We start from the raw sequence: 142454 nt of genomic DNA on the forward strand, positions 1-142454 counted from the left end.
TTAATACGTTTAAAGAGTCATTTCAGAGACTGGCTTTCTTATGATAAAGATGCAACTGACACTCATTGGTGCTAAAATGTCATGTTGGTGCCATCCAGCAGGGAGCCTGACAAGCCGTTAAATCTGCAGCTCTGTTCGGCTGATTCATTTCTTTTCCTTTCTTTCTCATGTCTTCCCCAACAATTGATTTGGGCTCCTGAAGCTGACATTTTTCTAGGGTCTACCAAATCTAACAAAGGCGCTGTGCATTGTGGGGTATGCCCGTAGTCCCAGTTTCCAGGAAGGCTGAGGTGAGAGGATCACTTGAGGTCAGGAGTTTAAGACCAACTTGGGCAACACAGGGAGATCTATAATGAAAAAAAGAAAGAAGGAAGGAAGGGAGGAAGGAAGGAAGGGAGGGAGGGAGGGAGGGAAGGAGGGACGGAAGGGTGAGAGAAAGGAAGAGAGGAAGGAAGGAAGGAAGGAGGGAAGGAGGGAGGGAGGGAAGGAAGGAGGGAAGGGGGGAGAAAGGAAGAGAGGAAGGAAGGAAGGAAAAAAGAGAGAAAGAAAAGAAAAAGAGACAGAGAGAGGGAGGGAGGGATGGAAAGAAAGGAAGGGAAGGGAAGGGAAGGAGGGAAGGGAGATGGAAGGAAGGAAGGAAGGAAGGAAGAAAGGAAGGAAGGAAAGAAGGAAGGAAGAAAGGAAGGGAACGGAAGGAGGGAAGGGAGATGGAAGGAAGGAAGGAAAGAAGGAAGGAAGAAAGGAAGGGAAGGGAAGGGGAGGGGAGGAGAGGGGAGGGAAGAGGAGGGAAGGGGAGGGAAGAGAAGGGAAGGGGAGAGGGAGGGAAGAGGGAGGGAGGAAGGAAGGAATCTAACAAGGTACCAACTCTGTTCTTGAAATGCCCTGGGAAGGTGAGAGTGACCAGTGGAGTTGCAAGAGGCTGAAATGAGAACAAAGGTCACCTTTGGTCCTGTAAGTGCCTTGAGGGTGGGAGGGTCAATCACTAGGCAAAAAGGACTAAACAACCCACAGTTTCTATGGAGGGTGTCCCTAAAATCTCCCCCTACCCCTGCAACTTTCTTTGGCTGCTGGCAGGGAGAGGCACAAGCACAGGCAGGGGCTTATTTTTTTTCTCTTACTTTTTTTGTAAAGATGGGGTGGGTCTTGCTATGTTGCCCAGGCTGGTCTTGAAATCTGGCCTCAAGTGATCCTCCCGCCTCAGCCTCCCAAAGTACTGGAATTACACGGATGAGCCACTGACCCTAGCCAGGGTTATTTTGGATTGTGTTTTCAGATGACAGCAGGCAATCTCCAGCCTCACATTGAGGAACTCTGAGTTCTGAGCCCAGCCCAACCAGTCTAAAAACATTACTGGCTGGGTGCGGTGACTCACACCTGTAATCCCAGTACTTTGGGAGGCCGAGGCGGGCGGATCACGAGGTCAGGAGATCGAGACCATCCTGGCTAACACGGTGAAACCCCGTCTCTACTAAAAATACAAAAACAAAATTAGCCGGGCGTGGTGGCGGTCGTCTGTAGTCCCAGCTACTCAGGAGGCTGAGGCAGGAGAATGGCGTGAACCTGGGAGGCGGAGCTTGCAGTGAGCCGACATCATGCCACTGCACTCCAGCCTGGGCGACAGAGCAAGACTCCGTCTCAAAAAAAAAAGAAAACAGAAATAACAGGGTAAGAAAATGAAGAGGAAAAAGAGGACCCAAATGACAGAACATTGGGAAGGGTGCTAATTGGACACGGGGGAAACTGAACCCCTGGGTCTAATTCACAACTCTGTTTCTCCATGTGCGTGTGGCTCTGTTTCTTGGGGGCAGGGATGACAGCAAAGAAGGACAGGGGTGGTGTGAGGTGTTGGGTTAGAATGATAGGATCAAAGAGGCCTTTTCCCAACTCTCTGTTTAAAAGTTTGGGAAGTAGTGGCCAGTCACCTTCTTCACAGCATAGCTCATAGCTATAACCTGTGAGATATATGTCAATGTGCCTTCCACAAGCATATAAATATGAGTGTGTTTGCTGAGGTAGGTGTGGGAATCTGTCAGTCAATGAAGATGTGTTGTTGTGTGAACCAGCTGATGGTGCATGTTTGTGCTTGAAAGCCATAAAGTTCTATGCAAAATCTATGGGTGGCACTGTTGCACAATGCTAGTGGGTGTGTGGGTATGGGGGTGTGATTAACAGTTTACAGGCTGTGTATAAGTGTGCATGGATGTCTGAGTGTGTCCAAATTGAAAAGGAAACGTGTGCCGGAGTATGATACAAGTACAGGAAAGTACTTGGGCTTTGGAGTCCGTCTCACTTGGCCTTGAATTGTTGGCTCTGGCATGAACCAGATGTATAACCTTGGGCCAGACACTCAATCTTCAATTTCCTCAGCTAGGAAATGAGGCTAATAACAGGTACCTTTCAAGATTGCCATGAGGACTAGAAATGATATCGTATAGACAAAGCTTTTGGTGTTATAGCCCATGCATAGCAGGACTCAAAAGTAGGCAGCTATTTTCATGCACTGTCAGTATACCTCTGGTGGGTACAGGGGCAAGAGGGAACAAAATGTGACCTGTATATAAGGTGTCGGGGAGGAGGTGTGTGTGTGTGTGTATGCGTTTACAAAACAATTTATTCTCCTTCTCCAAGGAACCCCCATTCAGACAGGAGCAGGAAGGTGGGAGGGGACATACAAGTGTCCACAGACACCTTGGGTTTCTGGGTCCTGGATGTAAGTGAGTAAGGGGTTGAGTTGAGAGGCCCGTAGGAGCTGCAGGAAGCCAACCGCCTGCTGAAGCTTCCTTTTTTTTCCCCCTCCGCCCAGCAACCGTTGAATACCGCCACCCACATCCACTCCCCACCTCCACCCTCACCCCTCCTCCACCCCTACTCAGCTTTCTATTCAACAAGTGAGAGCAAGGGTGGGGAAGAAAGCCGACAGGGGAGAGGATTTCTTCCCTTTCTTTCCCCATTCCCCCTTAAGACGAACCAGGAAGCAACCGCAGGAATCGGGCCACCTTAACAGTAGAGTAATGGTTTGGCCTCATGCCAAGTCCCACCTCTGTTCCAGCTCCTGCTCCTCCCCTCTCTCTTCCCGCACTGCTTGGGGAGAGCTGGTGAGCCAGTCTGGCCCGAGTTAGCTAGAGCTGTTGCCATGACAAGCATTTTCTTAAGAAAGCTCTGCTGTTGAGATTGTCCAACGCTGGGGGCTGGGAGGGGGGCACGAACTTCCTGGGGAACCATCCTCTGAAGAGAGCAAGATCAGAGACACCCGTCTAGCTCTCCTGCACCCTTTTTCTTTCAGGAACCTGAGAGGTCCTTCCCATTGGAAGGGCAGGGGGAGGAGACCCAGCCCACTCCCCGGCCTTAGCCGGAGAGGCAAGAGAGCAAAGCCAGCGTCTCCAGCTTGGTTGCCACACTGGGGAGTCTGGTGGGTGGTCACCCCACCCAACCCCCATCCATGGAAACCCAGAGGGAGAGTCCCGCTTGGAGAAACCTGGATCTTTGCTAGAAAGAGAGGTAGGCTTGCAGAGAATGAATTGACTTGTGATTTGCAAACTTTGTTTCTTTCTTTTCTCTCAGTGGCTTCCAAAACTCCCCAATTTTCCTCTTTCTAGCATATTTCATGCGACTGGGTTTGGAGGATTTTTAAAAATATGTGTGTGTGCACAGATTTTTCAAATACTGTTTTCTGAGAAACTGTATAGTCGAATAAGTGATTTATTTCTCTTTTCCTAGTTCTTGTCATTCCTGGGCTATGGGGTAGGGGAATGGAGGGACTCTTTTTGACATCAAAATTGAGCTCTTGGAAAAAACATTTATCTCCCCTCCCTCAACCCATTCCATTCCTGCCCTCCCCTTCCCCCTTGGCTTGGGAATGAGACGCAGGATGGAAAACTGTTGCAAAAATATTTTCCGTGTCTGTTCCCTTTCTCAAAAGCCCAAAAGAGAGATGGAAAAAAAAAGGAACCAAAGAAATCTTCAGCAGGAAAGGGGGGCTGCAGCGGGAACTAGGAGAGGGGCACTTTGGGGCCATGGGGTAGAGGTGGGCCGGGAGAAGTTGGGAGGAGTGGGGAAAGGAGAGTGCACAAATTCAATTTCTTTAGCTTTGCAGAGAAACCTCAGCAGTTTATCTGTGCTGCTTGCAAAACATCCTCAGACTTTCACATCTATAATTAGCTGTGGAAAAAGCTGGGAGTTCCCTCGTACCGCTGTTGTTTGAGAGTGTGTGAGCGTCCAGAACCAACTGTATGAGTGTCTCCGAGGGCACCGCCCCACACATCTCTGGTCCCAAAGGGGAGGAAGGAGAAGGGTGAATTGAAAAGTTTCCGATTTCAAGGCTGGAGACTGTGGGGCTGGTGAGTGTTTGGCAGATGGGGTGGGCCACAGGCATCTGTGGAAGGGTCCCTGAGCGTCTTGGGTCACTTCCTTGGTTTGCTGAAGAGCTAGGAATTAAGACTGGGATTGTCCTTCCTGCTCTCCCTTCTCTCTTTCTCTTACATACTTGGTTCGCTCTTGGTAGAGGGGGCTGCTGGCATCCTTCCCCGAGTCCAGTCTGGCCTCATACACTCCACCTCCCTGAGGGTACCCGCTGCTCTTCTCCAACTGGGTGTGGAGGGTGCAGGAGTGGCAGCCACATCTTGGGAGGGAAGTGGGCACTCTGCTGGCCAGAGGCACCTCCCTCCTGGGCATTCCTGCCGGACTTACAATAACTTGCAGACATGATGCCGGCGCCTGCTGGCCAGCCAGGGGGAATGTCAGATGAAGAAATAGGCCGACACTCAACTGAGGCCCCTGTGGAGAGGGGAAAAGAGTTGGGGAGGGAAGGGAAACAAAATCCCATTCTGTAGTGCTCCCTCCTCTGGGTGAGGAGTGTGGCAGGGAGTCTAGAGACCCTCACCCTACTCCTTAAGCCCCTCCCCAAGCTGCCCTGTCTCCAGGGCTTCTCATTGGACGCCCTCCTGTGCCCCCTTCACTCTGGGCCCTCTACCTGGAGGAGGGAGACCAGGCTTATTCCAGGCTGGGCCAGGTCCAGGAAAGGAGCCTGGGGGTGAGGAGGGGCTGGGCCAGGAGCGTTTATGAAGAAGGGGACTGAAAGAGGCCTCCTAGCCCATGAGCTGAGTTACCCTCCTTGGCTGAGGGTGGTGGCTTGGGGAGCAGACTCTGGGAGGGGCAGGAAGGATGGTGGCAGCTTGGTAAGGCGTGTTCTGGAAGGTGGGCCCTAAACCCTGAAGCAGACAGATCTGTGGGAATCAGGCTGGGGGAGAGGAAACACCTGCCTTCAGCCCCAGGGCTTGGAGGAGTGGTAAAGGCTACAGCTGAGAAACTGGGGGAGAAGGAAGCAAAACACTTAGAGGAGAGCTCATCTCGGGGCTGAGGAAGCAACAGGAACCGATTTTCATTTTGAAGTGTTAATTGATCTGACTGCACCCCATTGGCTAGACTCTTCCCTACCTGTATTCTGGTCGATAAGGGAATGAGGCCTTCCCCAGTGGGCAGGGACCCCAAGACAGAATCAATGCCCGTGTCCTGGAGGGAGGGGATCCATTTCTTTGCTCCTTCTCGGGAGTCCCATCCTCCCTGCCACCATCTTGCTGAGGTGCAACCCCGAAAATCACGCCGCTTCCGCCGCGGCCTCCCATCGTGGGGGCCCAGAGTGTCACTGTTCCTGCAGCCGGCCTTCCTATTTTCAGTAATCTGATTAGGGGTCGATGTTGACGGGCTCAGGGACTGCTTCTCCGTGAGGTCGTTATTTAGCGCGCACTGGGTTGCCTGCTCCCGCGGCTTTGAGCCTGGGGTCGCGGCCAAAGGGGGGAATCGGCTCCCGCAGTCTCAGCCCTTCCCCCGGGGCTCGGGGCGGGATCGACTGCGCAACCCCGCGGCCCCTCTGCTTTCCGCGGCCTCTGCGACCCCGCCCAGTCAGCCTCTCCGCTGCTGGGCTCCACCCTCCCGGCCTCTGCCGTAGTCTGAGAACTCCGTGGAGAATGCGAACTGAGCTGCCAACGGAGGCTTCCTGCCTCCCAGGTCGTGCCGAGCCTCAGACCCTTCTCCCTTCCATTTACCACCAAGTCTCTGGATTGAAGGTCAAGTCAAAGGAGCACAGCCCGTCTTACCCCTGGGACTCCCAGCGCCCAGCACAGAGCCTGGGACGTTAAAGCGCTGGGTCAACGCGCATTGAGAGAAGTACGGGCAGTTTGGGGGGCCCTGGAATCAGCCTGATGCCAGCGAGTTCCTAACCCGCCTTCTGGCCTCCAGTTTCCCTTCTGCACAGTGGAAAGCCTGCTCTCCACGGTAGAGGTGACAGGGCGTGGCTAGCCAGATTTGTCACATTGCTGTGGTCTTTGTCAGAAGAAAATCAAAATGAGAGGACCCAGTTAGGGGCAGAAGGAGAGCGGTTAGAATTTGCCGAAGGTGTGGGTGCTGGAAGAGGTAAGGTGGTGTGTAGGGGCTGGACGTCCTGGGCCAGGATATCGGGAGGCTTTACTCTTCCCCACTCCCACTGACCCGAGGTCCTGAGAGGAACAGGGGCTGGACTGCTCCCTGCTACCTGTCAGCAGGTCAAGACTTCCACTGCAAACTGCCTCTTATTCAAGAATTTAGCTTCTCTCCAAAACTCCGAAACCCCGATGGGCACTTTTCTCTCTCTCTCTCTTTTTTTTTTTTTTCAATGCTCCTGGCCTTGGACCCAGCACCCAAAGACGTGGATCAGCCCTGCCCACTAGGACAGAGCATTGCAGACCCACTAAACCTTGGAGAGAGGAAAGGATCTTGTTCATTCTTAGTCCCCAGAATGACCAAGACAAACCCCGTTAGCCACACCCCTAAAAAACTGTTTGATTTAGGTTAGATTAGCTCCAAACTCCAAGGTTAGATTAGCAATCTGACTTTGAAGGGGAACACCCCACCCAGAGTCTTAACTATCCTTCTCTGGAAGGATTCTTCAGGCAATCTGAATTCTTCCAGGCTCCCTACCCAGTCCAGCTCCCTGCTTCTTAGATAAGCATTGATTCCTGTCATCCCAGTCGGTATTTCGTGGGTAGGGCTGAGAAGGAAAGAACGATGAGAAAAGCAAGGCCTCTGCCTTGTCAGACTGGGATGACAACCTTTCTCCACTCATTTCCCCTTTTCTGTAGGTCATAGGATTAGAGCAGGCCCTGGGGCTGGAGTCCAAAATGCTTGTGTGGAATGTTTTGCCCTTGGCTTCCTCTGCCAGTATCTCTCTTTGTGTCCTCTTTCCTCTTCCCCTTGTGTGAGCCATTCTTGTTCCACTGACTTATTTCCTCTGCACATGTTAAAACAGAAATGACAGGGACTTTCTATTTCTGCCTCTACCTTAAGCCAGTCCTCTGTGTTCAGCCTACAGGAACTTGGATTGAGGAGGGAAACCAGGCAGGATCTAGTGAGAACCAGAGCCAAGGGCCCCAGGTCAGAGAAGAGGCTGTTGAGAGGCAGTCTGTGTGTGAAGGGATAGTGGAGAGGCCAAAGGAAAGAAAAGGATTGAGAACATAGGTGCCAAGGGGCAGAGCCCCCATTTCTACCTTTCCTCACCCCAGTTCCTGACTGCCTGAGATCCTCAGCCTCATCACTCACCTCTGCTCTAGTTTCCCAAGTTGCATGCACAAAGCCCTGGGACAATGAACTGGGATGGGATTAATAAGACCCCTTTCCTCTTGCCTTTCTGCCACTTCACTTGGGGTGTGGCAAAGGGAGTTTGGAGCAGTGTGTTTATTGGTAGGAAGGTCAAGGACTCTCAGCTAGGTTTAAGGAAAGTCTTAGCTTAGAACACCTCATAGCAAGGTCTACCTAGGTTGCATAATCAATGCCAGGAGTACAAACCAGTAGTACACCCTCAATGGAGAGGAAGTTAGCAGTATCTAACAAAGCTACATACACATTTACCCAGCAACCCTACTTCTAGGAATTTATCCAGAAGATGCTCATTGACAAATATGAAAAGATACGTACAAGGTGATTTTTTTTTTTTTTTTTTTGAGACAGAGTCTCGCTCTGTCGTCCAGGCTGGAGTGCAGTGGCGCGATCTTGGCTCACTTCAAGCTCCACCTTCCCAGTTCAAGCAATTCTGTCTCAGCCTCGTGAGTAGTTGGGATTACAAGTGCACGCCACCACACCAGCCAATTTTTTTATTTTAGTAGAGATGGGATTTCACCGTGTTGCCCAGGCTGGTCTCAAACTGCTGAGCTCAGGTAGTCCACCTGCCTCAGCTTCCCAAAGTGCTGGGATTATAGGCGTGAGCCACCAAGACCAGCCACAAGGTGTTTTTTAAAGGCATATTTACAATAGGAAATCATTGGAAACTATCCAAATGCCCATTCTTAAGAAAATGGTTGAACAAACAATGGTACATCCATACAATAGAATACTAGGCAGCCAAAAAAAAAAAAAAAAAGAATGACTAGGAGCCCTGTGAACTTACATGACATGGTTGTTAGGATATATTATTAAGTGAAAAAACCAAGACATAGTACAGTATATAGTATGCCACCTTTGGGATAAGAAAGCAGGAGAAGTAAGAAGTTTTTTTTTTTTCTTTTTTTTTTGAGATGGAGCCTGTCGCCCAGGCTGGAGTGGGGTGGCGGGATCTCGGCTCATTGCAAGCTCCGCCTGCCGGGTTCACGCCATTCTCCTGCCTCAGCTTCCCAAGTAGCTGGGACTACAGGCACCCGCCACCACACCTGGCTAATTTTTTGTATTTTTAGTAGAGACGGGGTTTCACTGTGTTAGCCAGGATGGTCTTGATCTCCTGACCTCATAATCCACCCACCTCGGCCTCCCAAAGTGCTGGGATTACAGGCTTGAGCCACCACGCCCGGCCTAATTCAAGTACTTTTTAAGCTTAAAACCCTGATTCTATATTCTTTGTGGAATTCATATTTTAAGTAAGAAAAAAAAAAACTACAAAGAAATCTTGACTTTTACTTTGTAGACATGTTATTGGTTGTAGTATTTGTGTCATAAATTGGAAACTATGTTTTGTTTATTGTATGATAGATGAAATGAGTAACTATGGTGATATTTCTGGAAATCAGGGTCTCACTATGGAAAAAGAGAGATATAAGTATGGAACCAGGGAAGGGGAAAAAGAATCTTGTGGGGTTTTTTGTATATCTTGTGGGTCTGTCCACTGAAAGGACTGTGGACAGGAACACACCTAGTACCTGGATTTTTATTTCTAAGTACAACTTCCCACGGGGGAGGTTGTAAGGAACAGTGCTCCCTGAAGAAATGACTAATTCCAAGTCTGAGACCAGGAAAGTATAAGTGAACTATGTTGTGCCAGAAACTAGAGCGTGCTCATGTCATGACATGTTGGCACAGGAGCTGGCTTAAGGGGTCTCCCGCCACCTCTACAAAATAAAAAATTAGCTGGGCATGGTGGCTGTGCGCCTGTCTGTAGTCCTAGCTACTCAGCAGGCTGAGGCAGGAGGATAACTTGAACCCAACAGGTCGAGATTGCAGTGAGCTGTGATCATGACACTGTACTCCAGCCTGGTTGTCAGAGTGAGACCCTGTCTCAAAAAAAAAAAAAAAAAAAGATGAAACTAAGTATAAGTAAAGGGTCTGCAGTTGTTTATTGTGCTATTTTTTTTCAACCTTTCAGGTTTGAAATTTTTCCAAACACTTAGCCAGAGAGAGAAGTCCATGCCAGAGGCACTCCTAGATTCCTGGTTTCTTCTCACCTTATCTGCAAAACTCCTGATCAATAGGAGTGTCTTTTCTAAGCTCTTGAGTGCTGCAAGTCCCCATCCACACAGAGGGATCTTCTGAGAAAGTAAGGTCCCTTAGGAAGCCTTCCTTCCCACCCTCACTGCTCCCTACCCACAGCCTCTTCTGTCCAGACAGGAGCAGCTGTGCCCTGATGGGTGGGCCACAAAGGGAGGCAGGATGACAGGCATCCTCCCACCATGCCATGCGGCCAGCTGAGGGAACCTGGGGACTGAGGGCTTCCAGAGTCACCCACCTAACTTTTGAGGAGGGCGGTCCCAGGCTGTAAGAGAAGAAATTGACCAAACAGCCCAGAGATTGTTGCTGACCAACCTTTAGCATCCCTTAGAATTCTCTAATTAGGTGATTCTGAAAGAAACCAGCAAGCAGGCCGGGCGCGGTGGCTCAAGCCTGTAATCCCAGCACTTTGGGAGGCCGAGACGGGCGGATCACGAGGTCAGGAGATCGAGACCATCCTGGCTAACACGGTGAAACCCCATCTCTACTAAAAAATACAAAAAACTAGCCGGGCGAGGTGGCGGGTGTCTGTAGTCCCAGCTACTCGGGAGGCTGAGGCAGGAGAATGGCGTAAACCCGGGAGGCGGAGCTTGCAGTGAGCTGAGATCCGGCCACTGCACTCCAGCCTGGGCTACAGAGCCAGACTCCGTCTCAAAAAAAAAAAAAAAAAAAAAAAAGAAACCAGCAAGCAGTGCCTGCCCAGAGCCTTCATGCCTGAGCTAAGCAAGGCCTTCTAGGCAATCCCTTGGCAAGGACAGCACACCTGACTGTCCTGTCATTGACCCAAATCATTGTGCTACCCACCGCCACCTCCCCATCCTGATCCTCGCTCTGGAGAGAGATTGAGTTTCCAGGATGGCTTCTCTCTCTTTTTCTCTCCCTCTCTTCTCCTGGAAACCCTGGGGCTAGGCCCTACATGACTCAGGGCTCTTTTTACGTAGGCTTATGTAGGCGAGGGCTATTAATCCTTTAGTCAATTCCCCTTCTGTGTTGGTGAGGGAGCCTGAAAGAGCGGGAGCCAGGAAGTTGGAAGGGGGCAGACAGGGAGGAGTTTGTTCTAGTGGGCTGCCAGGCTTGCCAGAAGAGCACGGGACTGGGAGTCAGAAAACTGGTAATCTGGACTCTTGTCTGCTGTGTAACCTTGATTGAAGCAGGGGATATCTCTGAGCCTTCATCAACTGCACTGTTACATGAAACCAAGTTTGAACATACAGACATTCCTGATTCAAGACCCTCCTCTTCTATAGAAGACAAAGGAGTAAAACTCTCAATGCCCAAACCAAACTCTTTTATCAAAGATAGAATCTAGCACAATGTAACAACTTGCAGACAAGTCCCACCCTTCTGCCCAGGATGACCAGGGGAAAAAAGGCCAAAAAGCATATGTCTTTGGACTGCCACCATTGAGGTTTGGGAGTAGAACAGGTTCTAAGATTTCCCACCTCCACCTGCCGGGAACTTCAATTAGGAAGTACCTTCCAAGGCCATAATTCTGCTATGTCCTAGGCCAGAAACTAAGGAATATTAGCTAGAGGTAGAGAAATTCAAACTTTCACAAAGTTTCCTAGGGCACATAATCCCTCAAAAGTTATTAGACTGAACCATATGAAAATGCCAATATACAACCGCTTTTGACCTACAAAGGCAATTCATGTAGCTCACCTACAATATTATTCAACGTTGGAATAATGTCAGTGGGATTGTAGTCAGTGTTGTGAGCTGGAGAGATTAGGTTTTCATGTGAACTGTGGGTTGGATTAGAAATTTGGGCAAAGTCGCCAGCTGCTAGGCCAGCTTACCCTCCTTGCCAATCCAGACTTTCAGCCCTAGAGGTAGACATGTTGGCAGAGCCCTTGTTTGGACTCTGCCTGAGATTCTAGCATTAGCCTTCCTGGCAACTGGCCAGGGAAACTGCCCAAGGTAGAGAGGAATGTATCATCCATCTATAGTCCGCTATTCTTGTGTCCCGAATGCCCTGCTTCCTATCTTGGGAGCTGAAGATGGAGGAAAATTTAAGAAAGGAGGAAATAGGAAATACTGGCCCTATTCGTCCTCTGTCTAGGGGGATACAAGAGCGGGAACACACACTTGAAATCTCATCTGGCATAGGGACACATGACCTAGTGATGGCTGGTAGCTGCTAATAGGATGGCTGGGGGCTGAAGGGGTGTTAGTAGGAATGGGGAGACTAGAATTTGGCAGGGCTCAACTGGAAATTATTCATGGAGGAGGTGACTGCCAAACAGGATTTTAAAGAGAAAGAATAGATGTGATGGAGGAGAGGAGGGGAGACGGGGAGGAAGGGGCATGCTGCTGCATCCCAACTGAGGACACTTGGAGCATCCTGGAGAATCGGTCTGGCAGGTAAGGGAGGCTGTCTGATCCCACTCGCTGGAAGGCCTCCAGCCTTTGTCTGAGCCAGCGCCGGTACCGTGGGCAGGATGGCATCTGGCAGTAGCAGCCTGCCGCCTGTCTGCTCTCCTGGCACTCATGGACCATTAGGATGATTTTTTGATGTTTCCTCCCTGCCATCCATGTTACAGCCTTCTTTGTGGGGAGCACTCATACGACATCTGTTAGGATGCAAGGATAGGCACAGCAAGCATCCATTCCAGGGGCTTTCTGACCTTGTACAGGGGAGGGCGGTCACCAGGCTTTGGGCTGGTCACCAGTCTCATTTTATTGAGACAGAGCATTTGAGATGGACAGAGAACTGGAACCTCGAGACTTGCCCAAAGACGCTGGGTTAGTTTGAGGCAGAGCTGGGGATACAGCCCAATTCTCCCCACTCCAAGAGTGGACCCTCGACCCCATCACTGCAACACTGTGTGACCAGATCAACACCAAACTTCCCTGGTACCCAACGTCTCTACCCACATGGCAGGGAGAACTATCCCTGTCCCTCCAAGGATGGTGTGAGGTCATGTGCTAGGAGCAATTTGGAAGACAAATTCTAGAAACCATAAAGGTGCTGGTGGCCTGATTGTTATTGTTGCTGTTATTATTAACAATTAAGGTCGTTAGCACTGCAGAAAATGCAAAGAAGAATTTGGCACTGCCCGCATCACCGTGCAGCTCCTAACGGTCCCTCCACAGCTCCTCCTTGCACACTGGGCCTTGAGCTGAGAGAGGCAGGGTAATTGAGAGGGGAGGCAGAAGTCCTGGAAAGAGGTGGGTAGAGACCTCCTCCTGCCAGGGTATTCTTGGCCCTACCCTTTCCTCAGGGTGTGGCTCCTCCAAAAGGTCAGAGGAAGTGCAGAGGGGAAGCAGTATTAACTCCATCCTTCCTTAGCAGCTGATTAAGTCAGGTTGGCGGCTGATCTCTGATTTGGGGTCTAAGAGTCAAGAGGGCGGGGTCACCATAATGTGACAGCCCAGGCTGATTTGATTGCCAGAGCCAATCTGTCATTCGTTTGCTTTTTCACTTACCCATTTATTTATCCAACAGACATGAAGTGAGCGCAGACCATATGCCAAGCACTATGTTAAGGGTTTGGGAAGAAGTGGTATCCAGGAGGCAAAGGAAGGGCTAAGCAGCACTGACCTTAAGCTCAGGGATGACTGTCCCGAGCCTAGGAACTCACAGCAAGCCCTGCTTGTTGGTAGTGCTCCAGGGAATTTGCATTTGTTTCCCTGGAGAGCACATTTAACCCTTGACTTCAGGGAGGTAAGATCTAGACCTGACACACAACTGAGCTGGGAGGGGCTTTAGATATAGTTGCAGGGCAGCCCCTGGTGTTAGCAGTGAGACCATGGCCTGAATGGTAAAGGGCTTGCGCTTGTCCTTTGCTAAAGAAAGCCTTCTCCTGGACTGGGGCACGGTGACGAAGCTGGGTGTGGGGCCAGCCTGGTTTATTCAGCCGCTCCATTGGCCTCCTGGTGTTACCTGACTTTACCATCTCCTGCTTATACGTGGAGCCTCTGCCGCTGATGGGGTGGAGATATTCTGTTGCTGGGATGCCCAGAGGAATCCAAATGGTACTGAGAAATAAAACAATACCTCTCCAGAGAAGCCCTCCAGTTTCTTCTCCAGTCTTTACCTCTCATTTCAGCCTCTTAATCCCTATTTTCAGAGGCAATGTGGTATAAAGGATAAAGGAGTGGATTTAGCTTCAATTGGTACATGCTGTACACATCTGCACCTAGCCTGAGTTTTGCCCTCTTTTTTTTTTTTTTTTTTTTTGAGATGGAGTCTTGCTCTGTCGCCCAGGCTGGAGTGCAGTGGCACGATCTCGGCTCACTGCAAGCTCCGCCTCCAGGGTTCACACCATTCTCCTGCTTCAGCCTCCCGAGTAGCTGGGACTACAGGCGCCCGCCGCCACGCCTGGCTAATTTTTGTGCACTTTTAGTAGAGATGGGGTTTCACCGTGTTAGCCAGGATGGTCTCGGTCTCCTGACCTTGTGATCCACCCGCCTCGGCCTCCCAAAGTGCTGGGATTACAGGCGTGAGCCACCGCGGCCAGCCGAGTTTTGCCCTCTTTAAAGTTTGTATAATATCACCTTTCGGGCCGGGCGCGGTGGCTCAAGCCTGTAATCCCAGCACTTTGGGAGGCCGAGGCGGGCGGATCACGAGGTCAGGAGATCGAGACCATCCTGGCTAACACGGTGAAACCCCGTCTCTACTAAAAATACAAAAAACTAGCCAGGCGAGGTAGCGGGCGCCTGTAGTCCCAGCTACTCTGGAGGCTGAGGCAGGAGAATGGCGTGAACCCGGGAGGCGGAGCTTGCAGTGAGCTGAGATCCGGCCACTGCACTCCAGCCCGGGCGACAGAGCAAGACTCCGTCTCAAAAAAAAAAAAACAAAAAAAACAAAAACAAAAAAAAACAAATAATATCACCTTTCGTTATGTACCCCATAGAGTGTTATGACAGACAAATAAGGTATTGTAGGTAAAAGCATCCCATTAACATTAAAGTGCTAGATATACGTAAAGCTTATTATTCCAGTGACCCCCCTCTTCCTATTCCCCTTCTCCATCTCAGTTCCTTCTCTTGACTGCCCAACCCCTTGACCCCACTCCCCAGAACATCCTCCTGTTCTCTGTGTGCTCCCACTCCTGCTCTCACTGCATCCTCCCTCCTTGCCTAGATCAAGACCTAAAACAACGCTTGTTGCATCTTTTTTTGAGACAGGGTCTCACTCGCGTCGCCCAGGCTGGAGTACAGCGGTGCAGTCATGGCTCACTGCAACCTTGACTTCCTGGGGTCAGGTGATTCTCCCACTTCAGCTTCCCTTGTAACTGGGACTACAGGTGCATGCCACCATGCCCAGCTTATGTATATATATATTTTTTGTATTTTTAGTAGAGATGGGGTTTCACTATGTTGCCCAGACTGGTCTCAAACTCCTGGTCTCAAGCAATCTGCCCACCTTGGCCTCCCAGAGTGCTGGGATTAGAGGTGTGAGCCACTGCACCCAGCTCTTGTCACATCTTAAATAACTATGACAATGGTAGAAGTAATCATGTGAGCTAACATTTATTATTTATTTGATAGGTATTAAACTTGAATCATCTCATTTAATATTCTCAGCGAACAGTGAGGTCGATACTAGCATTGTCTTCATTTTCCACATTGATAAAGATGTTCATAAACCATAAGGCTAAGATGCACCCTTAGTTTAGCCCATTTATAGATTTCCTCTTTCCATGGCTGAGTGACTGACTGGTTGTCAGGAACATGGGGAGTTTCAACAGCATTTATTGAATGTCGACTAAATGCCAGATGCTTCCAAATTATGTCACAACAACCACCTTCTGAGACAGGTACAGGCTTTGTCTTGGAGATCATCTGGTTGTGAGAACAGAAGCCTACTCAAAGCAGCAAAAGTAAAAGGGAGCTTTATGAGAACATTACGGGGAAATAGCACAGAACTTAGGTGTAGGAAGTGTAGCCCCTCTGTGGGCCACGCCTACATCCTGGAGCTGTAGCACTCTCTTCTTCACAGATGGGCTCCTGCTGTTTCACCCACAAGCACAGGACCCGTTGCGGGTGAACCAGGCAGTAGGTTCCATCTCTCAGCCCATGTGGCCTTCCCGCTTAGCTCTCCAAAGTAAATTAACTCGGTCTCTCAGTCCAAACGCCAACAGATGCTGATTCCAGCTTAGATCTGATGTCCACTGCACTCCAGTGATCTGTGGCTTGTGGCAGGGGAGGGAGACTAATCAGGCCTATCTTTTCCATTAGGTCTAGGCGTGGGAGCAGACATTTCTAGAGGGAAAATTCACTGGCCTTAGGTTGATTCAAACCCAACTACGTTGTTCAGCACACCAGACTCTCTCTAGGATATCTTGAAGATAATGCTCTGGTTGAAGCCCTTAAATAACAGGGCATGCGAGTTGTCCCAGAATCTGTGGATTCAGCTGGGACTGGAAAAATAGTATTAACCATTTTTGAACCCTGCTCTGTGCCAGGCAATTAACATGCATTATCTGTAATCCTTACAACACTCCTACAACATGCTATGGTTCCCATTTTACAGATAAGAAAGCTAACACTCAGTGAGTTAAATAGCTTGCCCAGAGATCATCTGGCTCATTAGGGTTGGGGCTGATATCTGACCCAGGCCTGACACCAAAGCTCATGGCCTTTCTAATACACAAAGAAAGGTTATTTACTCTCCTGGAAGATATGCTCCATGAGAGCAAGGATATTCGTCTTGCTCATTGATATATCCCAAGTGCCTAGAACAGTATTTGGCACATAGTAAGTACTCAATAAAAAAATCATCGAGTGGATTTTGCTTTGGTAACTTTTGTACTCCTAGGCTTCCCAATGTCAGAGGGAAAAAGGACTCAGACAGTGGGCCACTGAGACCAGCAGGGTAACCCTCTGGGTATGCTTCTGGTCCCTAACCCCCACAGCCTACTATGTTTTGTTTGTTTTTGTTTTTGTTTTTGTTTTTAGAGACAGGATTTCACTTTGTTGCCCAGGCTGGAGTGTAGTGGTGTCATCATGGCTCACCGTAGCCTCCAACTCCTAGGCTCAAGGGATCCTCCCAACTCAGCCTCCTGAGTAGCTGGGACTACAGGTGTGCATCACCATACCCAGCTAATTAAAAAAAATTTTTTTTTAGGAATGGGTCTTGCTATGTTGCTCAAGCTGGTCTCAAATTTCTGGGCTCAAGCAATCCACCTGCCTCTGCCTCTCAAAGTGCTGGGATTACAGGCATGAATCACTGCACCTGGCCTCACAGTCTAATCTGATGGGGGACATTAGGAGCAATATAAAAAGTCTGAAAGAAAGTATGACCCTGGATTTATCTGTTTTCTGTTTGTATATCTCACCTAAGCCATTTAGCCCTGTAAGAGGAACAGTTGAAAAGAGATTTCCTTAACACTGGAAAATCCATTTACTGGGACTAGGAAACAGGATGCTGAGGTCCTATATTGATAGAGAAAAGAATGCAAATTTCCACTGGGTTTTCCGCCCTAGGGGTCAGAGCTTACCAAATGCTGAATCCATTCCTGTTCCTTTCTGTATAACAATGCTCTGTGTCCTAACTCACCCAACTGGCCTTCCAATCCCAGCAGGTGGTGTTATATAAAAGTGCAGATTTGAGGGAGTGTGATGGAACTGGGTTCAAGTCTGGCCGGCCAGCTATGTGACCATGGACAAATTATTTAGGCTCTCACACTCAATTTCTTCTGGAAAATGTGAACACACACAAATGAAGAGTGATACATGTTCTGAGTGCCTGGCTCGCTACATGAGCCAGGGTAGTCATTGAATTTTAATTTTTCCTCTTTTGTCCCTCCATTTCTCCCTTCCTTTTCCATGGAGTCTGGCACCAGCCTGCCCACCTGCTCCCTGCTAACCTTTGGACTCAGTATATTTATAAAAGGGTCATAGCCCATTGTCTCCCAGTAACAAAAGGCCCAGAGGCCTCAGCCTCCTGCAACTCTCCATCAAAGGGCTGACCAGGGGCCCCATCATTTCCATGAGACAGGTTACCCTCTTGGTGCCAGCTCTAGGGCTTTACTTGATATTTGAGCAAGAAGAGTCCTGGTGAAATAAGGCAGAGTGGAGGGTGGACAGCTGCAACCACCTCACCTTGTTTATTATTGCCCTGCGTTCCTCCCCTAGGAGTAGATGCTGTAGAAGTCAATGCTGGGAAATCTCTTGTTGATGGAGGGAGTCAGACTGGGTGACAACACTACTTGTTCTTGTAGAAGCTGTAGCCCAAGGGTGCTGTCACTATTTGGTCACCCAGATCAACTGTCAGCTGCACTGGAATTGAGCTGCCCCTGGATAAACAGGCAAGAGAGTCTCAGACTGGAATCTCCCTGCTTTTCCCAGCACACACCCACACAGAGACTTTAGCTGGCAAGAAGTGGCAGCTTGGCCAAGATAATGCGTGAACCTGGCTGGAAGTTGCTTGGCATTAAGTGCAGTTCTTGCTCCTGCTTCCTATAGATCACTTAAGTGCTCCAGGCTCTCTTGGAACAGGGAGAATTCTCTGGTCCCCTCCCAGTTTCTCAGGGATAGCATCCAATGATGGGAGATGGTTTCAGAGGCAGTGACTTACAGACAAGGGTGTGAATATTAGCTGAGAGTTCATGTGAACAGGCTTATGGCAGCATGGTTTCTGAGATGCAGCGACTTGTTGGTTTTGGCTGCAGCATTTTCACCGAGCCCACTCACCAGCCTGCAAGCTACTTAAAAGGAGAGTGATGCTTTAGTCATTCCTATATACTCAGTGTTTAGCACAGTCCTTGGCTCATAGAATGAGGATCAGTCAAGAATGGATGGATGGGCCGGGCATGGTGGCTCATGCCTATAATCTCAGCACTTTGAAAGGCCGAGGAGGGTGGATCACCTAACGTCAGGGGTTCGAGACCAGCTTGGCCAACATGATGAAAACCCATCTCTACTAAAAGTACAAAAATCAGCCAGATGTTGTGGCATGTGCCTATAGTCTCAGCTACTCAGGAGGCTGAGGCAAGAGAATTGCTTGAACCCTGCAGGCAGAGGTTGCAGTAAGCCAAGATCGTGCCATGGCACTCCAGCCTGGGCAGCAGAGCAAGACTCCATCTTAAAAAGGAAAAAAAAAAAAAAAGAATGGTTGGATGGATGGATGGATGGATGGATATAAAGAAATAGAAAATTGTCTCTAAACAAATAGACCACGGTGAACTTTACCTTCTTCCTTCCCAGGGCCGCCTTCCCTGCTCAAAACCTCATCATCTCATGCCTGAACAATTGCAAAGGTTTCTTAATGACAGGCAGGGTGGTTCTAGAGAAGTAAGTTTCAGACTGGAAATTGGGAGACCTGGAATTTGAGCCACTTAAGTTGTTCTATCACTTTTGAAAAATCACTGAACCTTTCTGGGCTTCAATTTGTTGAGATGTAAAATGAATAGTTTGGGCTAAATGTACTTCTAGGATGTTTCAACTCTAACATTCTCTGCTTCCTCCCACCCAAACAATGCTGCAGATTAATTATAGTTGGGTACCAACATTTAAAAGTAAGATCTCACTGCTGTCTTGCTCAGCTGGGCTTCGGTGACAGAGACTGGGGACATCTTCCTAGGAAGTTGGTGACTAGAATGTGGAAAGAAACAATGGCCAGTTCCCCAGGAGACTTGGCTTAAGGAACTGGTCTCCTAGAATTATTGAGCCCTTGTCTAAGGAAGTTCCACCTTTCGCTCTCCCTCTTCAAACTCATGCTGGAAGCTTGTGAGGCTCCCTGCAGCCCCACTCTGTGTGACTATATGTGGCCACTATGCCAAGGTGGCGAGGAGATCTGGACACCATTTGGCATCCTAGTAATGGTGGTGATTCTCTTTTTACTTCTTTCTGGTGTCCAGCGTCCTCTAGTGTCACTGGCACAAAACAGGTCAGGCTATTGGAAGGCCACACTACTTAAGAACAATGTCAGAAGATCCAGGCTCCCAGTTATATTCAGATTAGTGAAGTGCACCTTCTCCTAACTTACTCAGCTTGTGTCCTGCACCTAGTGCTATAAGCAGTTGTGTTTCAGAGCTCCCCAGGCTGGCCAAATCCATAGTTCCAATCCCCAAAGTCCCTTGTCTAAATGCAGTCTAAATTCTGCCCCAGTTTAACCTAGGGCTGTTTCTGACTCAGCCCCTGTCATCCTGCCTGGGCCCTAGGCAACACTGCCTCTCTAACGCCCTAGCTAGACACAGCATTCCTGCTTACCCAACCCACAGACTCTCCCTACTTTCTGGGTTACATGCTTTTCTTCTGCTTGTTGCTTTATAGCTCAGTCCATTATACTGTGATCTAATCTAGCTAGTTTCGTGAGTTTTTGTTTGTTTGTTTTTTCATTTAAAAAGCATCTATGTTTTCTTTCATCAACTTTGCATTCATCACAGTCATCACTCCTCATTCAAAACCCTTCCCACCTTATATTCCCCTTTCTTTCTTTCTTTCTTTCTTTTTTTTTTTTTCTGGAGATGGAGTCTCACTCTGTCACCCAGGCTGGAGTGCAGTGGTGCAATCTCGGCTCACTGCAACTCCGCCTCCTGAGTTCAAGTGATTTTTCTGCCTCAGCCTCCCAAGTAGCTGGAATTACAAGCACCTGCCACTGTGCCTGGCTAATTTTTGTATTTTTAGTAGCAACAGGGTTTCACCATCTTAGTCAGGATGGTCTTGAACTCCTGACCTTGTGATCCATCTGCCTCAGCCTCCCAAATTGCTGGGATTATAGGCGTGAGCCACTGCACCCAGCCGTGTATTCCCTTTTCATAGGAACGTTGACATAGTTAAACCCCTACCTTATTGTATGATCATTCTTGTTTCAGTCACTTTTAGAGACACCACATCTCCAGGAAGGCTTTTGTTTTCTTGGTGTCCTTTAATCCAAATGGCAATTTTTTAGCCAAGTGGTTATTTTTTAAGAACATTTACTTCTTTTCCTGAGTATAAAAGTAATATGTAAAAAGGATCTCACACATACTGAGCACTTACTATATTTCAGGCACCAAAACACATGCTAAAACTGCATGACCTCATTCCCTCCTCATGACAATCCTAATAAGGAAGGAGTCATTCTTATCTTCCCTTTCAAATAAAGAAACTAAGGCTCAGAGAGATAAAATACTTTTATCCAAGTTCCCACAATTACCAAGTGGTGGATGTGGAATTCAAACCATGGCTCTCAAACTTCAGAGTCCAAGGGTATGGTGGCATGTGCCTGTAATCCAGCACTTTGGGAGGCTGAGGCAGAAGAATTGCTTGAGTCCAGGAGTTTGAATCCATATTGGGTGATATAACGAGACCCTATCTCTAAAAAATTTTAAAAAATAAAAGTAAAAAAAGACTCAACCAGGTGCGGTGGCTCCCGCCTGTAATCCCAGCACCTTAGTAGGCCAAGGCGGGTGGATCATCTGAGGTCAGGTGTTCAAGACCAGCCTGGTTAACGTGATGAAACTCCATCTCTACTAAAAGTACAAAAATTAGCTGGGCGTGGTGACAGGTGCCTGTAATCCCAGCTACTTGGGAGGCTGAGGCAGGAGAATCACTTGAACCTGGGAGGGGGAGGTTGCAGTTAGCCAAGATTGTGCCACTGCACTTCAGCCTGGCAACAGAGCGAGACTCCATCTCAAAAAAAATAAATAAAAATAAAAAAAGATTCTGAGCTATGCACTGCCTCTACACAGGATCATCCTAGAAAGTGTGGAATATTCAGAAATACATGAAGAGAAAACTAAAACTTTCACAAGTTCAGACATAACTGCTAACATTTTGGTGTAGTCTCTTTTAGTCTTTTATATACGCGGGTGAGTATATACATTTTTTAAACGAAATTGGGAACACATTGCATAATAAGATTTTGATTTAATTTTTTTTCCTACCTGATACTAGATCATGAGCATTTTCCCACATCATAAAGAACTGGTCACAAGTCAGCCCCAAACATAGTCCAGTGGAATCCAATGACAGCAGGCAACCAGAGGCAAAGTGTCTGTGGTTTTAGAAGGGAAGTAAAGAAGCTGAAGGACCGGGCACGGTGGCTCATGCCTGTAATCCCAGCACTTTGGGAGGCTGAGGCTTGAGGCCGGGGTTTTAAGACCAGCCTGGGCAACTTAGTGAGACTCCATCACTTAAAAAAATAAAAAATAAAAAAATTAGGCAGGTGTGGTGATGCACACCTGTAGTCCCAGCTACTCAGGAGACTGAGGTGGGAGGATCCCTTGAGTCCAGGGCTTTGAGGCTGCAGCGAGCTCTGATTGCACCACTGCACTCCAGCCTGGGCGACAGAGCAAGAGCTTCTCTCTAAAGAAACAGAAAACAAACAAAAAAAACAAATGGCTGGACACAGTGGCTCACGTCTATAATCCCAACACTTTGGGAGGCAAAGCGGGAGACTTGATCCCAAGAGTTCGAGACCAGCCTGGGCAACCTAGACAGACCCCATCTCTACAAAATGTGTGAAAATTAGCTGAGCATAGTAGTGCATGTCTGTGGTCTCAGCTACTCGGGAGGCTGAGGTGGGAGGCTTGCTTGAGTCCAGGAGGTTGAGGCTGCAGAGAGCCAAGATTGTGCGTCTGCACTCCAGCGTACGCAACAGAGGAAGACTCTGTCCCAAAAAATTTAAATATATGAATAAATGATTAGGGGGAAAAAAGTGCTGATGGCCATAGCCTTTGCTTTGGAAGATGACCACCTGGAGCCAGCCTGGGTGGTGCACAGGGTCTGATCCTGGGATGAGAAATCAGAGAGGGGAGAAGGCTTGGAACTCTTGGGTCGCCTTTGGGAAGTACCTTCCTCTATGTGTCTGGATCGCACATGAAGGTGTGAGAAGATGGGCAGGCCAACTTGTGTTTGAAGTGGGAGTCAAAATGTAAAGTGGCTTTTACGCAGGCTCAGCTAAAGGCCAGGCTTCTAGAATAAGATGTGGAACACCCTAAATAAAGCCCCCTATAAACGTGTGAGTGGGATTACTCATTCATGGTGGAGAGGCTGGCTCCTCCTGGTGGTTTGGGTTCTCATGCTGGCCTGTGATTGGAGAGACCCATAAAGATTTCCTGCCTTCATTCTCTTAAATGTATATGTGTGAAAGAGAAGCTAAGTATATTTTATCTGCAGCTATATTTTTAAAGAAAAGAAGCATTAAAAAAAAAATCTAAGAATAGAGCAAGAAGGGGCAGAGAGAAAGAAAGATCTGGAGGCTGTCACCAGCCAAAAGATAATTAGCAACCGTGGGGCTGGGGACAAAGAAAATGTCTAGTGTCTGTGATGGGACACTAGATGGGAAAGTCTCTGTGCTTGTGGTGGGCCACTCGACACCCCTTGGCAGTTAGGCAGCTTTGGAGTGACAGCCCGAGGTGCCAGCCTCTTGGAGGTTGTACAGCTGACTGCTACAAGTTCAAGAGTGATAAAGAGTCCTGGTGGCCTCCAATGACAGTTACAGGCTGGTCCAAGGCACCTGTTCGGTGCAGGATCCAGGGCCAGGACATGGAGTCTTGGGTTCACCCATGAGCTGGTACCACCTTTTGCCATATGACTCTGGGGAAGCCTTGGGCTACTCTGTGCTCACAGTTTGTCCCCCGGCCCATACCAAGGTTTCACCCCTCCTTTCATACCCACCTTCCTCCTACCTGGGCATCTTAAGGACAGAGATGAGAAAAACGGAGGGAGATGCTTTGGGTTTCCATTATGAATATAGAGAGTTTTTCATCATTACATTGGTTATCTCAGAACCTCAGGGGTAACCAATGTAATGCAACACATGGGAAGGAAACGGGGTATTATTGTTGAACATGCCACTTAACTGCTGCAGCCTTTTCACTCTTCTTAAAATATCAGATAATATCCTCTTGAATACCTTGCAGGGTATACCTTGCAGGGTAAGGTAAGTGACAAGAATCACTTGAGATAATGGATGTGAAAGTGCTTTGTATACCATGGAGTACCTACAAATATACAGATTCGTATTTTTGGAGATTGTTGCATGGGAAAGTCCTTCCTTAATCCCCTGAGGTTGGAGAGACCATTCATTTCTCCAGCTCCTATAAAATTTGAGTCCTCTTTCTTGAGTAGGGTGGCTTCTCTCCATGCTGTAGAGTGGGAGAGTTCCAGCAAATGTGAATGATGTGTTCAAAGTGGGCGAAAAATCTTGGAATCTTGGGGCATTAAAAAGAATTCCTTAATTTATTTCCACTCTTGACCAAGCCAGTAGCTAACAGTGTCACCTTAACCTCTTAACCTCTGAGCGAGTCACTTAACCTCTGAGCCTTACTTGTCTCGTTCATCATTTGTTTGTATCCACAAATTATAGTTATGATAATCTAAGGAGAGAGGATGGAATCTAAATGGAAGTGCTTTGAAAAGTTCAAAGTGCTGCACTTTAGGGTGGGCATGGTGGTTCACACCTATAATCCCAGTTCTTTGGGAGACTGAGGATAGCTTGAGCCCAGGAGTAACATGGGGGAAACCCCATCTCTACCAAAACCAAACCAAACCAAACCAAAACAAAATTAGCCAGGCATGGCTGTGCATACCTGTAGTCCCAGATACTCAGGAGGCTGAGGTGGGAGGATTACTGAGCCCAGGAAGATTGAGGCTGCAGTGAGCCTTGATCATGCCACTGCACTCCAGCCTGGGAAACAGAGACCCTGACTAAAGAACAAACACAAAACAAAACAAAAAAAGTGCTGTACTTTACAGACCAGAAAAATTGAGGTCACGGAAACTCCACAGTTCCCACTCATACCCAGCTAGGCAAGTCACACTCTCCACTCTGGGGCCCACGGTCCCCATATGCTAAGTGGGGTGTGTTCCAAGTTACCTCCCCTTCTTCCAGAGCTGCGGCGCACTAATGAGAACTCTCACTTGTAGACGCTGTAATAGCCTGCGTTGAAGCATCTCAGATTTACCCCAGCCTTCCCTTCCACGGTGATGAAAACAGAGTGGCTTTCACGCATACATCCGAGAACCAGCCCAGTTTTTGCCCTTGTCCTCTGACATAATGCATGCATTGATCAATAGACATTTATTAAGCATGCCTGCCCCGTAAAGCTTGGAGCGAGGCCCTGTTCCCCTGTGTTTTGGCAGCTCAAGGACGGGAGCTCCCGGGGAAGCTGTGCTGAGAAGTCGGCTGAGCCACTGAAGCCACAAGGTTTGGTTTCAGGGAGGCCAGGTGAGGGGCGGGGTGAGAACTGGGAGGATTCCCCAGTTGTGTTTCCCAGGGTGTGGTGTGGTGTGGTGGGGGACAGGACGAGGGTCCCCCGGGAGGGAGAGAGGTGCTTGGCTGGCTGGGTCGAGTGAGTGAGTCATCGGCCCCCTCTGAGCAATCGCTGCTGCCCGGGTGGAGTCGGCCCGCCTTATTTGGCGCTTCTGTGCTGAGCCAGGCCTCCAGGGCTAAGGCGTTTGTTTCCCCAGCTGCTCCCCGGGCCGCGCTGGGAGCCAGCTGAGCCTGGCGCCTGCGGCTGAGTCGCTCCGCTCAGAGGGCGGTGGAGCTGCAGGTCCGAACTCGGCCGGCCCGGGGCGAGGGCGGGCGGGGAGCGGGACTGGCTGGGGCGAGCGACGGCGGCAAGGCTGCCGCACCCCCGGAACTCGCTGGTGCGAGGCTCCGCGTGCGGGCCACGGAGGTCCTGCACGGGGCAGCTCCCAGGCCTCCTGTCCCTAGAGCAGTAAATGCAGATCAGCACCTCTGCCCTTCACTGTACTCTCATCCCCCTCCTCCCTCTACCACCACCAAAAAGCCAAAATTTTTAAGTTGATTGATATTTTTTTATTAGGCTAATAAAATCAGATGCAGTATATTGACTATGTTTTTTTTGTTTTGTGTTGTGTTGTGTTTTTGTAGAGATGTGGTCTCACTGTGTTGCCCAGGTTACTCTCTTAATTCCTGGGCTCCAGTGATCCTCCTGCCTTAGCGTCCCAAAGTGCTGGCATTACAGGCATGAGCCACTGTGCCTGGCCTTGACTGTGTTGTTAAATGGCTATTTTAGACCATGAAATTGTCAACAAAAGTTCTTATTTAAAAGAGTCTTGATACCTTTAGGTGGTTCCATGGCTGTCTTTGATCATACAAGTTAAAAAAGGTTGCTGGTAAAAATAGGAACCTTTTTTTTTTTTTCTTCTCTCTCTCTGTCTCTGCCTTTCATTTCTAGTTCTATCTCTTGTTTATTTCTCAGGTGCACAAAATTGGATGAAAAATCTATAGTTCATGACACTTTCTTGACTGGTTTATGCATGCCTCTCTTTTTCTACTTATTTATATATGCTATTAATGTTTTTTCTTAACGTAATGAACACACTTGAACCCACCACACAAAAATGAGATCACTACCATTTATTTGCATCCACCTATGAGCCCTTCCTATCCTATCCCCCACCTCATCACCCATCCCAACCACTGCCTTGTGCTATAATGTTGTATTTACCATTCTCTTGATAAACATATGTATGCCTAAAGAAACATATTATTTGTACTTGCTTTATATGCTTCATCTAAAAAATATACTAGCTGGGCACACACCTGCAGTCCCAGCTACTCAGGAGGCTGAGGCAAGAAAATCACTTGAGTCCAGGAGTTCGAGGCTGCAGTGAGCTTTGATTAAACCACTGCACTACAGCCTGGGTGACAGAGTGAGCCTGTATCTAAATATATGAACACACAGCTAGGCACGGTGGCTCATGCCTGTAATCCCAGCACTTTGAAATGCCGAGGCAGGGGGATCACCTGAGGTCAGGAGTTCGAGACCAGCTTGGCCAACATGGTGAAACCCCATCTCTACTAAAAATAAAAAAATTAGCCGAACATGGTGACAGGACGCCTGTAGTTCTAGCTACTCAGGAGGCTGAGGCAGGAGAATCGCTTGAACCTGGGAGGCGGAGGTTGCAGTGAGCCGAGATCATGTCACTGCACTCCAGCCTGAGTGACGGAGCGAGACTCTGTCTCAAAACAAAAAAATGGGCAAAACAAAATCCTTTACAGACAAACAACAACAGAAGTTTCTACCAACAGACTCCTCCACTAAAGCAACTTCTTTTTTTTTTTTTTTTTTTTTTTTTTGGACACAGAGTCTCACTCTGTCCCCCAAGCTGGAGTACAGTGGCACAATCTCAGCTCACTGCAGCCTCCATTTCCTAGGTTCAAGCGATTCTCCTGCCTCAGCCTCCCAAGTAGTTGAAATTACAGGCATGCGCCTTCACACCCAGCTAATTTTTTTTTGTATGTTTAGTAGAGACGGGGTTTCACCATGCTGGCCAGGCTAGTCTTGAACTCCTGACCTCAAGTGATCCTCCCACCTCGGCCTCCCAAAGTGCTGGGATTACAGGCATGAGCCACTGTGCCAGGCCTACTAAAGCAACTTCTAAAAGAAATAATTCAAAAGAAGAAAAATTATAGGCATACCTTATTTTATTGCACTTCAGACACTGCCTTTTTTTTTTTTTTAATTATTAAACAAATTGAAGGTTTGTGGCAACCCTGTGTTGAGCAAGTCTATTAACACCATTTTACCATCAGCGTGTGCTCATTTCATGTCTCTGTGTCACATCTTGGTAATTCTCATGATGTTTCAAAGTTTTTCATTATTATTATATGTGTTGTGATGGTTTGTGATCAGTGACTTTTTTGGTGTTACTAATATAATTGTTTTGGGGTGCTACAAATGGTGCCCATATAAGGCAGCAAACTTAATCAACAAATATGTATGTTCTGACTGCCTCACTGACCAGCTGTTCTTTACCTCTCTCTTTCTCCTGTAGACTCCCTATTCCCTAAGACACAACAATATTGAAAGTAGGCCAGTTAATAACCCTACAATGGCCTCTAAGTGTTTATGTGAAAGAAAGAGTCACAGGTCTCTCACTATAAATCAAAAGCTAGAAATGATTAGGCCTACTGAGGAAGTCATGTTGAAAGCTGAGATAGGCCCAAAACTAGGCCTCTTGTGCCAGTTAGCCAAGTTGTAAATAAAGGAAAATGTTCTTGAAGGAAATTAAAAGTGCTACTCCAGTTAACACACAAGTAATAAGAAAGCAAAACAGCTTTATTTGCTGACAGGAAGAAACTTCAAGTGGTCTGCTTAGAAGATCAAACCAGCCACAACTTTCTCTTAAGTTGAAGCCTAATCCAAGGCAAGATCCTAAATCTCTTCAATGTTGTGAAGGTTGACAGAGGGGAGGAAGCTGCAGAAGAAAAGTTAGAAGCTAGCAGAGCTTGGTTCTTGAGGTTTTACGAGAGAAGCTGTCTCCACAACATAAAGGTGAAGCAGCAAGTGCTGAAATAGAAACCACAGCAAGTTAGTCGGAAGATCCGGCTAAGATAATTGGTGACAGTGGCTATGCTAAATAACAGATTTTAATGTAGATAAAACAGCCTTCTCTTGGAAAAAGATCTAGGACTTTCATAGCTAGAGAGGAGAAGTCAATGCCTGGCTTCAAAGTTTCAAAGAACAAGCTGACTTTCTCATTAGGGGCCAGTGCAGCTGGTGACTTCAAGTTAAAGTCAATGTTTACCATTCTGAAAATCCTAGGGTCTTTATTTATTTAATTGTTTACCATTCTGAAAATCCTAGGGTCTTTATTTATTTTCCACCCCTCCAGGTTCAAATGATTCTTCTGCCTTAGCCTCCTGACTAGCTGGGATTACAGTCAGCTGCCACCACGCCCTGCTAACTTTTATATTTTTAGTAGAGACGGGTTTCACCATATTGGCCAGGCTAGTTTCAAACTCCTGACCTCAAGTGATCCGCCCTCCTCGCCCTCACAAAGTGTTGGGATTACAGATGTGAGCCACTGCACCAGGCCTCTAGGGCCTTTAATAATTATGCTAAATCTATTCTGCCTGTGGTCTATCAGAGAAACAACAAAGCTTGGATGACAGCTCCTCATCTATTTACAGCATGGTTTACTGTATATATATATATATATATATATATATTTTTTTTTTTTTTTTTTTTTGAGACAGAGTTTCAATCTTGTTGCCCAGGCTGGAGTGCAATTGTGCGGTCTCACTGCTCACTGCTCACTGCTACCTCTGCCTCCCAGGTTCAAGCAATTCTCCTGTCTCAGCCTCCCAAGTAGCTGAGATTACAGGCGCCTGCCACCATGCCTGGCTAATTTTTGTGTTTTTAATAAAGACAGGGTTACATCATATTGGTCAGGCTGGTCTCAAACTCCTGATCTCATGTGATCCGCCCACCTCAGCCTTCCAAAGTGTTGGGATTACAGGCGTGAGCCACCGTGCCTGGCCAGTTTACCGAATATTTTAAGCCCACTGTTGAAACCTACTCCTTTCAAAGTACTACTGCTCATTGACAATGCACCTGTTCACCCAAGAGCTCTGATGGAGACATACAAGGAGATGAATGTTGTTTTCATGCTTGCTAACACAAAATCTGTTCTGCAGCTCATGGAACAAGGAACAAATTTGACTTTCAAGTCTTATCATTTAAGAAATATATTTTGTAAAGCTATAGCTGCCATAGACAATGATTCCTCTGATGGATCTGGGCAAAATGAATTGAAAACCTCTGGAAAGAATCCACCATTCTAGATGCCATTAAGAACATTCAAGGGCTGGGAATGGTGGCTCATGCCTGTAATCGTAGCATTTTGGGAGGCTGAGGCAGGAGGATCACTTGAGCCTAGGAGTTTCAGACCAGCCTGGCAACACAGGGAGACCCTGTCTCTACAAAAAGTGAAAAAATTAGTCAGGCATGGTGGTGTTCTCTTGTGCTCTCAGTTACTCAGGAGGCTGAAGTGAGAGGATTGTTTGGACCTGAGAGGTTGAGGCTGCAGTGAGCCATGATTGTGCCACTGCACTTCAGCCTGGGTGACAGAGTGATACCTTGTCTGGAAAAAAAAAAAAAAAAAAAAAGGAAAGAAACAGAATGTTCACGATTCATGGAGGAAGTCAAAATATCAACATTAACAGGAGTTTGGAAGACGTTGATTCCAACCCTCATGGCTGACTTGGAGGGGTTCAGGATTTCAGTGGAGGAAGTAACTGCAGATGTGGTGGAAATAGCAAGAGAACTAGAATTAGAAGTAGAACCTGAGGATATGACTGTATTGCTACCATCTCATGTTAAAACTTGAACAGATGAGGAGTCGCTTTTTAGGAATGAGCAAAGAAAGTGGTTTCTTGAGATGAAATCTACTCCTGGTGAAGACGCTGTAAATACTGTTGAAGTGACAACAAAGGATTTAGAATATTACATAAACATAGTTGATAAAGCAGCTGCAGGGTTTGAGAGGATTGACTCCAATTTTGAAAGAAGTTCTACTGTGGGTAAAATGCTATCAAATATCAGTCCTTCATGAGGATGTAAAAAAAGAGTCTGGGCTCACACCTGTAATCCCAGCACTTTGGGAGGCCCAGGCAGGTGGATCACCTGAGGTCAAGAGTTCGAGACCAGCCTGGCCAACATGGAGAAACCCTGTCTCTACTAAAAATACAAAAATTAACCAGGTGTGGTGGTGCATTCCTGTAATCCCAACTACTTGGAAGGCTGAGGCAGGAGAATTGCTTGAACCTGGGAGGTGGAGGTTGCAGTGAGCTCAGATCATGCCACTTTACTCCAGCCTGGGCAACATAGTAAGACTCCATCTCAAATAATAATAATAATAAAATAAGAAAAGAAAGAAAAGGAAAAAATGCTGTCAAATAGCATCACATGCTATAGAGAAGTCTCACTGAAGAGTCAGTCAATGCAGCAAACTTTGTTGTTGTCTTATTTAAAGAAATTGTCACAGCTACCCCACCCATCAGTAAGCAGCCATCCACATTGAGACAAGACTCTCCACCAGCAAAAAGATTATCACTTCCTGAAGGCTCAGATGTTCATTAGCATTGGTTTTTTTGTTTTTGTTTTTTGAGACGGAGTCTCACTCTGTTGCTCAGGCTGGAGTGCAGTGGAGCGATCTCGGCTTACTGCAACCTTCGCCTCCTGGGTTCAAGTGACTTTCTCACCTCAGCCTCCTGAGTGGCTGGGATTACATGTGCCACCATGCCCGGCTTTTTTTTTTTTTTTTTTTTGGTGATTAATACATTAATGTAATATACAGCCATCCTTAAAGCCACAACATATCACAGATCACAAAAGTGCTTTCACCAGTAAAAAAAAACCTTACTTTTTTACATCATCTAAGTAACTACAAATAAATTTCTCCCCAGAGAATCCGTGCAGTCTTCTTTTTCCTTTTAAAACTTAGCTGGAGTTGCTTAAACGAATTCTTAATACCATTCTGAAAGTAGAAATATACTGTTTACAATACAGAAAATGCTAACAGAGTACAATGACTTTAGTATTTTTTTTCATTTTCATGATTCGAGTAGAAAATAGTGCCAAGTAGGTATTATTATACATGGTAAATGAGAGGAAGAAATGTTTAGAATGTGAATTCACTGAACCTTTGCTGTATTCAGAAGTTAAGGATTTCACAGGTGAAAAGATTTCTCTAAGAGTTCTGAACTTTGTGTCTCCTCACATACTTTTAATATAAACATTGTAAACTTAACATCTGTATTAATATTACCTTTTTTAGGATTAATGATTAATCATTAATCATTATGGTAGAAGATACTTCAGTTAAATTCTCAGGCACATAATTAAGTGTGTATTAACCTTTTTGAAAGGCATTTTCAACGGACACTGGTGGTTTTTCAGGAAATTGCTGAATACCCACTCATAAATGCAGATATTGATGAAGTAGGATATTTGTATATTTGCTTTTTTTTCAATTCAATTTTATGAACATTCAATTCAGTCATTCAATTTTATGAACATGGGGTCTAAGCAGATTTCAAAATAAAGACCGTTTATAAAACTGGACCATTTGAATGTTTACAATGTAATAAATCTCTTGATTGTAGACATGTATGACTGTTTGGTAGAAACATTACAGTAATGGCAGTTTTTTCAGTTGGTGTGTAGTCCTCAATAATTATATATGAAATTGCTGTCAAACCAGTAAGACTGATGCATCCATCATTTTTAGGATTGTTGTTAACCTGAGCATATTTTCCCCAAATAACTTTGCCTCCTTGTGTCACAAGGTCCAATTCGCTCACATTTACCTCAATGACAGTACCTTTGGTAGTAACACCCAAAGCTGTGTACAGTGGGGATAAGGGATTCTTCTTTACACCAAATATTGGTAGGCAAAAGGTGGCCTTCAGTTCAGGATGTGTTACATGGGCTTTCTTGAAACGCAGATCGGCCTGATGAATCTTTCATATTTAGGTGGTTTTCTTGTAAAGCCGTCTCCAACAAAGCAGACTTTAGTAACCATCCTCTTCCATGCCTTCTTCGTTCTCTTTCCTGTTCGAATAACTTTTAATACTTCTGTTTCTCCCTGGGCACGTACTTTAGGCAGAGGGACTTCCCATTTTCCCACCTTCTCTTTTCGTTTCTGTTTAATCATATTGGAAAGTACTTTGGCTCGAGATTGTCCCTCTCTGTCCAGCAGACAAAGCTCCCTGTGGAGCCTTTTCATCCTTCTTTTGTTTGGTGTTTATCTTTTCATGCATCTTGATAGTCTTTTTCGTTTGTATTTTCTCAGCATGATGCTGTTTATGGTAAAGCTTAGCCTGCAGACCAATCATTTTCTTTGCCTTCTTTGAACATTCATGAGCCTCTCGACTTTCCTTCTTTCTCTTTTTCTCATGGTATTCCAAACGGTATCCATAGTGTTTACGGTGTAATTCAATGTATTTGTTCTGTGGCATCCACAGAGCCACCAGGAGCAGCCCCTAGAGTGCAAAAACGCTCTCAATTTTAAGGTCTCAGAGACCCACGAACCCACACTGTGCAGGCCGGGACAAGAAAGGGTCACCCTTTTTAAAATATATATATATACATATATATAAAACTTTTTTTTTTTTTTGAGATGGAGTCTCACTCTCTCACCCAGCCTGGAGTGCAGTGGCGCGATCTCGGCTCACTGCAAGCTCCGCCTCCCAGGTTCACGCCATCCTCCTGCCTCAGCCTCCTGAGTAGCTGGGACTACAGGTGACCGCCACCGCGCCCGGCTAATTTATTTTTTGGCATTTTTTTAGTAGAGATGGGGTTTCACCGTGTTAGCCAGGATGGTCTCGGATCTCCTGACCTCGTGATTCGCCTGTGTTGGCCTCCCAAAGTGCTGAGATTACAAGCATGAGCCACTGCGCACAGCCTTAAAAAATATTTTTAGTAGAGACAGGGTTTCACCATGTTGGCCAGGCTGGCCTTGAACTCCTGACCTCAAGTGATCTGCCCCGCTCAACCTCCCAAAGTGCTAGGATTACAGGCGTGAGCCATGGCCGATCATTAGCATTTTTAACACAAAATATATTTTAATTAAGGTAGTCACATTGTGTTTTTTAACCATAAAAACATTTAATAGACTATAGTATTGTGTAGACATAACTTTTATATGCATTGACAAACCAGAAAAGTAATAAATAACCAGGAACTTGCCTCATTGCAGTGGTCTGGAACCTGCAATGTCTCTGAGGTATGCCTGTACTAAAAGGAAAGTCTAAGATTCAAGAAGGGATGATGGACTGGGCACTGTGGCTCATGCCTTATAGTCCTAGCATTCTGGGAAACCAAGATGAAAGGATCTTTTGGGCTCAGGAGTTCAAGAACAGCCTGGGCCAAATAGACCTCATCTCTAATAAAAATTTAAAAATAAATAGATAAATAAAAACCTGGCATGATGATACAGGCCTGTAGTCCCAGCTACTTGGGAGACTGAGGTGGGAGGATCACTTGAGCCCAGGAGATTCAGCCTGCAGTGAGCTATGATGGCACCACTGCCCTCCACCTTGGTCAACAGAGGAAGACCCTGTCTCAAAAAAAAAAAAAGAAAATAAAATAAATAAAACGAAGAAGGGATGATGAGCAAATAAAATGGTAAACATGGAGTGAAATCTAAATATTGATGTCAAAGACAAGAAATATAAAAATGTCTAATAGATATGAATAAAATGAAGATATAATTAAAATCCTCAGTAACTATAGCATATAAATTGGAAGGCGAGGCCAGGTGCGGTGGCTCATGCCTGTAGTCCCAGCACTTTGGGAGGCTGAGGCGGGCGGATCACGAGGTCAGGAGACTGAGACCATTCTGGCTAACATGGTGAAACCCCGTCTCTACTAAAAGTATAAAAGTTAGGTGGGCGTGGTGGCGCGTGCCTGTAATCCCAGCTACTCAGGAGGCTGAGGCAGGAGAATCGCTTGAACCCAGGAGGCGGAGGTTGCAGTGAGCCTAGATGGTGCCACTGCACCACTCCAGCCTGGGTGACAGAGCGATCCTGCGTCTGAAAAAAAAAAAAAAAATTGGAAGGTGAATATAGTAATTGGAGTTTAAATGTTCCAAGACCCTTATATTTTCTACAGAAAAAATTAAAGATATTGATTATTAGAAGTCTTTATGTTAAGATTTCTAGGCTAATACATGTTAAGATTTCTAGGCTAATACTCAAAAACTTGGTATAATGTAACTTCCAAACTAGCAGAGGGGAAGAAAAATGAAAAGGAAATACACATGAAAATGACAGGAAGTGTGTCAGTTAAAAAAAAAATGTTGTGATATAGAAGAAAATAATATTACAATTTCTTGAGTAGCTCTTGTATTAATCACTTTGAATCATCAGTCTTTATAATTTCATGTAATATATGTCAGAATGACAAGCCCAAAGCAGGCATTTAAAATTATAGTTTCTGGACAGGTGCAGTGGCTCACACCCGTAATCCCAGCACTTTGGGAGGCAGAGGTGGGAGGATCACTTGAGCCCAGGAGTTTGAGACCAGCCTGGACCATATAGCAAAACCTTGTCTCTACAAAAACATTAAAAAATTAGCCAGGCATGGTGGCACACCCCTGTAGTCTACAAAGGAGGCTGAGGTAGGAGGATCACTTGAGCCCAGGAGTTTGAGACAAGCCTGGACCACATAGCAAAACCTTGTCTCTACAAAAACATTTAAAAATTAGCCAGGCATGGTGGCACACCCCTGAGGTCTACAAAGGAGGCTGAGGTGTGAGGATCACTTAAGCCCAGAGTTCAGGGCTTCAGTGAGTTCTGATCATGCCACTGCATTCCAGCCTGAGTAACAGAGCAAGACCCTGGCTCAAAAAATAAAAATAAAAATTAGCTAGGCATAGTGGTGCATGCCTGTAGTTCTAGCTACTGGGGAGGCTGAAGCAGGAAGATTGCGCCATCCAGCCTGGGTGGCAGGGTGAGACCCTGTAGCTAAAAAACATATATAAATAGCAGGGCGTGGTGGCTCATGCCTGTAATCCCAGCACTTTGGGGAGGGCAAGGTGAGTGGATCACGAGGTCAGGAGTTCAAGACCAGCCTGGCCAAAATGGTGAAACCCTGTTTCTACTAAAAATACAAAAAATTAGCCGGGCATGGTGGTGAGTGCCTGTAATCTCAGCTACTCAGGAGGCTGAGACAGGAGAATCGCTTGAACCTGGGAGGCGGAGGGTGCAGTGAGCCAAGATCATGCCACTGCACTCCAGCTTGGGCGGCACAGCAAGACTCCATCTCAAAACAAAACAAAACAAAAAAACAGAAACTTGTCCAAGGTCACAGAGCTTGGATTCCAATCCAAATATTTGAAATTCAACCCAGCCTACTTTCCCCTTTACCATGTGGTAGATTTTTTCTCTCTAATGCCAAAACGTCACGTAACAGCCAAGAACATGGTTTTTTTGGACCTGGGTTTATGATCCAGTTTCACCACAAGTTAACTGTAGGGCTTTAGGTCTCAGTTCCTTCAATTCTTGAAAGGGGATAAAAATAGCTATCACAAAAGGTAGTAGGTTGGAAGCTTTTGAGAATGCATGCCATTGGGGTGAGAATGCATCACTTGGGGTGGTGGAGATAAAAAATGAGGTCCCAGTTCAATGTAACAGCAGATGAATAGGCTCCTAGGGAGCACTAAGAAGAGAACGGAGGTGGGGGTGGGGGTGGGGGTGGGGGGGAGGGCTGGGCGCGGTGGCTCACACATGTAATCCCAGCACTTTGTGAGACTGAGGTGGGCAGAGCATGAGGTCAAGAGATCGAGACCAGCCTGGCCAACGTGGTGAAACCCCGTCTCGACTGAAAATACAAAAATTAGCTGGGCATGGTAGTGAGCACCTATAGTCCCAGCTACTTCGGAGGCTGAGGCAGCAGAATCGCTTGAACTGGGAGACGGAGGTGCAGTAAGCCAAGATCGCGCCACTGCACTCCAGCCTAGCAAGAGTGAGACTTTGTCTCAAAAAAAAATAAAGAAGAAGAGCATGGGGACTGGGCGCAGTGCTTCATGCCTGTAATCCCAGCACTTTGGGAGGCCGAGGTGGGCGGATCACTTGAGGTCAGGAGTTTGAGACCAACCTGGCAACATAGTGAAACCCTCTCTCTACTAAAAATACAAAAATTAGCTGGGCGTGTTGGGGTGGCCCTCTAGTTCCAGCTACTTGGGAGGCCAAGGCAGGAGAATTGCTTGAACCCAGGAGGCAGAGATTGCAGTGAGCTGAGATCACGCCACTGCACTCCAGCCAGGGCAACAAAAGAGAAACTTGGTCTTAAAAAAAAAAAACTTTCCCAAGGTCAAATGAATAGTGATGATGGTGGTGGATCTGGGATTTGGGCCGTCTCTCCACAGAGCTCATGCTCTTAATCACTGTACCATACTTTAAGAGATGAATGATCACTGAGAAGGAGAGCTCTCATGTCTGGAAAGCAACTCAAAGGCAATATTCTGAAAAAAGTGTGGCTTCTGCCAAAGTTGGGTTTGGATTCTGGCTTGTCTTCGTACTGTGTGAGCCTAGACAAATTATGTAGCCAGGTTTCTCCTCTGTAGAATGGGAGTGATATGACCCATTTCCCAAGGTCGTTGAGAGGATCAGATGAGATAGTAATACAGAGTGATCAAAAAGCCTGGAGACTTACTTCCCCATCTTGGGTCAGGAAAGCCTTAGCTGTACCTGCTCTAACCAGGTGCCTGTGTTCTCTGAGCTGATGATAGGGTGACTTTGGGAGAGGAGAGGATGAACACAAATGCCTCTCTCCTGCTCTCTGAAAAGATGATTTGTCTACCGTATGCCCAGTACCCTCAGTGCACTCCCACCATTGTCCCCCACCACACACAAACACACTGCATGGTATTCGGAAAGCCCAGTCTGTTTCTCTGACCCTTTGCCTTGTCACTCAGCTTTGCCAGGTCCCTTGAGTTCTTTGATGTTGTGCCAGGCTCTCTGTGGGCTTCCAGCCCTGGGCATGTCTGTGGTGACTGACCTGTGCCCCACTGGCCTGCACCTCCATTACCACAATGGGTCTGAGCCCCGCTGACAGCAGCTGCTGGTCCCATGTCTGGAACTTAGCTCTGCTCTTCCGTTCTCCACCCTTCTCACCTGTCTATACCAGCATGAGTCTTCCATCTGCTCTTCTTTCTTCTCCTATTTTTATTTATTTATTTATTTATTTATTTACTGTGATAAAATATACAGAACATAAAATTTGCCATCTTAACCTTTTGTTGTTGTTGTTGTTGTCGTTGTTGTTGTTGTTGAGAGAGTCTCACTCAGTCACCCAGGCTGAAGTGATCTTGGCTCACTGCAACCCCCATCTCCCAGCTTCAAGTGATTCTTCTGCCTCAGCCTCCCGTGCAGCTAGGACTACAGTCACACTCCACCATACCCAGCTAATTTTTTTTGGTTTGTTTGTTTGGAGATGGAGTCTCGCTCTGTCGCTCAGGCTGGAGTGCAGTGGCACAATCTCGGCTCACTGCAAGCTCTGCCTCCCAGGTTCATGCCATTCTCCTGCCTCAGCCTCCCGAGTAGCTGGGACTACAGGTGCCTGCCACAATGCCCAGCTAATATCTTTTTCTATTATTAGTATAGACAAGGTTTCACCGTGTTAGCCAGGATGGTCTCGATCTCCTGACCTTGTGATCTGCCCACCTCAGCCTCCCAAAGTGCTGGGATTACAGGTGTGAGCCAACACGCCTGGCCTAATTTTTATATTTTTAGTAGAGACGGGGTTTCACCACATTGGCCAGGCTGGTCTTGAACTCCTGACCTCGTGCTCCACCCGCCTCAGCCTCCCAAAGTGTTGGGATTACAGGTATGAGCCACTGCACCCAGCTTATCTTAACCATTTTTAAGTAGACCGTTCAGTGGTACTAACTACATTCCCAGTGTAGGGTTCCCATCACCATCATCCATGTCTAGAACTTCTCCTTCCCAAACTGAAACTCTGTACCCATTAAACAATAATGCCCATTCCTCACTCCATCCAGCCCCTGGGAACCTCCAGTCTACTTCCTGTCTCTATGAATTTGCCTATTCTACATACTTCATATGAATAGAATTATACCCTATTTATTTGTGTGTGTGCAACTGGCTTATTTCACTTAGCACAATGTTTTCAAGGTTCATCCGTGTGGCAGCATGTGTCAGAACGTCCTTCCTTGAATAATAATTCCATTGTATGTCCATTCATCTGCCCATGGAGGCCCTCCTTTTTTTTAATCACATTTTTGGGTATATCATCATTTGCAGTAATATGAAGAGAATAGCCTACTCTTTCTTTGTAGCAGGAAACTGAGGAGGGTCACTCTCCTAGATGGTGGAAGACAGGTGGAGTTGAGTGTGCTGTTTATAAACTCTGTCCTGAGGTTTTACCCTTCCAGAGGTCTCTTTTCTCGACAAATACTTAATGCGCATGACATCATCCGAACCCAGAAGTGCTAGGTAGAGAGAAGTGATTATCTGGGGCCACAATCTTGCATTTGCTTGCCTTCCTAGGGAAAGACCCTATTGTTGACCCTAAAGATTCCCTCCTCTCAATACTGAAGGCCTTTTAAGGGTCTAAAGACTCTAGAGCAACATTTTGTTTCCCGTTTATATTTTTTGGTTTTGTGTTTGCTTTTGTTTTTTGCATTTCTTTCCCTTGTCAGTCTTTGTCCTTCCTGGTCCCGATGCACTTCAATATTTCTGGATGTGCTGTACTATAGTCATAGGCCGCCTTAATATGGGTGTGTCCTGTCTTCTTCATTTAGAATTGTGCGGACTGGGAATTCCCTAAGGGAAAAAGCCCTCTTCCTTTCTTTCTCTAATCTCCCTCCACCCTTTTTTGTTCTCCTCCCTTTGGTACCTCAGCACCACACCAGGAGATGTACCGCCTCCATCTAGACCACAAACTGTACCCTCAAGGTGTCCATGGCCAAGAAGAATGACACACACAGACATCACACATACATTCAGCATGTCTCACTGTTACCTCTGAGAGGAAGTAGGAGAACCTGTATTAATCCTCTGAGCTCATCAGGACACGAATCCCCAGCTCCAATGTCCTGGGTTGGGCCTAGAATTATCCCACTATTTTATACAGGCTACTCTCTCTCTCTCTCTTTTTTTTTTTTTTTTTTTTTTTTTTTTTTAAACCAGGTCTTGTTCTGTCACCATGCTAGAGTGCAGTGGTATGATCATAGCTTACTGCAGCTTCAGACTCCTGGGCTCAAGCAATCCTCCCTCCTCAGCCTCCTAAGTAGTGGGGACTACAGGCACATGCTACCACGCCCAGCTACTTTTTTATTTTTTGTAGAGACGGTGTCTCACTGTATTACCCAGGCTGGTCTCAAATTCCTGTCCTCAAGTGATCCTCCTGCCTCACCCTCCTGAGTCTCTGGGATTACAGGCATGAGCCACCGTGCCCAGCCTCTTCTCTCCACTTTCTTTTAGGACCTTACAGTATGGAGTAAACCTTAGCTTCTTCTATGCTCTTCCTGTGGTTGCATGGCCTTAATTGAGTGAGTCACTTCACCTTTAAGACCATATGTTATAAAATCTGTCAAAGAACAATATTGTCAGTCTTGTCTAGCTGAAAAGATTGTCGCAAAGATCAAATGTCAGAGTGCTTTGAAAACTGTGAAGCATTACCCAAATGTGGGTTCTTAACACAGAGTTCTTTTACTGTCATGAACTTTTTCTGTCTTTTTACTCAGTCTTGCTGACACCACTTAAAAAGGAACCTCAGACAGATAGATTCCCCAGGTATAGCTTCAAAAATTAGAGATCCTGGAGAAGTCTGTGAATGGGGAGTACCAATGTCCTCCTGGTACACAGAGCCAAGGGTCTAGACCCAGGACTGGAAAGTACAGGAACACAGTGACCAGAGGCACGGGGAGGCTCTGACAGAGGGGCAGAGGCAGTGTGCTTCACTGTTCAATGGTTTCTTAAGATACTTGATCTTCATCCAAGGGCAAGGGCCATTGCACATGAAAAAAGTAATAATCCTTTCAACTTTGGTATGGGGTAGATGACTTTTTGATCCCCATTTTTTTAGATGAGGAAACAAAGGCTCGGGGAGAATGGATTTGGAGGAGGGTTGGCTGAGAGGCACTGGTGCTACTTGGGAAGGACTGTCATGGGAGAGCCTGTGAGCTGTGAGGGGCAGGAGCCTGGCCCGGGTGCAGAGACCCCACAGGGCTGCCTGCTTTGGCATCTTCAGCCCTGCCTCTGGTGCATCCCCAGGTCAAACTGGATTCACTTCTGATTTTCTTCCTGAGATATTTTTCAGGATTTGGTGACCCAAGGGAATGCCAGGTTGATGGGTAACTGCACCTGCTAGTCCTTAAGGTACTTTTAAAGATTTTAGAAAGGTGAATATAGCCCTCAGGTGCAAGGCCCATCTGGCAAAACTTAGGGTGGATTTCATCTCCCAAACCACCTCCTTACCTGGTGCCCATGTTCAGGGCACATGCTACCTGACTGTATGTAGCAGCTCTGCAAAGAGAAGGTTCCCTTCTGCTCAGGCTGAAGGGGAGGCCCACGCTGTGATGAGCTCTCTCCTGCAGCAGCTTGATGACCACAAGCTGGCGGCAGGGGAAAACCTAGAGGTTTTGGGTAGGCACAGGCAAGCAAGCATGGGAGATGTTTTTGCCCTTCCTTTGACACCCAATACAGACTTCTTTGCCTCAGGTGTCTCTTCCCCTGTCCTGCTTTCCCATCAAGATTGTGTAGCCTTGGCCTGGCTCGGTGGCTCACACCTGTCATCCCAACACTTTGGGAGGCCGAGGCAGGCGGATCGTGAGGTCAGGAGTTCGAGACCAGCCTGGCCAATATGGTGAAACCCTGTCTCTACTAAAAATACAGAAATTAGCCAAGCATAGTGGTGCATGCCTGTAGTCCCAGCTACTCAGGAGGCTGAGGCAGGAGAATCACTTGAACCTGGCAGGCGGAGGTTGCAGTGAGCCAAGATCACAGCAGTGCACTCCAACCTGGCGACAGAGCTAGACTCCATCTAAAAAAAAAGATTGTGTAGCCTTTTTATCCAGTGCTCAGCACAATATTTGACTCGTATGTGCTTAAATGTAAAATGAGGGGATTTGTTTAGACTTTTCCATCTACGTTGCTATGATTATGGGATTCTTGTTTGACGTAGTTGGTGGGTAAAGTAGGAGACCTGCTCCCTGAAAAGACCAGGAACTTATTGGCTAGTATTGTTACTGGTGATAAAATTGTGACAGGTCTGACCTGCCTCCTAGCTTGTGGTCAGCCCACCTCGGCCCCTGTCTGCTTTGAGAAGGTAGTGGAACATACGTGGTAATTAACCTACAGTGGTGCCACAGTTGCTGCTTCTGGGTATAGCAGAGCGGTGAGCAACTCTGTCTCCTTTCCAAGCTGGCACCAACTCAGGAGGAAGCATCCAAGGGGATTCTCATAAGCCGCAGAGAGCTGCCCATGAGTCTGAAAGGGAATTCCTGGGCCAGGTGGCCGCACTCAGCTGACAGCTCCTGCTGGGAGGAATGGTAGCATTTTGGTTTCTTACAATGTTCTCCTCCTCTGGCTCCTTTGAAATGAGAGTTGAAAGAGTCCTGACCAGGGGACCTGCAGGGGGTGGACAGCAAGGCAGGCCTCAATTCTGGAAACAGCACCTCCACACATCACTTCTGGGGATAATTTTCTCATCTGCCCTCTTGCAGGCAAAATTCAGAGTCTTTGGAGGGCCTTCGCTTTCCCAAAGCAGCTTAATTTTGGCCTCCGTTCTTCCTGCCTCCTAGGTTTGGTTGGGTGGACATTTAATATAGTTGAAAGCTGACTCCTCTTCCTATTAACCTCCTAGGCTTATCTCACCCTCTGAATAGGGCCTTATAATCCTACAAATGAGGCCTCTCTCCCTATGCTCACCAGGAAAAATTGAACTCTCAAGACTGTCCATTTTCTTTGCCCTGTTATGGAAACTTCTCTTCCTTTTGCCATATCCCCCTCTCATCTTGGCTCTAGAAACTATTTCCTTAGGGAGAAAAAGGCAGTTCCCTTCCTGCCCTTCTTTTGAACCAAACTTCTGTTTGTGGTCTTGGAAACCATGACAACCTGGCCTAAGAAGCCACCTTGAGCATCTTGGAAGTTAATATTTCAGAGCTGTGTACTCACAACTGTGAGCTCTCTAGCACTTTTTTGTTTGTGTTTTGTTTTGTTTTGTTTTAAGATAGGGTCTCACTTTGTCATCCAGGCTGGAGTGCAGTGGTGCCATCTCCACTCACTGCAACTTCTGCCTCCAGGGTTCAGGAGATCCTCCCACCTCAGCCTTCGGAGTAGCTGGGACTGTAGGTGTGCACCACCATGCCTGGCTAATTTTTGTATATTTTGTAGAGATGGGGTTTCACCATGTTGCTCCGGCTGGTCTCGAACTCCTGGATTCAAGTGATCTGCCCACCTCAGCCTCCCACAATGCTGGGATTACACGCGTGAGTCACCGTGCCCGGCCTCTAGCACTTTTTTCCAAAGTGGGACAGAAGCCAGTGATCTGCTGAGAGGAGAAAGTTTCAAACAAAGCAACCCTAGGTAATCCTTCTACAAGTACATTAGCAAAGGAGCAATGTTCTGTGTAGGTTCTAGAGAGTGGATCTGGGCAGCATTCGCTGGGAATCTGGAGTGATGTTCTGGAGTGTGGTCTATACTTATTTTTCCTGTGCTCTTTTCTTCTCTCCGCTTCTCGCAATTACTCAGTTACTCAGTAGACTAGTGTTGGAGGTAGTTATCTTTTCGCTTACACCAATTTTTTTTTCTTTCTTCTCCTCGATATGTTTGTCCTTCTTGCTTGGGTGCTACCTTTTAAAGCCCAAAGTTGGGAATCCAGGGAGCTGCGATGATTAACTGCAGGAGCCCAGTGGAAGAATTCCACAGCCTTAGACGGCAAAGTTTCCATAGCCTCACTGCCGTGGGACTTCCCCCGCATGAAGGAGAGCTCTCTTTCTTGGGCTGGCCATTGGAGGAGGGAGGGAAGAGAGCTGGCTGGCGTGTCCTCAGCTTCTCTGAGGATCTGGCTGCTTATACAGAGAGAGGGCCCAGTGACAGGAACCCTAAAGGGAGGAAAGCGACCCCCTCCCCCCACACTGAAAAAGATCCTTCTCCGGTAATGAAGATCTTGCTAATTTGGAACAGCTGGCCAGGGCGTGTTAGACTGGAGGAACTGGGGGAAAGCTTGCTCTGGCAATCTTCTGCAGAAGCAAATGTTAGGCAAATAGCATGAGATGCCTACGAAAGTTTCACTCTGCTTGGATAGGATGCGTGATGCTACTCCTCCTCTGTGAATCCTTGTGTAGTGATGGGGAAAGAGAGAAGAAAGCAGCCTGTCACCAGGGGTTGGATTTTAGCGTCCATATGTCTATTCCCCACCACGCTCTGTAGGCTCAGAGTGGAACGGAGGTGGAACAGTGGAGCCATCTTGCAGCTTGTAGTTGGGTAGGATTAGCTTATTGTGTTTTGTTCTTGAGTTGTCAGCTTCCTTGGGAACCCTGAAAGGAGCCAGGGTCAGATTGTAGCCCCAGGTGCCTTTTCAATCTGTCTAGTCTCCTGGCCACTTCCTTCAACAAGCCACTCCTCTATTTATGCTAGATTGGGAGCTTGGCTGAGCATACTACATCCTGACTTTGGTGGTTTGTTTTGTTTTTTCATTTTTTAGAAGGCTGTAGTTACTATAACTGACTTTTGTATTTAATCCATGGGAATATTCTCCTATCCCTCCCCTTCCCCTACCTAGAGTCTTCAATGTTAGCTGTTTATCTCTACCACCAGCGTAGTTAGTTCCTGCATAAATGTTTGACTTAGACAAGCAAGCTCCAGATGGATTGGGGAGAATGCAGATTGGCTCATGGAATCTGGTCCCACATGCCTTTGACCCATCATCCGTGACCCCAGTGACACAGATGGGCCCTGGGTTGGTGCTGGCTGTGACAGCCCCACAAGTATCTGACTTGCTTCTCAGCACATTCCTGCTCCTTCCACTATGTGAGCCACTGTGGACTGGGACAGGACTGATTGGTTTCAGAAAGTATCCAGGCAAGGAGAGTTAAATTCCATCCAATTAGGCTGTCCCTGGAGATGTGGGAAAAGAGAATGAGAGAGACTGAGAGACTGAAATAGACAGATAGATTGGGGAGGAAGAGGTAGGGGAAGGGATACACATAAGTACGGGATAATAAAGTTAGAATTTTGGGAATGAAGTATAGAGAAAAATGGGGACGTGGAAATAGTTTGGTGCTGGGTATTCTTCTTATGATCTTGGTAGCTCAAGGCTTTAGAAATGAAATAATCCAGAAAATATCTTATTCTGTTACTTCCTACAAACCTCCCACCACCATCCCACCATTCTTCTAGGTTTTGCCTTGGAGGTTGAAGTGGTGTTTAAAGCGGTGTATATGGGAGTTTAGAATCAGCTGGGTTGTGTTCACCTTTGCCTCCCCCTGGAGATTAGATGGATTCCTTCAGTGATGGCTCATCCCCCTTCTATCTGAACCAGAACCTCTCTGACTGTGTCCTGGAGATCAAGGGAGATGTGCCCTCAACCATTCACTCAGTCCGCCAATTTTAAGATGCAAAGAATGCAGGGAGATGGAAGGAGTGCTGAAGGAATGGTGCCTGGGTCTTGCTGATTATCTGTGGAGACTGGATCCCTTTCCAGGACTTTTTGTTGTTGTTGTTGTTTGTTTGTTTGTATTTTTTGAGATGGAATCTCGCTCTTGTTGCCCAGGCTGGAGTGCAATGGCGCAATCTCAGCTCACCACAACCTCTGCCTCCCGGGTTCAAGCGATTCTCCTGCCTCAGCCTCCAGAGTATCTGGGATTACAGGCACATGCTACCACGCCGGCTAATTTTTTTATTTTATTTTATTTTTTTTGAGACGGAGTCTCACTCTGTTGCCCAGGCTGGAGTGCAGTGGTGCAATTTTGGCTCACGGCAAGCTCCGCCTCCTGGGTTCATGCCATTCTCCTGCCTCAGCCTCCCGAGTAGCTGGGACTATAGGCGCCCGCCACCACGCACAGCTAATTTTTTGTATTTTTAGTAGAGACGAGGTTTCACCATGTTAGTCAGGGTGGTCTTGATCTCCTGACCTCATGATCTGCCTGCCTCTGCCTCCCAGAGTGCTGGGATTCCAGGCGTGAGCCACTGCACCTGGCCAATTTTTTTATATTTCGTACAGACGGGGTTTCTCCATATTGGTCAGGCTGGTCTGGAACTCCTGACCTCAGGTGATCTGCCTGCCTCAGCCTCCCAAAGCGCTGGGATTACAGGCATGAGCCACCGTGCCCAGCCCCTTTCTGGGACTTTCATACTTTCCCTTCCCTTGGAAACGGAAGCACGCTGTATGGAAGAGAGAGGTGGCTCATTCATTAATTGCACAGGTTAGGCCAGGCTCTGGAGCTGAGGTTGGGATAGAGAGGTGATGACACAACCTTTCTGCTCGCTTGTAAGAAAAATACACAATACTCTCCACTTTCTCTCCCCTGAGAGACTTCCATCAACAATCACCAGCTGGGGCTGAGTCACCTATTTGCCTGCCCTTTGTCTCTTTCAACAATGAGCCCTGTGTCCATCACTGTGGATGTGAGCCCTTTGAATAGATGTTCTTTCTAGTCCACGAGTTTTGGAAGCTCACTCTACCTTGGGACACTAAAACATGTCTGCATCTCTCTTTGTCTTTTTATGTCTTCCCAAGTAATGGCCACTCTGCTTGAGTTCATACTCTTTCTTATTTTTTAATTTTTTTTTGAAATTGAGTCTCACTCTGTCACCCAGGCTGGAGTGCAGTGGCACAATCTCAGCTCACTGCAACCTCCATCTCCCTGATTCAAGTGATTCTCCTGCCTCAGCCTCCCAAGTAGCTGGGATTACAGGCGTGTGCCACCACACCTGGCTAATTTTTGCATTTTTGGTAGAGATGGGGTTTTGCCATGTTGGCCAGGCTAGTCTCTAACTCCTGACCTCAGGTGATCCACCCGCCTTGGCCTCCCACAGTGCTGAGATTACAGGTGTGAGCCACCGTGCCCAGCCAAGTTCATACTCAAGCTTAGGAAGAGAAGCACAGCTTATCTGGAACCTTAATTCATGGTTAGTGCCTTTCCATCAGCCTATACCCAACAGTCCAGGACTATACCTTTTTTATCTCTGAACCCTTTCCTCACCTCTCCCTTCTCTCTTCCTACCCTATAGGAACTAGGATACTGATGATAGTTGGTTTGACAGGTTTAGAAATGGTGCCTGCTCTGCTCTTTTGACCTCAAGGTGCTGCCAAGACTGATTTTTATCCCAAGTTCTGATTATTCCAACAAGAGCTTATGAGCTAACCAGGGCTGTCAGTTAGGACTTTGACCTCTCCTGGGGCACCAGAAGGATGCTTCCCTGATGGGAGCATCAGTGTCTTCCCCCTTCTCCTGCCCTCTCTCCTCCCCGTGGGGAGTGTTCTCATCTATATCCTTTCTGAGCCATGGTGGCATCTGGGAGACATTCAGTTATCTTATGAGATGGGAGGAAATGGAACAGTCTATTCTATTTGTTCTTTTTAACACTGCCCTAACTTTATTTTTATCTGGTTAATATGCCTGTCAGCAGTAAGAGGTTTTTAATCTCCTAATAAGTGTATACCCATCCAAAAGAAGCTGAAATAAGGTGGGGAAAAGGGGTTGATAAATTCCTGCAGCATCTTTATATTCCAACTAGCTGTTTCTGAAAGGTGACTCTTTCTCTTACTCACATGCTGTTTAGTGATTGACGACCTATAGCATATTTATTAGTCAGTTCACGCTTTCAGCTCAGTTGTGTGTGAGTGTGTGCATGCCTGTGATTAATTACCACATGGACTTGTGACTCCCACTTTCTTGACCTTCATTTTTTTTCTTTATTTTGTTTAGATTAAAAAAATAGGTCTCGCTGTGTTGCCAAGGCTGAACTCAAACTCCTGAGTTCAAGCAATCCTCCCTCCTCAGCCTCCCAAAGAGCTGGGGTTATAGGCGTGAGCCACCATGCTTGCCTCTCCTGCCCATCTTGAACCATCTATGGCCCTTATTTCTTTTCTTCTTTGCTATTTTATTTTTGGTTGAGAGAGTCAAGGCAGAGAGGGCCATAGTGCTTCCATCCAATAGATGCAGACTGACCTCTGATCACTCCCTAACACCTCTCGGCCAAAAGCCTTTCCCTTGTTTCTGGTGCCTGAGACGTATGTGTCTAGGGAGGAATCAGCCGCACTGTTGCTCATCCATCAGTATCTGAACCTCGCATGCTGACTCCAACTCCGTGGTGCTAAGGGTCCTCACCACCTTCAGTAAAATCTTGAGTCTTGCTGTGCAGAAGTAGCCCTTCACCCCAAAGCTAAGGAGAAAGGATTGGATGAAAGTTCTCTGTAGAAGTGGAGGAAACATGTGTCTCCTCAGAGGCACCTTTAGAGGTTGTTCTCTGCAGCCCTCCAGCTAGAGTGAGCAGGCTCCTTGCCTGGGTGGTGCTGCCACTCACATAGGGGTGGGGGCTTCGAAGCTCTCCTCCCACCACCCCTGGTGAATCCTCCGCATCTTCCTCCCTTGATACTGGCAGCTGGTGGGGACCGGGGGAATGGAGGAGTGCTGCTGTTAGAGCAAGAAGACAAAGTGGCTTTGTCTCTTCTCGGTAATATAAGTGCAGTGAGGTGAGAAGACTCTTGGGGTTTGGCATTTCTCCTTGAGGAGCTGAGCCAGAGGCAGGGCTTTGGTTCCTAAGTGATTAGAGGCCTGTGTGGCCAGAGGCCGCGCATTCCCTTTTGGAAGGGAGCTCTCCCATACTCCTTGCTTCCATCTTCCCCTTCCTGGCTCAAGTCATAGGCTCTATTTTCTGGCTATCCTCTTTTTGTTCCTGAGAAAGTTGTGGTGGCTCTTTTTTTTTTTTTTTTTTTTTTAAGCTGACTTACGGAGTTGGGAAAGGAAAACTTTAAAAGTAAAATAATAAAAAACAGACCACTCTGCCATTACAGGCACATAAATAGCTTTGCCATCGCTGGGCTGCACACTCGCTTTGCCATAGCAACCTAAAGTGACTGTTTATAACAGCCTGTCAACTGGCCTGGAAACCAGCAGCTGCTGCTGGCCGCCTTGGCCTCGGAGCAGCAGGCAGGTACTCCCTGAGAGGTGTTATGGAGGCAGTGGGTCTGGCGCTTCTTCTGGAACCGTGGGCAGGGGAAAGGCAGCCTGGGTTCCAGAGGCGACCGGGGCAGTAATGTCTTAGGAGCCAAAGTGAGCAGCGGGTGTCTTTTGTCTTCGTTTTCCCCTCACCTGTGTATGGGCCCCAGCATAGCTCATCTCCTGTGAAGATAGAAGACAGGGCTGGGAGGGCATTTGCTCCACCGGAACCTGAAAGGGGCCTGGGTGTCCCTCTGAACCTTACGAGGTGGCTTGTTTTAACTTTTCAAATAGACTTTGGCTTCTGTTGTAGCCTGTTGAATGACATCCTTTCAAGTCTGTTTTCTCAAAGACTTAAAAAAAAGTGGGCTTTTTTGGGGCTCTATCTGGGAAAGGGGGCTGTCTGGAGATGAATGGAAGCAGAGATTAGCAACCTGGAAGGACTAGCGGAGGGAGAGGGAAGAGCGAAGGAGATACATGGCAAGACCTTCCGGTGCCTTCCCATGTCAGCCTTGAGCTGAAGGGGTTCATGGAAATGCTTTGGAACCTCGCAGCATTTTCAAAGTGTGGTCCCCAGACCAGAAGCATCAGCTCACCCTGTTAAGGAACTTGTTAGGAATGCACCTTCCCAGGTCTCATCTCCGTTCTTCTGCACCAGAAACTCAGGAGTTGGCAGGGAGGGGGCCAATAGGGTTGCCCCAGTTCTTCAGGAGATCCTTGTGCTCACTCTTGGTTTGAGAACCACTGCTCTAAAGCATTACTCAAGTGCAAGAAAGCATGATCAGTCCACTTTCCAAAGCCCGAGGCTGACTGAATGGATCCTGTCTGTGCAATATGTGAACAAGGAAGAGTAAAACAGGAGCAGAGGGGTAGCAGGTTACTAGGGATCATTCCTGGCCCCCTTTTTTAATAAGCACTGTCTTTTCAGCATGGAGCCCTCACTCATTTGCCTGTGACTTCCAGGAAACCGGCCCAGAGAAGGCTGGAATAGGTAAAGTGGGGATGGGAGGTTCTCTGTACTCTGTACAGGTGAGACTGTCAGAATAGAGAAAGGGAATGGGAGCAGCCAGGCCTGATGACCAGTATGGGACATGCTGACTAGTGTCTGGGCCACAGGAATGTTGTTTTGCGTCCTCTCCTGCTGAATGCCTGGGGACAGAGCAGCTGCCCCTGGTGCTCCCTTTTGGTGGCTGAGATGTGGCCTCCTCAGTCTGTGGCCAGGCAGCTTCTTCCCCTTTGTCCTGAGGGCTCCACCAGAACCTGAAGCCTGGGAACAACCAGGTCCCGACCCAGTAGCCCAGGGAGATGACCCCTCTCCATGAGCATGACATGATTCTGCTGAAATTCATTTCTAAAAATAACCTAGGATCCGATCCAGCTGCTAAAAAGCCCCTTTGTTCCCTTGAAACCAGAATATGGAAAGCCACAGCAGCCCCAAGACAGACAGTCTATGTAGTCCAAGGGAGTGCATATACGAAATACTTGAATGCTGCTGCCGGAGGGCTGCGTCCTGTCTGCGGCCTAGAAGCTTCCTGCCGCAGCTCTGAGGAGTGAGAAGCAGTTATCCTTGCTAACTCTTATCCTGAGTGAACGGGGCCACGAGAGGCTGCCAGTACCCCTTTTGTTAAACAACAGACCTTCCAGATGGCGTTGTCACTTCCACCTGAAGGTGGCTCTTGTCCTCCTTAAACAACTGAAGGAAATGGTGAGTGCTGCTGTTTCATCCTCTACATTTTTTTGAGCTCTAGCTTGCTGTGAACACCCCTACCTACACCCCACACACCCTCTGAGTCATTGGAGGACACAGAGGTGACCCAGGCCAGTGTAACTCACACAATTTGAAAGAGATTGGCTTTTCCAAGGCTCTGGGCCTGAGGGACTGCCCTTCTTCATCCTGATAAATTTTTTTTTGAGATGGAGTTTCACTCTGTTACCCAGACGGGAGTGCAGTGGTGCGATCTCAGCTCGCTGCAACCCCTGCCTCCCAGGTTCAAGTGATTCTCCTGCCTCAGTCTTCCGTGCAGCTGGGATCACAGGCATGTAACACCACACCTGGCTAATTTTTTTTTTTTTTTTTTTTTTTTGAGATGGGGTCTCGCTCTGTCTCCCAGGCTGGAGTGGAATGGTGCGTGCGGTCTTGGCTCACTGCAGTCTCCACCTCCCGGGTTCAAGCAACTCTGCTGCCTCAGCCTCCTGAGTAGCTGGGACTACAGGCGTGTGCCACCATACCTGGCTAATCTTTTGTATTTTTAGTAGAGACGGGGTTTCACCATGTTAGCCAGGATGGAATTTTTGTATTTTTAGTAGAGACGGGGTTTCGCCATGTTGGCCATGCTGGTCTCAAACTCCTGACCTCAGGTGATCTGCCCACCTCGGCCTCCCAAAGTGCTAAGATTACAGGCATGAGCCACTGCGCCTGGCCTCTTCTTGGTAATATTGATGCCATTTCAAGATGGAGCCAGTGGACAGGGGTCAGGGGGATAGCAGTACCCTCCCAGGCACATTCCTGCTTCGTCCCACCACACTGTTTCCCTACCCATGCCCTGGAGTTTTCTGTCTTCATCTTGGTGGTTCTTAGAGCCTGTGACATGGGTTGGATCTTAGCAGACCAGGTGATCAGGATCAGGCTGTCAACCTTGGGTCCATTCTTGGTATCGCTGTTTGGAGAAAGCTTTTGCTATCTGTGGGTCCTACCTTCTCCCTGCCTTCTGAAGGCATCTGGCCAGAACTGGTAAGTTTTGCCACCATTGTCACTGCACAGCATATCCTAGACAACACAGCCACTCCAAGACTGAGAGGTGTTTTATTTTTATTTTTTGGATCTTGGATCGCCACAGATAATGCTCCAGTGAACATCCTTGCACATACCCCCTCCAGGCCCTGGATGAGAATTTCTTTGGAAGATGTAGCCAGGACTAGATGACTGGGTCCACAGCATGCATAGATGTAGTTTGACCAAAAAGTACCAGGTGGTTCTGGGGAGGAGGGATGAATTCTGGATTCCTGAGACCCAGGGGCTAGGAGTGACACTTTGTCTCCAGATAGATGCTTTGACTCTAGCACTACATTTTTGCGGTGGAATTAAAGAAGGTGCTGTCAGAGTAGCAGTCTTGGAGAGGGGAAAGTAAGTGAGGGAGGCCCAGGGATACCACCTCCTAACCAGGAAGTGGTGTTCTATCTTCAGAAAGAGAGAACTGAGCCTGCGAATGACATCCTCTCAAGTCTGGTTTCTCAAAGACTAAAAGGATGTGGGCTTTCCTTGGGTCTCTGGGATAGAGGGCTGTCCCGACATGACTGGAAGCAGAGATCAGCAACCTGGAAGGACTAGAGGAGGGAGAGGGAAGAGCAAAGGAGACATGAACCAGAACCCAGAACTTCAGGATGGGAGTACCCCACCCCCAGGAGGCTAAGTTCTAGGGGCTTGCTGAAAATTAGCATCAGATTCCCTGACCAGGCCATGGTATACTATCCCATGGTGAGGCCAGAGGCCTGGCTTGGTGCACCCGCCCTCACCTGGCTTCCTGGGTTGGATGTGGCTGTTGGATGATGATGATAAGTGGTGCCACCCACCACCTGAACTTTAGCCAACACATGCTGCCTCTGACCTTGTTCCCATGCCTCCAAAGGGCTTCAGTAGGCTGAAGGAGGGCATGTGCTCTGGTCTGCTTCTGCAAACCAGTTGGCATTTAAGGAGCAATTAGGGCAGGTCAGACTTGGGGAGGGAAGGAAGAACCAGGGATTGTGATGAGGACGGCTGTCAGACCTGAGGGATGGGAAGTGGCCAGGGTAAACTAGAATCTGGGTCATGGAAATAAGGAGCCTGTGATGAGGAGGCGGGCAGAACAGCCTCTGCCCGAGACTCACACCTCTGGAGAGAAGGGCTAGCCAGGGATGTTTTAGGCTAGGCAGCCTACCATGGTCAGGTTCTTGCCAGCTTTCTTGATAGGGCACTGTCCTTTTGGAAGTGTCAGAGTGCCAGAGAGGAGTAGAGCTTAAACCCTCCCAGGTGGTACACAGGAAACAGCCCTGCTGGAAAAAAGACAGAGAACGCAGAGCAGGATCTCCCTCTGTGCTTCTCCCAGATCACCATGGGGAGCAAGGCCAAGGGCATGAGATGACTGAGTGGAGGAAGCCCTCATCCCCACCACTGGGCTCTCCAGGTGGGAATTGGATATGCTTGGACTCACAGCAATCTAGAGCCCAGCGCTTTCTGGCTTGGGGTGGGGGTGAGGTGAGGGGAGGGGAGGAAAAAGGGAAGGAGAGGGTATCTGCTCCCAGAAAGCTTTGGGTCTATCTCTATGCCTTCCCAGAAAGTTCACAAGAGGTAGATATTTCCCTGACCTATTTCAGAGCCTTTTAGGAGTCAGGAACAAGGGACAGATGGGTTTATGTGAGCCTTCTTTTCAAGATTTAGGAAGTAAGTTCATAGCTTTGTTTCCATTTTTTTATAGCATTGTTCTCGTACTTGAGGCAAGGTGGCTTTGGATTCAGATTAGGGCACAAATCCTGGCTCTCTGAATCTGTATTTCCCTGCTATAAGATGGAGAGGTCCTTCTTATAGGGTTGTTGGTGAGAATTCAGTGAAACAGTATATGTAAGACTGATAATAGCTACAGTGTGTGGACCAGCCACTATACCAGGCACTACCTAATACATAGGGGTATATATATAATTTCTCATTTTCATATCAAGTCCCTAGTATGGCCCCTAGCACATGGAAGGTGCTCAACAAATCTTTTTTCCCTCCCTTCCAACCTCTCCAATCCCACATCCCTGTTCCTGAGTATAGGGAGAAGTAGAGCCTCACTTGGAATGAGGGAGACTGATTCAAAGTCAGAAAAAAAGACTACGGATTTTCTGAGGGGCTCCTAAAGCATGCGCATGTGTGTGTGTGTGTGTGTGTGTATGTGTGTGTTTTCTGAAGCAGAGTCTCGCTGTGGCCCAGGCTGGAATGCAGTGGCACAATCTCAGCTCACTGTAACCTCCGCCTCCCAGGTTCAAGCGATTCTCCTGTCTCAGCCTCCCAAGTAGTTGGGATTATAGGCATTCACCACCACGCCCAGCTGATTTTTTTCTATTTTTAGTAGAGACAGGGTTTCGCCTTGTTGGCCAGGCTAGTCTCAAACTCCTGATCTCAGTTGATCAACTGCCTCAGCCTCCCAAAGTGCTGAGATTATAGGCATGAGCCACCGGGCCCGGCCCTGAAGCAGGTTTTATATTGTAGTTGGGTGCATTCTAAAGTGGGACCAGGCTGCTTCCCCTCTCCAGAGGTCTGCCCTTCCTCACCCCTCAGGTCATGCCTGGCAGTGATGCTGGCACCCCTGCCAGAGTGTCTCCAAGTGCTACCAGCTTGCTCCTGAGCAGAGGCTGTCAGCCCATTGGGGAGGACAGAGTAGGGCAGGGCAGGGAAGTGTCTGCTCCACTGAACAGCCCCCGCCTGTAGCCCAGAAGCCAGAGTGGACCAGAGCCTCTTGTTATTCCAGGCAGGTCTATCTGCAGTGCTGCAGCAGCCTGAAGCCCTAGCCCCTGGCCCCTCCTGTTTCCTTTCTCCCATTTTTATGCATCATATCACATTCAATAGGAGCATTTAGTAGTGGGGAGACTCGGAGTGAGTTCCTTTCATATTTTCACTCTTCATATTTCACCCACTCTATAACCTATACGAGGTGTCATTCTTTTTCCTCATAGTTTGGGGATGTATTTCTTCTTTAGCATCCTGGGAAAGCTAAGAGTGAAAGATTCCTTGGACAAAATTGGAGGAAAGTGTGTCTGATTAGTGTTTACAGTTTGGTGACTTAGAACATAAGGTTCTTGTCTCTGGCAGCTCCTCATTTCTAGAGGCTTTTTTTTTTTTTTTTTGGAAGTCAGGGTCCCACTCGGTTTGCCCAGGCTGAAATTAAGTGATACGAATACAGCACACTGCAGCTTCCACCTCCTGGGCTCAAATGACCCTCCCACCTCAGCCTTCCAACTTGCTAAGACCACAGGCATGCACCATCATGCCCAGCTAATTTTTGTATTTTTTGTAGAGACAGGGTTTCACCATGTTTCCTAGGCTGGTCTCGAACTCCTGAGTTCAAGTGATTCTCCCGCCTCAGCCTTCCAAAGTGCTGGGATTAAAGGCAGGAGCCACCGCACCTGGCAGATGCCTGCCTTTTAGAGGGCCTCTTAGAAGTTTGCCAGAAAATGAGGAGGTTTAGGCTCAAGAGAAGGAGTAAAGTGTAACAAAAAGAGCACCAAGCAGTCAAGACCACTGACTTGCTAAGACCAAACCACTTTTTTATCTCCCTGGACCTTTGTATCTTCATTTGTAAGGCGAGGGTCACAGCTGTCCTAGCTAGAGTTGATATGACCAATGCTTTCACATGTCATCTACAAATTATAGAACAGATATTATAGGACTTTAGGAGGAAAAAAGTAAAATGTTGTCTTAATGATCATGTAAAGCATTGTGATTTCTTGCCCTAGGAGGAAGAGATGAGAGAGTTCGCTCTTCTAGCCTATCATCTCAGGCTTGCAAAATACTGGAAAAGAGGAGGGAGTGCATACCTTACTCAGAATGCCCCAAGCCGAATGACTAACCCTTACCTGACAAGAGGTAGTACCTTCCAGGTGTCTGAGCAGCGCATTTGATGCTGAGATGGTGTGAGCACCTTTAGATTATTCTTTGGCAGTTGCCTAATCAGATTAGGGGCCAGGCAATCTCAGCAGCTGCAGAGAGCTCATACTCCAGAGAGCTCAAAACTCAGAAGTGTGGACGTCATGATATGCTTCCTAATATTATAGAGATCCCACCTTAAACCTCGGCCTCCAACTCTGCACTGCCCTTTTGACTTTGTGCCAGCAGCTTAGTGCTTGACTTACTGTGTGTTTCTCTAGATCAGCCTGTGGCAAAAAAACCTTTTCATTCTTTTCCACATGTGTTCTTCAGCCCCATGGGTTCTAATCTTACATGAACTTGTCCATCAGTTGCCTATGGAAGTGGAAGAATCTCTCCTCTTTGGTACTCTGAAAAGAGGTTCAAAGTAAGGAAGGAATTCTGCCAGGTGTGGTAGCTCATGTCTGTAATTCTAGCACTTTCGGAGGCTGAGGTAGGAAGATCACTTGAGATCAGGAATTCCAGACCAGCCTGGCCAACAGAGTGAATCCCCGTCTCTACTAAAAATACAAAAAATTGGCTGGGTGCAGTGGCTCACCCCTGTAATCCCAGCACTTTGGGAGGCTGAGGCGGGTGGATCACAAGGTCAAGAGATCGAGACCATCCTGGCCAACATGGTGAAACGCCAGCTCTACTAAAATACAAAAATGAGCTGGGCATGGTGGCATGCGACTGTAGTCCCAGCTACTTGGGAGGCTGAGGCAGGAGAATCACTTGAACCCAGGAGGTGGAGGTTGCAATGAGCTGAGATCACACCACTGCACTCCATCCTGGCAACAGAGCGAGACTCCATCTCAAAAACAAACAAAAAATGAGCTGGGCATGGTGGTGGGTGCCTGTAATCCCAGTTACTCAGGAAGCTGAGGCAGGAGAATCACTTGAACCTGGGAGGCGGAAGTTGCAGTGAGCCAAGGTCATGCCACTGCATTCCAGCCTGGGTGACAGAGTGAGACTCTTTCTCAAAAAAAAAAAAAAAAAAAAAAAAAAAAAAAAAAAAAAGGAAGGAATTCTGACTCAGACTGTCTTTTCTAATTCTCAGAAGACTCAAGAACCTATATGCTGGTGGTTATTGCTAATGGTTATAACCTAGCTAATGGTTTTTGTTAATGAAGCTGCCCTAGAATATTCCATTCTTTTTGTGCGGTGGGGGGTTCCCTGGCAAGGAAAGATGGAAGGGCACATGGAGATTATTTTTCTTCTACTTAAAGGGCTTGATAACAAAATTTCATTAAGATCAAATTAGGCTTTCTCCTATCACTTAAGTGTCCTATTCTGGACACTGGACAGCTTTCATCTAAGATTTCCAAGGACTGTTTCTATAATTCCATTCCTTTATCACTTTCTTAGGGTGGTGCAAAAAGACAGGGCCCATTCTCTACCCAACTAAAGGTGGAAAGAACAGAGTCCTGAAAAGGCTAAGTAACATCCCTATCTTCATGGAGCAAACATTGTAGTGGGTGAAGACAGAAAAGGTAAAATCCTCTGATTCCTAGTTCAACACTATCAGCATTGTTCCCAACATCCTCTTGAAAGGTGAAGTTCTACTTAAGGGTCAAGATGGGTTTCTTGCTGCTATAGCTCTTCCCATTTCTTCCAGGCTTGGAGAAGCTGAACAGGGGTGAAAACTCTGTGGTCCTGCCTGTTCCTACACCAGTCTGAATGAAGGGAGTTTGACACATTGCCTTAGGTTCTTTGTGGATCTTCTTATTTCCCAGATAAGAAGGGGTTATGATATTTTAAAACAAATAGAACCCTGCTTTCTTAACTCTTTGTAAGTCAGAGTAGTGCTAAAAATCTATGGGAGGAAGAGGAGGCAAGGGGCAAATTGGGAGAGGGAGGAGTATAAATCAACCTGCATCCTTGTGGAAGCTTCTGGGAAGAAGATTGTCAGAAATTGGCAAAGACTTTGGCTACATGTGACTTTGGAGGAGATCACTGATAAAAGAATCAAGTCCCTTATCTGATGGTTCTTGTGTTTCTTTGTTCACCTTCTAGAAGTAAGGGTGGCATCTATTTATTACAGAGAGGTTGGCCAGAGCTCCTTGCTACCCCCTGGTAACTGAAGTCATCAGTGGGGACTATGTAACCGGGGCTGGGGTCCCATGTTCTGGTGCTGTGCTAAGAGCCCCTTCACATTTGAAAAGCTGATGTGTGGCAGTGACACCTGTCAGTGGCATGACACACAGCAGCCCCACTTTAAAACTGAGAAGGGGCCTCAGGATAAGTTCTCTTCCCACCTTCAGCCCTCTGTATCCTCACCTACACATAGCTCCACCACACCCCCTAGTTAGCATGCATGAGAGGTAATGCATCTTTCTGAGGGGAGAAATGCTGGCCTCTCTCTGGTGCCTTTATTCAGATGATGTGAGACTCTGGTGCTCACTCACAGGCTAGCTTGTCTTCCCTGCTGACCTTGCTGTGGCCCTATCCTCTATCTGAATTGAGAGGTGTCTTATCGCTCCCACTCCAGAGAAACTTTAATGCTTAGGCTTCAAACTCCCTATCTTTCCTCCTCAGAGGTCCTTCTGTCCCCCTTACTAAAAAAAAAAAAAAGTTCACCCTGTATCACCAACTGACAAAGCATTTTACTCTCCTCTTCTCCCCAAAAGCCTCTTGGAGTAGGGTGGAGCTTAGCCTCGAGACCAAAACTTGGTGCCTGCCAGGTTGAGACCTGCAACAGGCTACAGAATTTCCATACACCTGGAAGCTGAGTACTCAAAGGGGCTTTGGAGGATTTTGACATCTTCTATCAGGTTGTCTTCCTTATGTGTAAATGTGTGTGTTGGGAGTGGGAAGAGTGTGGGGTGTGGGAGAGGAAGGCCGACTGACAGGCAACCCTTCAGATCACTTAGATCTGAACTCCTTTTTCTGACCTCTTCTCATCTTTTATAGATAATGTCAGACTAAAGGATCCTGTCACAGGTCCCTCAAATAGACAGGGAAAACATTAGAGCCATTAGAGGTTGTAACCATTTGTTTCCAAGTTTCTGAAGCTGTGGGTTTTATGTTGCTTGGTTGGGAGAGGTGAGATATAAAGACTGGGGTATATTGAAATTACTCCTCTACATTGGAGTTTGCAGTCTGCGGGGGCCTCCCAGGGAGGAACGGGCCTCTCCTGAGTCAGCTCCCTAAGCTCAGGCCTCAGCTATCAGTTCAGCTCAGACCTCAACTGTCACTTAAACCCTTGTACTTAGACTGGGTACCTCTTGCCCTTGCAGATGCTGGATACTCATGGCTGCTCTAATGGTTTCTTTTTGTCTATCTTTGAACCTTTATTTCAGAGATCCAGTTGTCATCAGTATCCAGGAAGCTCTCCTCTTCCTCCTCCTGACGCCTCTCTACCACTACAGTTGCTGGTTGTTGCTAAGGTTGCTGCCATGGTAACATGCACATCCTGTTTACACCTTCATCTGGGCAAGTTGGTCTAAGTAGGAACCTACCTACCCTGGACAACCACTATCATCACCACCTGGGGACACCAATCAACGTGACACGGAGTCCACCTTTCCACTCAGTTCCCCCATCCTCTTCCTCCTCTCACTGCCAGATTTCATACAGAAGAAAGGATCTAGACTTCGGACAGCTACTCGGGAGCTTATTGCACAAGATACATTCGATCTGTTCCCTCACTGGGCCCCCAGAGAAGCAGGAATTAGGAAGAAGTTGAGACAGGAAGGCAGGAGACACTGGTCAATTGAAGGGAAACACTACATCTTCTCTGGTTGAAGGGCTTGGTAACAGCAGGCAAAATGACGAACCCATCAGACCGTGTCTTGCCTGCCAACTCGATGGCCGAGAGCCGTGAAGGGGACTTTGGCTGCACAGTAATGGAACTGAGGAAGCTCATGGAGCTGCGTTCGAGGGATGCTCTGACCCAGATTAACGTCCACTATGGAGGTGTACAGAATCTCTGCAGTAGACTGAAAACCTCCCCTGTGGAAGGTAAAGGCCATATCAGGGGTGGGGAGTTGGAGGAAGGTGGCTAGTGTTTCAAAATATTCTTTTCCCAGCTTCTAGAGAAGGCACATTTCTGGAGGCCCAACTGGTATATTTTTGTCAGGTGGGAAAGGTATGGCATCTGAAGCACTGAAAGGAGGTGAGGCCATGAAGAGCCGTATCTTTCACAGAGATGATGTTTAGAAACTGCTATTCTCTGAAGATTATTCTTTTCTCCTTTTTATTTTCTTTCTTTCTCTTTCTTTCTTCTTCTTTTGTTTCTTTCTTTTTCTTTGGTTTCTTTCTTTTTCTTTTCTTTCTTTCTTTTTTTTTTTTTGTGTGTGTGTGTGTGAAACAGGGTCTTGCTCTTTTACCCAGGCTGGAGTGCAGTGGCGTGATCATGGCTCACTGCAGCCTCAACCTCCTGGGCTGAAGCCATCCTCCTACCTCAGCCTCCTGGGTAGCTGGGACCACAGGCGTGTGCCACCACACCCAGCTAGCTTTTTTGATTTCTTTGTAGAAATGAGGTCTCAGTATCTTGCCTAGACTCATCTCAAACTCCTGGGCTCAAATGATCCTCCCACCTTGGCCTCCCAAAGTGTTGGGATTACAGGCGCAGTGAACCATTGCTCCTGACGCCTCTTTTCTCCTTTTTCTGTATCAGTGTCCATTTATTTTTAAAATGTTTATGATATAAATGTTGTTGTCAGTAAATAATCAAGTCCCTTCTTCTATATGTCTGATTATAAAATACTTTAATTCTTCCCTACACTGAGCTTACAGTTTAATGAATGGAGGAAGGAAGGGTACAGAAAAGTGAATAAGTCCAGCTGCCCAGTTGAGCACTTCTCTGTTATATACTGTTAGAAATGGTATCTCAGCTCATTGCAACCTCCATCATGGGATGATAGGCCAAGCAGGGTGGGTGGCTCACATCTGTAATCCCAGCATTTTGGCAGGCTGAGGTGGGAGGATCGCTGGAGCCCAGGAGTTCCAGACCAGCGTGGGCAACACAATGACACCCCATCTCTCTTTTTTTTTTTTTTTTTTGGAGACAAGAGTCTTGCTGTGTCACCCAGGCTAGAATACAGTGGCATGATCTCAGCTAACGGCAACCTCCGCCTCCCAGATTCAAGCAATTCTTAGCCTCCCAGGCAGCTGGGACTACAGGTGTGCACTACCATGCCCAGCTAATTTTTTGTATTTTAGTAGAGATGGGATTTCACCATGTTGGTCAGGCTGGTCTCGAACTCCTGACCTCAGGTGATCTGCCTGCCTTGGCCTCCCAAAGTGTTGGGATGAGGAGGCTTACAGGCATACACCACGACCAGCCTCTATTTATTTTAAATAAAAAGGAAAAAGAAGGAAATGGGATGCTAAATCACAAGGTATATAATTGTACCCATCATATCTTTGGATCACTCACTGTTTTGTGTCAGGGAATTATAAGTGATTTTTTCAACTCTGCTGGATGCACTTTTAATGTAGTTCTTCTTAATCTTTTTGTTGTTGTTGTTTGTTTGGGTTTTTTGGGGTTTTTTGGGTTTTTTTTTTTTTTAGATGGAGTCTCACTCTTGTGGCCCAGGCAGGCTGGAGTGCAATGGTTCATTCCCGGCTCACTGCAACCTCTGCCTCTTGGATTCAAGCAATTATCCTGCCTCAGCCTCCTGAGTAGCTGGGATTACAGGCATGTGCCACCACACCTGGCTAATTTTGTCTTTTTAGTAGAGTTGGAGTTTCACCATCTTGGGCAGGCTGGTCTCAAACTCCTGACCTCAGGTGATCCGCCCGCCTCAGCCTCCCAAAGTGCTGGGATTACAGGTATGAGCCACTGCGCCCCGTCTTAATCTCTTCTTAAAACATAAAAAAATGTTCAAAGATAATGAAAAATCCAGCTTTGGGCTTTCCTGGTCCAGCCCAGTTGCCCAGTGTGCCATGGTGTGATGAAATTTTGCCTCATCAAAATGTAGAAAGAACAAAAGGAAACTTCCTTTTTCACTTTTGCCTGGTTTTAGAATCTCCGTAGCAGATACTTATTTGGCCCTGTACGTCTGGCAGTTCATAGTTGAGTAGTGTGAGATGGAGCAAAGATCTTTTCCATTAGGGGCTTTCAGCCTCATGTGGTCTCCTATTTCTGAATCTTCCTCAGAGGCCACAGCATATTTCTCACAAATTCTAAGAAGCTGTTATCGTTTGCCAGTGCTGTATTATAAGTTAGTGACTTGGAGCCTAGACTCTTTAGGATGAAAAAAGAGAAAGAGATTTTTACATAGATATCTATACCTAGTTTATGTCTTATTTTCTTTACAACCTAAGGAAGCTTCCTTCATTACTTCTAGAATTTGGTTTCCTATCTCACAGGCTTTGAGTTCAAACACTAGTTCCACTATTTACTAGCTAAGTAGCCCTCCATAGTTTACTCAGCCTCCCTGAGTCTGTTTCTTCTTTGAAAATAGAGTTGATAACACCTAGCCCATAGAGTTACTGAGATTAAATAATATATGTACAGTGCTCATACTTATAATTAGGTGTTCAATAGATAAGTTTTCTCAGATTAAAACAGAGTCCATGTGTCTGTAGATACTTGCCAGAATATGGGTGCCTATGGAGTGCAATGTTTTGTCCTATCTGGAGAGGTTACTGTATGTGTAACTGCAGCTACTGTCCATTTAATTTGCTCACTTCTTAATCACAAAAAAAAAAAAAAAAAAACACCTGGGTAAGGTGACAATATCTAATTGCTTTCGTGTGGCTCAGTCTCTGCCTTCTAATGGTAGCCCTTAATCATAGCCCTTTGGGCTCTGTCTACTTCTTGCCAGCTAGATTTCTTTATTTGGTCACTTTTACAGCCGTAGTGACTGCTGAGGGTCTGTTCTTAGTTATATCTTCACTGAGATCATGCAGTACTTTACAAACACCCATCAGAATTTAAACAGGATCTTTCTTTTTCCCTTCCTATGCTGTTTTTGATCCCTTTGGTCAGCTGTCTCTCTCACAAACAGGCACTCGGGAGTCCAAAGAAGCTGGAACCTAGAGAGCTCCTGATAACAGGATTCCGGCTTTCCTCCAATTTTCCAGATCCCTTCCCAGAGCTGCAACTGTTTACTTTCTGATTCCCAGAGAGCTTCCATTCCCAAAGGCCAACATACATTCTACTTTCTGTCAACATTGAATATTAAATGTTGCAGACATAGCTAATGCTCTTGGATCCTTTCCCAGTCCTGGTTTCAGCCCCTTCCAATGGCAAGTGTTTTCCTCATTACAGCCCCTGGCCATGCTGTCGCCTAGGACTCCTACCACTGGCACAGTTGTCTGCTGCCATGTACTGCTTCCTTAGATCACAAAGTATGCGTCCTGGTGTTTTTCTTTTTTTCTTTTTTTTTGAGAAGGAGTTTTGCTCTTGCTGCCCAAGCTGGAGTGCAATGGCGCCATCTTGGCTCACTCACTGCAACCTCTGCCTCCCAGGTTCAAGTGATTCTCCTGCTTCAGACTCCCAAGTAGCTGGGATTACAGGTGCACGCCACCACTCCCGGCTAGTTTTTTGTATTTTTAGTAGAGATGGGGTTTCACCATGTTGGCCAGGCTGGTCTCGAACTCCTGACCTCAGGTGATCCACTCACCTTGGCCTTCCAAAGTGCTGGGATTACAGGCGTGAGCCACCGCATCTGGCCTTTTTTTTCTTTATAAGAGATGGGATCTTGCTATGTTGCCCAGGCTGGTCTCGAACTCCTAGACTGAAGCAGTTCTTCTGCCTCATCAGTTTGTATTAATGTAGGAGTTACCATAAGGTTTGCTCTGGAACTGGGGAGACAGGGTGTTGGAAAACAACCTTTCCATTAGTAATTTTTAGTCCCCAATACCAACAGTGACCTCCTAGTGTGTGAGAGGAATAAAGAGATAAAAAAAAGTAGGAAAAAAAAAAGAAAGAAAAGGAGATATAGAACAGCTAAGACATAGGAGTATCTACCCAGGCAAGGGTAATGCTCACCTGTTTAGTTAGGGTAGGCAGAGAAAAGATCCCCAATACGCTGATGCTATAAAAAGCCAGCCTGTTCATGGAAGGCCACATAGCCTGACAGCCTAACATAATTTTGTCATTGTGGGAGGTCCCAGTGGACCAATAAGAAGAATAAAGAAATTTACCTGGTGCTTGAATTCTGCTAGTTGGGAACCAAGGTGAAAGTGAAGGTCAGAGAGATTGATTCCTAGAATATAACCCTTTTCCTTTATTTTCTATGACCTGATAGCATCTTTAGTATAGACTGACAGAATTTTTTTTTTAAACTATAGCTTTTAAGGGGACTTATGGAACTTGGGGTTTATTACATTTCTGACACTAACGTGGTTTTATTATCATAGATTCACACAATTCTAAAGGCAGGTGGGACTTCATTATCTCTTTCGGCTGGCCGCAGTAGCTCATGCCTGTAGTCCCAGCACTATCTGTGCTTCTGAGATTCTCTGTGTGACTGCTCTAGCATAAGAAGCAGCAGAGCATTAATGGAGTGTAAGTCAGAAGGCATGAAATATTCCATCCCATTCTACCTGGTAGTAAGACCTTAGACAGGTCATTTAAACCCTTTAGCCTGGAGAGAGGGAGAGAGAAAGAGAATATTATTATTATTATTTTGGGATGGATTCTCACTCTGTCACCCAGGCTGAAGTGCAGTGGCACAATCTCAGCTCACTGCAACCTCCGCCTCCTGGGCTCAACTGATCCTCCCGCCTCAGCCTCCCAAGTAGCTGGGACCACAGATGTGCACCACCATGCCCGGTTAATTTTTGTATTTTTTGGTAGAGATGGGGTTTTGCCACCTCTGTGTCAGCCTCCCAAAGTGCTGGGATTACAGGCATGAGCCGCCACCAACCCAATATTTTTTTGTTGTTGTTTTCAATTTTATTTTTATTTTTTGAAACAGGGTCTTGCTCTGTCACTGAGGCTGGAGTGCAGTGGTGAAATCAAGCTCACTGCAACCTCCACCTAATAGGCCAAAGCAGTCCTCCCACCTGAGCCTCCTGGTTAGCTGGGACTACAGGTGTCCACCACCACGCCCAGCTAATTTTTGTATATTTTGTAGAGACAGGGTCTCTCCATGTTGCCCAGGGTGGTCTTGAACTCCTGGGCTCAAGTGATCTGCCCACCTTGGCCCCCTAAAGTGCTAGGATTACAGGCATGAGCCCTTGCGCCCTGCCTCAGCCCAATGTTTGGATACTGGCTTGTGTTCCTTGAGTATACATTAGCTAGTTAGAGTAAGAGGAGTTGCCCCCGTGGCCAAGAGTTGGTTAGACTTAAGAAGGCTTGGAGATGTTTAGCTACATGGCCTTCATCAACAACCAGAAATAAGGCTGACAGTATGAGCCAAAAAGAGGAGAAAATTTAGGGCAACAAGAAAGGGTGGGGGGAGACACAAAGGAGAATACATGTTTACATCGAGGTAACTAAAGATTTCACTGTTTATGGCTGTATATAAACAAAAGCAAAGATGCGGGGGTGAGGCTGGAGCTCCTGGGCAAGCTGTGTTGCCTTGGGTTTATCAGGAGGGACAATCTGAGCATTTTGCACAATGGAATCCTTTTCATTTGCTTGCTTTGTTCCCCATTCCAGTTTTTTTTCCCCTCCTTTTATTGTCTCTTCTTCTTTCCCTATCCCATTCCCACCTCAATCAATCTTTCCAATCCCCAAAGAACAGAGCAGTTTCGTTGGTATAGGCTGGAAGATAGCCTTTCACCTTCTGAGTGGTTTCCTGTGGAATCTCATGGCCTCGTGAGTGGAAGAAGCCTTTGGTGAATCTGGGATGAAAATTACCTGTGGCTTAAGGGGAAGAAGGAAGAGGTATTTTCCTTAGTCTCAATACCCTTTTGTGTGTAGGAAAAACGGAGGGTCCTAGGTGAGAGATTCTTTGACCTAGGTAGAGGTTATACGTATTCTTTTTTCCCTATATAATTTTGCACATTGGTCCTTAGCTATGCTATCCTTTTTAGGAGGAAGAATGGTGTTTTCTGAGGAAGAGTTAGGCCATTCCTTGGAGGCAAGGTCTGGGCTCATACCAGAATGGGAGAGAAGGGAAGCCTTGAATAAACAGTAAATTATTAACTATAGGCCTTCTTTCAAAAGACTGAAGACTATTTTGGTTGAATTTGGATCTAAAAGATAGTTGGTAGAACTTTCTGTTTTATGTTCCTTCTGTACCCTTCTACTTCCTTTCTCCTCTGCAGAGTTGAAGGTGTGACAGTGAGATATTGAGGTCCTCCAATTCTTTTTCAACAACATTCAACTAATACTTAATAACTGCTAGGTGCTAGGGACACAAGGGTGAACAAGACAGGTGCAGTCCCTCCTTCCACAGAGCTTACAGGCTAAAAGAAGATGTATATGAATGAAGACAATTTCAGGAATCTTGCCATAGGGCTTTGATGAGGAAGAGCAGGGTCTATGGGAACACAGTATGGGGACTTAAGCTGAAGGCATTGCAGGGGATGGGAGGTGGGCTTAGAAGCTGGAGATGGTATACCTGTGTCATCTGGGGATCACCCAGGGAAGCTCTAGCATAGCCACACTCTATGATAATTGCTGCCACCTGCTGAATATTCCTGGCATAAGATGCAAGCATTTTTGCCTTCCTTAATTACTGGGTAGTTACTAGGTTTAGGGAGCTGAGATTCCTTGGGGAGTAAATGGCAGGAGGGGAAAAAAATGTGTTTTAAGACGGCCAGCCCGTCCTAAACAAAAATTACAATTTTGTTTTATTAGCTTGAGGATTTAGATGAACATCTCCTATCACCTTAAGATCTCTGGGGCCTAACTGTGTTCCTGTCACTCTGCCTTTTGAGGGCAGTGGCATGTTTTACCAAGAATTGTCCATTTTGCCACAAGCTGAGATATACTGGGATTGGGCTCTTTCTCAGTGTGGCAGATTGAAATTTCTAGTAGTATTGTCAATCTGGAAAAAATTGAGTACATATCCCAAGTAAATGTTCACCTACAAAACTACTGCCTTACTATTAATACATCTAACACTTTTATTTACATAATAAGATAGGCAAACATAGAAATGGATGAGGTGATACAAAATGGTCTGATATTTTCCTCACACTCTAACAGATGGATGCATGCCCCCGACTTAGAGACTGCCGCTCTAAAGCATAGTGGTGTTAGGGGGATGCGGAGGACTAGGCGAGTAAAGATGGGATGGAACAGATGTGAGAGGAAGATGGGCAACTGGCTTCTTTGAGATTTTCTTCCCTATCTTTAGAGCTTATAGTCTGTTCAGGAATATCAATTTTTAGGAGCTCCTCCATTTGAGATTAGAAGCATAACCGCTATTTTTCCTCTTTCTTTGTGCCCTCTGCCCTGCAGCCGTCATTTCTTGCCCCAACTCTGCTAAGGGTGGCATATAAGTGACCCTAATAACAGTGATCTGGGCATGGCCTCAGAGATTAACATTCTGTGGTCCACTCTGCCTACCAAACTTTGGGCAGATGGATTATCACTAACTAGTTCAAGATGTGAGAGAGACTCAAGCCAAAAGTGTCCTCCCTCTGTCCCTCCCCATTCCCCACCACAGGGAATTCCACTTTGCATCCTGGGAATTCCCTGTCTGGTTTGAGTTTCATGCCTAGGGCTGAATTAGGCCTCTTGAAGGCTGTGGGCTCTCTCTTCCTAGCCCAGCCCAGGCTCTGCCAGTTCTTTTCTACTTAGCCCTCCTTGCCTGGAGCTGGGCTTCTTGGTTCACTGGCTTAATGCTGCCCAGCTGGGGTCAGAAGGATCTTCACAAGGAGAGTGGCTAAGTCTTCCCCAACCTGGAAGCAGGAAGCTTCCCCTTCCTGCGTTCTCTCCTGGAGCCTTTTATGCTCCATTCCTTTGACAATTCAGCAGCAACATTTGCAAGTTTTTGAGGCGTCTGGTTTGGTTTTTAAGCTTGCCTTGCATTGAACCATTAGCTGTTGGTGGGAAGAAAAATAGCATTCCCTCGTTGGGTGAAGCAGATACTGCATCTACCAAAAGTGGGGCTTTCATTCTTACTGTTTAGCTCCAAGGTGGGAATATGACACCAGACGGAAGCACATTCATGAAGTACAGAAGATGGCAGAGTGGCAGAGCAGAAAGCTAAGCAGAGAGCTATCTAGGGAGCCTTTTTTCCCTGGGCCACAGTTGCTGTTTTCAAAAAAAGGCGAAGAGCAGGGGGCGGGATAAAGGGAAGCATGCCCTGAGGAAGTGGGCCACCTTGGGAAGGGTTTTGCTGGCCAGAGTGAGGAAAGCAGCATTGTACTCCAGGTTCATCATCCTCTGGCTGTGACCTTGAATCGATGGCTTTAAAGAAGTCTAGCTGATAGGGAGCAAATCTCCAAGCTGTGGGTGTGTTAAACTGGAGATGCTGAAGCAGGGAAACTGCGGTATACTCGAAAGAGTGGCATTTGGTTATTAGCCAGAGATGGCTAGATCTTGCATGGCCCTATTTTGATTTTAAGCTACTCCTCCCCCTCAGTCCCCAAATCCAGGGTTGTTGGTTTTTTTTTTTAATTAATTTTAACTTTTTTTTTTTCTTTTTTTGAGACAGGGTCTTGCTCTGTTGCCCAGGCTGGAATGCAGTGGCAAAATCACGGTTTACTGTAGCCTCAACCTCCTGGACTCAGGCAATCCCCCTGCCTCAGCCTCCTGAGTAGATGGGACCACAGGTGCACGCCATCATGTCCAGCTATTTTTTTTTTATTATTTGTAGAGACAGAATCTTTCTGTGTTGCCCAGGCTGGTCTTGAACTCCTGAGCCCAAGCTCTCCTCCCACTTGGGCCCCCCAAAGTTCTGGGATTACAGGCATGAGCCACCAAACGAAGCCTAAATCCAGGGTTTTTAAGGAAAGACTTAAAAGGTTTTCTGCTGCTGTTTTTCTCAAGTACCAAAAGAGGACTGCCTTCAAATCAACCCAGAGAAAATTCTCCCTGGTACTATATGTGTGGGAGAAGATTCTGCTGCCTCCTTTGGCAAGGTATCATAACGCAGACAGCTGGGAAGTCCCTCCTGATGTCTACCCTAGCCCCACCCTTTCTGGGGCTGAGCTGGTTCTGATAAGTGGTGCCTCTGCCGATGTCGTTGGCCCTTCCCTGCTGGAGCTAAGCCACTGAGGGCTGGGCTGCATTTCTCCTCCCAGGCCCTAGGTCCTGCACGCTCATGGCAGACACAAATGTTCCACTGCTGTTTATTCCATGTTCCCACCCAGCCTGGGCAGGGGCCGTGCAATTCCCCAGCAGGGGGTGGGAGTGATGACTTCATAGCTGAACATTCTGTTTGCCTCTCCCAGCTCATGTGTTCAGTCTGGTTCATAGGGCCAGAAGTACTCCCACTCTAGATGGAGCTTTCTCTTTCATGTTCTTGAGGACAAGATTTCCCCCTCAGTTTCCTGAGGAATTTCTAGGGGAAACCCTTTTCCTGTGTTTCCAGCATTCTCTCCTTGCCAATTTTTCCTTCCCGTCTCCAGGAGATTGTGTGAGTATCTGAGAAACCACTGCAGAGATCAGGGCCTTTTAGAGCCTTTCCCCAGGCTGGACAAGTATTTGTGTGAAATTACAGCTGCTGAGATCAGGGCCTGAAAGACTCTCTAGGGCAGAAAGAATTGGAATGGAAAACCCAAAACTGGGGATTGGCCGATCTCCCAGTCCCACATGGCTTTCCCATGCCTTACCACATGTCAGAGAGGATTCCCAAGGCTACTACAGCTAAGATCCTTGACCTGCCCCACCCTGCCACAGGGCATACTGGGAACTGAGACAGCCACTTGACTTCTTAAGGTTGCTATTGTACGAGCTCAGGGTGACTTAAGGTGGAACACAAAGATGAGTAGAAAATGGCAAAAAAAGAAGCAAGCAAGTGACTTTGAGGGCAGTTAGGTCGCTTCATTTGCTTGGGTCCAAAAAAGGCCATAAGAAATGTTTTATTGAGTACAAAATTCATAGGTTTGGACTCTGATGAACCTGATGGCGATGTTACCATCCCTGAGGCCAGGAAGGAAGAAGACAGGACTAATCCACCCCAACTGTAGACAATGGGAACAGCGCTGGCTTGCTTAGAGGTACAGAGGAAAGCAGCATGCAACCCTGCCCTGTGGTGAAGGAAGTAGGGTGGCCAACCATCCCTGATTGCCTGGGACTGAGTGGGGTTCCCAGGAGGCAGGAACTTCAGTGCTAAAACCTGGCAAGTCCTGGGCAAACTGGGACAAGTTAGTCATACTAGATTGAAGCCTCAGCTGAGTGCAGCTGCCTCCATGCCCCAGTGTCCTCTGTGTCTAAGTTGGCATACAGTGGCCCACTGTGGGGTGGCATAGACTCTGCCACTTACTAAACTCAAGTAGTTATACCCCTGCCAGGCCTTAGTTTGCTTCTACGTCAAATCGGGTTAATAGTAGCTACCATGTAGGGGTTTGTGATGCTTGAATGAGAAGGCATGAATGTGCCTGGTGAGGCATCTGGCACATAGTAATCACTTAAATGTTAACAGTCTTAGTTATCAGTCATTCTTTCAGTTCATTCTACAAATTTGCATGTGTACGATGTGCCAGGCAATGCTGTAGGCCTGATGAACAATGACAAAAATCCTGCCCTTGTGGAGGAGGTGAACAAGCAATAAATGAATGCATCCTATTATATGTTAGGTAAGAAGACCTGTGGAGGGAAATGAGTGAGCAGGATGAGGGGCATCAAGAGTGCCGGGTAAATACAGTGGTCAGGGTAGGCCTCACTAAAAAGAAGACATTTGTACAAAGACCTGAAGGAGGTGAGGAAGTGAGCCCTTTCCAGCGAAGAGGAATCTGGGCAGAGGGAACAGCTTGTGCAGAGGCCTTGATGTAGACACATGTCTAGTGCGTTCAGAGAACAGTAGGCAGTCTGGCTGGGCCAGATCTCAGTGAACATGGAGAAACTAGTAGGAGATAAGGACTGGGGGACTGGGGGAGTCATAAGGGGCCTGGAAGCCCATCAAGTCCTTGGTGCCTAGTTTTACTCTAAGTAAAAGCCAGAGGGTTTTGAGCAGATGAATCGCATGTACTGCCTTAGATCTTAAAAAAGATCATTCTGGCTGATACATTGAGAAGAGACTAAGAACAGGAGAGCGAGGGTGGAGGCAAGGAGACCAGTTGGAAGACGATTGCTATAATCCAGATGAGGGAGGATGGTTTAGACCAGGATGATAACAGTGAAAATGGAAAGTGATTGGACTTTAGATATATTTTGAAGCTGATAGGATTTCTCGACTATATGATATAGGAGATGGGGGGCTGGGCATCACGGATGATTACGGGGTACTAGCATGAGAACAGAGAGGGACGGTAGCCCTGTTCTCCGCCCCTCGTATGTCCCTCTTTTTGGGAGGGAGGGTTTCATTAGGCTGTTGGGGTGCACCTTATGATCTTTAATATCTGATATCTTGGTTTGCCCTCATAACCATCTACTAAACCATGGTAAGGAGGAAAGGGCATCTCCTCCCTTTACATTGTGAATCCTGCTTCTTTGAGAAGCATCCCAGGTAGGTTAACAAATTACCAGCACTCCTGCTTCCCTTCAGCAAGCCTGGCTCTCCAGCACAGCAGGTCCAACTTGGCACAGCCTTGCCATTTCTGGTCCCTGGGGAGAAAGGACCAGCAAGGCCCTGCCCCCTGGCAAGTCTGCCTCTGCCTGTCTGGGGCTAAAGATGCCTTACCCAGAACACTCCTTTCCCAGGCCCTGGCTTTCCCTCCTACTAGGAACCTGACTTCTCAGGCTGGTGGGGGCAGGGAGGCTCTGGGGAGCAACTCAATTTGCTTCTGGAGGTTTGGCCAAACCTCACAACTCTGCGGGGCTCAGCTGTGCCACTGAACTGGAGGCCAGGGCGATGTGCTTGGGCACTGGGAATCAGGAGACCCTGGGTAAGACATCAGGCACCACTTCCCTAACCAGCTCCTGTGTCTCTCTCCTAAGCACTAGCAAGTGAATGTGGTCTCAAAAGAGGGCCCTCACACCCCTGACTGCACAGGTGTGGATGCCAGTTCTTCCCCTGCCCCTAACTTTCATCTCCCACCCCCCACATGTACCTTCCCAGACAGATGAGTATCTTGAGTATGTCTCCTGATGCTTTTTGTTTTATAGCATAGGGAAATGGAGGCCATCCCAAGCTCTGCAAATAATACTCCCTTGGGTACCTATTTTCCCATTTTCAAAATCTTTATCTGTTCAGATGTCTTCCTCAGGTCCTAACCCAAATCTCTCCTCTTGACACTAAGGGTAACACTCCTGGGTTTGTTTGTTTGTTTGTTTGTTGTTGTTGTTTGTTTGTTTTTTGAGACAGAGTCTCTCTCTCGCCCAGGCTGGAGTGCAGTTGCGTGATCTCGGCTCACTGCAACCTCTGCCTCCCAGATTTAAACAATTCTCCTGCCTCAGCCTCCCTGGTAGCTGGGATTACAGACATACGCCACCATGCCCGGCTAATTTTTTTGTATTTTTAATAGAGACGAGGTTTCACCATGTTGGCCAGGCTGGTTTCAAACTCCTGATCTCAAGTGATAACGCCCATCTCGGCCTCCCAGAGTGCTGGGGATTACAGACATGAGCCACCATGCCTGGCCCACTCTTGGGTTCTGTTCAGTGAAGAGTTTCAGTGAAGAGTAGACATTTGCCCTTATATCACATCTGCATTCCTTCCTCAGCAACAGAATAGCCCTTCCCGTTGACTAAAGTGTGAGGAAGGCCTCTGGCATCCAAGTCCTTTGCCTATTTTGTCCCTGCAGCCCCCGTCATCCACTTTGTCTTGTTCTCTCTGTGAAGCTCAGTTGAAGTTCCCTTCCTCTGATTCTGACCCTCCTCAGCTGCTAACCTTTTTTCAAGACAAAAGCCACCCCACCCTGCCTGTGGAAAACCCTTCAAACCAGCAGCCAACAGCTTCCAGTGTCAAAACCAGTAATAATTTGCTTCAGCGTGTAAACAACTTGATGAATACCAACTGGCATTAATCGCCACGGTAGGATTTCCCCTCTTCCCTTCAAGAGTAGCCCTACCTGGGGACCCGTGAAAGGACCCAACTATAAGGAAAGCACTGAGAATAATTCTGCCTGTCTCTTGTCCTTCTGAGAAAGTGTCTAGAGAGTAGGTGTGGTATGTATGTGGTACGTGGTCTGTGTGTGTGTGTGTGTGTCGTATAACTGTGTGGTATGTACTGTGTGTGGTTTGTGTTTGGTGTGTATGTGTCTGTATATTGTGCATATGGTGTGTGATGTGAGTAATGTATGTGGTTTGTGGTGTGTATGTGTCTGTATGGTATGTGTGGTATGTGGTCTGTGTACACAGAGGTATGTAAGCAAACATATGTTGGTGGGGAGGATGCTGGTGATCAAGTACTGTGTAGTATCTGAAAACTTTGTGGCCTCACCTGTCTTGTTCGCGTTTTATTCAATCTGAGTAGTAGTACATCCCTTAGTACCTACTTAGTCTTTAGTAGAATGGTAGTACCTCTCAGTGGTGTGTGTTTGTGCCTCTGTGAGTGTGTGTGCATGCACACACATAGGCACACAGGTGTGTATATGTGTGTGACAGAAAAGGAGGGGCGCATGTGCTTAAAGGGAATGCCCACAAGTTATGGTCTCAAAGACTCTGCTCTGATGCTCCCCTAAAGCTCCTGGATCTTAGAATCAGGACACGTATGTGGGCTCTGCCTCCGTCCTGCATGACCTTGAGCAAGGAGCTTGTTCTTCCTGGCCTTTGTGTGTGAGCCAATGGATGACAGCTCACTCTGCATTTAAATCACCACAGCATTTACCTGTTCATATGACATAAAAGTTCTATGTGAATCCTAAGAACCACTTTAGTATTTATATTCTCAGAGCTGGAGCCTGGGGCATACTCAATCAGTAGCAGATAAGATGTTACGTCTGGTTAGGAATTTATCCAGATTATACTTGTCACTAAGATAAGTGAGTGGTCCCGTGGCTGACCAGTTTCATTTTGCCCATTTTTAGCCTGAAAGTTCCACCCTCTCTGAGTCCTGGGTAGATTAGGATGGTTGTCTCTAACTGGATCTCATACTTGAGCAAATCAGGAAGCAGGGGGTCTTTTTTATTTATTTTATTTTAGAGACAAGGTCTCACTTTGTTGCCCAGGCTGGAGTGCAGTGACATGATCACTGCTGCTCACTGCAGCCTCAAACTCCTGAGGTCAGAAGAGTCCTCCCACCTCGGCCTCCTGAGTAGCTGTGACTACAGGTGCACCACACCATGCCTGGCTAATATTTGTCTTTTTTGTGGAGACGGTTTCACAATGTTGCCCAGGCTGGTCTTGAAGTCCTAAATGTAAGCAATCCACCCATCTTGGCCTCCCAAAGTGCTGGGATTACAGGTGTGAGCCACCATGCCTGGCTCTTTATTTTATTTATTTTTGAGACAGTGTCTCTCTCTGTTGCCCAGGCTAAAGTGTAATAGCATGATCATGACTCATTGCCGCTTCAAAACTGTCTTTTATCATTTTCTTTTTTTTCTACATTCATTCATCCACTCCTATCTCCTTTTCAGGTCTATCTGGGAACCCTGCAGATCTGGAGAAACGTAGGCAGGTGTTCGGACACAACGTGATCCCCCCCAAAAAGCCCAAGACCTTCTTAGAATTAGTGTGGGAAGCCCTTCAAGATGTCACACTCATCATCCTGGAGATTGCAGCCATCATCTCCCTGGTCCTGTCCTTTTATCGCCCTGCTGGTGAAGAAAATGAACGTGAGTGTCCTAAACAACTCAGCCTGACTCTTATCTGGGTGCTTTCCACCACCACCAAAAAGCACTTAGTATTGGTGGCTGACAGGTTATAGCTTAAAACATTCCCCCCATTATCCAGAGTGGGCTTTCCAAAGGAAACCAGCAGTAGTACTAAGCTATTCTTCCAACTCATCCTTATTCCAAGGGTTCCTCCCCACCTCACCCCCACCTTCTTTCTTCCATTAAATCCTTTTTCAGAATGTCAGGAATCCTCTACCCTTTTAAGACATTTTATTTATTTATTTATTCATTTATTTGTTTGTTTATTATTTTTTTAATGGATTCTTGCTCTGTCACCCAGACTAGGTGCAGCAGCTTGATCTGGGCTCACTGCAACCTCCTGGGTTCAAGCGATTCTCATGCCTCAGCCTCCTGAGTAGCTGGGATTACAGGTGTGTGCCATCATGCCTGGCTAATTTTTGTATTTTTAGTAGAGACAGGGCCTTACCATGTTGACCAGACCAGTATCAAACTCCTGACCTCAGGTGATCCACCTGCCTCGGCCTCCTCAAGTGCTGGGATTACAGGTGTGACCCACTTGCCCGGCCTATTTAATAATTTTTATAACATAGAGACAAGGTCTCACTATGTTCCCCAGGTTGGTCTCAAACCTCTGGGGTCAAGCGATCTGCCTGCCTTGGCCTCCCAGAGTGCTGGGATTACAGGTGTGAACCAGCATCCCCAGCCAGGAATTCTCTACTCTTATCCAACCAACAAAACCCTGCATCTCAAAGTGCCCCCTGCCACCAATTGTCTCGCATTATGGGAAACAGTAGTGAAAGCCTGACCATGTTGGGAACCATAAGTGTGTCCTTACATGTGACTTGCCTAAATTTGATAGTTTGTACTATTTAGTCATTTACCTCTTTTGGATTAACATAAATAGTTATACTCATGATAAGATAATACTCAATCCTACTATCCTCTGATATCCTCTTCCAGTCAACAGTTGTATTTGCTGTTATTCACTTTTCCTGACTTTCTATCTTGGGGGAATTGTGGAAGCACTACTCCCATTTCTTATTGTCAACAAAAACCCTTCAGTGATTATTTCTCTCCCTTCCTGGGATAGTGTGTGGTCAAGTCGCAACTACCCCAGAAGATGAAAATGAGGCACAAGCTGGCTGGATTGAGGGGGCAGCCATCCTTTTCTCAGTGATCATCGTGGTGTTAGTGACTGCCTTTAATGATTGGAGCAAAGAGAAGCAATTCCGTGGGCTGCAGAACCGCATTGAACAGGAGCAAAAGTTCTCCATCATCCGAAATGGTCAACTCATCCAGCTCCCCGTGGCTGAGATTGTGGTTGGTGATATTGCCCAAGTCAAATACGGTGAGAGCTCCGTATTTCTTTTGCTTACCCCACCACCACCCCCATTTAAGGGATAGATCCTTTGGCATGAGGGGGCTGGGAATTGCTGAAAACCCAAAAAGATAAGATCCAAAATTGTATTCACTTCTAGGTTAGAGTTTAAAGAGGTTGTGGGAAGGAATTTCAGAAAGGAGTAGCTGAAACTCTGCCGCAAGATTGTCAGACTTGTACTCTGTGTGTCTTAGGGTTAACAGTGTGTAATATTCAAGCCATGGAAAGGTGTTGGGGATGAATAAGAGTTGGAATTTATAATGCCTGGAAAGCAACCTTCTCCCAGGTTGTACAGAGCTGAAGTCTTGTAAAGACTCTCCATGTACTCACGACCATTGCCCTCCAGATAGGGCCCACGGGAGCAGCCGTGAGATGGGGTTGAAGGAGTTGGAGGTCCCTACCCTCAGCCAGTCTCTTACTATCTCCTTCACTGTCCCTCCTTCCCCTTTGTGCTCTAGGTGATCTGCTGCCTGCAGATGGGATCCTGATCCAAGGGAATGATCTGAAGATTGATGAGAGCTCTCTGACAGGGGAATCTGACCATGTCAAGAAGTCCCTGGACAAAGACCCCATGTTGCTCTCAGGTATAGGCCCTGGCTACCCAAGTTCCCATTTACCTCCCTGCAAACACCCAGGCCACAGGTTCCAGACCATGTTCTCTCTTCTGACTGTGTCCCATCTCCTTCCCTGGGATTCAACTGGGGCAGCAGCATTTTAGTGGGTGGAATACAAGGATATCAGGCAGCCTAAATGAAGTTTTCTGTGAAACAAGTGTTACAAGGGCCTTGAAGGGGCTCTGCTGGTTGCAGGGGTGGGAGTGGGGGCAGAAGGGAGGGCTTACCCTAAAGCGGTTAGACACATTTTCCTCCTTACTCCCAATTTGTCTGGTCTGTTTTAAATGTGCCCAGCTCTTGACCTTTTCCTACTGTGCTAAACACATCATTATCCATGGGGTAGGGAGGACTATTTTTTCTTCTAAATTTGTGTTTCATATCAAATCATGTCTAGGTATTAAAAAACCATTCCTTCCCATCTTCTCCTTTCCCATGTAGGGACCCATGTCATGGAAGGTTCTGGCCGGATGGTGGTGACGGCTGTTGGTGTCAACTCTCAGACTGGAATCATCCTTACTCTCTTGGGGGTCAATGAGGATGACGAAGGGGAGAAGAAGAAGAAAGGTAAGGGGCATCTGGAATGAGATTCTCCTTCCTCTCATCCCCACGGACAAACAAGGAAGCGAGGGAGCAGGTCTGGATAGAAAGCATGGTTAGAAGACTGCTGCGATGAAGAAAGCAGATATCCAAACTCCTTGCTAAGATAAAGATATAAATCCTTGGCTCCAGGGGGCTCTGATGAAAACCAGAACCTGGCTCTAGGCTCCCAAATCAGGTTGAATTTGAGCCTTGATTTTTGTGTCTATTGGTGGCTTGTAAAGGGGTAAGTTATAAAGCCTGCCCTAAATAAACTGGCTAGGTGCTGTAGCCCCAAATGCCTTCCATGTACTCCTCCTCCCCCAACTTTCTTCCTCAAAGATGGGGGATTAAACGAACCATCAAGACTAAGAGAAAATTGACCAGAAGAATAAAATAGATTTCTGCCGAAACTGTGGGCTCTCAGTGGAAGAGACACACAACTAAAAGAGTAGGAACAGTTAGTTCAGTCTTTGCCCCTCAGTTATTCCTGAAGGAAAGAATAAGAGGGAGAAAGAGGAAAAGATACTAAAACCAAGTCTACACATTTCCCTAAGCATTCCTTCTTCCCTTAGGGGAGAGAAGGTTTCTACCACATGGCTGGAGAATCATCTTGAGCTGTTTAGTGGAGGACAGTTTATGAAAAGGAAACAAAACACATTCTCTCAGGAACTAAACAATTCGTTTCTGCAGCTGCCTGCAGAAGAATAAGGAGGAAGCTTGCCTGGTGCTATTGAAGTAACATGGAGACACCTTTCAGAGTCTTTGCCATCAGGCAGAAACAGTTCAAACCTCTCACTTCCTAATCCTCACCCTATTTTTCCAAGCAATGTGACTCAGGCCAGGAGCAAGAGAAAGCACCTCAGGTGTGAGTATGCACTCACCTACATGAGCGTTTTGGTGGCTATCCCGAGGATTCATGAGAGCCTCTAGCAAGAATGAGTGAAAGCAGAGATGTGAGCTTCCTTTACATTTATGTCCCTTCCCTGCAACCCGACCACTTAACTGTCGCCCTTCTGGGCTCTGAGCAGGACCAACAAATTGGATCTCTTGATAGTCACTTTGGGTTTCGACCCCACTTTTTTCTTTCTTGTTCAAACAGGTAAAAAGCAAGGAGTCCCTGAAAATCGCAACAAAGGTAACCTCTCCAACCACTCATTTGCCATCTCTACCTGCCCATGCTCAAACCAGACCTTTCCAGGCCATCTGCCTTCTCCCTTTTCCTCTCCATAAATCTGTTATCTCCTGCTGTGGCTCAGATGCCTCATCCTGAGGAAGGTGCAGAGATTTTTGGGGTGGTCTCAAGGGCCTGATCCCAATCTAAGATGGGACAACAGCACCCTCTGCTGTTGGCTCACAGAATGTCATGTCAAGGTTTCTCTTGGGGAGTGTGTAGAATTGATCTGCTCTTCCCAGGGAGCTGAACTCTGCTTCATTGCCCTCAGCCTGATTTAAACATCAACAGTCATCAGTTCCTGGGTTGGAAGACTTCAGGGTCCTCATGGTGGAGAGAGGTGGGGTGGGCAGTCCCTGCACCCTCCTCTTGATAGCTTCCTCATCAGTGTCCTCTTCTGGTCTGGATCCCTTCTCTGCTGGTCTTCTCAGGGGTGCTTGGAGAGAGCCCTTTCTCTGTACCTCTCTCCCCACCTCCCTTCTTTGTTCTCGCCACAGTCTGTTTTCTTCCTCCTGATCTGATGTGTGTTTCTCTTTTGGTGGCTGTGTTCACATTCCGTCTCTGTCTTCTTGTTTGTGAGTCTGACAGCAGGGACTACTCAGGAAGGGTATCCTAAGCAAGGGGCTGAGCCCTGCAGGGGTGAAAATGGAGTGGTGCTGGGAGCCAGCAAGAACTGCTCTCTTGTGACACTCCTAGAGATTTGTTTCTGCTTTGTAACCCGCATCACAGCAGTCTTTAGAAATAAAGTCATCACATTAGAAAACCAGAGCTAAACAGAAATAATTCCTTAATTTTAGGTCTTTAACTCTTCTTTTAAAAGCAAAATGGATTTATATGTCTCTCTTTATCCCTGCTTTCTCTTATTACAGGAGGTCCCTCACACCAGCTTCTTCCCTCTTCCCCAAAAGACTTAACCCTAGGTCCCACTCTGTATCTCTCTACCTTTGTCAGGCAGGGAAGAAAGGGAATTTTCTTTTCCTATCCTTCAACTGCTAGAAGGAGCTGGAAAATACCCTGGGTCTAGGGGTATGTGTTTCTTCCCTGACAATAGAGAGAGAGAGAGAGAGAGAGAGATAAACCATTTAACAGAGCAATCTTGTGCTCTAGAAACATCTGCCAACCCTCTCCTTCAGCCCCTTTCTGCAGTAAAGACTCACTATTGTAAGCACTGAGTTCCAGGAAGGATGGTTGTTTTAATAGCGCTTAGTGACATGATTAATCCCCTTGCTGGAATAAATCTGGCTTGGGACTCTGAGGTAGTGCCAGGAAGCTGCCACTGAAGAAGAAATCCATACCCTAAAAGCACCCCAGTTTCATCTGAAGTCATTAGAATATTATTCCAAAGGCCCTAATAGAGTGTTGAAGGCAAGTTCCATGTCTAGCATGGGTTGCGAGTGGTCGGGACTGATATCAGGGTCCAAGGTATATCCTGGGAAAGAGACAGGAAGGTTTTTTGGTTTCCACCTGCCTGCCACTCAGTGCTACCACCTTGCCTGCTCACCTGTCCTATTTGTCTGTACACTCTAGCAAAGACCCAAGATGGAGTGGCCCTGGAAATCCAGCCACTCAATAGCCAGGAGGGAATCGACAATGAAGAAAAAGACAAGAAGGCAGTCAAGGTGCCTAAAAAGGAGAAGTCAGTGCTGCAGGGCAAGCTGACTCGCCTGGCTGTTCAGATTGGGAAAGCTGGTGAGTAGGGTACTCATTGTGGTTATCAGTATTATCCTGGATCCTCATCACTTTTATCCCCTTCTTTCTGCACCAACTGAGACTGGCAGAAAGAAGGTGAAACTTCAGGATGGCTAGTTGGGGCTAGGCAACTGTGTCCCTATCTCCGCCACTGTTTGGTTGCTCCCTAGGCTTTTTCAGAGAGAAATGTTTTCCTGTGTGTAAGGGTTAATGGCCGTGAGATCTCTTAATCCAAATGAATGAGAAGTAAAGAGCATATATTACAGTAGGGGAGATTTACATTAGCAAGAAGGAAGACTTTAATAACTACTTACCTGTCTCTTGTTTTGGGTTGTAAATTCCTTAAAGATAGAGAAGGCTGCAGCTTGCTAGAGGCAATTCCCTAGCATAGTAGTAGGATCTGGCCAAGCACAGAGCAATAAATACCAAGTAAGGACTGGAGGAAGAAGGAAGGCTGTGGTTAGACAGGCCCTCTCTAAATGCACTCTGCATATGAGAAAGTGGCTTCTCCATCACTTGCCTCTGCATTTTCCTGTCTTACCACCTTCTTTCAATGGAGGGGGAGAATGGGGAGTGGGAAGAAGAAATAGAAGATTGCTACTTCAGTGGACATATCCCTCAAGGAATAGTTTTTTTGTTTTTTGTTTTTTGTTTTTGAGATGGAGTCTTCCTCTGTTGCCCAGGCTGGAGTGCAGTGGCACCATCTCAACTCACTGCAGACTCCACCTCCTGGGTTCAAGCGATTCTCCTGCCTCAGCCACCCGAGTAGTGGGGACTATAGGTACACACCACCACGCCAATCTAATTCTTGTATTTTTAGTAGAGATGGGGTTTCACCATGTTGGCCAGGCTGGTCTCAAACTCCTGGCCTCAAGTGATCCGCCCACCTTGGCCTCCCAAAGTGCTAGGATTACAGGCATGAGCCACCATGCCCTGCCAGAGAATAGTCTTTTACCACTGTTTATTCTCTGATTCCACCTTTCTGTTTACCACAATCATAATCAGCATATTTCTGCACTTTATATAGCTGTATACAGCTTACCTGGGGGTCTTGTTAAAGTGCAGATTCAGTTCAGGGGATCTGGTGTGGAGCCTGAGATTCTGCATTCCTAACAAACCCCCACAGGATGCCAACACTGCTGATTCAATTTGCACACACTAGATGGTGGGATCCATGCTGTCCACCATAGCAGCCACTCACCACATGTGACTGCTGCAATTTAAATTAATTACAAGTAAATAAAGTTAAAAATCCAGTTGCTGGGGCACATTTTAGTTGGTCACGAGCCACATGTGCTAGCAGTGGCTGTCATATTGGACAGCACAGATAGAGAACTTCTTAAGTTTCACAGAAAGATCTACTGGACTGAGTTGGCCTAACCTCTTCGTGTCCATTCTAGTACCTAGCTAATTTTAACTATGGTGAAATCTCTTGCATATGAACTATACATGGATGAGATGAGTTGCAGGTGCAGGATCAAACACACAGGTCTGAAACGTTAAATATACCCCACCTAACCCTTGTACTATTCTCCTAATCCTTGCCTTGTTTTTTTATTATTGTTTTTGTTTTATAATTTTTTATTATTGTTTATTATTATTGTTTTTATTATTTGTTTGTTCGTTTGTTTGTGAGAAAGCCTCACTCTGTCATCCAAGCTGGAATGCAGTGATGCAATCTTGGCTCACTGCAACCTCCACCTCAGGGGTTCCAGTGAGTCTCCCGAGTAGCTGGGATTACAGGCGTGCACCACCATGCCTGGCTAATTTTTAGTAAAGACTGGGTTTCGCCATGTTGGGCAGGCTAGTCTTGAACTCCTGTCCTCGAGTGATCTGCCCCTGGCCTCAAGTGATCCCATGGCCTCAAGTGATCTGCCAGCCTCAGCCTCCCAAAGTGTTGGGATTACAGGCGTGAGCCACTGCACCTGGCCCCTGCCTTATTCTTCTTAGAGAGTACAAGCTACCTGATGGCTGGCCACTAGTCTCCTTTGTTGCTTTATTTTATATATTAGGCCAGTCCAGGAATAGGGTGAGGCAAGTCAGATGCCTTCCACCACCTGAAGAGTGAGTTCCTTCTTAAATTTGCACCCTCGGTGGCTTGCTTCTCCACCTGAGTCCTGGCTCTAATCAAGTAAAGTACAGAAGAATTTGCTTTCATCGACATCATCTCTAGCCTTGCTTGGAGGCCCCCAAATCATCTGGCCCTTGGGAAAAGCAAAAACCAAAACCAGACAATGATTTAAAGCAGAGCTTTTCCCAAATATTGTGCCACAGTTAGGGACAGTTGTCCCCAGGTGTTGATTCCATCAGCCCTCAAAGCAACCAGGCAGCACCCATGGCAATCAGAATCCCTAGGCCAGTCGGTTTTGACCTTCAGCAGATTCTTTCACGTACTGTAATGTGTAGGGTCACCAACCATCCCAGTTTGCTTGGGATTTTCTCAATTTTAGCAAAGCCCCACATCCCTGGAAGCTGTTCAGTAGTCTCAGGATGGTTTGGTCACTCTACCAATGAACGATACCAAAGACCTCTCAGTACTTTCACTTCGTCATCTTTAAAAAGGGAGTGATAATAGTAACTTATCTCACAGGGTTGTTGTGAAGTGCTTGCCTGGCCCACAGTAGGTGCCCACATAAATATTTACTATTATTGGCATCTTCTATGTGTGCCATGATAAGAGAAAGGTTGGGAAGCGCTGTTCTAAGAGTTAGTCACGCAGGTGACACACTAGCACCATAGAGGCATTGCTGTAAACAAGGTGTGAATTGTCCAGCTTTCGGAGGTTAGTAGGGGAGAAGTCAAAATTGATAAACTACTAGGAAATGGACAAGTACAGTCATGACATTATGAATCATAGGGAGAGGGTGGGTGTGGAATAGGATCATAGAATGCTGTTTCAGGAAACAGATCAACCCCCTGATTTATGAATGAGGAATTTGATCTAGGAAACAGGCCCAGAGAGGGTCAATGACTTTTCCAAAGCCACAAGTCAAGTTAGTACAGTGCTGAGAATAGAACCTGTGTCTTTGAAACCAGTGTTTGTTCCTTATGCCATAATGTATAAGCAACAGAGACTGGGTGGGAATTTTAGTAAGTCTTCCTGGAGATGGTGGTTTTAACAATTGGCAACAAAGGCTACAACTGATGCCATTCTATCTCTGGCTAGGGCCCTAGGAATGCCCTCAGGCCTGGGTTCATGTGACTTGTTTCTCTGGACAGGTCTACTCATGTCTGCTCTCACAGTTTTCATCCTGATTCTATACTTCGTGATTGACAACTTTGTGATAAATCGCAGACCATGGCTCCCTGAGTGTACTCCGATCTACATCCAGTACTTTGTCAAGTTCTTCATCATCGGCGTCACTGTACTGGTGGTGGCTGTGCCAGAGGGGCTGCCTCTGGCTGTCACCATCTCACTGGCCTACTCTGTGAAGGTGAGACTGGAACAATCCTATCTCTTCCTTTAGGATAGAGATGGGAGGGAAGGGTACCATGTAACCCTTAGTGAAAAGATAAGCCATTCTATCATCTGTAAACTTTGGCTGGTGCCTCACAAGAGCAGAAGTCCCTGGTGTTATGGAAGGACTATCTCTGTCAGATGCATCAATGTTGAAATGACCCTGTAGAACCTTCAGAGAATGACAAAAATGGTATCTTGGATTTTTTTTTTTTTTTTTAAGACAGAGTCTCTGTCACCCAGGCTGGAGTGCAATGGTGCAACCTCAGCCTCCCAGGTTCAATTCTCGTGCCTCAGCCTCCCAAGTAGCTGGGATTACAGGTGTGCACCACCACGCCCAGCTACTTTTTGTATCTTTTGTAGAGACAGGGTTTCACCATGTTAGCCAGTCTGGTCTTGAACTCCTGACCTCAGGTGATCTGCCCACCTCAGCCTCCCAAAGTGCTGAGATTACAGGCATGAATCACCGCACCCAGCCAGTATCTTGGATTTTTGTGTGGGACTGGAAGATGAAATATGGAGAGGTATTGGCTAGGAAGTGGCTTTGACCTATATTTAGGAGAGTCCAGTTAGTCCCCCTCTCAAGTCTTTTCTCCTTTGTAGAAAATGATGAAAGACAATAACCTGGTGCGGCACTTGGATGCTTGTGAGACCATGGGCAATGCCACCGCCATCTGCTCTGATAAGACAGGCACGTTGACCATGAACCGCATGACTGTGGTACAGGCTTATATTGGGGGCATCCATTACCGTCAAATCCCAAGCCCTGATGTCTTCCTGCCCAAAGTCCTGGACCTCATTGTCAATGGCATTTCTATCAACAGCGCTTATACCTCCAAGATTCTGGTAAGCATCTCCTTTGCCTAGACACTCAGAATGGGTGGTTGGTTGGAAGGGAACATCCATTTTCTCTGAAATGAACCCTCTTATTGTTTACACTGCCTAAATTGCCATCCCTAAATTCTCATCCCAGGTGAGAGTGAGCACCATTTCTCACTCTGGAGTGAACATGTTTGGGTGAGACTATGGAAAAGTACCTGGGAGTCAATGGAGGGTTTGGGGCAAGGGCCTGTAAAAATCTATAGCCAGGAAATACCCTCCCGATTAGCATGTAAAGGCAATGTCTCTAAGGAGGGCAAGTAGAAAGTAGCCCAAAGTAGAATTGGGCTTATCAGAAGGAAATTACTCACTTTCCAGAAACAAGCACAGAGTATTAGAATAAGACCACACAAGGCGAGACACCAGCACTACCACTAGAGCAAACTACAAAATCCCTAAGCCCTGGATGGCACAAGGATCACAGTTACCACTGACCACTCTCTGCCTATGCTTGAAAAAAAACAGGCTGGGCATAGTGGCTCACGTCTGTAATCCCAGCACTTTGGGAAGCCAAAGTGGGAGGATCGCTTGAGCCCAGGGGTTTGAGACCAGCCTGAGCGATATTGTGAGACCTCATCTCTACAAAAATAAACAAAATTAGCCAGGCATGATTACGCACCTGTAGTCCCAGCTACTCGGGAAGCTGAGGTGGGAGGATCACTTGAGCCTAAAAGGTCAAGGCTGCAGTGAGCTGAAATCACACCACTGCAGTCAAGCCTGGGCAGCAGAGCAAGATGCTATGTCAAAAAGAAAAAGAAAAAAGATGCCAGGTGCGGTGGCTCACGCCTGTAATCCCAACACTTTGGGAGGTCAAGGTGGGCAGATCCCCTGAGGTCAGGAGTTTGAGACCAGCCTGACCAACATGGTGAAACCCCATATCTACTAAAAATACAAAAATTAGCCAGGCATGGTGGCAGGTACCTGTAGACCCAGCTACTCGGGAGGCTGAGGCAGGAGAATCACTTGAACCCAGGAGGTGGAGGTTGCAGTGAGCCGAGATCGTGCCACTGCACTCCAGGCTGGGCAACAGAGCGAGACTCCATCTCCAAAAAAGAAAAGAAAAAAAAAAACAAAAAACAAATGTTATTTCCCCCATGAGCTCTAGGTATATAATGTGAAGGCTTTGTAAATGAGTTCGTTCCTCCCTAAGTTCTCTGCCTTGTCAAGACATCTTACTCACTAGTGCTGTGTATATTTCTTCTCCTAGCCTCCAGAGAAGGAGGGAGGCCTGCCTCGGCAGGTGGGCAACAAGACCGAGTGTGCCCTGCTAGGCTTTGTCACAGATCTGAAGCAGGATTACCAGGCTGTGCGTAATGAAGTGCCCGAGGAGAAGCTCTACAAGGTGTACACCTTCAATTCAGTGCGCAAGTCAATGAGCACCGTCATCAGGAATCCCAGCGGTGGCTTCCGTATGTACAGCAAGGGCGCCTCTGAGATCATCTTGCGCAAGTGAGCACCCTTGACCGCTCTGCTTCCCTTCAAGAGCCTCTCCTCAGGAAGGCATGGGTGCACACCCCACACTGAACCCATGCAGATGAGGGAGCCCTCCAGCCAGGTGGTGCCATAATAACTAATATCCAAGCGTCTACTCAGGCCACGCATGTTTTTTAAGTGCTTACGGTGGCTTGTTGTATTTAATCCTCACAACTCAGTATGGTGGGTACTGTGATGATCCCAGTTTTACAGATGAGAAAACAGAGATTTAAGGAAGTTAAGTATCTCACTCAAGGTGATACAGCTAACAGTGGCACAGCCAGGATTCAGACCTGGACGATCCTCAGTTTCCATTTCCTAATCTGAAAACAGAGAGAGCAGTACTCAGCTCCTAAAAGTACTACCGCCTCACTGTAACTAAATGATTCAATGTATGTAAAATGCCTTGTACATAACAAGTACTAGAAATGTTTGTTCTGTGTTCTCTTTCCTTCCCATTCCCATTTCTGATTACAGGGAATTTACGTAACTTTAAAAGTGACTATTCGGCCAGGCGCAGTGGCTCACGCCTGTAATCCCAGCACTTTGGGAGGCCGAGGCAGGCGGATCATGAGGTCAGGAGTTCGAAACCAGCCCGAACAACATGGTGAAACCCTGTCTCTACTAAAAAAAAATACAAAAATTAGCCAGGCATAGTGTGCGCGCTGTAATCCCAGCTACTCAGGAGGCTGAGGCAGGAGAATCGCTTGAACCCAGAAGGTGGAGGGTGCAGTGAGCCAAGATTGCACCACTGCACTCCAGCCTGGGTGACAGAGTGAGACTCTGTCTCACAAAAAAAAAAAGTGACTATTAATAGATTACCCATAGATCATCAAAAGTTGACCCTACTTAGATGTAGGGCCAGTAGGGCTGAATTAACCAGTGCCCCAACTTGGCTTTAGCCACCTTCTTTTAATCAGCACATTCTTGTATAGGAAATCTCCCCCTAAACCACCACCACACAGTGAGCACTATTCTGAATACTCGGATTGAAAAAGTTTCTCTGCCTTCAAGAAGTTCAAAAGAGCAGGTGATTCACAAATGACTCGCATTGCATTCACATATGGGTAAGAACAGATGACATAGGAGAATCCTACTCTCTACCTACCTAGACCTTACTCCATTCACAGCCCGCCCACCTTGGAAAGAGGGACTCAGCTGGCTAATGGATGAAGGAAATGTTTGGCCACGCTTGGAGCAATGTCTTTAGGAATAATACAGAGTGGTCAAAATGTCTGTCAATGATTATAGAAATGTATTGAGTGGGAAGGGAGACACCGCGTTCTTACTGTGCACCTCCCCAGGTGTAATCGAATCCTGGACCGGAAAGGGGAAGCAGTGCCATTCAGGAATAAAGACAGAGATGATATGATACGCACTGTCATCGAGCCCATGGCCTGTGACGGACTCCGGACTATCTGCATAGCTTACCGGGATTTCAATGACGCAGAGCCCTCTTGGGACAATGAGAATGAGATCCTCACTGAACTGACCTGTATCGCTGTGGTGGGCATTGAGGACCCTGTGCGCCCAGAGGTGAGAGGGTGGGAAGCCACCCAGGAGTCTCAGGAAATGGAGTACTAGTTCCCTTTCTAGTTGTGACCCCAGGCAGGTAACCTAACTGCTTCTCACAGGGATAGATGTTTCTGTGCTTCCTGCTTCACAGGACTGCTGTGGAGTACCAGTTTGATAGAATGTGGCATTACCAGGGTTAATGCTGTCTGAGTGTTCAGAAGCAAAGGGCTTATTGGGCTCATTATCTGACACTTAAGTATTGTCAGGAGATTGATTTAATCAGGACACCAACTTTGTCTTTAGCTCCCTCCTTTCAATCAACACATTCTTTTTGAGTAACTGCTGTGTGCTGATAACTATTCTAGACACTAGGGGATTGAAAAGTCTCTGCTTCTAAGAAGTGTAGACAGATGGACTATTAATTGTCAAGGCCCAGAGGCATGAGAGGGTGTCATGCATGTGGGAAATTACAAAGAGCTGATATGGTTGGAGCATGGGCCAGGTGGGTAGAGAGTGGCAGAAGCTTCTGCTATAAAAGAAAGCAGTGGCCAGATCGCAAAATGCCATCCATGCCCTGCCAAGGAGTCTCAATTGTAAGTGGAAGAGCAAGTTTTTACACCTGGCTCCCAAAGCAAATTTCCCCTTCAACTCGTGGTGCAGTAGGGCAAATTCAAATGTGACTGCTGTGGGTAGGACAGAAGTGAGGTGGCACCTAACAATATCAACATGGCCAGACCTAGCCCATGCCACATGGCACCACTTCTAGGGTGCCTGTCTCATGTCTGCCACAAAGGGACAGACGTACAGGGACAGCTTACCAGGGTCACCACCCTCATCTGCACCTTTCCCCTTTCTTCACTCTCTGAAGGTGCCAGATGCTATTGCCAAATGCAAACAAGCTGGCATTACTGTCAGAATGGTGACAGGTGACAACATCAACACAGCCCGGGCCATTGCCACCAAATGTGGCATTCTGACACCTGGGGATGACTTCCTGTGCTTAGAAGGCAAAGAATTCAACCGGCTTATCCGCAACGAGAAAGGCGAGGTGGGTCCTGGGTAGGGGGATCCAGGACCTCCCCTGACGAGGAAAAGGCGGGTTCCAGCGTAAGGCATCTGGGTCATGTGCGGGAAAGTGGGTGTTTTCTAAAGTGAAAGCTATTCATATGAAACATGTCCTTGTACCAAAGCTGCTCATATGGTAACATTGGGAGTTGCTGGCCGGGCGTGGTGGCTTATGCCTGTAATCCCAGCACTTTGGGAGGCCAAGGCGGGTGGATCAGAGGTCCACCAAGGCCAAGGTCAAGAGATCAAGACCATCCTGGCCAACATGGTGAAACTCTGTCTCTACTAAAAATACAAAAATTAGCTGGGTATGGTGGCATGCACCTGTATTCCTAGCTACTGGGGAGGCTGAGGCAAGAGAATCGCTTGAACCTGGGAGGTGGAGGGTGCAGTGAGCCGAGATCGCGCCACTGTACTCCAGCCTGGGCAACAGAGCGAAATTCCGTCTCAAAAAAAAAAAAAAGGGAGTTGCTTGTGAATGAAGCTAGTGAGCTCACTAGCTATCCTTTGAGACAGTGTCACTAATTTTTCATGTCTTTCTGCTTTTTCAGTTTTTTTTACTGACTTCCCCCTAGCCCATCCCTCCTGTGTCCCTGCCCTTTGGCTAACAGTGGCTAAAGGAGAATGTGGTCTGGCAGTGGCACAGATCCAAGCTTCCTGAGCTACACAGAAATCATACCTAAGACCTCAGAAGCACCACTTTACCCACCCGAGCCAACAGCCAACCCTGGCCCACCTCCCGTTAAAGGTCTGGGAAATGGGGGATTGGCTCCCAGGTAGGGACTTGGGAGGAAAGATAAAAAAAGTAGGGCCTGAATGGTCATCATCCATGAATCTACCCTTGGTGACTGGTTGGCTGTTTAATCTCTGCTGAAGCCAGAATAACACTATCATGTGGGACTGTGGCGTACCCAATCTCCCAGTGGCTCCAAGTATATGGAGAAGTAAGACTTTCCTGGATAGCTTTTCTGAGTTTGACTGATCCAGGTGTGGTCTGGTGTTGGCAGGTAGAGCAAGAAAAGCTGGACAAGATCTGGCCTAAGCTTCGGGTCCTGGCGCGATCTTCTCCCACTGACAAGCACACCCTGGTGAAAGGTGAGGTTGGCTTCCAAATAGGTGCCTGCAACAGCTGAAGGCAGGCCAGGGCGAAGACAGATAAGAACCACCAGCCAAAGTCACTCTCCTGTCCAAATAGGGAGGTCCTAGGAGATCTCCCAGGCTATTTGGGGAGAACATACAGTTAGCAAACATCCAAGCCCTTGGTGAGTATGACACACAATAAAGTTGTTGGTTTTTTTTTTTTATTTTTTGTTTTTATTTTTGGAGACAGAGTCTTGCTCTGTCACCCTGGCTGGAGGGCAGTGGCGCAATCTCGGCTCACCGCAACCTCCGCCTCCTGAGTTCAAATGATTCTCCTGCCTCAGCCTCCTGAGTAGCTGGGACTACAGGTGCCCGCCACCATGCCTGGCTAATTTTTGTATTCTTAGTAGAGACAGGGTTTTGCCATGTTGGCCAGGCTGGTCTCGAACTCCTGACCTCAGGTGATCCGCCCACCTCAGCCTCCCAAAGTGCTGGGATCACAGGCGTGAGCCACTGCACCTGGCAAGTTGTTGGGTTCTTAAAAACATGATCATGTCTTATTTACCAATAGTACTGTGAACTAGGCAGGGCAGGTATTCCCATTTTACAAATGAGGAAGTTTGAGGCTGAGAAGACAAGTAACTTACCCAAATTGCCCAGCTGGTAGGTGGAAATGGTGCAGTTTGACCCCTAGGTCTCTGCCTTGAAATCCATCCAGTGTGTTATTCATAGCTGCCTTAGGGTACCACATGAGGACAAACTTAGTTCAGTGCTACCCATGAAACAACTTACTGCCCTTGGGTGGTTCCTATAGAACCTCTAGGGAAGGGAAAAGGGAAGGAAAGAGGAAAGTAGAAGGAGTGGCGGGTGGTAAGAACTGAGAGGTGAGGGAGACTAGAAAACCTCACTGTGGTGTGTCTGTTTCTCCCAGGCATCATTGACAGCACTGTTGGGGAACAGCGGCAGGTCGTGGCTGTCACTGGTGATGGCACAAATGACGGACCTGCTCTGAAGAAAGCAGATGTTGGTTTTGCCATGGTAAGCTCAGCACAGTGTCTCTCTGATTGTAAGCTGCCTTCTCCATCAGAAAGCCAAGTCCGGCTTCTGGTTGCCTGCTGCTTGCTACACCGGCATAGCCCACGGGATGCTTTTTTGTCCAACTCCATATCTCCTATCTACCTGGTCAATCATTATATATGTAATTGGGGACCCATCGAGTATGAAGAGTAGATCAGAGGGAGGGAAGTCATGAAGGATCATATGCAGGAAAGTCAGACCAACATAAACTTGCCCATAAACATGTGATGTTGTTGACTAGGCAAACTCTAGAAGATTCATGTTTCCTATGGGAAGCGCACTGTGTGGCTGGCACCACTGGGTACTCTGCTTTTCACTTCTTAGGCCAAGAGCATCAGAATCACTTGGAAAGTTCATTTAAAATCACACATTCCAAGACTCCATATTTCTGTTTTTCATTTAACTTTAGAATTATGTATTTCTTTTTATTCCACTTTTAGAAGAAATAATAAATAATAATTTTTAAAAGAATTATAGATGTCTAACTTCCTAATTTATAACTTTTGAATTTTATTTTATTTTATTTATTTATATATTTATTTATTTATTTTGAGACAGAGTCTCACTCTGTCGCCCAGGCTGGAGTGCAGTGGCATAATCTTGGGTCACTGCAACCTCTGCCTCCCGGGTTCAAGCAATTCTCCTGCTTCAGCGTCCTGAGTAGTTGGGATTACAGGCGTGCGCCACCACACCCTGCTAATTTTTGTATTTTTTAGTAGAGATGGGGTTTTGCCATTTTGGCCGGGGGGGGTCTCAAACTCCTGCCCTCAAGTGATCTGCCCACCTTGGCCTCCCAAAATGCTGGGATTACAGGCATGAGCCACCACACCCAGCTTCTAATTGTATTTAACTTCCCTGATTTTATGTTTGTATCCCTTAAGCTGAAAATTTTGATTCCTAATGGCATTAACATGATTATTTTTTGTTTTATCCTAAAATATTTCAAGTAGTTACAAAATATCAATAGTATTAATAATATAATTACTCTGCCAAAAACAATTCAATATTTTTCTTATAGTTCCTTTTATCCATAGGTATAGGCTACCAGGAATGTGCCATCAAATTATTGTTTTTAAGGCATTTGTAACATTTTTTTGTGTGCAGTTGTGCTACCAAGTGGCTACCAGATCATTTATATCATGTTACTTTCCATTTTAGAGATTGCTTTTTAGGCCAGTGTGGTGGCTCATACCTGTAATCAATCCCAACACTTTGGGAGGCCAAGGGGGAAGGAGCACTAGAAGCCAGGATTTCGAGGCAGGCAATATAGTGAGACTCCCATCTCTAAAAAAAATTAAAAATTGGCCGGGCGCGGTGGCTCAAGCCTGTAATCCCAGCACTTTGGGAGGCCGAGATGGGCGGATCACAAGGTCAGGAGATCGAGACCATCCTGGCTAATACGGTGAAACCCCGTCTCTACTAAAGAATACAAAAAACTAGCCGGGCGACGAGGTGAGCGCCTGTAGTCCCAGCTACTTGGGAGGCGGAGGCAGGAGAATGGCATGAACCTGGGAGGCGGAGCTTGCAGTGAGCTGAGATCCGGCCACCGCACTCTAGCCTGGGCGACAGAGCCAGACTGCGTCTCAAAAAAAAAAAAAAAAAAAAAAATTAAAAATTAGCCAAGTGTGCTGGCACATACCTGTAGTCCCAGCTACTCGGGAGGCTTTGGTGGGAGGATTGCTTGAGTCCAGGAGTTCAAGGCTGCAGTGAGCCAAGATCACACCTCTGCACTCCAGCCCGGACAACAGAGCAAGACCCTGTCTCAAAAAAAAAAAAAAAAAAAAAAGCGAGAGAAATAAGATACATGATTCTAAAGTCAAACGTGCAAAACAAGGTATATTCATATAAATCTGGCTTCTACCCTCGTTGCCTTTGCCTTGTTGCTTACCTCTTAATTCAATAGGTAATTTTTTTCTATCATTTTTGGTTTATTCTTCTGTTTGCTCCTTTAAAATATAATCAAATGCTGGCCGGGCATGGTGGCACATGCCTGTAATCCCAGCACTTTGGGAGGCCAAGGCGGGTGGATCACCTCAGGTCAGGAGTCCAAGACCAGCCTGGCCAACATGATGAAACCCCTGTCTCTACTAAAAATACAAAATTAGCCCAGCATGGTGGTGCATGCCTATAATCCCAGCCACTCAGGAGGCTGAGGCAGGAGAGGAGATTCACTTGAACCCAGGAGTCAGAGGTAGCAGTGAGCTGAGATCACACCACTGCACTCCAGCCTGGGCAACAGAGCAAGACTCTGTCTCAAATAATATAAATAAATAAATAAATGTAATATATTTATGACCTGCCCCCTTAGATAAGTGATACCATACCATAAACTCTTCTTTCTACCTTTCTTTCTCCACTTAACAACATAACTTGGAGATTATTTCATAATAGTAATTATAAAGCTGGGCGATATAGAGAGACCCCCATGTCTACAAAAAATTTAAAAATTAACCAAGCAGGATGAGCAAATGCCTGTAGTCTCATTACTCAGGAGGCCAAGGTGGGAGGGTCACTGGAGCCCCAGATGCAGAGCTTGCATTGAGCTGAGTGCCACTGCACTCCAGCCTGGACAAGAAAGCAAGACCCTGTCTCGAATGTTTTTTAATTTAATTTAAAAAGAAAATTTTAAACAAAGATGAAACTTCGGAACTGTGCTGCCATACTACTGCTCCTAGAACAAATGCAGAGTTTCTCAAAGGTGTCGGAATGACATGAGCTTAAATGAGATACTGGCAGTGGCAACAGAAATGTAAGAATTTGGAGGTAGAATAGACAGGATTTGCTCTCTACCTTTTAATTAGTTTCTAAGGTTGAGGGAGTAGGAGGGGAGGGTGCAGGGGATATCACAGATGACTGTAATTCCCAGTCTGGGCTCAACAGTAAGGTTGGTGACATCAGGCCCCAGCCATCCTTTCTATAGAGTGACAGTGACACATTTGCTCTTTGTTTTCTTTTGTGTGGCTAGTGTGCCCTGTAGTATTTACACCGAAGTCTAAAGCTTCCTGGAGGTCAGGAAATGGAGCCTGGGCTTTATCCACTCCCTCACTATTTTCCCTCCCATCTTACCTCAGGGCATCGCAGGCACAGATGTAGCAAAGGAGGCTTCAGACATCATCCTAACAGATGACAACTTCACCAGCATTGTGAAGGCAGTGATGTGGGGACGAAACGTCTATGACAGCATCTCCAAGTTCCTGCAGTTCCAACTCACTGTCAACGTGGTGGCCGTGATTGTAGCCTTCACTGGAGCCTGTATCACTCAGGTGAAGGGGGTGTAGGTGGGCTGAGACGGGAGGGATGAGTCAGGGGCTAAGGAATATGGGGTGGAGGGTATGGTGTATTTACTGAAGAGTAAAGACAGGGTTTCCCCGTGACGTTGGGACAGGAGTTAGCTCTTCTAAGTCTGCTGTCTTCATCTGCTTATGTGGAATGATGGTAACTTACAGGCCTTCGCTTAGCACTTATGTGTCAGCCACTATAATAAGCATTTATATGCACTATCTGTATTCTTCAAAAATGACCTTGTGAAGTAGGTATTATTATCCCCATTTTACGGGTGAAGAACTTGAGGCTCAAGGAAGTTAAGTAAGTTTATCACAGTCACTCAGCTAGGAAGTGGCCAGATTCCAAGTCTAGGTGGGTCGTGGGAGCTGGGCCTTCAAAAGGGCAAAGGTGGGCTGGTTTCTGAGAAAAGCTAAAAGGACTGGTTCTTCTTCCCACCAGGATTCCCCACTGAAAGCTGTGCAGATGTTGTGGGTTAATCTAATCATGGACACTTTTGCTTCATTGGCCCTGGCCACAGAGCCCCCTACAGAATCTCTGTTGAAGCGGCGCCCCTATGGCCGAAATAAGCCTCTGATATCACGCACTATGATGAAGAACATCTTGGGCCATGCATTCTATCAGCTCCTTGTCATCTTTATCCTTGTCTTTGCGGGTGAGCCACTTTGGGGGTGGGCTAGCAGCTGGGGTGCTGGTTGGAGGTGGAGGCAGAGAAAGAAGGTAGCGTGAGAGCAAGCACACAGACCAGGAATAAGTGCAGCTTCACCTCCCAGTGCTTCCTGTGCTCTGCTACATGGTACATTATGCTACTGTATGTACTCATACAGTACTCTTGAATACAGACAGTACTATGTGTACCATGTGTACTGTCTGTACTCAATAATAATTTTACAAGGTAGACTTTATTTTATTTTATTTTTTTTTTGGAGATGGAGTCTTGCTGGAGTGCAGTGGCGCTAACTCAGGTCACTGCAACCTCCGCCTCCCAGGTTCAAGCGGTTTTCCTGCCTCAGCCTCCCGAGTAGCTGGGATTATAGTCATGCACCACCACACCCGGCTAATTTTTGTATTTTTAGTAGAGACGGGGTTTCACCATGTTGGCCAGGATGGTCTTGATCTCCTGACCTTGTGATCTGCCCGCCTTGGCCTCCCAAAGTGCTGGGATTACAGGCGTGCACCACCACACCCGGCCTATTTCTTTCTTATAGATGCAAAAAATTAAGCTCAGGTCCCATAATGAATACATAGTTGCACTAAAATTCAAACCTGTGATTGCCTGACTCCAGCGCACATAGTCTTACTACCGTGCTGCACTACTTGAGAGCAGGTATCAATGCAGCAAACTGAGAGGGAAGGTAAAATAAGTGAAGACCAGAACTAACATTTGAAATATGTAATAACTAGTACAACAATAAATTAGTCAGGCATGGTGGTGCACGCCTGTAGTCCCAGCTATTTGGAGGCTGAGGTGGAAGGATCACTTGAGCAGGAAGGTCCAGGCTGCAGTGAACCGTGATCACACCACTGCACTCCAGCCTGGGCGACAGAGTGAGACCCTGTGTCAAAAAAATAAATAACTAGTACAGCTCAGATATTGATCAATTAGAATGGACACCAGCCATAAGCAGTATAGCTGTACCAACACATTCTGACTTTTAGTTCAGACCACACTTAACCTCCAGTGCTTCTCCTCTCCCCACTAGGTGAGAAATTCTTTGATATTGATAGTGGGAGGAAGGCACCTCTACATTCACCACCCACCCAGCACTATACCATTGTTTTTAACACCTTCGTGCTGATGCAGCTCTTCAATGAAATCAACTCCCGAAAGATCCATGGAGAGAAGAACGTCTTTTCAGGCATCTACCGCAACATTATCTTCTGCTCTGTAGTCTTGGGCACATTCATCTGCCAGGTGTGATTCTATCTGCAGTTGGGGCAGGAGATCTAGGATGATAAAGGGCAGAAGCTGGGAGCCAGGGTTGCCTACATACCTAAGAAAAGGAATGAGGGAATTATGGGGACTGGGACAGGGCTCCCTACATACCTAAGAAAAGGAATGAGGGAACTGGGGGACTTTGGGATTCCCAATTTGCTTTCTTTTGCATATTGCTCTAGAATTGGAGCCCAGTGTGTTAAGAGCTCCAGTGCAGGGCAGCATGTTGACTGGAAATAAAATAATACTTCTAAAATCCTTTCATGATCTTTCTAAATACACAGAAATTTCACAGAGTGACCAGAAGAAGTGTCATTCTCTTCTAGTCCCTTTCTGTGGCTCCTGTCAGCCTATATGAAATGTGCATGCACATCTAGTATAGACTCTCCCTGTCCCTGCCCCTTTGTTCTGAAGGGCTTATGATAAAAAGTGTTGTGCAACTCAGAGAAAGAGAAGTAATGGGATACACATATGTTACATAGTCAGCCCAGCTTGCACTCCTCCGATACGAGACTATGAGCTGACTATGTAACAGAAGAGCTCCTGTCCCATCCCTCAGCAGGGTACCTCCCTTTACTTATCCCCATCCTCAATTCCTTTTTTTAAATTTAATTTTTAAAATGGAGATGGGATCTCACTCTGTTGCCCAGGCTGGTCTCAAACTCCTGGCTTCAAGCAATCCTTCTGCCTCCCAAAGTGTTACTGTGCCTGGCCTTTTTTTCTTTTTCTTTTTCTTTTTTCTTTTTTTTTTTTTTTTTTGGTTTGTTTGAGACAGGATCTCTCTGTCTCTCTGTCACCCAGGCTGGAGTGCAGCCTCAATCTCCCAGGTTCAGGCAATCCTCCCACCTCATCCTCAGTTCCTCACTCCACCACTGTACCTTCTCCTTGTCACTAACTGGCTTTTAGTCACAGGAAGCCTCCAGCTCCCCTACCTCCTCCAGATCGTCTGTGAATCATAGTCACAGTAACTATGTCTGTCTCCCCGTCACAGTGCTCTGTAAAGGCTGTTTTTGTCTGTCTCCCCTTTGAGATTTCTTCTTTTCCCTTTCCCTGCAAGCAAATCAGGACTTGTACCCAAGGATCCTGAGGCAGTGGGATGATGTGGCTTTGGGGCCCTTGGCTGGAGGGCCAGCTGCCTATTAGTCTTATTTCCTTGATAGTGGGCTGCCCCTTTCTCTGTTCTAGATTTTCATCGTGGAATTTGGGGGTAAACCCTTCAGTTGTACAAGCCTCAGCCTGTCCCAGTGGTTGTGGTGTCTCTTCATTGGGATTGGAGAACTTCTGTGGGGCCAGGTGAGTAGCAGCACACCCTCCTGGTGCATTCTCACAGCCTGCAGACCTCCCCTCCTCTACAGGAGATGGATCAAGCAACTGTGGAGACCCCCCAGCTCCCCCTTTTCATCTTCTCTTCTTTCCTCCCCACCCCCACTCAAGTTTTCAAGTTCTTGCCATCTCATAGGATCTCAAGGTGGAGTGATCACTTCAGAGGTTTCAGAATTCTTCTCTAACCATACCTGGAGATAGAAAAATCCCTTAGCTTCTCTGAGACAGAAACGAAACTTTTCAATGGAATTTTGCTACAAAAAAATAAATATAATAAGGGTCTTAGAAATAGAAGAGTTTACAAGACATGTATCTTTATTCTCCTGAGGCAGCAACCTGGCTGTGGGCTGCCAGGCTGACATAATTCAGGGCTCCCAGCCTCTTCTGTTTCTTGCCATGGCTTTATCTGGGTGGAAGCTTAACTCTTATCTGAGATAAATTCAGATTTACAAGATCTCTAGAGTAGCAATGTGGCCTGTGGTTGGACTCTGGGAATGACTGTCTGGGTTTGAATCCAGCTCTCTTTTTTTTTTTTTTCCTGAGACAGAGTCTTGCTCTGTCACCCAGGCTGGAGTGCAGTGGTGTGATCTTGGCTCATTGCAAACTCTGCCTCCTGGGTTCAAGCAGTTCTCTTGCCTCAGCCTCCCAAGTAGCTGGGATTACAGGCACCCACCACTGCACCTGGCTAATTTTTATATTTTTAGTAGATACAGAGTTTCACCTTGTTGGCCAGGCTAGTCTCAAACTCCTGACCTCATGATCTGCCTGCCTTGGCCTCCCAAAGTGCTGGGATTACAGGCGTGAACCACCGCGCCCAGCCCAGTTCCCTTTTTTTTTTTTTTTGAGACAGAGTTTCATTCTTATTGCCCATGCTGAAGTGCAGTGGCACGATATTGGCTCACTGCAACCTCCCACCTCCCGGGTCCACGCCATTCTCCTGCCTCAACCTCCCAAGTAGCTGGGATTACAGGTGCCTGCCACCACGCCCAGCTAATTTTTTGTATTTTATTAGAGACAGGGTTTCACTATGTTGGCCAGGTGGGTCTCAGACTCTTGACCTCAGGTGATCCACCCGCTGTGGCCTCCCAAAAGTGCTGGGATTACAGGCCTGAGCCATTGTGCCCGTCTCCTTTTTATAAGCTGAGTCATCTTGGGCAAGTTACATAACCAATCTGTGTCTCAGTGTCTTCAACTTAGGAAAACAAGGTCATTGTTAATTAGTGAATCAGTTACTATACAGAAAAGACTTAGAATAATGTCTAATACCTTATAAATACTCATTCAAATTTTAAGCTATTAAGATTATAATAGTATCATCAAGTCTAATAGTTGCGCTTCTTCCTTAATACCACTTTACAAACCTCCCTCATCCTCCACTCTGGCCTGGGCTATGCCTCTCTTTACAGACCCCAGGTCTTTGCAAACAATCCCTTAGTGCCCAGCCACCCAGGTCATAGACACTTTGCCCTAACTGGCCTCGAAGAGCTCTTTCTGGAGCTTCAGGCCTCCCCCTCTAAACCTGCTAGTTATTTATTTTACACCTAGATGCCTCCCTGATTTTCTTCTTCTTTTCTTTTCTTTTTTTTTTTTTTTTTTTTAAGAGATGAGGGTCTCAAGCCAGGCACAAAATGACTCACACCCGTAATCCCAACACTTTCAGAGGCCAAGGCGAGCAGATCACCTGAGGTCAGGAGTTTCAGACCAGCCTGGCCAATATGGTGAAACCCTGTCTCTACTAAAAATACAAAAAAAAATTAGCCAAGTACGGTGGCACGTGCCTGTAATCCCAACTACTTGGAAGGCTGAGGCAGAATTGCTTGAACCCAGGAGGCAGAGTGCAATGAGCCGAAATCATGACACTCCACTCCAGCCTGGGTGACAAGAGTGAGACTCTATCTCGAAAAACAAAAAATAAAGAGATGGGGGTCTCACCGTGTTGCCCAGGGTGATCTCAAACTCCTGGGCTCAAGGAATCCTCCTGCCTCAGCCTCCCAAAGTGCTGGGATTACAGGCATGAACCACTGCACCCAGCCCTCCCTAATTAATGTCTGACCCAATTCCCTCCACCCTGTTCTTTTTGGTAAATATATATATTTTTTAAATCAGTGAGTTCCTAAAGCAGTTTTATGCTTTGGTAAAGCTTGGTTGTTTCACCTGTTGTTTGAAACTCTGTTCTGGCTCTTGCCTCACATGTGGTCATGGGGCCTTGATGCCAGACAGCAGCCTTCCTTCTGTATCACAACAGCTCTTTCCACATCCGGAAGCAGAGCTCTGGCATTCTTCCCATTTCAAAACACTTGACTCCATATCAGATTGCCCATACAGTCCCTCTTCCCCACGTGAGCCCTGGCTACTCCTCATCTTGTCTGGAAAGAAATGACTGACAGGTGCTGAGCTCACCGGGAAATTTATTTTGAATTTCAAGCCCAATGTACTGCTCCTTGTCTTGTGATAATACTCATGTGTCCCTTCTTCCATGGACTATCCCATCCACTTCCTCACCTCAAGCCCAAGAAAACTTTCGGTATCCTTTCACGAGAGTTTGTAACACAGAAACTACTTTGCATGTGGCAACTAAGAAAGGGGCCATTCATTTCCAATACCCTTCTCAACCCCTTGCCCATACATATACGATATCACCATCTTCTCCCCAGACTGTTTTCCCCCAGGTCCTGGTCTCTGTCCCTTCCTACTGCCTACCATGCAGTATAGTTCTGTTAACCTTAAAAGACAGATTGCAAAATGGAACAGAAGAAATGAGACAGAAAGAGAAAAATGAAGTATATGACCAGGCAGATGGCTGGTCGATTACTAGAATATAAGCTCTCTTTTGTGTGTGTTCATAAAGACAGAAAACCTTCCTAAGAGCCTGACCACTGGTGGGCACTTGGAGAATGCTTGCCTGGATGGATTCGTACTTCTGTCCACTGCTCTTCCAATGGGAAGCGTGGTAGGACAAAGAGTAACCTGCCCAAGGGCCTGGCTCATGTGAGTTGACTGACAGCTCTTCTCACACTGATTCTGATGTCTCCCTCTTCACTGCACTTGTTTTCAGTTCATCTCCGCAATACCTACCCGATCCCTGAAGTTCCTGAAGGAGGCTGGGCATGGCACCACCAAAGAGGAGATCACCAAGGATGCTGAGGGGCTGGATGAGATTGACCATGCTGAGATGGAGCTGCGCCGAGGCCAGATCCTCTGGTTCCGGGGCCTGAACCGTATCCAGACTCAGGTACTCTGATACTGGTCTGTCCTTCCCTTGGGAGAAGAAGCTTCCCATTTTGGAAGGTGTTGGGAGGGCAGCAGTTCTTGTTGGCCAGCATCTCTTCCCTTCCAAAGGCTCACTACTGATGGGCAGCCCTAGATCCTCAGCTTCAGGACAGATGGGCAAAGGGATCTGTGTGGGGTCCTCTGAGAGGAGAGGAGTCAAATGACCTAGACCAGGGGAGGCCATTAGCATAGTCCTTTAGCTCTGGGTTGACCCTAAAGCCCACCCTGCTATCCTCTGTCAAATGGGCAAGCTTCAGCATAAGGTCTCTTATGCTGAAGGTCTCAGGTCTCTTATGTTCAGTTTTTCCCTCCCTTCAGAAGGAAGGAGTTAGACAATAACAATATGCCAACATACCCAGCATTCACTTAATCTAGCTTCCACACACTGCCATTATAGGAATAGATGCTATCTGGAAGGGTCTTTGTAAAAGAAACTCACCTTGTTATATCTCCCCCATTCAAAGTGTAAGGCCATGGTGGGGAATCTGATGGTTTCATGTGTAAAAATGACAATAGTCTATTGATGTCTGAGCATCTTTTGCAGGATTCAAACTTGCTTCCTGACAAGGAGGAAGCAATAATTTCTTCAAGCCTCTTCCCTTCTTGCAATTTCTGAAATGGGATAGAAGCCACCCCTGCTGCTCTTATATCCCCTGCCTATAGCCCCACAATAACTTTTTTTTTTTTTCCCCACTTTCCATGCATCAATTATAACTACTTTCCCCTGGGTGAATGGGCTGGTCTAGGCATTGATAATTCTGTCTTCCCCTGCTCTCACCCCACATAGCTTTATTGTTTTAATCCTGAGATTTTCCATCTGAAAAACACTATAAATTCCAAGATCTCAAGGGTGGTCTCCAGAGAACAGGCGTATTTCTCTCTGCTGATTGGCTGGAGATCTTCTAAATAAGTTAATAAGTTTCACTGTCTAAAACTGGCCTTGCAAATGTTTTAGAAAGTTCCTCAGTCAGCCAGGTGTGGCAGCTCACACCTGTAATCCCAGCACTTTGGGAGGCCAAGGTGAGTGGATCACCTGAGGTCAGGAGTTCGAGACCAGCCTGACCAACATGGAAAAACTGTGTCTCTACTAAAAATACAAAATTAGCTGGGCGTAGTGGCACATACCTGTAATCCCAGCTACTCAGGAGGCTGAGGCAAGAGAATTGCTTGAACCCGGGAGGCAGAGGTTGTAGTGACCCAAGATCGTGCCATTGTACTCCAGCCTGGCCAACAAGAGCTAAACTCTGTCTCAAAAAAACAAAAGGCCGGGTGCAGTGGCTCACACCTGCAATCCAGCACTTTGGGAGGCTGAGGCAGGTGAATCACCTGAGGTCGCGAGTTCAAGACCAGTTTGGCCAACATGGTGAAACCCTGTCTCTACTAAAAATACAAGCCAGGCATGGTGGCACATGCCTGTAGTACCAGCTACTTGGGAGACTGAGGCAGGAAAATCACTTGAACCCGGGAGGCGGAGGTTGTAGTGACCTGAGACCACGCCATTGCACTCCAGCCTGGGTGACAGAGTGAGACTAGTCTAAAAAAAAAAAAAAGAAAGAAAGTTCTCCAGTCAACCCCACCTCCTTAGTGTATACGAGAGATAGATGAAGTGAATATTCTAAACTACATACCTGGTAGGAACTTATCTCATATAGGCAAGACAACAGATAGAAAAGTGGAAAAGAGGCCGGGTGTGGTGGCTCACGCCTGTAATCCCAGCACTTTGGGAGGCTGAGGCAGGCAGATCATGAGGTCAGGAGTTCGAGACCAGCCTGGCCAACATAGTGAAACCTCGGCTCTCCTAAAAATACAAAAATTGGCCGGGTGCGGTGGCTCAAGCCTGTAATCCCAGCACTTTGGGAGGCCGAGACGGGCAGATCACGAGGTCAGGAGATCAAGACCATCCTGGCTAACACAGTGAAACCCTGTCTCTACTAAAAAAATACAAAAAACTAGCCAGGCGAGGTGGCGGGTGCCTGTAGTCCCAGCTACTTGGGAGGCTGAGGCAGGAGAAGGGCATAAACCCGGGAGGCGGAGCTTGCAGTGAGCTGAGATCCGGCCATTGCACTCCAGCCTGGGTGACAGAGCAAGACTCCATCTCAACAACAACAAAAAAAAATCAGCTGGGCATGGTGGTGGGCGCCTGTAATCCCAGCTATTCGGGAGGCTGAGGCAGGAGAATCACTTGAACCCAGGAGGCTGAGGTTGCAGTGAGCCAAGATTGTGCCATTACACACCAGCCTGGGCAACAAGGCAAGACTCTGTCTCAAAAAAAAAAAAAAGAAAAGAAAAGAAAAAGAAAAATGGATTGCAGACTCACTCTGCACCTGACTATACTTCCAGGCGGGTGCTTTTTCTGTCTGCCAGATAAACATTCCAGGGTGCTGTGGCTGCCTCACCTATCCAGGGCGACGCAGCTCCCTGGGGACACAGGTGCTTCCTGGGGAGCCCTGAGCACTTCTCCATGTTGCTGGCCTCACATCCAATTGGGCAGGCATTGGAGTCCGGGCACTGCCTGGAGCTCACCAGAAGGTGCTTTACAGTGGTCCTCGGTTTGTCTCTCAGAGGGCTTGGTCACCTCTGCCGTGAGGCTGGACTGCAGCTGTGGTGGCAAGTGACCAGATGTCACTGAGCAGCCTGACCATGGTCTAGGCGGTGCTTGAATGCATCCACTTGGCTTCCTTTGGTCATTGAGTTTCAAGAAGACAGACTCCAGGAGGCGACTTGGCCAGGATCAGGCAAAAACAATCATGCCGAAAAAGTGGCGGAAAAGCTAGAAGCTCTCTCAGTGAAGGAGGAGACCAAGGAGGATGCTGAGGAGAAGCAATAAATTATCCTATTTTATTTCCTTTTCCTCTCTTTCCTTTCCTTTAAAAAAAAAAAAAATTTACCCTGCCTCTCTTTTTTAGTTTGTTTTTGTTCTTTCATTTTTACAAGGGACATTATATAAAGAGCTGAATTTAAAAAAAAAAGAAAAGAAAAAGAAAAGTGGAAAAGGGCTAGGTAGGGAAACACTAGGGTTCCTTTTCCCTCTCTCGAGATCCTCCTCCCAGAAAGAAAAATTCCAGCGGGACCTGCACAAAGTGCCTCGTGGCATCCAGAGTCCCCATGCCCACTGCCTACCCCACCCCACTGTCCAGGCCGCTGAGTTCGAGTACCCATAGAACCTGGCGCCTTTGGCTCCCATCTCTAAAGCCCCCAGTGCTTTCCTGTGGGTCTGCTCTTTCCAAAATAACCTGTCTTTGCTTTTCTTTTCTCCAGGATCAAGCGCTGCTTCTACTACATGATTTCTTTTCTCCTAGCCATGATTCCCTCAGTCCAGTGCCTCCATGCTCCTTTCCAGTCTTCTGTCCTGGGAGGCTGAGATTTATGGGTCTTCCTTCCCCTCCACTACCAATTTCTATTTCCTTGACTATGCACCTCTCTATAAGGTCTTTTTGGTTTCACTGCCTACATAGCTTTAGGTATACTACCTTTCCCCATTGTTGGAGCATGAGGCAGTTGGGCCACAATGGCATTAAAGCCTAAAGTGAGGCTTGTTCAAGATGCCACCGTGACCAAATTCACACCATCCCAGGATGCACCTGACTCCGGAAGTTGATGAGGCTAATGATGCTAACGTGTACCTGGATCCCTGAGGTCCGCTCCCAACATCAGCCCTTCAACCTCAGCTGGGTTCTAACAAAACCCCCTGTCATCTGCACATTGATCTTTGTTGTCATTCTCATCATAGTGCTCTGGTATGGGAGGTGTTAGGAAACTTAGAGACTAGAATTGTGAGGGTTGGGACCTTGTAACTCCAACAAGCACCGAAGAAGGTATCTCTACAGTCCCTTCTTCTATGGAGCTGGAACCGCCACTCACGCCCCCCCCCAACCCCAAGTGTAAACCCTCTCCTCCTGCAGGTTCAAGCTCCTCAGTCCCAGGGAACTAAAACTGAATAATGTGAGGAAGCAGTGGTGTTTCAGCTCAAACTGTAATCTGGATCCAGAAACTAGCCCTAAACAGCTCATGGCTTCTCAGGAAGCTTTATAAAAGAACTATCTCACTCACATTCTGCCTGCTTTCTCATCTTCCCTCCTGGGAAAATGAAGTCCAGTTAATGGAATCAGCACCTTTCCTACATTCCTGGTAGATTAACCCTTGGCATTAAGCAGATAGATATTTCTAAGATTATTCTACCAGTTTCATGAAGGCTAAAGGAAATTCCTTTTGATTTCATCCTTGTTACTTAGGGGTCAGGGATAAGGATGGTAGAGTTGATTGAGGCCCTAGATCAGGACCATTGTCAGAAAATGAATGGCATGGCCGGGCGCGGTGGCTCACACCTGTAATTCCAGCACTTTGGGAGGCCGAGGAGGGTGGATCACAAGGTCAGGAGTTCGAGACCAGCCTGGCTGGCATGGTGAAACTCCATCTCTACTAAAAATTTAAAAATTAGCTGGGCGTGGTGGTGCACACCTGTAGTCCCAGCTACTCAGGAGGCTGAGGCGGGAGAATGGCTTGAACCCAGCAGGCGGAGGTTGCAGTGAGCCAAGATTGTGCCATTGCACTCCAGCCTGGGTGACAGAGCAAGACTCTGTCTGAAAAAAAAAAGAAAGCAAGAAAATGTAATTGCCTCTGTCTCTGAGGAACAGCGCACTGAAAACCAGAGACTACTTGTGTAAGTCTCGAACTGTAGCTATTTCAACAACCGCTAACCAAAACCTATTCCTCCCCCTCCCTCAGTCTAATTGCCGAGTTACTGTCAGCATTTCTGCCAGACATTTCAGAATCTCTAATGCATTAATGCACTTAGTAGCATTCTCTATAGTGGGCTTGGCCACTGGGTTCTTGAGCTCCATTCTCAGGGACCTTGCCTACTTCAGCACAGGGAAGGGATAACTCAGACAAGATACCCAGAGGAGGATGAGCCCCCAGCAACTCATGGCCCAGGGGCCTTTCCGTCATGGCCACTTGTATATTGGCTACTACATGGCCCCTGTTTTTTCTTTAAACACATGAGTTAGTTATTTTCCTGGAAAATCTGCAAAAATAGGTAGTCGATTGAATTGATTAAGAAGTTCCTGAGCCTTGAAATTCAGTAATACATAATTTGCCTTCAGAATCTTAAATTGTTTACCTTATTTTTAAGAGTACAGGTAAAAATGGGCCTGTAGGTGGAGGTTGCAGTGAGCCGAGATCACGGCACTGCACTCCAGCCTGGGCGACAGAGCGAGACTCCGTCTCAAAAAAAAAAAAAAAAAAAAAAAAAAAAAAAAAAAAAAAAAAAAAAAAAAAGAGTACAGGTAAAAACAATGAACAATCTGTCTAGCTGTTAGGAGTGATGGAGTAGGGAAAAGTCCCTTCAAATTTTAAATACTCTTGGCCCCCTCTACACCTCAAATGCCCACCATGGATTCAAAGGGAAGAGAAAACTAGATTCTGGCTGGCCGTTTGGGACTCCCTGGCAAATTATTCCCTAAATGAAGTATGATACGCAATTAACGTTTTTCCCCTTCTCCTCACCATCGCTTTGTGTGGGAGGGAAGCTCTCTCTAGCTGTCTTCTGTCCCCTTTTCCCATCTACTTCCATCCCCACTTCCCAAACCTTCCATGACCCTCCCTTCCTATTTCTTCACCTCTCCGACTGTGGAGCAAAGCTGTCTCACTCTCTGATTCTTTGCAGATCGACGTAATTAACACATTCCAGACGGGAGCCTCTTTTAAGGGAGTCCTAAGGCGACAGAACATGGGTCAACACCTTGATGTAAAACTTGTTCCTAGTTCATCCTATGTAGCAGTTGCACCAGTCAAATCTTCCCCCACCACTTCTGTTCCTGCTGTTTCATCTCCTACTATGGGCAGTGAGTGATAGTCTATTATGATGCATGATTTGCTAAAATGACCACAAGACAGCACGTGGCATCCACTTTAACCAACCATGGTTATCTTTTCTTTCGGTTTTTCCTTTTGATATTTTGATTTAAGGGAAGAAAAGACAAAAATCCTACTCTAAAACCAGCCTGTGTGCCCTTGTATTTTATTTTTGTAATGTAGAAAAGCTATTAAATCTTAACTGTTTTAAAGACAATAATTCTGTTTTCTGATTGTTCCCCTGCATTGCTCGTTTCTTCCTTTTCTTGAGTTTTGTTTTGTTTTGCCTTTTTTGTTTGTCTGTTTGTTTGTTGCTTTGCTGGGATATGCTGTTGTTTCTCTCCTCTCCTCCTGCTCCTTTGAGTCTGAACTCTATGTCCTATGCTTAGAAGTGAGATTAGGCCAAATGAAAACCCAGGAACTTTCTTTACATGGAGTCAAGGTTTGGGATCTTTTGAGGAAAGGTAGGAAGGGAGCTAATGTGCCCGTGGGTGTGTTTTGACTAGTGGACCTGTCATAATTGAGCCAATATTAAACTTGGTCAATAATAATAGTCCATTGGCTACCATTGTATTGCCGACTGGCAATTTTAGCATAAAAGTTGTAGCTGGCCAGGCACGGTAGCTCACGCCTGTAATCCCAGCACTTTGGGAGGCCAAAGCGGATCATGAGGTCAGAAAATCAAGACCATCCTGGTTAACACGGTGAAACCCCATCTCTACTAAAAATACAAAAGATTAGCCAGGTGTGGTGGCAGGTGCCTGTAGTCCCAACTACTCAGGAGGCTGAGACAGGAGAATCAACTTGAACTCAGGAGGCAGAGGTTGCAGTGAGCCGAGATTGTGCCACTGCACTCCAACCTGGGCAACAAGCAAGACTCTGTCTCAAAAAAAAAAAAAAAAAAATTGTAGCTATAGGTGAAGAAAAGAAGGTAGGTCACTTCAAAGTGTATATGGTTAAATATCCCCACTTTTTTACTTTTCAGGGACTCCGGTTTAAAAATCAGTTAATCTTGGCTGGGCGCAGTGGCTCATGCCTGTAATCCCAACACTTTGGGAGGCTGAGGTGGGCAGATCACCTGAGGTCAGGAGTTCAAGACCAACCTGGCCAACATGGCGAAACCCTGTCTCTACAAAAATGCAAAAATTAGCCAGGCAATATGGTGTGTGCCTGTAATCCCAGCTACTTGGGAGGCTGAGGCAGGAGAATCACTTGAACCCGGGAGGCGGAGGTTGCAGTGAACCAAGATCATACCATTGCACTCCAACCTGGGTGACAGAGTGAGGCTCCATCTCAAAAAAAAAAAAAAAAAGGCCAGGCACGGTGGTTCACGCCTGTAATCCCAGCACTCTGGGAGGCCAAAGTGGGTGGATCACATGAGGTCAGGAGTTCAAGACCAGCCTGGCCAATATGGTGAAACCCTGTCTCTACTAAAAAAAAATACAAATATTAGTCGGGCATGGTGGTATGCACCTGTAGTCCCAGCTACTCAGGAGGCTGAGGCAGGAGAATCGCTGGAACCCAGGAGGTGGAGGTTGCAGTGAGCCAAGATTGCACTACTGCACTCCAGCCTGGGTGACAGAGCAAGACTCTGTCTCAAGAAAAAAAAAAATCAATTAATTCACAGCAAGGTAGGAGAAATATATAAAATAGTCAAAATAACGTTTTTTCTTCATTTACTAAACTTTTAGGAGTTTCTGAAGAGGAGTCCCTTTTATTTTGCTTCTCCTTTTCTCTAGTTTGATTGTTTCACCAATAGCCGGCACTTTTTTCGTGCATAAAGTTTCAGGAACCCCTTTCTCAGCCCAACTTTCCATTGGAATGTTACCAACTCACAACCTAAGATCTGGTGTTCCCATTGGTAGATTCTTGGATTCTTGCTAATGCTTATGCCCTCCTATTCTTGGTCATTTTCCCTTCCCCAAATGGGACTCAGAGAGGAGAGAGAAGGTAGCCAGCTCTTTGCTGATAATGTGGGAAGGAGTTTATCTGTATTAAATATAATGTGGGTTTCAAATATCTGAGTGGTCAGTCTGTTCCTTCCTCCCCCATTCCCAACCTCACCCACTCCCACCTCTGGAAAGGGGCTGAAGAAAGAACAGTCGCCTTGTCTGTGGTTCACATGATCACGAACTGTGTGGGTTGACCAGACTTAAATTTGTTTTGTCTCTTTAGCCAAAGTGTTCTGATGGGGGTGGGACTTGATAGAGATACATACGATTTCTTTAGGTCAGAAAAACAGGCAAGAAAGAACTAACAAAGTCTTGCTCTACAAATATCCAGGAACCTCTCACACCCGTTCTTTCCTATTCCTCTCTTAATTCCTTTTTTCCTTCTAGTTCTGCCATCCCCTTCTAACTAGCTTCTGTTCTGTTTTAATCATCTCTTTCTGGTAGGAAGAGTTAGTGTCAGATATCCTGATGGTTTGATGGTGGAAGGAGACTAAGCAGAAGACTGAGCCTACTGGGATCTTGTAGAGGAGCTGGTAGAGGGTGTGCTCCAAACCCTCAAAGACCAGAAGATCAGAGGAGAGACAGGCCACACCTGCTCTTTCTCCAGCTGTCCTTTTTTAGTTGGAGCGCCTAGAAGTTATAGCCATACATTTGAAAACCCTCTTTCCCATTCCAGATCTCCAAATGAAACCAACTGTTTGTCCAACCTTCTTTAGATAGATCTCTAAGATTTCCCTGCATAGGGAGGCCCTAATCCTTTTCTCCTGGTTTCTGATAAGAGCAGAAAACTGCCCAGTGTGTTGGCTCACGCCTGTAATTCCAGCACTTTGGGAGGCCGAGGCGGGTGGATCACTTGAGGTCAGGAGTTCGAGACCAGTCTGGCCAACATGACATGGTGAAACCCCGTTTCTACTAAAAATACAAAAAATATAGCTGGGCATGGTGGCAGGCGCCTGTAATCCCAGCTACTCTGGAGGCTGAGGCAGGGGAATCGCTTGAACTCAGGAGGCAGAGGTTGCAGTGAGCTGAGATCATACCATTGCACTCCGGCTTGGGCAACAAGAGCAAAACTCCATGTCAAAAAAAACAAGAGCAGAAAACTACAGAATATTCTGGCGGAGGAAATGGAGTCTTCACCTGCCCACTCGTTGAGCTGCAGAGAGTAGCCCTCAGCACTCATACCCAGTCTCCTGAGTCACGAAAAGAGTTGCCCTTCAACCAGCCACTTCCACCTGTAGGCCAGGGCCCCAGAAGAGACATTTCCCCAAGGTTTTGAGAAATAATGACCAGGGAAGGAAGGGTTGGTGTGGAGAGTGCTCAAAGCTTTCCCTGCACCTGCTTCACTAGCCCTGTCTTGTCCCCATACACTGTTCATGCACCAGGCATCATGCTCCAGGAAAGGGAGATGCCAGCCCTGGGTGGATTGGTGGTGATATGGTGTGTGGTTGTTCATCAGCATGTGTTCTCTGAGGCCAGTACCAGAGTTGGGGCATCCTGGCGCAGCCCCATGCCCTCTCCTCCCTCCCCCTTCTCTCCACCCAGCAAGCCAGCTGGTCACCCCTAGCTCTCTGACCCCTCTTCACATGAGCTTCCTTACAGGTGGCTGGTTTCCCTTTAGATTCCAGAAGTCCTGCAGTCTAGCTGGATGACTGTTTCTTGCTCCCCAAAAGACGTTTCCCGTATTTTTTCCATCTACTCATCCCCAATTCACTTTTATCTCCCTCATTGTTTACCTGTAACAGTATTATTGGTCACCGCAACAGGTGAGAGGAAAAGCTAACAAACAGGGCTCCAGACCCTCACTCCAATCCCAATTGTTACAAATTTATTTTCTATAGTGGACTTCACATGTAATTTTTTCAATAAAGTATTCAATTGAATGGAAGCAGGAAGTTGAAACTCACTGATATTGAAGATGATGTACTGGTGGACAAAGGCACCTGCCCTCCTGTGATAGCCGGTAGAGATTTTGAGATCTTGAAAGCATATGGAAAATGTGAGCTATGTCATCACTCCTGACAGTGATGGCTTTGATGGGGTGGGATGGCTTTGGACCCATCTCTTGGCCAGTGTATCTGTGCCAGGGCCAAAGGAGAAGGCATTGGGTTTGGACTCACTTAATCCAAATTGCCTTGCTCTGAGATTTTATGTAGATCAATGAAAACTTGAGGCTTCCTGAAGACCAGATGGAGCCTCCATTCCATCTGATCTCACCTAGATCTGGAGCAAAGGCAACATGACAGGTAAAATTCTCCCATCAGATGCTCAAATAGGAATCAGATAATAAAAACGTGGTCCTCACTTTCTGTTCAGCACGGTGAGTGTGTGCCTATGCTCCCTGATTCTTCTTAGCTGAGGTATTGAGCTGATGCTATTGAGTGGCAAGGAGTCCTTTGCCTTCTGAGCTTTGAGCACCTTCAGTCTTGGGTGGGTCTGCAGGCTTTAGTAGGGTGGGGCAAGATAAAGAAAGACTTAGCCAGCAGAGACACATTCTCCTCCAGAGAAAACAGACCAACAGTATTGATAGTGAGCCGCCTTTGATTGGTATTTATGAAAGTTCTGTATGGTGGTAGGAAGCACTGAAACAGGTGATCCAAAGAGTTTATTTGGCTGACTCTTTGTATCCTCTGCTGTCTCCAAATTCTTGCCTATTCTCCTGGAATATACTTTTTGCTTATACAGCAGAGGAATGAAAGAGGTACCTTACTCCCACCTTCATCACTCCTACCCACCCCCAACCTCAACAATTTCCCCCACATTACTCCCATTTCTTTTCTGAGTGAAGATTTTTGGGACAAGACTAGGATCAGCCACCTTCCAACAACTAAAACTGTCCTATAACCATTTACCTTTCCCCTGGCCCCTCTCTCCAACTTCTTGGAGCTCCAACCCTCTCCCTCTACCCCAATTCTACCAACCCTGATTCTAAGCCACGCCTCAGAGAGACCTACAGTTTGGAAAAGCAGAGCTGCCAAAATTGCTGGTGCCTGTGGACAAGCAAAAGCTGTTCACAGGAATCAATTATTGTCAGTTTTTTCTTCATGACTCTGAACTGACCAAATCCCTTCCTTTTTGCACAGTAGGACAGAGACTATGACACTGGGCAATGCATCTCCTTTTGCCCAGTAAAACCGCACAAACTGCACATGGTTTCCTTTCCTTCATCCTCTTCATCCACCCCATCAGAAAGGCCACTTGTTTGTAGCACCGCCTCTTGAATTAGGTTTCTCTCACTGGTCCCTTTCATTCCCTTCTCCACGTAAGACTATGCTCCTCTTCACAATTTGGAAACAGCTGGAGAAAGTAGCATGATTGGACACAGTTGCTGTGTATCAGAGACATGAACGTGCATTTGAATCATGAGAGCCAGGTCTTTTCTCAGTAGGCAGGAGGAAAGCATCTTTTGATACCTGTATTTTATCCACTTCTAGGGAAGGGGCTGAAGGAGTGAAGTTCTGTGTTATTTGCTGGGAGGGGACACAGTGGTGGTCGTGGGATGTAAAAATATGCATGTTTCCTGGCTGAAAGGGCAAATTATTACTGGAGAGTTTTAAGTTCCTGCATGCTGCTGACACAAATGAAGATTGGTTTGTCTGCCTGGCTGCACAGTATTTGTGGTCACTCGTCACCCAACGTGTATTATGTGCAGATTGGTGTATGCTGGCTCTTTGAGGTCCTTATACAGATAACTAAACCTCAATGCATAATTTTTTCATTCCACATTCACAAAATGGCCTCAGCACAGAAATCCACATGTCTGAATCATCTTTTTGAGTTTGGCTATCAATTTGCATCTAGTTCCCATGCCTTTGCCCTCCATCTGAAAGAACTAATGAAACTTCTTGTTTTCTGTTTCATTTTAAAAGTAGATTGTTTGGGAATGCTAACGTTGCTTTGGGTTTTCTACTTTTTTAAATGCAGCTTTCAAAATGTCCTAGTTGTTTGCCATCACTCACCCCAGCCCACCCCACTGCTTGACAGTTGAGCCGTGTGATGTTTCTAGTGCCCTATGATCTCCTCTGATGTGTGTTTGGTTTTGGTTGCTGAGCAGTCATGTTCTATAGTTTGGGTTTTGTTTCTCTCCTAAAACCACCATCTCCTTGTTCTGCCAGCCAATTCTCACCTCCCTATTTTCTCATCCTCCTTTTCCTTCCCCTGGTATAGATCAAAGTGGTCAAAGCGTTCCATAGTTCCCTCCATGAAACCATTCAGAAACCCTACAACCAAAACTCCATCCACAACTTCATGACCCACCCTGAATTCGCCATAGATGAGGAGTTGCCGCGAACACCACTCCTGGATGAGGAAGAGGAGGAAAATCCTGACAAGGCTTCTAAGTTTGGGACTGGGGTGCTCCTGTTGGATGGTGAGGTCACTCCATACGCCAATACAAACAACAATGCGGTGGATTGCAACCAAGCGCAGCTCCCACAGTCGGACAGCTCTCTACAGAGCCTAGAGACATCGGTTTGAATTTTCTTTCTCTGACTCTCATCCCTGTTTTCCCTATTTCCATTTTCGCCTGTCCCATCTACGAGGTGATGATGGGACTTTTCATCGTCATGTCAACTGCTGTGTAAACAGCAGTGTGTGTGAACCCCCACCTGACCACGAAGAGCACAGACTTGCAAGGATTTCAACTTAAGTTTGACTTGGGGTTTGTAGTGGGGCCCAGTCAAACCCCAGGCAGGTCATGGTAGAATTTACTCCTTGATAGTCACTTGTCATTTTTAAAGAAATGATGACAATCCTCTTGGCATCACCCCACCCCACATTCTCCCCTGATGTTCATCTCCTGAATTCTGGATTTAATCCTATAAGTCCGTGCCATTTATAAGCTAAGTTGAGGGTTCAGAAGGAGACAAATATCCCCAAGTGAAATATGTTGAGGTAGAGATGGAATGTATAAAATCCGCCAGTATGGGCCGGGCACGGTGGCTCAAGCCTGTAATCCCAGCACTTTGGGAGGCCGAGACGGGTGGATCACGAGGTCAGGAGATCGAGACCATCCTGGCTAACACCATGAAACCCCGTCTCTACTAAAAAAAAAAAAAAAAAAAAAAACTAGCCGGGCGAGGTGGCGGGCGCCTGTAGTCCCAGCTACTCGGGAGGCTGAGGCAGGAGAATGGCGTAAACCCGGGAGGCGGAGCTTGCAGTGAGCTGAGATCCGGCCACTGCACTCTAGCCTAGGCGATAGAGCGAGACTCCATCTCAAAAAAAAAAAAAAAAAAAAAAATCCGCCAGTAGTGTGATTGTTTTTCAATTCTCCCACTTTGAAAACTTACACCTAAAGGCCTGTAGGCCTCTAACTCTTTCTGCCCTTCCAGTCAAACCTCTCCAAGATTCTTTTTTGTCTTTTGTCTTCCCTTCCTTTCCTTTTTTTTTTCTTTTTTAATGATGATTAAGAAAATGGAAAGGATATGGGTGAATTGCATAAACTTTGATCCTTCTCCCTTTTGGCCCAAAAGAACCCTTGATTTAGTTCTAGAATCCAACCAGTTTCTTTGTTAAAAGGGTCCCTTTGAAGCAATTAAGTGCTGGTAAGAATATTTCTCAGTTGTTGCCAGGTTACCTTCTGCTTTTAAACTGCCATCTTGTCAGGTATATGTGGTTCTTAAGTGCCAGGGAGATCAGCCTTGCCCATGGAGGTTGCATATGTGTGATATATAGTTTTCACCATACGCCTGAGCTTTGTCTTTTCCTAAAGTGGTGGCAAAAGAATGAACTGGGTACGACCCCGCCTCCTTACTGGGCTTGGATATTGAGGTCCAGCCGCTGCCAAATCGAGGACAAGACAGACCATCAAAGCAGACTTTTGTGGGTTCCTCTTTGGGGTGACCACTGCTTTCAAAGCCATCTGCCAAGGCTCTCCAGGGCAGGACCTGACAGGTGGGCAATGAGTGTTCAGAAGCCTTGGGAGAGGCCAAAGAGCCATTCTAGTATGATCTGAGAAAATCTTCCTGCAGGGGCCAGAAACCTTGAGCTTAGGTGCCTGGGGACCAGCTTTGACATTCTCTCCAGTTTCTAATTCTAGTTTTTGCACGTGTCACAACTTTTCCAGTATCTGAGAAGGTCCCAGCCTTTCTCAAATATTCTGATTTTGAAAATATATATCCAGCCGGGCGCGGTGGCTCAAGCCTGTAATCCCAGCACTTTGGGAGGCCGAGACGGGCGGATCACGAGGTCAGGAGATCGAGACCATCCTGGCTAACACGGTGAAACCCCGTCTCTACTAAAAAATACAAAAAACTAGCCGGGTGATGAGGCGGGCGCCTGTAGTCCCAGCTACTCGGGAGGCTGAGGCAGGAGAATGGCGTAAACCCGGGAGGCGGAGCTTGCAGTGAGCTGAGAACCGGCCACTGCACTCCAGCCTGGGCGGCAGAGCAAGACTCTGTCTCAGGAAAAAAAAAAAAAAGAAAAAGAAAAAATATATCCAAAGTGGGAGGCCCCTGTGACATTTTGCCGACTTAAAGGAGCAAAAGACCCCCCCAGCACACTCCCCCTTCCTCCAACCCCTCTTCAGCCACATGCTGCAGCTGCTGCCCAGTAAAGCCCTGTGCCTTTTTTTCCCTCAATACTGCCCAAAGCATCTGCTTCCCCTCTGCCTCTCAGGAGCTAGGGACTTTGCTAGGAGATTTTTTAAGTGTTCCTTACTGGGACAAGGTGGAGCCACATTTGCAGGAGCTCCATTTGTATCCCTGCTAGTGTTGACTTCTGTGCAGGGGCCAGTTCATGTTCCTGACTCTCACCTCCCATTAGATAAATTAAGCCCACCCACATCTTTCTAGAGTGATGAGAGTCAAGAAGAGGGGACATGTGAACAACCAGATTCCCATGTGAGAGGAAGATGACCTGATCCACCTAGCCTTTTCTTCCGGATCTGTCCTCCCTCACCGCTTTCACCTGAGCTGCCCACAGTAGGAAACATAGAGAAACAATACCCCCTGCATATCCCATGACTACATAATCCATCATCATAGGAAATAGGAAAGCAAATTTGATTCTGGTTTTGTAAAACGTACGTGCTTCAATAATTCTTCTTTGTGTCTTCAATACTCATAGGGAAAAAAAACAGCTCACCCAAGGTGTTAGGTGTTAACATATATATTCATCAACTACTTTAGAAGATTTAATTCTATCAAGTCTTGTATTACCTCAGATCATTTTAAATAGCAAGCCAATAATGAGGTTTGAAGGCTATTTTACCATTCCTGTTTGCAAAAGACTCTCGTGGTGCCTGACAGGTTACTCTTGAGGGCTTGTGTCTACTTTTTAAAAGTCAATGGTTTTTTTCTTGTGTTCTAGTTTCCATAATAGGAGAGAAAATATAGAAATATATGCAAAAATATATAGTTTTCTTTAGATCAGAAACTGATATTTTTGAGTCAGCCACATGTATTTTGTTTAAAGGATTTAAAATAAAGTGCTGTCATGTAGCTCTGTGGAAGGGAGCACATAACCAGCTGTTTGGCATGACAGGTGACTTAGTATATTTGTAATTGGTTTTAAAACCCATACACCATACTTTCTTTCTGCAAACAGCCATCTTTATACTTAGGGAAAAAAATTGTTGGGTTCTAGACTTTTTTAATATAAATTTTGTTGATAATGGAATTAAGTAAGTTTAAGTGTCTATGTGCATATGTTTTTTATATAAGTTTTTTCTATTCAGTTTCACTGATCCAACTGGCAGTGGGTAAATACGGCATAAGTTAATAACACTTTTCCCCAAAATGGTGCTTTGGATTTGAAAAGGGTCTGATGGGGAGAAGGAGAACGTATCATCCTAGCTTCCTCTCTTAATAAACCTAGAAAAACGGGTAGTAAACCATGGATAGTCAGGAAAACACCCAGCAAGGGACATAGCTGTTAGGAAATGAACCCCCCCCACCGCGCCCCCTCCCCATGCAGATGGATAGACAGACTCTTTCCTGACTTGTCATTAGGATTAGGGGCCTCCACTGGATTTGTGTTTCTTGAAGAATAGCTGGCAGAATGGTACCAAAGACATGAATATCTCCTGGTCTGTAGGGATACTCTGATTTGGGGTTTGCATTTTTCATAGTTTTCATTTCCGGTTCCCCCTGGGGTTTTCCATTAGTGAGTTTTTGTGCAAGGATCTTATTTATGATGGCTTCCCTCCCCTAGAAAGATTTTGTGCAATATATTAAATGGGGACAGAATTCTAAATGATAAAACAATGGCTGGTTCTAGCTCTGAGTGACAGCCTTAAAGCTAGGTCCTTCCCATAGTATCATCTGTCCTCTGGAATGACTCTCCTATCCCTAAAGGGGTTAAGAGAGAGTTCACCTAGAAATCCCTCTTGTGGGTTCTTTAGGGTTTGTGTTTCTTCTTCCCCTTGAGCTTCAGAGAGGAGAATTGGCAAGGTTAAATCTGAATGGTTACCTCACTGCTGAAAACCCAGAGGGACATGGCACACTCGCTTGTGCGGAAAAGCCTCTAAATGCATCCCTTCCTTTCTTTCCTGCTTCCTTGCCTTACGATTGAAGCAGCCTGTGGTACCATCACAATATGCAGAGACTTCCTCACCTTTCTTATCTAGGGACCACCCCCACTGCACTGGTGAGGGTGGGCACTTATAAATGCCTGCTATTGTTAAGCCATTCCAACCTCTTCCTCTGAATAGACCAGACGCCCTTTCACTTAGTTCAGTGCCAGTCCTTTAGCCTTCCCAACCCTGCTGTTAGGCCTGCTGTTCCCTTTGCTCTTTATTAGGAGAGACGGAAGGAGATGAGCTCCCATAACTGAATTGGCCTTTGGTTCATGTTTTCTCCCCATATGTATATATGCCATATGTGAATATGCCATATATATGTGCCAACAAATCTATCTATGTTGTTCTTTTCAAATTAGCACACAGATAGGAATTTTGAGTTTCTTCTTTTAGTAACTAGTATAACAAGCACCGGTATTTTTGTACAAAAAAGAAAAACAAAACAAGATTGACTATTGTGGTCTGCATGACATAAACAAACAAATTGTGATATCAAAGCAATGTGTACCCCAGTGTGTGTTGCCATAATTTGCAATTCAGCTTAACAGCGCACCCAATCTATATTTGCATTTTGATATGATTTAAGCTCTATGTACAAGGTTTTGCATGTATTTATATGGTTCTTAGGGAAAAAAAATGCTATAAACTGTCAAATCTAAAATTCAAATGTGTTGTTCCACTGAAACCAGAAGAAGAAGGGGAGTTTTAAAAGGGATAATTTTTTGGAACCAATAAAGCTTTTTGCTGATGAACAGAAACCAGTACTGCTGTGCACTGAGAATAAAAACTCAAGCCCACTTGTAACTGTGCTGTCCTCCATGTGTCTCCACTTTTGAGTAATGCTGCTGATTGTCTGTTGGAGTTGAGAAGGGAAATGCCACAACCACAAGGACAACCCCATTTAAACAGGCACAGAATTCAGCTTACCACCAGACTCTGACAATGCTTCCCTTACCTCTGGGCCCTTGCATTGGCTTCATTCCCTTGTAGTACAAGCTTTGCTCCACCCACCTTGGTTAGAATCCACAATTCAGGAGCTGGAGCTTTTGGAAGAATAAGAGGCAGTCTTGGCAGTCCTTGCTTTTTTTTTCTTTCCTTTTTTTTTTTTTTTGGTTTTGGTTTTGATTTGTTTTATATGAAATGTCTTTTAGAAGAAGTAGTTTCCCTTATATTAGCTGCCTTTCCCTCGGGTTTTCCACCCTCCCCCTCCCTTCCCTATAGTTTAAAAAATGTCTTCCATTAATTGAGTCTTGCTAGAGACTCATATTAAGCCCAGTTTCAGGTCAAAACAGCTTCCTGGCAGGTCATTTACATTCTGAGCTTTCATATCTGAGTCAACTCCTTCCTGCAGCTCTCATCCAGGTGCACAACGAAGTTCCCTAACCCTCTTTTAAAATATCACAGAGCGGAGCCAGGCACAGTGGTGCACACCTGTTGTCCCACCTACTGGGGAGGTGAAGGGGCTGAGGCGGGAAGATCGCTTGAGCCCAGGAGTTCAAGTCCAGCCTGGGCAACATAGCAAGATGCCATCTCCAAACACACACACACACACACACACACACACACACACACACACACACACATCGTAGGGAAGAAAGAACCTTGTCCACTCCCCAAATTCCTTTAGGAAAAGTGTCACACACATTGAAGAACATCCCAAACTCTCCTGGCTATTCTAATAGGCTGCTTCTGAAGGAGGAGCTAGCCCTGGTTGAAAAAGACTTATGGCCGCCGGGCGCGGTGGCTCAAGCCTGTAATCCCAGCACTTTGGGAGGCCGAGACGGGCGGATCACGAGGTCAGGAGATCGAGACCATCCTGGCTAACACGGTGAAACCCCGTCTCTACTAAAAATACAAAAAACTAGCCGGGCGTGGTGGCGGGCGCCTGTAGTCCCAGCTACTCGGGAGGCTGAGGCAGGAGAATGGCATAAACCCGGGAGGCGGAGCTTGCAGTGAGCTGAGATCCGGCCACTGCACTCCAGCCTGGGCGACAGAGCGAGACTCCGTCTGAAAAAAAAAAAAAAAAAGACTTATGGCCGGGTGCAGTGGCTCATGCCTATAATCCCAACAGTTTGGGAGGCCAAGGTGGGCAGATCACCTGAGGTCGGGAGTTCAAGACCAGCCTGACCAACATGGATAAACCCCATCTCTACTAAAAATACAAAAATTAGCCAGGCGTGGTTGTGCATGCCTGTAATCCCAGCTACTCGGAGGCTGAGGCAGGAGAATCACTTGAACCTGGGTGGCAGAGGTTGCAGTGAGCCAAGATCTCGCCATTGCGCTTCAGCCTAGGCAACAAAAGCGAAACTCCATTTCAAAAAAAAAAAAAAAAAAAAAAAAAAGTCCAGGCGCGGTGGCTCATGCCTATAATCCCAGCACTTCGGAAGGCTGAGGCAGGTGGATCACTTGAGGTCAGGAGTTTGAGACCAGCCTGACCAACATGGAAAAACCCTGTCTGTACTAAAAAAAATAGCACGTTTTAAAAATGTTTTTGGGCCAAGCACAATGGCTCACGCCTGTAATCCCAGCACTTTGGGAGGCTGAGAAGGGCAGATCACGAGGTCAGGAGATCGAGACCATCCTGGCTAACACGGTGAAACGCCCTCTCCACTAAAAAATACAAAAAATTAGCTGGGCATGCTGGCAGGCGCCTGTGGTCCCAGCTACTTTGGGAGGCTGAGGCAGGAGAATGGCATGAATCCAGGAGGCGGAGCTTGCAGTGAGCCAGCCGAGATTGCGCCACTGCACTCCAGCCTGGAGGACAGAGCAAGACTCCATCTCAAAAAACAAAACAAGCAAACAGACAAAAAAATACAAAAATTAGCCGGGATTGGTGGTGAATGCCTGTAATTCCAACTACTCAGGAGGCTGAAGCAGGAGAATCACTTGAACCTGGGAGGAGGAGGTTGCGGTGAACCGAAGTCACGCCATTGCACTCCAGCCTGGGCAACAAGAGTGAAACTCCATCTCAAGAAAAGGAAAACACTTACATGATCTGAGATTTTATCCCCACTTTTCTTTTCTGTCCTAGGTTGCTCTCCACAGGCATGAACACATTGCCTGCTTAGTTTCTTTAAAATAGGGGATGGAGAATAAGTAATAACAAACAAAAATGAAAATAGGCTGGGTGTAGTGACTCACATCTGTAATCCCAGCATTTTGGGAGGCTGAGGTGGGTGGATCACAAACTCAAGAGATTGAGACCATCCTGGCCAACATGGTGAAACCCTGTCTCTACTAAAAATATAAAAATTAGTTGGGCGTGGTGCCATGCACCTGTAGTCCCAGCTACTCGGGAGGCTGAGGCAGGAGAAGCGCTTGAACCTGGGAGGTGGAGGTTGCAGTGAGCCAAGATCGCGCCACCGCACTCCAACCTGGCAACAGCAAGACTCCATCTCAAAAAAACAAAGAAGAGAAAAGAATATCTGCTTTTTCCATTGTAGTTTCCCTCCTAAATACTCTTGCTGAAAAGGATGTAACACATATGAACCCCTATACAGTCTTTTCTAAAGCTTGGCCCTCTATTTCTTCTCTCACCTCCACTTTGTCTTTGTTGGACCGTAGATCTGTGACTCTCTGCCATGCCAAACAGAGGTTCTTAAGGATCCACACTTCACAACCGCAGGATGTGATAAGGAATGGTGAAGAATGAACCTCCTATGTATCATTCTGGCAGAGACCACTATATCCTAAGGCGTTGGCTCAAGAGAATGTAAAGGCCAGCTCAGCTCCTTGGACCTAGGTCACTGTATGGAAAAGAGCATACTCTGTTCTTCCTTTCTTTTCCCTTACCCCAGTTCTAGAAAAGAATAATAGCTTTGCCCTCCATCTTTTTTGCTGCCCAAGCTGGAGTACAATGGTGTGATCTCAGCTCACTGCAACCTCTGTCTCCCAGGTTCAAGTGGTTCTCCTGCCTCAGCCTCACGAGTAGCTGGGATTACAGGCATGCGCCACTACGCCTGGCTAATTTTTTGTATTTTTAGAAGAAACGGGGTTTCACCATGTTAGCCAGGCTGGTCTCGAGCTCCTGACCTCAGGTGATCCGCCCGCCTCAGCTCCGCAAAGTGCTGGGATTACAGGCGTGAGCCACAGCACCCAGCCTGCCCTCCATCTTTAGTAATGGTTTGTGAGTCTCCCCTTTCTCCACTACCATATCATCTCCCTGTGATCATCAGTTTGAAGCTCTCTACCAAGCCCACCCCGTTCCCCCAAAGTATACACATGACCAGGCAACTCCTTGACCTACTCTGTGGTGAATCTAGAGAATATGACTCCTTGGGTTACAGTGAGATATTTACCAACCCCTGACCTGGGTTTGTTAAGGCGTGACCTTCTTGTCACTACAAGCAGGAAGGAGAATGAGAATGGCATGTCCTTCACCAACAAATAATTTTGAAGCTCTGTTGTAAATAAAACATGTAAACATGTTACCATTTCTGTGCAGGATCATTAACATCCAGTTACCTCCACCATGAACCTAAGCCACGAGAGGTACTGACCTGTTAGATTCATAGACAGAAGACTTTCAGCTTGAAAGGTAGCAGCTTCTGGGTTCTGACCTTGCCTGTGTCCTGATGTAGAACCAATCATAAACAAGTCTTTACTTTTCTGAAACTCTTTTCAAATAATACTTTACTGGCCCAGCATCATCTCCCTGTCCTCAGAAGACATGTGCATAACAGAGAGCAGTCTCTTTAGAATGGCCTCCTGCTGCCTTCTAAAAGGTTGGTGTCAAAACAAGAATGCCAGCTCAGAAGGCAGTGGCTCATGCATGTAATCCCAGCACTTTGGGAGGCTGAGGTGGGCGGATCACCTGAGGTCAGAAATTCAAGACCAGCCTGGCCAACATGTGAAACCCTCTCTCTACTAAAAATACAAAAATTAGCTGGGTGTGGTGGTGTGCACCTATAATCCCAGCTACTTGGGAGGCTGAGGCAGGAGAATCCCTTGAACCTGGGAGGCGGAGGTTGAGCCAAGATCACGCCACTGCACTCCAGTCTTCCAGCACAGGTGACAGAGCAAGACTCCATCTCAAAAAAAAAAAAAAAAAAAAGAAAGAAGATGACGAAGAATTGAAATGAAATATATATTTGGAAAGCCAGATTACAGTCAGAAATTTAACTTCTGCTCATGAACTCTAAGCAAGGGAAAATAATAGAACTTGAGTGGCTAGTGCTGTTACACTCACAGGGGATGATATATCTGTCCCTACTCTTTTTTTTTGTTTTTGAGACAGGGTCTTGCTCTGTCACCCAGGCTGGAGAGCAGTGGCACGACCAAGGCTTACTGCAGCCTTAGACTTGGCTCAAGTTATCCTTCCATCTCAGCCTCGCAAGTAACTGAGACTACAGGCATGCACCACCATGCCTGTAATTTTTTTAGGAGAGGGTGTCTCACTATGTTGCCCACGCTGGTGTCAAACATCTGGCCCAAACTATCATCCCACCTCAGCCTCCCAAATGTTGGAATTACAGGCATGAGCCACCATGCCAGGCCTGTCTCTACTCTAGAATAGAACTGGGCCCTGTGCTCAAGCTTAAGCATCACTTGGTTCCTCTGGTGTCTCCTATCGCAGAGGACATATAGACCATCTCCTTTTAGCACATTCTTTTTCCAAACACAGCACAATTGATTTAAGCTTTCTTGCTATGCTAGACCCAGGAACACTGCATTGAAAGACTTATTTGTGTTTTATAACTCCAGATCTTCATGTCTTGGCCTATTTAAAGCAAGTATATACGATAACTCATTTGAAAGAGGGAGTACGGCTGGGAAGAGCCGAACTGGTACCTAGAGATTGCCTTCAACCATGGTTAAGAGGAAGAACAAATATATCCATGACCATCCAAAACTGTTTGAGTAAAGAATTCCTGCATCTAACCAGTCTGGCCAACATGGTGAAACCTCATCTCTACTAAAAATACAAAAATCAGCTGGGCATGATGGCTCATGCCTGTAATCCCAACTTCTCTGAAAGTGACAGGATCACTTGAACCCAGGAGGCAGAGGTTGCAGCGAGCTGAGATTGCACAACTGCACTCCAGCCTGGGTTACAGAGCTAGATCCTGTCTCAAAAAAAAAAAAAAAAAAAGAATTCCTGCTGGGCGCAGTGGCTCACGTCTGTAATCACAGCAATTTTTGAGGCAGACTGCCTGAGTTCAGAAGGTCCAAACCAGCCTGGGCAACATGGAGAAACCCCGTATCTACTAAAAATACAAAAAATTAGCCAGTCTTGGTGACGGGCGCCTGTAATCCCAGCTACGCAGGAGGCTGAGGCAGCAGAATCACTTGAATGCGGGAGGTGGAGGTTGCAGTGAGCTGAGATCGTGCCACTGCACTCCGGCCTGGGTGACACAGCAAGACTCTGTCCCCCCCCAAAAAAAAAAAAAAAAAAATTCCTACGTCTTTCTATCAAACCGTTTGAATTTAGCTGCTGCTGCTGACCAAGTAGGAAAGGGAATGGGGTTTGAATGTTTTTCTGCTTACTCTTTGATGGAGGAGCTAAAACGGCAAAATTAAGAGTAAGATTCTGACGTGCAGCTGATTGGAAGGCAGGAGACACATGCCCTGACCTCAACTCTGCTTCTTGACCAGCTTGGTTTCCCATCTCTACAGGAGATCATTAAAGTGCATCAGTGATTTCCAAATTATATTTTGAAGATCAGAAAGGAACTCCTGAGAGATAATTTAGGGTCAACAGGCGTTCAACAAAAATAGCATGTTTTTAAAATGTTTTTGGGCCAAGCACGGTGGCTCACACCTATAATCCCAGCTCTTTGGGAGGCCGAGGCGGGTGGATCACTTGAGGTCAGGAGTTTGAGATCAGCCTGGCCAACAAAACCCTGTCTCTACTAAAAATAAAAAAAATTAGCCAGGCGTGGTGGCACATGCCTGCAGTCCCAGCTACTTGGGAGGCTGAGGCTGGATGATCGCTTGAACCCAGGAGGCAGAGGTTGCAGTGAGCTGAGATTGCATCACTGCACCCCAGCCTGGAAGACAGAGTGAGACTCCATCTCAAAAAAAAGAAAAGAAAAGAAAAGAAAAAAGAAAAAATGTTATTAGCTTCCAGGTCAGTTGTAGGTTTTAAAAGATGACTTTAAAACACTGACCAGCTGGGTGCAATGGCTCAGGCCTATCATCCCAGCACTTTGAGAGGTCAAAGCAGGAACATGGCTTTAGGCCAGAAGTTCAAGACCAGCCTAGGCAACATAGTGAAATCTCACCTCTATTAAAAATTTTGGCCAGGCATTGTGGCTCACACCTGTAATCCCAGCACTTTGGGAGGCAAAGGTGGGCAGATCAACTGAGGTCAGGAGTTAAAGTCCAGCCTGGCCAACATGGCAAAACCCCGTCTCTACTAAAAATACAAAAATTAGCCGGGCATGGTGGTGGATGCCTATAATCCCAGCTACTCAGGAGGCTGAGCAGGAGAATTGCTTGAACCTGAAAGGTGGAGGTTGTAGTGAGCTGAGATCATGCCTCTAAACTCCAACCTGGGCGACAAAGCGAGACTCCATCTCAAAAAAAAATTAATTAATTAAAAAAATTAGCCAAGCATGGTGGTGCACACCTATAGTTGCAGCTACTCAGAAGGCTGAGGTGGGAGGATCACTTGAACCCAGAAGGTTGAGGCAGCAGAGAGCTATGATGATGCCACTCCAGCCAGGGAACAAGATCCCATTTCAAAAAAACTAAAACAAAAAATACTGACCTAGTTCATCCTTAAGGTCCCTGCCAACTCTGAAATGCTATGATATTAATTAACAAAACAAATAGTCCAAAGTTGGGTGGTAATGTAACAAATTGTGTTTAAACAAACAAGGAAGCCTAACTTGGATCCTGTCTCAAATTATCTCCCATTACAATTATCAATGCATGCACAAATAAAATTCAGCAAATCTTAATGACTGTAGTCTAGCCTACTGAGACTATTATCTAGCTGATTCTGCAGTGGAATGATAACCTTCTGCTTTGAAATTTATGATGGAAAGAGCAGTTTTTTGGGAATGCAGAGATCTAACGCAGTGGAATGGCATAAAATTAGAGAGAAGTGAGACGTCTCATCCAAGGCGTGGTGGAAAGAACTTGGTCTGGGAACTAGAAGGCCTGTGTTGTAATGCTGACCCTGAACCTCGTTTGCTCGGGAACCTAAGGGTCTTTCCAACTCTGACACTCTTTCCATTCTTGCTCTCACATCTAATTGCCATTAATAACCGCTGGAGAATGTCTGCATGGAATTTCTCTTTCATTGCTTTATCTCCCTGGAATGTAGCATTATTGTGTGTGTATTGAACGCGTATTGCATACCGGGCATGTGCAGGCAGGCTTCACATCAGGCTCAGTCACTTGTAACTGCAATAAAGACAAATTTATCCACACCCCTAAAGTGCAAATATGTTTCTTTTTCTATGTTTCTTTTTTTTTTCTCTAGGGAGGGGAGTTTCAGCTCTTGTTGCTCAGGCTGGAGTGCAATGGCTCAATCTCGGCTCACTGCAACCTCTGCCTCCCGGTTTCACACGATTCTCCTGCCTCAGCCTCCTGAGTAACTGGCATTACAGGCATGCGTCACCACACCCAGCTAATTTTTGTACTTTTAGTAGAGATGGAATTTCTCCATGTTGGTCAGGCTGGTCTTGAACTTCTGACCTCAGGTGGTCCACCCACCTTGGCCTCCCAATGTGCTGGAATTACAAACATGAGTCACAGTGTCCGGCCTCTTTTTTTTTTTTTTTTTGAGATGGTGTTTCACTCTTGTCGCCTAGGCTGGAATGCAATGGTGGGATCTTGGCTCACTGCAACCTCCGCCCCCCAGGTTCAAGCGATTCTCCTGTCTTAGCCTCCAGAGTAGCTGGGATTACAGTTGTGGGCTACCAAGCCCAGCTAATTTTTTTTCTTTTCTTTTTTTTGTATTTTTAGTAGAGATGGGGTTTCACCATGTTGGTCAGGCTGGTCTTGAACTCCTGACCTCAGGGGATCCGCCCACCTGAGCCTCCCAAAGTGCGGGGATTACAGGCGTGAGCCACCACACTGAGCCTCCTTATTTTTTTCTAAATCAAATCTATCACTGAACTAGCCTGCAGTCACCAAGATCAGTGAGAGGTCTCTCTTTAGTCATTTTTTGTCATCTTGTCTCCTCTCCCTTGGATATTGATCTACTCACTCACTCATTTAACAAGTATTGATGGTGCCGGGCACTGCAGATAAACAAAATAAAGTCCCTTACCTCTTAGAATGTAGTCTTGTGGAGGAGAAACAAACAAGTAAGCCAGGCATGGTGGTGCGTACCTGCTGTCCCAGCTACTCAGGAGGCTGAGGCAGGAAGATCACTTGAGCTCAGGAGTTTGAGGCTGCAGTGAGCTATGATCACATCACTGCACTCCAGCCTGAGTGACAGAATGAGACCCTATTGCTAAAAAATTAAAATAAACTAAATTTTAAAATTAAAAAAAACAAGTAAATATATAGCATGTCAAGTGGTGATAAGAACCAGGGAGCAGGCCGGGCGCGGTGGCTCATGCCTGTAATCCCAGCACTTTGGGAGGCCGAGGTGGGTGGATCACCTGAGGTCAGGAGTTCGAAACCCACCTGGCCAACATGGTGAAACCCCGTCTCTACTAAAAATACAAAAATTAGCCGGGCATGGTGGCAGGTAATCCCAGCTACTCAGGAGGCTGAGGCGGGAGAATCACTTAAACCCAGGAGGTGGAGTTGCAGTGAGCCGAGATCATGCAACTGCACTCAAGCCTGGGCAACAGAGCAAGACTCCATCTCAAAAAAAAGAAAAAAGAAAAAGAAATAACACGCTAGTTAGTAAGTGAAATGTTCTACTCACTCAAGACGGGTTCTACTCACTCAAGACGGGTACCAAAAAGAACGCCTTCACCTGTGCCTTCCCTATTCTGGTTCCCCACTCCTGTTGTCACATTCACTGCCTGGTCCCCAGGCAGGCCCTCCACCCTCCTCACCTCCACGGAGACACGCTGTGCCCTCATCTAATTCCTGATGTGACTAATGACCCTGCCCCCTCTGCTGAGGAGTGCCCGCTTTCTGCACAGCTCTGGGTCAGAATCTTTCTGTGTGTGCGCTTGAAAGAGAGAGGCCGGCTCACTCACAATGGGCTGTTTGCACTCACTTCCTCTGGGCTAAGGGACGGTGTGGGGCTGTTTGCAGGTATTTGCTCATCCCTACCCACCTCACAGCTACCTCTGCTTTGTGGCTGTGCAGCTGGTAGGTCTCAAGGGACACTGGGGAGGCTGCTAAATAGAGAACCCCAGAAGGAACAAGGAGGCAGAGGCCTGCTTTGCTCTCAGGGCACCAGACTTAAGAAAAGGGTTCTAGGCTGAGTGCAGTGGCTCACACCTGTAATCCCAGCACTTTGGGAGGCCGAGGAGGGCAGATCACCTGAGATTGGGAGTTCGAGACCAGCCTGGCCAAGATGGCGAAACCCCATCTCTATTAAAAATACAAAAGTTAGCGAGGCTTGGTGGCAGGCGCTTGTAATCCCAGCTACATGGGAGGCTGAGGCAGGAGAATCACCTGAACCAGGAGGCAGAGGTTGCGGTGAGCCGAGATCGCGCCATTGCACTCCACCCTGGGCAACAACAGCGAAACTCCATCTCAAAAAAAAAAAAGGAAAAAGGAAAAAAAAGAAAAGGGTTCTCAGGCCGGGCGTGGTGGCTCATGTCTGTAATCTCAGCACTTTGGGAGGCTGAAGCAGGCGGATCACCTGAGGTCAGGACTTCAAGACCAGCCTGGCCAACATGGTGAAACCCTGTCTCTACCTAAAGTACAAAAATTAGCCGGGCATGGTGGTACATGCTTGTCCCATCTCCTTGGGAGGCTGAGGCAAGAGAATCGCTGGAATCTGGGAGGTGGAGGTTGCAGTGAGCTGAGATCACATCGCCGCACTGCAGCCTGGGCAAAAAAGTGAGACTCCATCTCAAAAAAAAAAAAAAAAATGAAAAAGAAAAGGAAAAGAGTTCTCTTACCCATTAGCAGTACCAACCCACCTCTTCCATTAGAGTTTGGCCTAAGCAGGGGAGCAGAAACTTCCCCTAGTCTGCTCACACACTCCTTGCTTGCAAGTAAATACTCCTCACTCTTCTCAAGGGTCTCGGGTAGAGTGGAGACAGGGAGCAGAGACCTGTTTCTGTACTTTTCTAAATCTTTCTTTCCTAACCCCAGGCTCTCACAACTTTAACTTCAAAAGGAGGCATTTGCTGCCTTTGTTTTCTGTTTCAGACTTGTCTGGACTGGAGAGGCCTCCAGGATATATGCAAATACAGGAGGAAGGGTGGGTGGGGGCTGCCACCATTAAGGCTTCCTGTGTCTTCATACCATGGTTGTCCCAGTCCTCAAACCAAAAACAAAGCCTAATTGGGATTGTCTTCCATACAGGACAATTTTGGCATGTGTTCTTTTTTTTCAAGACAGAGTCTTGCTCTGTTGCCCAGGCTGGAGTGCAATGGCGTGATCTCAGCTCACTGCAACCTCTGCCTCCCAGGTTCAAGCAGTTCTCCTGCCTCAGCCTCCCAAGTAGCTGGGACTACAGGCACGCACCACCATGCCCGGCTAATTTTTGTATTTTTGGTAGAGACAGGGTTTCACCACGTTGGCCAGGCTAGTCGCCAACTCTTGACCTTGTGATCCACCTGCCTCGGCTTCCCACAGTGCTGGGATTACAGGCGCAAGCTACCACGCCTGGCCCAATTTTGGCATTTGGAAGCACAGAAATGCCAGGTGTGGTGGCTCATACCTGTAATCCTAGTACTTTGGGAGGCCGAGGCAGGCGGATCACGAGGTCAGGAGATGGAGACCATTCTGGATAACATGGTGAAACCTCGTCTCTACTAAAAATGCAAAAATTAGCCAGGCATGGTGGCTCATGCCGGTAATCCCAGCTACTCAGGAGGCTGAGGCAGGAGAATCACTTGAACCCAGTAAGCAGAAGGCTGCAGTGAGCTGAGATCATGCCATTGCACTCCAGCTCGGGCAACAAGAGTGAAACTCGGTCTCAAAAAAAAAAAAAAAAAAAAAAAAAGGAAGCACAGAAATACAAAAGCTACTAGGTTTTTTTTGTTTTTTGAGGCAGGGTCTTGCTATGTTGCCCAGGCTGGTCTTGAACTCAGGCTCAAAGTGATCTTCCCACCTCGACCTCCCAAAGTGCTGGGATTACAGGCATGGACCACCATTCCTGGCCTCAAAAGCTACTTACTGTTAACACTTTGGTAGGGCAAATGAGACCCAACACAGGGCACAGGTTACCCTTCCTATGAGAATAGAGAGAACAGTCTTTTTTCTTTGGCTAACGAGCACACAGCAGGAAAAAACACTAGCTGCTGATTTTTTCCTCCATGGCCCACCCTCTTGTTCCTGGAAAGGGGTCCCGATCCATACCCAGGAAGAGGGTTCTTGGATCTTGCACAAGAAAAAATTCGGGGTGAGTCCATAAAGTGAAAGTAAGTTTATTAAGAAAGTAAAGGAAAAAAGAATGACTACTCCATAGGCAGAGCAGCCTCCGAGGGCTGCTGGTTGGCTATTTTTTTTATGATTATTTCTTGATTATGTGCTAAACAAGGTGTGGATTATTCATGAGTTTTCTGGGAAAGGGGTAGCCAATCCCCAGAATTGAGGGTTCCTCTCCTTTTTAAACCAAATAGGGTCTGATGTTGCCATGGCATTTGTAAACTGTCATGGCACTTGTAGGAGAGTCTTTTAGCATGCTTATAAATTTTAACTAGTATATAATAAACAGTGAGGATGACCAGACGTTGCCACCTTGGTTTTGGTGGGATTTGGCTGGCTTCTTTACCACATGCTGTTTGCGTTTTTTGTTGTTGGTGGTGGTTGTTTTTTTGTTTATTTGTTTGTTTTCTTTTTTGAGATGAAGTCTCGCTCTGTTGCCAGCCTGGAGTGCAGTGGCATGATCTCAGCTCACTGCGACCTCCGCCTCCCAGGTTCAAGCGATTCTCTTGCCTCAGCCTCTTGAGTAGCTGGGACTACAGGCATGTGCCACCACGCCCAGCTAATTTTTTTGTATTTTTAGTATAGACGGGGTTTCACCGTGTTAGCCAGGATGACCTCGATCTCCTGACCTCATGATCTGCCCATCTCAGCCTCCCAAAGTGCTGGGTTTACAAGTGTGAACCGTCGCACCCAGCTACATTCTGTTTTATCAGCAAGGTTTTTGTGACCTGTATCTTGTGCTGACCTCCTATCTCATCCTGTGACTAAGAATGCCTTAACCTCCTAAAAATGTAGCCCAGTAGGTCTCAGCCTTATTTTACCCCTCCCCTATTCAAGACGGAGTCGCTGTGGTTCTAACACCTCTGACACCATCACACACTTATGTCCCAAATTCACAGCAGCAAGAAGCACCTAAGAGACGTTTTCAGATGGCCCAATCAACTCCTTTGGTCAGGCACTGTGCTAAGTGCCAGAGATGCAATAAATAAAACATAGCCCCTGCCCTCAGGTTCTCAAAGTCTACTTGGAGAGACAAACATTTCAACAAATAACCCCAGCAGCTTGAGAGATGCTTTCACAAAGATTCATGCATAGTGCAGTGGGGGCACAGAAGAGGAAACCCAAGTCTCAGAAGGGAAAGGCTCGCAGAGGTGGTGGCACTTGGGGCACATGTTTTTAAAATAATAAATTTTGGTTTATTTTTGTTGTTGTTTCAGAGACAGAGTCTTACTCTGTCACCCAGGCTAGAGTGCAGTGGTGCAATCATAGTTCACTACAGCCTCAAACTCCTGGATTTGAACAAACCTCTTGCCTTAACCTCCCCAGTGGCTGAGACTATAGGTGTTTGCCACCATGCCTGGCTAAATTTAAAAAAAAATTTTTTTTTAGGCCAAGCACAGTGGCTCACGCCTGTAATCCCAGCACTTTGGGAGGCTCAGGTGGGCGGATCACAAGGTCAGGAGTTCAAGACCAGCCTGGCCAACATGGTGAAATCCCATCTCTACTAAAAAATACAAAAAATAAAAATAAAAAGTGGGCCGGGCGCGGTGGCTCAAGCCTGTAATCCCAGCACTTTGGGAGGCCGAGACGGGTGGATCACGAGGTCAGGAGATCGAGACCATCCTGGCTAATACGGTGAAACCCCGTCTCTACTTAAAAATACAAAAAACTAGCTGGGCGACGAGGCGGGCGCCTGTAGTCCCAGCTACTTGGGAGGCTGAGGCAGGAGAATGGCTAAACCCGGGAGGCGGAGCTTGCAGTGAGCTGAGATCCGGCCACTGCACTCCAGCCTGGGTGGCAGAGCAAGACTCCGTCTCAAAAAAATAAAAAAATAAAAAAATAAAATAAAAAGTTAGCTGGGCGTGGTGGTGTGCACCTGTAATCCCAGCTACTCAGGAGGCTGAGGCAGGAGAATCGCTTGAACCCAGGAGGCGGAAGTTGCAGTGAGCCGAGGTTGTGCCACTGCACTCCAGCCTGGGAGACAGAGCAAGATTCCATCTCAAAAAAAAGAAAAAAAAAATTTTTTTTTAGGGCAAGGGTCTTACCATGTTATCTAGGTGCAATAGTTTTTGTCTATAAAAATGACACTCGGCTGGGCGCAGTGGCTCACACCTGTAATCCCAGCACTTTGGGAGGCGGAGGTGGGCGAATCACCTGAGGTCAGGAGTTCGAGACCAGGCCAGCCAACGTGGAGAAACTCTGTCTCTACTAAAAATACAAAATTAGCTGGACATGGTGGCACATGCCTGTAATCCCAGCTACACAGGAGACTGAGGGAAGAGAATCACTTTAACCCAGGAGGCGGAGGTTGTGGTGAGCTGAGATTGTGCCATTGCACTCCGGCTTGGGCAGCAAGAGGGAAACTCCGTCTCAAAAAAAAAAAAAAAAACTTTGTAAAAATTCAAGTGGTAAGAGTCCAAAGAAGAAAGTAACAAAACACCTCAGCCACATAATTGAGAAACAGCCAGTATAAAGTTTTAAAGTGTGACTTTACCGGAATATTTACATGAGAAAAAGAAGCTGCTGCTAAAATGAAGGAACTCAGGCCCAGCACAGTGGCTCACGCCTGTAATCTCAACACTTTGGAAGGCCGAGGCGAGCAGATCACTTTAATTCAGGAGTTCGAGACCAGCCTGGCCAAGATAGCGAAACTCCGTCTCTACTAAAATATACAAAAAATATAGCCGGGTATGGTGGCACACACCTGCAATCCCAGCTACTTGGTAGGCTCAGGCATGAGAATTGCTTTAACCCTAGAGGCAGAGGTTGCACTGAGCCGAGATCGTGCCACTGCATTCCAGCCTGTGTGACAGAGTGAGACTCTGTCTCAAAAAAAAAAAATTAACAGGCCGGGAGGGGTGGCTCACGCCTGTAATCCCAGCACTTTGGAAGACTGAGGCAGGTGGAACACCTGTGGCCAGGAGTTTGAGACCAGCCTGACCAACGTGGAGAAACCCCGTCTCTACTAAAAATACAAAAATTAGTCAGGCATGGTGGCACATGCCCGTAATCCCAGCTACTTGGGAGGCTGAGGCAGGAGAATCACTTGAACCTGGTAGGCAGAGGTTGTGGTGAGCTAAGACAGTGCCGTTGCACTCCAGCCTGGGCAACAAGAGTGAAACTCCATCTCAAAAAAAAAAAAAAAAAAATTAACTAAATTAAATTAAGGAACTCAGTGGGGTGTGGTGGCTCACACCTGTAACCCCAGCACTTTGGGAGCCTGAAGCATTTGAACCAGGGCAACTTCATCTTGAATAGGAGCTGGGTAAAATGAGGCTGAGACCTATTGGGCTGCATTCTGAGTCAGTTAAGACACTCTAAGTCACAGGATGAGATAGGAGGTCAGCAACAGATACACGTCATAAAGATCTTGCTGATAAAAGAGACTACAGTAAAGAAGCCGGCCAAAACCCACCAAAACAAGATGGTGACAAGAATGACCTCTGGTCATCTTCACTGCTATACTCCCACCAGTGCCACGACAGTTTACCAATGTCATGGCAATGTCAGGAAGTCACCCTGTATGGTCTAAAAGGGGAGGCATGAATAATCCACCCCTTGTTTAGCATATAATCAAGAAATGACTATAAAAATGGGCAACCAGTAGCCCTCAGGGCTGCTCTGTCTATTGAGTAGCCGTTCTTTATTCCTTTACTTTCACTTTACTCAATGGACTCTCCCTGAATACTTTTTTTCTTTCCTTTTTTTTTTTTCTTGAGACAGAGTTTTGCTCTTGTTACCCAGGCTGGAGTGCAGTGGTGCAATCTAGGCTCACTGCAGTCTCTATCTCCTGGGTTCAAGTGATTCTCCTGCCTCAGTCTCCCAAGTAGCGGGAATTACAGGCACACGCCATTATACTCAGCTTTGTATTTTTGGTAGAGATGGAGTTTCACCATGTTGGCCACAGTGGTCTGGAATTCCTGACCTCAAATGATCCGCCTGCCTCAGCCTCCCAAAGGGCTGGGATTATAGGCATGAGCCACTGCACCAGGCCTGTCCTGAATACTTTCTTGTGCGAGATCCAAGAACCCTCTCTTGGGGTCTGGATCAGGACTCCTTTCTGATAACAAAGTGGGTGGATTGCTTGAGCCTAGGAGTTCGAGACCAACCTAGGCAACATGACGGAACCTTGTCTCTGCAAAAAAATACAAAAATTAGCCAGGCATGATGGCGCATGCCTGTAGTCCTAGCTATTTAGGAGGCTGTGGTGACTGCTCCACTGCACTCCAGCCTGGGTGACACAGTGAGACTCTGAAAAAAAAGAGAGAGAGAGAGAGAGAGGAAAGAAAGAAGAAAGAGAAAGAAAGAAAGGAAGGAAGGAAGAAAGAAAGGAAGGAAGGAAGGAAGGATGGAAGGAAGGAAGGAAGGAAGGAAGGAAGGAAGGAAGGAAGGAAGGAAGGAAGGAAGGAAGGGAGAGAGAAAGAGAGAAAAAGAGAAGAGAAAGAGAAGAGAAGAGAAGAAAAGAAGGAAAGGAAAGGAAAGGAAAGGAAAGGAAAGGAAAGGAAAGGAAAGGAAAGGAAAGGAAAGGAAAGGAAAGGAAAGGAAAGGAAAGGAAAGGAAAGGAAGAAAACAGAAGGAACTCGCGTAAAGGCCCAGAATACAAAAGTAACAAGGAACTGGGTCTGCTTGGAATGCAGTGTGCAGCTGCAAGACGGCAGTATGCCAGACTGGCCACTTCGCAGTAAGGACTGTCTGTTTCATGTACAAATCCAATGCCTAGCGCAATGCCGTGGGAGATGTCCCATCAATATGTATTTAAAGCATAAAGTAACACCTGAAAGGCAGGCAAGTAAACATCAAGAAAAAAAAGAGAAAGGCCAAAGGGGGCCATTAAGAATAAAGAAATGAGCTAGTGTCATAATACTAGCCCCATTGAATGAGCTCTTAAATACGCCTAGTCCTACATCAAGCATTTTTCATTGTTGGCCCAATTAATTCTCACAACACCATTACATAAGTAGTATTATTATTGTCATTTTACATCCAAGGAAACACCCAAAAAGATTAAATGAACTGCTAAGGTCAGCCAGGAAGTTATTTAGAACTTGAACTCACGTTGATGCTTTTAACATGTGCTTTCTGCCTTCACAAAGAGAACTTCTGCAAAGTTTCTGGTGTTAGCAACATCATGAAAATAACACGTAGTTCCCCCATCCCCACCAAGGGACTTTGTGGACTTAGATACATAAATTATTTCTATTTAAAACCAATCTTAAGCCAAGTACTATGGCTCATGCCTGTAATCCCAGCACTTTGGGAGGCCTAGGCAGCTGGATCACTTGAGCTCAGGAGTTGAAGACTAGCCTAGCCAACAAGGCGAAACCCTGTCTCTACAAAAAAATACAAAAATTAGCCGGGCATGGTGGCATGGCCTGTAATCCCGGCTACTTAGGAGACTGAAGAAGGAGAATTGCTGGAATCCGGAAAGTGGAGTTTGCAGGGAGTCTAGATCATGCCACTGCATTCCAGACCGGGCGACACAACGAGACTCTGTCTCAAACAAATAAATAAATAAAACCAGTTTAGGGCCGGGGCGGTGGCTCACACCTGTAATCCCAGCACTTTGGGAGGCTGAAGCAGGCGGATCACCTGAGGTTGGGAGTTTGAGACCAGCCTGGCAAACATGGTGAAACTCCATCTCTACTAAAAATACAAAATTAACTGAGTGTGGTGGCACTTGACTGTAATCCCAGCTACTCAGGAGGCTAAGGCAGGAGAATCACTTGAATCTGGGAGGCGGAGGTTGCAGTGAACTGAGATTGTGCCATTGCACTCCAGCCTGATTGACAGAGCAAGACTCCGTTGCAAAAAAAAAAAAAAAAACCACAAAAATAACAGTCTAGGCCAGACACGGTGGCTCACGCCTGTAATCCCAGCAAGCTGGGAGACCGAGGCAGGTGGATCACGAGGTCAGGAGTTTGAGACCAGCCTGGCCAACATGGCAAAACCCCGTCTCTACAAAAATTAAAAAATTTAGCCAGGCGTGGTGGTGAGTGCTTGTAATCCCAGCTACTCGGGAGGTTGAGGCAGGAGAATCACTTGAACCCGGGAGATGGAGGTTGCAGTGAGCCAAGATCGTGCCATTGCACTCTGGCCTGGGCGACAAGAGCAAGACTGTCTCAAAAAGTAAATAAATAGGCCGGGCGCAGTAGCTCACACCTATAATCCCAACACTTTGGGAGGCCGAGGCAGGTGCATCACAAGGTCAGGAGTTGGAGACCAGCCTGGTCAATATGGTAAAACCCTATCTCTACTAAAAAAAGATACAAAAATTAGCCGAGTGTGGTGGCGCATGCCCGTAGTCCCAGCTACTCGGGAGGCTGAGGCAGAAGAATCACTTGAACCTGAGAGGCAGAGGTTACAGTGAGCCAAGATCACGCCACTGCACTCTAGCTTGGGCGAGAAAGCAAGACACCTTCTCAAAAAAAAAACAAAAAATATATATTTTTAATATATATATAATATATATAAAACTCCCCTCAAAAATATACATATATTTTATATATATATATTTGTTTTTTTTGAGGGGAGTTTTGTTCCTGTTGTCCAGGTTGGAGTGCAATGGCGCAACCTTGGCTCACCGCAACCTCCACCTCCCGGATTCAAGCAATTCTCCTACTTCAGCCTCCTGAGTAGCTGGGATTACAGTCATGTGCCACCACGGCCAACTAACTTTTTGTATTTTTAGTAGAGACGGGGTTTCTCCATGTTTGTCAGGCTGGTCTCAAACTCTTGACCTCAGGTGATTCACCTGCCTCAGCCTCCCAACTTGCAGGGATTACAGGTGTGAGCCACCGTGCCTGGCCAAAAACCAGTCTTAACACTTTAGAATCCTGTCAGAGGCATGTGAACCAGAGCAACTCCATCTTGAATAGGGGCTGGGTAAAATGAGGCTGAGACCTATTGGGCTGCATTCCCACACAGCTAAGGCATTCTAAGTCACAGAATGAGATAGGAGATTGGCACAAGATATAGGACATAAAGACTTTGCTGATAAAACAGGTTGCAGTCAAGAAGCCAGCTGAAACCCACCAAAACCAACATGGCCATGAGAGTAACCTCTGGTCATCCTCACTGCCACACTCCCACCAGCACCATGACAGTTTACAAATGCCATAGCTACAACAGGAAGTTACCCTATATGGTCTAAAAAGGAGAGGCATGAATAATCCAGCCCTTGTTTAGCATATCATCAAGAAATAACCGTAAAAATGAGCAACCAGTAGCCCTTGAGGCTGTTCTGTCTATGGAGTAGACATTCTTTTATTCCTTTACTTTCCTAATAAAGTTGCTTTCCCATTACTCTATGGACTCACCCTGAATACTTCCTTGGGCGAGATCCAAGAACCCTCTCTTGGGGTCTGCATCAGGACCCCTTTCCTGTAACACCTTTCTGGCAACCACTGAAGGGACTATAATGCAGAAACCCGCAACCCAAAGGCTAACTTTGGGTAAGCATTGGGGTCTGGTAACAATCATATGTACCGTCCAACCCCAGAAAATCATGAAAAGTGGTTAAAACACGAGAGCAGGCTGGGTGTAGTGGCTCACACCTGTAATCCCAGAATTTTGGGAGGCAAGGTGGGCAGATCACTTGAGCCCAGGAGTGTGGACCAGCCTGGCTAACATGTTGAAACCTCATTTCTACTAAAAATACAAAAATTAACCATGTATGGTGGCGTGTGCCTGTAGTCCCAGCTACTTGGGAGGCTGAGGCAGGAGAATGGCTTGAACCTGGGAGGCGGAGGTTGTAGTGAGCAAGAGCATGTCCCTGCACTCCGACCTGGGCAACAGGAATGAAACCCTGTCTCAGAAAAAAACAACATCAACACCACTAGAGCAATCGGATTTAAAACATACACTGCTTGGCCGGGAGCGGTGGTTCATGCCTGTAATCCCAGCACTTCGGGAGGCCGAGTCGGGCGATCACCTGAGGTCAGGAGTTCGAGACCAGCCTGATCAGCATGGAGAAACCCCGTCTCTACTAAAAATACAAAATTAGCTGGGTGTGGTGGTGCATGCCTATAATCCCAGCTACTCTAGAGGCTGAGACAGGAGAATAGCTTGAACCAAGGAGGCAGAGGTTGCAGTGAGTCAAGATCACACCATTGCACTCCAGCCTGGGCAACAAGAGCAAAACTCCATCTCAAAAAAAAAAAAAAAAAAAAAAACCACCCCATTTCCCAGTGTTTTGTTTTGTTTTTTTCCCCGCTATTATGATGAATCATTTCAGCTACCTACTTTCTGTTTTAGTTTGTCAGTTTGATTGGATTTTGCCCCATGGGGAAGGAAAGGAGAGCAGGATGAGGGGCACAGCCGGGGCCTGGAAACCTGGCACTCACCTGCAGCCTGGGGCAGGTAACGTGTGCAGCTGCCTCTGAGGTGGTGATTCCCCTCAGATGTGGGGGCAGGGGAGAATCGGACAATCAGAGGGAAGATTGGTCTAACTGCAGCAGATTGGGTAGATAAGATAAGTGAGGCCCTGAAATGATCACATGCAATGGAAAAGTTCTTTCAAAAAAAAAAACTTTTTTTTTGAGTAGCATTCATGGTTCTGAGGTTTGGTTCCATGTGCCCTTTCCTTGTACTGCCTTCCAAGGTCCTGATTCACACACAGTCCCTTATTGGTTCCAATGGCCCAAGACCCTGGTCCCTGCCAGCAGCATGATGGATCTTGTGAGTAGTCCTACTTCCTACTCAGACCTGATCCAAAGGAGAAGTGGGCAGAGACCCAGGTTCCAGCTCCAGCACCAGCTGCCTCTGAGCTATTTCTGCTTCCTACCAGGTGAAGCTCCTGGGAGGGAAGGGGTCCAGGACCTGGATGATGAAGCTCTGTGGAAAGCCAGCTACGGCCAGTCTGCAGCCCCTGGGGACTCTGTGAGAGTCTGGATGCAGACAAGCCAGGGGCTGTCACCTCAGGAAAGCTGAGGACCTCAATGTCCACTGGGAAGAGATGGGAGGGAGGCATGGTTCTAGGAGGGTACTGCTGGTCTGCCCTTCCATTCATCTGGGAATTCATTTCACTGTGGAAAGTGCAATCAGAGAAGTTCTTCTTCACATCCTCACAACAGTCTTAGTGGCCCCTTCTCTTTGGACTCTCCCAAGATGCAAAGAGTGTTTCTGGATATTAGTAGGCTCAAGAAGGGAGGGGAGTTAGCAACAAATTTTGAATGATCTTCAAAGTTTGGAACACTTTGGGTAGTTCTTAGGGATGAACTTGTTCAGCTTCTGAGACAGGTGTGTGACAAGTAAGACTGTGACTGATCTTCAGAAGAGCCCTGAGAACAGAAGATCACCAGCAACCAGGAGCTGTGAAAGGTCGCCTTTGGGGAGCAGGGGTGCTGCCAACCCAGCATAACCTCTATTCTTAAGGTAGTGCCCAGAGCAGAGGTTCCCAAAACATGAAACAGACCAGCTCCATCAAAATCACCTGAAAGCTCCATCAAATTCACCTGCAAAGCATTGACATCCAAAGTCTGCCCCCTCTGCACCCTCCACCCACTGAATCAGAAGAGGGTCCCGGAGATCTGCATTTGACTCTAAAAGGCAACCTCCAGTGCTCCTTAGACTTGCTTAGAAAACACTGTAAATCTGAAGACTTATAAAACTCTAAGTGTCTCAGAAACCCAGGGTGAAGAATCACAAATTCTCTACTACCCTGCCCCATTTTTAATCACACTCATCACAGACCACAGAACACCTGGCAAACCCAGGGAACGGTGGTTTGAAGATATGTTTTCTTCTAGCAGATTAAGAGCTGAGCAGCATTTCCTGTGCCCTGTGCTTCATTAGCACATTGGTGGTGTCATTTCCGGTGACTAACTCTCTGTTTCCATTCCGGCAAAGTGGTTTGTTCTTTTCACTCTGCTTTGGGTGTTGAAGGAAGATGAGCTTCTCACGGAGCCTCTCCTGAGCCTCTTGGCAGTTTCCCCCTCTGTGCCCCTCATGTTTCCACCAGAAGGCAGAGGCCATAGATTCTCCCTGAGCCACCTCACTTGGAAGCACCACGTCCGGATGAGATTGCACCTCCTGCAGTGGGCATTAGCCACGTCCAGGTAGAACCAAACCTGTTGCTTTTGTATGTTGGGTCAACTTGGCCTGACATTTCAGAGATAGACACAAGATAGGCAGTTTGTTGCGGGGGTGGGGAGAAGTGATAGACATGCTGGCTAACTGATTATGATTAAGAGAAACTTAGAAGCTGAAACCAGAGAGCATCTCAAAGGCTCCTGATACAATGGATGGTGTCACTCCAACCCTTTCGACAATCAGAGGGAGGACCTTGGAGTCCAGCAGTCTGCATGTGACTCCCCGCAGCCTGGACAGGTGAGTGACTCAGGGTGGCGAGCTCCACCCTGCCCTGATTTAGGCAGAAGGTCCTAGTCCACACTTAGGAGCTTCTTACACAGCAGGGCTGTTTCCTCTCAACACCCAGGCTCGGGACTACTGAGACCACCAAACTCTAGGCTTGGAGGCATTTGCTCAGGGGTGCTAGGGGGAAAGGAAGGTACTGAGGAAAGAAAGAAGATATTTGGTAGAGGAAAAACTGTGGTAACACTGGTCCTTAAAGCTAGTTGCTTAGACTGGTTGGATTTCTCACCTCTCAGAGGCCCTCAACCCTATTGTCAGTCTTTCCTAGGTGTCACCATGACAGAAACAAAAGGCTGAGTTTTCCAAGGATGTGTTTTGAGATCCAAAAACTTGTCATGAATAAAAAATGTAGTGATAAATATAATAAAGATATGTCTTTAGGATGTAAAATCTTACAGGACTAATCGTGGGTATAAATTACTGCTACTACTTTCAATCTCATACAAACAAAATTAAAAATCCACCCACAGCTGAAACTTTAAAAACATTGGTAGCTGACCAGGTGCGGTGGCTCACTCCTGTAACCCCAGCACTTTGGGAGGCTGGGGGCGGCTAGGGCGGATCACCTGAAGTCAGGAGTTCAAGACCAGCCTGGCCAACATGGTGAAACCTCATCTCTACTAAAAATACAAAAATTAGCCAAGGGTGGTAGCGCACTCCTGTAGTCCCAGCTACTCAGGAGGCTGAGGCAGGAGAATTGCTTGAACCCGGGAAAGAGGTTGCAGTGAGCCGACATCACGCCATTGCACTCCAGCCTGGGCAACAAAAGCGAAACTCTGTCTCAAAAAATAAAATAAAATTGCAGTTGTCTGGGAAAATAAATGTTATTACCATGGCAAACACATGTCACTTGCAAGTAGACATGAGTATCGATGAGCAATGAATTCACAAAAATCAGAAGCCTGAAGCATCCCTCCAAAACTATTTCTTCATTTATTTTTATTTATTTCTAATTGGCAAATCAAAATTGTATATATTTATCATGATAGCCTGTTGTTTTGAAATATGGATACATTGTACAATAGCTACATTAAACTAATTAAGATACACATGACTTCACAATTTTCTTTTGTGGTGAGAATACTTAAAATTTCTCGGCAATTTTCAAGAATATGACACATTTTTATTAACTATAGTCATCAACACTTTGTTTGTTTTGTTTTGTTTTTTGATTTTTTTTTATTTTATTTTATTTTATTTTTTTTAGACAGAGTCTTGCTCTGTCGCCCAGGCTGGAGTGCAGTGGCGTGATCTCTGCTCACTGCAACCTCTGCCTCCCAGGTTCAAGGAATTCTCCTGCCTCAAACTCCTGAGTAGCTGGGATTACATGCACCACCACCCCCGGCTAACTTTTTTGTATTTTTAGTAGAGACAGAGTTTCTGCATGTTGGTCAGGCTGGTCTCGAACTCCCTACCTCAGGTGATCCACCCACCTTGGCCTCCCAAAGTGCTGGGATTACAGGCATGAGCCACCGCATCTGGTCCATCAACAAATTTTTATTGACTATAGGCATCATGTTATACAACAGATCCCTTAAATTTATTCTTTCTCTCTAACTGATATTTTGTATCCTTTGACCAACATCTCTGCAACCCCTCCCTGGTAACCACCATTCTACTCTCCACCTTTTTTTTTTTTTTTTTTGAGACAAAGTTTCACTCTTGTTGCCCAGGCTAGAATGCAATGGCATGGTCTCCGCTCACTGCAACCTCCACCTCCCAGGTTCAAGCGATTCTCCTGCCTCAGCCTCTCCAGTAGCTGGGATTACAGGCATGAGTCACCACGCCTGGCTAATTTTGTATTTTCAGTAGAGTTGGGATTTCTCCATGTTGGTCAGACAGGTCTCGAACTCCGACCTCAGGTGATCTGCCTGCCTTGGCCTCCCAAAGTGCTGGGATTACAGGTGTGAGCCACTGTGCCCAGCCTCTACTCTCCACTTCTATGAGTTTAGCTTTCCACTCCACATGAGTGAGATCACCTGGTTTTGTCTTTTTGTTCCCCGGTTTATTTCGTTTAACATAATGACCTCTAGGTTCACTCATGTTGTCAAAAATGACAGGATTCCCTTCTTTCTTTCTTTCTTTTTTTTTTTTTTTTGAGACGGAGTCTTGCTCTGTCGCCCAGGCTGGAGTGCAGTGGCTGGATCTCAGCTCACTGCAAGCTCCGCCTCCCGGGTTTACGCCATTCTCCTGCCTCAGCCTCCCGAGTAGCTGGGACTACAGGCGCCCGCCACCACGCCCGGCTAGTTTTTTGTATTTTTTAGTAGAGACGGGGTTTCACCATGTTAGCCAGGATGGTCTACGATCTCCCGACCTCGTGATCCGCCCGTCTCGGCCTCCCAAAGTGCTGGGATTACAGGCTTGAGCCACTGCGCCCGGTCAGGATTCCCTTCTTTCTTAAAGGCTGACTAGTTTCCATTGAGTATATATACCACATTTTTTCATCCATTCATCCATTGATGGACACTTAGGTTAATTCCATATTTTGACTATTGTGAATAATGCTGCAGTGAACATGGGAGTGTAGACATGTCTTTCAAATATGATTTCATTTCCTTCAGATATATACCCAGTGGTGAGATTATTGGATTATATCGTATGGTAGTTCTTTTTTTTTTTTTTTTTTTTGAGACAACGTCTCACTCTGTCGCCCAGGCTGGAGTGCAATGGCACAATCTCGGCTCACTGCAACCTCTGCCTCCCGGGTTCAAGCGATTCTCCTGTCTCAGCGTCCCGAGTAGCTGGGAAAACATGCGTGTGCTACCACGCCCAGCTAATTGTTTTCTCTGTTTTTAGTAGAGACAGGGTTTCACCATGTCGGCCAGGCTGGTCTCGAACTCCTGACCTCAAGTGATCCATCCACCTTGGCCTCCCAAAGTGCTGGGATTACAGATGTTCGCCACCACGCCCCGCCTTGGTAGTTCTATTTTTAATTTTTGAAGAACCTCCATAGTGTTTTCCATAACGGCTGTACTACACTTAAAACTATTTCTATGTTAGTTTATTTATTTATTAATTCAGTCATTCATTCATTTAACAAATATTCATCAGGGCCCTACAAAGTACCAAGCACTATTTAAGGCACTAGGTGAACAGGATAAACAAGTCCATAACTACTGGAAGCTTATAGTCAAAGGGGAGAGTCAAATAAAAAACAGAGCTGAAAGTGGTGGCTCATGCCTATAATCCAAGCACTTTGGTAGGCCAAGGCAGGAGGATCAGTTGAGCCCAGGAGTTCAACACCCAGCCTGGGCAACACATGGAGACCCTGTCTCAAAGTTGTTGTTGTTTTTTTATTGTTTTTTTGTTTTTTTAATAAAAAAAGATAAACAGGTAAGCATATGAATGTATAATATCAATCAATCAGGCTGGGCGTGGTGGCTCATGCCTGTAATCCTAGCACTTTGGAAGGCTGAGGCAGGCAGATCACCTGAGGTCAGGAGTTCGAGACCAGCCTGACCAATATGATGAAACCCCATCTCTACCAAAAATACAAAAAGTAGCCAGGCGTGGTGGTGCACACCCATAGTCCCAGCTGCTCGGGAGGCTGAGGCAGAAGAATTGCTTGAACCCGGGAGGGGGAGGTTGCGGTGAGCCAAGATTGTGTCATTGCACTCCAGTCTGGGAAACAAAAGCGAAATTCCGTCTCAAAAAAAAAAGATACATCAACCAGTCATCAGTGATATGAAGAAAAAATGGAGCACAGCAAGGGGACTGCAAGTAATAGGGTGTGGCCATGGAAGACCTGAGGAGATGACATTTGACATTTCAGAAGAAACCTGAATGAGAGGGACTCAGTCATGCAGATAGCTGGGAGAGGAGGGTTCCTGGGAGAGGGAGTGGCAGGTCTGACACAGAACTGTGCTTTGCATGGGCAAGGTATCCTGGTAGTCAAAGTCAGAGGGAACGTGGTAGGAAATAAGGTCAGAGGTAGGCAGAGGCCAGATCATATTGTGCCATAAAGTCATCACTGAGGAAGGACTATAGACTTTATTGTAAGTTACTCGAAGCCAGGCAGAGTGACGAGCAGCAGAGGGATGTGATCTGATTTACTGTTTAGAATTATCACACTGGTTTTTGTGTGAAGATAGTATGTTGGGGCCAAGAGTTAAAGCAAGGAGACCAA

At 46.7% G+C, this 142454-nt stretch overlaps 3 protein-coding genes and 1 non-coding gene across 14 annotated transcripts in view; 3 read left to right on the forward strand and 1 right to left on the reverse strand.

Moving 5' to 3' along the window:
• Positions 1-3077: 3077 nt before the first annotated feature.
• On the forward strand, positions 3078-111750 carry ATP2B4 (ATPase plasma membrane Ca2+ transporting 4). Of its 9 annotated transcripts, none has more exons than XM_010352876.2 (22): positions 3078-3498; positions 57988-58648; positions 73166-73363; positions 74475-74732; positions 75221-75346; positions 75815-75940; positions 77055-77090; positions 78654-78815; positions 82035-82249; positions 82876-83118; positions 84359-84600; positions 85929-86160; positions 87008-87187; positions 88212-88299; positions 89216-89322; positions 92433-92624; positions 93085-93298; positions 94347-94558; positions 95765-95872; positions 98958-99134; positions 104838-105015; positions 111142-111750. In XM_010352876.2, exons 2-22 carry the CDS (start codon positions 58456-58458, stop codon positions 111165-111167), a joined length of 3513 nt encoding a protein of 1170 aa, XP_010351178.1. In that variant the 5' UTR covers positions 3078-3498; positions 57988-58455; the 3' UTR covers positions 111168-111750. The 9 variants fall into 9 exon arrangements, with proteins under 9 accessions (XP_010351178.1, XP_010351179.1, XP_010351173.1 ...); XM_010352877.2 differs by having other exon boundaries at positions 104838-104945; XM_030930582.1 differs by lacking the exon at positions 104838-105015 and having other exon boundaries at positions 3081-3095; positions 3284-3498.
• Positions 4323-32374, reverse strand: LOC104653806. Its single transcript, XM_030937761.1, is given in 6 exon segments — positions 4323-4773; positions 5434-5810; positions 10637-10723; positions 31615-31863; positions 31866-32116; positions 32118-32374. Coding segments are annotated over 6 exon segments (1563 nt in total). The 3' UTR covers positions 4323-4431.
• LOC115892212 lies at positions 101480-101604 on the forward strand. Its single transcript, XR_004052099.1, has one exon. It is a non-coding gene; the product is annotated as a small nucleolar RNA SNORA77 (small nucleolar RNA).
• Positions 111751-137753: 26003 nt separating the features above from the next.
• Positions 137754-142454, forward strand: part of LAX1 (lymphocyte transmembrane adaptor 1) — a 12188-nt gene continuing 7487 nt past the window's right edge. Inside the window, exons 1-2 of one of the 3 annotated variants that reach the window (XM_030930644.1) lie at positions 137901-138012; positions 138146-138283. In XM_030930644.1, the coding sequence (XP_030786504.1) occupies positions 138195-138283 (89 nt within the window). In that variant the 5' untranslated portion in view covers positions 137901-138012; positions 138146-138194. Of the gene's footprint in view, positions 138284-142454 lie in introns of all 3 variants that reach the window. The other 2 variants (XM_010352879.2, XM_010352878.2) reach the window with 2 other exon arrangements.

This window comes from Rhinopithecus roxellana, chromosome 1 (genome assembly GCF_007565055.1).
Source record: "Rhinopithecus roxellana isolate Shanxi Qingling chromosome 1, ASM756505v1, whole genome shotgun sequence".
In the NCBI taxonomy this organism is placed as follows: domain Eukaryota; kingdom Metazoa; phylum Chordata; class Mammalia; order Primates; family Cercopithecidae; genus Rhinopithecus; species Rhinopithecus roxellana.

Coding starts and splice junctions, on each gene's coding strand:
- ATP2B4 (XM_010352877.2), top strand. CDS start 58,456: ATGACGAACCCATCAGACCGTGTCTTGCCTGCCAACTCGATGGCCGAG. Junction 75,347..75,814: donor AGACCCCATGTTGCTCTCAG/GTATAGGCCCTG, acceptor TTTCCCATGTAG/GGACCCATGTCATGGAAGGT. Junction 84,601..85,928: donor TCTGAGATCATCTTGCGCAA/GTGAGCACCCTT, acceptor GCACCTCCCCAG/GTGTAATCGAATCCTGGACC.